The sequence below is a fragment of the Bubalus bubalis genome, chromosome 15, assembly GCF_019923935.1.
Source record: "Bubalus bubalis isolate 160015118507 breed Murrah chromosome 15, NDDB_SH_1, whole genome shotgun sequence".
Lineage (NCBI taxonomy): Eukaryota > Metazoa > Chordata > Mammalia > Artiodactyla > Bovidae > Bubalus > Bubalus bubalis.
The window spans coordinates 5,654,001-5,798,179 of NC_059171.1; the positions used below are offsets into that span (position 1 = coordinate 5,654,001).

At 41.6% G+C, this 144,179-nt stretch overlaps 2 protein-coding genes and 2 long non-coding RNA genes across 5 annotated transcripts; 2 read left to right on the forward strand and 2 right to left on the reverse strand.

Annotated features, from left to right (window-relative positions):
• Positions 1-9,079: 9,079 nt before the first annotated feature.
• ATP6V0D2 (ATPase H+ transporting V0 subunit d2) lies at positions 9,080-62,534 on the forward strand. Of its 2 annotated transcripts, none has more exons than XM_006073083.4 (8): positions 9,080-9,468; positions 22,295-22,466; positions 48,215-48,393; positions 49,590-49,669; positions 51,934-52,011; positions 58,974-59,132; positions 60,329-60,406; positions 62,063-62,534. In XM_006073083.4, the coding sequence occupies exons 1-8, from the start codon at positions 9,339-9,341 to the stop codon at positions 62,222-62,224; spliced, it is 1,038 nt and encodes a 345-aa protein (XP_006073145.1). In that variant the 5' UTR covers positions 9,080-9,338; the 3' UTR covers positions 62,225-62,534. The 2 variants fall into 2 exon arrangements, with proteins under 2 accessions (XP_006073145.1, XP_006073144.1); XM_006073082.4 differs by having other exon boundaries at positions 9,099-9,468; positions 58,974-59,150.
• LOC102405049 lies at positions 48,387-71,218 on the reverse strand. The gene is made up of 4 exons (XR_006544812.2): positions 70,944-71,218; positions 55,758-55,977; positions 48,746-48,858; positions 48,387-48,665 (listed from the first exon to the last, which is right to left on the reverse strand). It is a non-coding gene; the product is annotated as an uncharacterized LOC102405049 (long non-coding RNA).
• Positions 70,820-75,798, forward strand: LOC123329415. The gene is made up of 3 exons (XR_006544813.1): positions 70,820-71,014; positions 71,694-71,794; positions 73,928-75,798. It is a non-coding gene; the product is annotated as an uncharacterized LOC123329415 (long non-coding RNA).
• A 31,451-nt stretch (positions 75,799-107,249) lies between these two features.
• On the reverse strand, positions 107,250-119,434 carry LOC102404726 (solute carrier family 7 member 13). The gene is given in 3 exon segments (XM_006080970.3): positions 107,250-111,866; positions 118,366-118,977; positions 118,980-119,434. Coding segments are annotated over 3 exon segments (813 nt in total). The 5' UTR covers positions 119,029-119,434; the 3' UTR covers positions 107,250-111,714.
• Positions 119,435-144,179: the final 24,745 nt, after the last annotated feature.

The following is a 144,179-nucleotide window of genomic DNA, read 5'->3' on the forward strand; positions in this document are numbered from 1 at the left end:
ATTCAGTCACATGCTCTCTGGGGTTTCTCACTGTAACCCTCTTTAACCCAGCTGGGATTCTTGAAGAACATACACGGAAGCTCATGTGGCTTCAAAACTCAGTTTTTCATCATGATGGGGTTTTTTGGACTGATATGGGAAGTCTGCGTTTATGTTCACATGTTCTAATTGGAGAGTTGAGTACTGGAGGAAACAGTTAAGCAGAGGTAACCGCAAACCCATCAACACAAGCACTGCCTCTACTGGGCCCATGTGCTCTTAGAAACCCCCCACCTGCCTGGATTAACCTTAGCTTCCAGTGGGCAGTGTGGGGCTCTCACACCCCTGAGCACACTGTCCACCCCACTGCAGAGAATGTGCTTTTTTTCTGAACACTCTTTTCTGAACTGCAGTGTTAAACCAGAGCTCCTTGGAGAAACAGCTGATTCTAGGTCTGGGTGAAAATGCATCAAAAGGAGCATGGACCAGCCTATCATTACAGAAAGCAAGGAAGTTGTCAAAGACTACCAGGGTTAAAAAAAAGAACATAATGGGGACTTCCCTGGTGGTCCAGTGGCAAAGACTCTGGGCTGTCAATGCAGAGAGCCTGGGTTCGATCCCGGGTCAGGGAACTAGATCCCACGTGCTGCAACCAGGCACTGGTACAGCCAAATAAATGAGTAAATATTTAAAAAGAAGAAGATGACTATGCTTAAATCTATGTGTTAATAATAATATTTTTATCAAAAAGAAAATTCCCAGAGATAAATCCACACACCTATGGACACCTTATCTTTAACAAAGGAGTCAAGAATATACAAAGGAGAAAACACAATCTCTATGACAAGTGGTGCTGGGAAAACTGGTCAACCACCTGTAAAAGAATGAAATTAGAACACTTTGTAACACCATGCACAAAAATAAACTCAAAATGGATTAAAGATCTAAATGTAAACCCAGAAACTATAAAACTCCTAGAGATTTGAAAACATAGGCAAAACACTCTCTGACATAAATCACAGCAGGATCTTCTATGACCCATCTCCCAAAGTAATGGAAATAAAAGCAAAAATAAACAAATGGGACCTCATTAAACGTAAAAGCTATTGCACAACAAAGGAAACTATAAGCAAGGTGAAGAGGCAGCCTTCAGAATGGGAGAAAATAATAACAAACAAAGCAACTGACAAAGAATTAATCTCAAAAACATACAAATAGCTCATGCAGCTCAATTCCAGAAAAATAAATGACCCAATTAAAAAATGGGCCAAAGAACTAAACAGAAATTTATCCAAAGAAGACAAACAGATGGCTAACAAACACATGGAAAGATGTTCAACATAACTCATTATCAGAGAAATGCAAATCAAAACCACAATGAGGTACAATTTCACGCCACTCAGAATGACTGCTATCCAAAAGTCTACAAGTAATAAATGCTGGAGAGGGTGTGGAGAAAAGGGAACCCTCTTACACTGTTGGTGGGAATGCAAACTAGTACAGCCACTATGGAGAACAGTGTGGAGATTCCTTAAAAAACTGGAAATAGAACTGCCTTATGATCCAGCAATCCCACTGCTGGGCATACACACTGAGGAAACCAGAAGGGAAAGAGACACGTGTACCCCAATGTTCATCGCAGCACTGTTTATAATAGACAGGACATGGAAGCAACCTAGATGTCCATCAACAGAGGAATGGATAAGAAAGCTGTGGTACATATATACAATGGAGTATTACTCAGCCATTAAAAAGAATACATTTGAATCAGTTCTAATGAGGTGGATGAAACTGGAGCCTATTGTACAGAGTGAAGTAAGCCAGAAAGAAAAACACCAATACAGTATACTAATGCATATATATGGAATTTAGAAAGATGGTAACGATAACCCTGTATGTGAAACAGCAAAAGAGAAACAGATGTAAGGAACAGACTTTTGGACTCTGTGGGAGAGGGAGAGAGTGGGATGATTTAAGAGAATAGCATTTAAACATGTATATTACCATATATGAAATAGACGACCAGTCCAGGTTCAATGCATGAGACAGGGTGCTTGGGGCTGGTGCACTGGGATGACCCAGAGGGATGGGATGGGGAGGGAGGTGGCAAGGGGGTTCAGGATGGGGAACACATGTACACCCTTGGTGGATTCATGTCAATGTATGGCAAAAACCACTACAATATTGTAAAGTAATTAGCCTCTGATTAAAATAAATAAATTAAATAAAAAGAAAAACCTTTATTGGTCACTTTTGGAGGATTCTAGGGAACCAACACATTATTTGGAAAGCTGATAAATGGAATGAGTTAAGCATTTACCCAGCCTTTTTTTGGGGGGGAAGCGGGGCTGTGCTGGATCTTTGCTGTAACACACTGGCTTTCCCTAGTTGCGGCTCACAGGCTTATCGGAGCACAGGCTCTGGAGTGTGTGGGCTTGGTAAGCTGCAGCAGGCAGGTTTCTCTCATTGGACCACACGGGCTTAGCTCTCGTGCACATGTGGGGCTGAGTTCTCCAACCAGGGATAGAGCCCACATCCCTTCCACTGGAAGGCAGATTCTTGACCCACCAGTGAAGTCCTCTATACTATCTTTCTTGAATGAAATGTAAGGTAAGGTAACCAACAGTTGATGTTGAAAAGTCTCTTTCTATGTAAGTTCTCCAGCTAATAAATGAAAAAGGAATGATGGTCTAAAATATAATCATTTTGTGACAATGAAACAGTGGATCTAAGTAGTAATCATAAATGGCAGGTGAAATTTAAAAAAAAATGTTACATGCATCCTGATAGAAGTAGTCAATACCACTATGAAGTGCTCTTACAAAAACTTTAACATGAAAGTGATCAAGCCACCAGATTTAACTACCAATTTATAGGAATAACAGGAGATAGAGCAACAAGTTCAATGACACGTCAGGATGTAATCAGCAAATTCTAAACTGTGGGAAACTCTCTAGATTCTGTGACCAGGTTTTTTAAACAAAATGCAAAGCTAACAGAGAGAAGGTGTACCTAAAAGGAAATTAAGATACATAAAATCCAACTGTAATGTCTCCTCATTAAAGCAAACCAAGTGTAAAAAAAACATTACCTTGAGAAAATTTGGACATTGACTGGATATTTAATACTAAGGAATAACTTCAAGTATAATATAATTATGATTATATTATATGATTATATTATATAATATTTGTTGTTCAATCACTAAGCCATGTCCAACTATTTGCAACCCCATGGACCGCAGTGCTCCAGGCTTCCTTGTCCTTTACCATCTCCTAGAGTTTGCTTAAACAGAGGTACATTAAGTCAGTGATGCCATCCAACCATCTCATCCTCTGTTGTCCCCTTCTCCTCTTGCCCTCAATCTTTCCCACCATCAGGGTCTTTTCAAATGAGTCAGTTCTTCACATCAGGTGGCCAAAGAACTGGAGCTTCAGCTTCACCATTAATCCTTCCAATGAATATTCAGGACTGGTTTCCTTTAGGATTGACTGGTTGGATCTCCTTGCTGTCCAAAGGACTCTCAAGAGCGTTCTCCAGTAACACAATTCAAAAACATCAATTCTTTGGCACTCAGCCTTCTTTATGGTCCAACTCTCACATCCATACATGACTACTGGAAAAATCATGGCTTCAATTATACAAAATTTTGTCGGCTGAGAGTTGTATCTGCTTCTTAGTATGCTGTCTAGGTTGGTCATAGCTTTTCTTTCAAGGGCAAGGATTTTTTAATTTCATGGCTGCAGTCACCTTCCACAGTGACTTTGGAGCCCAGGAAAATAAAGTTTGTCACTGTTTCCATTGTTGCCCCATCTATTTGCCATGAAGTGATGGGACCAGATGCCATAATCTTAGCTTTTTGAATGTTGAGTTTTAAGCCAGCTTTTTCACTCTCCTCTTTCACCTTCATTTACAGGCTCTTTAGTTCCTCTTCACTTTCTGCAGTTAGAGTGGTATCATCTGTGTATCTGAGGTTATTGATATTTCTCCCGGCAATCTTGATTTCAGCTTGTGCTTCATCCAGCCTTGCATTTCTCATGATGTACTCTGTATAGAAATTAAATAAGCAGGGTGACAATATACAGGCTTGACGTACTTCTTTCCCAATTTGAACCAGTCCATGTTTCCATGTCCGGTTCTAACTGTTGCTTCTTGACCTGCATACAAGAGACAGGTAAGGTGGTCTGGTATTCCCATCTCGTTAAGAATTTTCAACAGTTTGTTGTGATCCACACAGGTCAGAGGCCTTAGCATAGTCAATGAAGCAGAAGTAGATGTTTCTCTGGAATTTCCTTGCTTTTTATGATCCAACTGATGTTGGCCATTTGATCTCTGATTCCTCTGCCTTTTCTAAATCCAGGTTGTACATCTGGAAGTTCTTGGTTCACATACTATTGAAGTCTAGCTTGAAGGATTTTGAGCTTTACCTTGCTAGCATGTGAAATGAGTGCTGTTATGCAATAGTTTAAACATTCTTTGGAAGTGCCTTTCTTTGGGACTGGAATGAAAACTGACCTTTTCCAGTCCTGTGGCCACTGCAGAGTTTTCCAAATTTGCTGGCAAATTGAGTGTAGCATTTTAATGGCATCATCTTTTAGGATTTGAAATAGCTCAGCTGAAATTCCATTACTTCCACTAGCTTTTTTTATAGTAATTCTTCCTAAGCCCCACTTGACTTCACACTCCAGGATGTTAAGTTCTAGGCGAGTAACCACACCACTGTAGTTATCCAGGTCATTAAGATATAATATAGTGTATAAATCAGTGGACTTCCCTGGTGGCTCAGATGGTAAAGAATCTGACTGCAATGCAGGAGACCCAGGTTTGATCCCTTGTTTGGGAAGATCCCAAGGAGAAGCAAATGGTTACCCACTCCAGTCTTCTTGTCTGAAAAATTCCATGGACAGAGGAGCTTGATGGGCTACATACAGTTCATGGTGTCACAAAAAGTTGGACACAGCTGAGTGACTAACACAAACACTCACATAATATTATATTATCACTAATGGATTTTTGTCTTTTAGAGATACTGACATATTTATGGACAAGACATAGGATATCTTGGGTTTCCTTGACAGTCAGTCAGGGAAGGGAGGAGATGGGTGATGCTATAGAGCAGACCCAGCAACTGTGATTCAGAGGCCAAATCTGGCTCACCACATGTGTTTGGTGAAATTTTACTGGAAAACAGTCAAGTTCATTTGTTTATGTGATCTAGGAGTGCTGCAAAGGCAGAGGTGAACAGTTGCAACAGAGACTGTTTGTTTTAAGTGCTGATAGCTTTAAGAAAGGCCTTTGACTTGGCCTTTGACTTTGTCATTAAGGATGGCACCCTGGGCCCACCCCAGGGTGAATCCTACACAACGCGGCCTTTGAAGACACTCTGAGGGACTGTTTGGGGGCGGGTGTGGCTGTCCACAGCCACCTCAGAGTTTAGCCCTGGCTTGCTTTGGTCAACTGAATGGCAACATCCAGGCCTGTGGGAAGGCGTCTAGATCTTCTTTGCTTCCTCCCTGTCCTCTTGAGAGCCTGCTACATCTAAAAAAAAGACAACCATTTTATGCTTTGGAGAATAGACATTGCATCTCTCTAAAAAATAACTCCATTCTTTATAGAATAAGTTGACCTTCTAATGGCTGCAAAACTAACGACTCTTGGGAGCTCTTAAAATTATCAGAAAGTTGTAAGACGTCCCATATACTCTATATAGATAGGCATACATACACATATACACAGATGTATAGCATGCTAGAAAACCACAAAATACCTTCATTCTTCAAATACAATTGCCAAGTATAAGGTTTCCTAGAGACACATGGAGCTAAAGATTCTGTTAAGCATAATTTTATCCAGTGGACAGCTATCGAGTATCTGCTTTCCTCAAGGCATGCGACTAGGCACTTGAGAGACAGAAAGATGGATAAGATACTGATCCTGGCTTCCAGGAATGCAGTCTAGTTGGTGAACTGAAATCACAGTGTTTTACAGTAACGCGAGGAAGAGGAGAAGCTGCTGCAGTTGCTTCTTAGCACATATACCCACACTTGCTAAGTATATTTAGGATTGACTCTCATTTAATATTTATAACAAACCGAGGTGCTATTATCCTCATTTTACACATGAAAGCCCTGGCACTTGGAGAAGAGAAATCACTGAAACTCAGGCTCTGTCACACGCCGAAGCCCGCTCTCCTGAACATCATTGGTAGTTTAAACACTGAAGTGAACATTTTTATTATGTTTCCGCCAGAAGGACCCATTTAAGAAGAAGCTCTAGATTATTGTCACTGTTCTGGGTTTCCTCTCATATCCCGTGAGTTTGATCTCATTTTTTTTACAAGCATCTTTAGCAAGAATAAGACATGTTTGCTCATTCAAGAAAAAGGGAAATACTTTGCTTACCTTATCTGCCAATTTCATAAAAGTAGCCAAAGTAGATGTATATAATTTTAAAGAAACTTTGGAACTCATCTGCTTATGAATATAAAATATGAGAAACAAGTTTTCACACACACAAAATCCATTCTTTTTTGAGCGCGTTGACATTAAGGGCTCAGTTCAGTTCAGTTCAGTCGCTCATTCGTGTCCGAACCAGCATTCCTTTTGGGAGCAAGACACTAAGGGCTGCTGCTAAGTCACTTCAGTCGTGTCCGACTCTGTGCGACCCCATAGACAGCAGCCCACCAGGCTTCCCCGTCCCTGGGATTCTCCAGGCAAGAACACTGGAGTGGGTTCCCATTTCCTTCTCCAATGCATGAAAGTGAAAAGTGAAAGTGAAGTCGCTCAGTCGTGTCCGACTCTGTGCGACCCCATGGATTGCAGCCTACCAGGCTCCTCCGTCCATGGGATTTTCCAGGCAAGAGTACTGGAGTGGGGTGCCATTGCCTTCTCCCAGTAAGGGCTAGTTAGCAGCAAAACTATGAAGATTTTGTGTTGTGCTGTACATGCTTAAAAACTGGCTCTCCCTCCAAAATAAGTACATATGTTTATCCTAAATTTTATGATATAATGGATGTGTATCACCCAAGTTACAAATAGCAATAATATTTTTTCATATAAATTCCATTTAGCCTATTGATTTTCACAGTATGCTTTCATTGATTTTTGTTCAGCTCTAGTTTCTGTTGCCAACATTTGGTTGCAACTGACAAACGAGTGTAGTTCCAGTGGTGGTTGGCTGGTGTTTTTATTTACATTAATGAGTAGGACAAAAATGAAACAGTGAAGACATATGTAATGTGACTGGCTTCTTTGTTGAAAAAAAGAAGTAGTCAATGGGTTTTGAATACTGAAAGACTATTTCTTCAAATTTTTTCCAATTCACAATGTAACTGTTACCGGAAGGGGGACCCCTCTCAGAGCCCAAGAGTGGGCTTTTGTGTGACACTGGGAAATACACTGTCCAAGGAGACACACGTACTGACAAAGCAAAAGACTTTGGTTGGGAAGAGGCCGGAGGGCATCAGGGGACGGGAACCCAAGACAGCTGCCCTGCTCCATGGCATGCAGTCTTAGAAATACTGAGAAAGACTTAGAAATAACTGGAGATTTTCTGACACTTTAACTTCAGTTAAGAATTTGACATAATGTATATGACAGTGAAATATAACATGTGTAAAATCATGTTCAGGATACTTGGCACAATGTTTGAGCTGGGTATAAGGGAGAACCAGCGTTCCTTTTGGGAGCAGGAAACAACAGTTACACCCTGGCTTAATTACGCTGTGCATTCTGAGCTGCCTCCCAACTTCTGACAGTCGGTCTCTTATTTGTGATTTGGTAATAATACTATGGCTTCTGTGCATTTGATCCCTGGGGTCACAAAGAATCCAAAAGGACTTAGCCACTAAACCAGCACCACCACACCAACACTATGGCTTCCCAGGTGGTGCAGTGGTAAGGAATCCGCCTGCCAATGTGGGAGATGTGAGAGACTGGGTTGGAGCCCTGGGTGGGTAAGATCCCCTGGAAAGGCGGTGGTGGTGAAGTTGCTAAGTAGGGTCCAATTCTTGTGACCCCATGGATTGTAGCCCACCAGGCTCCTCTGTCCATGGGCTTCTCCAGGCAAGAATCCTGGAGTGGGTAGCCATTCCCTTCTCCCGGGGAGCTTCCCCACGCAGGGATTGAACCCAGGTCTCCTGCATTGCAGGCGGATTCTTTACTGACTGAGGTGCCAGGGAAGCCCCAGGAGTAGGGCTACATCCCCTGGAGTGAGAAATGGCAACCCAGCCCAGCATTCTTGCCTGGAAAATTCCCTGGACAGAGGAGCCTGGAGGGGCTACCTTAAAGAGCAGGAAAGCCGGACCTCAGGAATAGAGTCAGTCCAGATTCTCCTGAGTAAATCCTGAGATCTAAAAGGGAAAAAGAATGAAGAGCACCTCCTAAAGACTCAGAGTTTGCAAAGACAGTGGCTTATTATTATAGAATCACAGCGCTGTGTGCCTGCTCCCTGGGCTGCCTTCTGGTCTCTGCCCCAGGACCTGGCCGAGAGGGAAGCAGCTAGGAGACTTGGAGGAGGCTAAGCCATTATTGGGGCTTCCCTGCGGGGGGCTCAGACGGTAAAGAATCAGCCCGCAATGCGGGACACCTGGGTTCGAATCCTGGGTCGGGAAGAGCCCCTGCGAGGGCATGGCAACCCACTCCACTGTTCTTGCCTGGAGAATCCCAAGGACAGAGGAGCCTGGCGGGCTACAGACCATGGGGTCGCAGAGTCGGACACGACTTGAGCGGCTAAGCCCAAGGCATTACTAGAGTTTTGTTTTACAAACACCGTGCTGCCAAATGAGCTTCTCGGGGTTCTCCAAACCGCCTCCTCACATTGGATCTATTCACATAAGGTGTGTGGGGTGTGTGTGTGTGTGTGTGTGTGTGTGTGTGTGTGTGTTAAACCCCTTTCTTCTTAGTAGCCCTCAATACGTTTAAGAGGAATGTAATTTACAACTGAAAGCACAGAAGCTCGGATGGGGGAGGACTGTTTGCACAACATTCAGGTGTAGCAAGGCTGCAATAGCAGAGCGGGGTGGGGACCCGGCCTCTGACCCTCCGTCCCTCCCACGACCCCCCTACCCCTGCAGGGCTTTGCTCCCGGGTCCCCCTCGGGTTATCTGGCTGATCCACTGTGGATGGAAAAACAGGGCTGGGCCGGCTGTATGGAAAGCCTTTGAAAGCGGAGAAAACCGGTCACCGCAGCGTGACTATCAGCTGAGAGATCGCCGCCTGACCACTCGGGAGAACCGCGTGCCCCTGCAGACCCAAGCGCCCCTCCAGACTGGAGCACCCCTGCAGACCTGCGCGCCCTTCCGGACCCGAGCGCCCCTCCGGACCCGAGCGCCCCTGCAGCCTCAGGCCGTCTTTCCCGCGATGCTCGAGAGCGCAGAGCTGAACTTCAACGCCGACCATGGCTACCTGGAGGGCCTGGTGCGCGGCTGCAAGGCCGGCCTCCTGACACGGCGGGACTACGTCAACCTGGTCCAGTGTGAGAACCTGGAAGGTAAGCGCCGCTCTTGTGCTAAGTCGCTCAGTCGTGTCCGACTCTCTGCGACCCTATGGACTATAGCCCTCCAGGCTCCTCTGTCCATGGGATTCTCCAGGCAAGAATACTGGAGTGGGGAAAAAAGGGGCTGACGCCGCCCGCTGGAAGGAAGCGCGGGCCAGGGGCTGTGTCCCCCTGGCCTAGAGTCCAGGGCGGTATCTTCAGCCCAAGATGCAGACATCAGGGTGCCTGAATTTTGACTAGGGAGGAAAAAACTGCATCTCTGTTTTCGATAGTCTCTAAGTGAAATTTAGCATTTCCTTTCATTATGAAGATAGGCAACAAATCACAGCTGGTTAGCACTTTGAATAGTAATCCAGTGTTTTCATATCCTTTTACTGTTCTTGCAGATGCCTTGAAATACCTTTTATGCTTTCACTGTTTCAAAGTATGCTAGATACTGGACTCAGCCTTGATATTTACTGTCTTAATAAAGAAGCATGTTGTCACAAATTTTACAATATCTTAGTAACTATATTTTGATATATTTTGTTTTCTTTGTAATTCTATATATTTTCATTCTATGTATTTATAAATATTTGGAGAAGGGTGTCACCAAACTGTCCAGGGATCTACAGCCTTAATTCCTCCCTCCTTCCCCCACCCCCAAACCTTGGGATAGAGAATTTTATTCTATCCACTTTCTCTGTGTCTATTAATATGAGGGCATGTGTATTTGAGATTTGTCTTCATTGGAGCTTAAGAAAAAAAATCAAGAGACAGGCCTGTGGTGAGGCCACCCTGGATTCAAAAGCCCTGACTTTGACCTCTACAGAGGGTCAGACCTGAGGCTCAAAACCTCTGAGCCTGATTCCTTCTTTGTAAAACTGGGTGGTGATGCTGCCTGCTCTGCGGAGTGTTTTGGAGAAATAAATAAGTCAATGCACAAGAGAATGTGTGAAGAGCTATGAAGCACTCTTATTGTTCTCTAGTCGCTAAGATGTGTCCGACTCTTTGCGACCCCATGGACTGCAGCACTCCAGGCTTCCCTGTTCTTCACCACTTCCCAGAGTTTGCTCGAACTCATGTCCATTGAGTCAGTGATGCCATCCAACCATCTGTCATCCCCTTCTCCTGCCTTCAATCTTTCCCAGCATCAGGGTCTTTTTCTTCCAATCAATCAGCTCTTTGCATGAGGTGGCCAAAGTATCGGAGCTTCAGCTTCAGCATCAGTCCTTCCAGTGAACGTTCAAGGTTGATTTCCTTTAGGACTCTACAAAGCCAATTATCTTTTTTTTTTTTTTAACCATTTTACTGAGATATGATTGACATACAAAAGCTGTACATATTTAATGTATACAACTTGATGAGTTTAGGGTTAAGTGTACACCTGGGAAATCACCACAGTCTGTGCCATAAACCCATCTGACACCTCTAAAAGTCTTCTCCTGCCCTCTATTCTTGTTTGTGTGTGTGCATGTGTGTGTGAGGACTACGGCTCTGTGCTCTACAGCAGATCTCTAGGACTTACTTGTCTTGTTTAACGAACACTGCATACCCTTTGACCAGTACCTCCTGATTTCCCCTTCCTCTCTGGAAATTAAGCTACGATGTTTTCAAAGCCTTACCAAAGATCTCACATCTATAATATAGTATTTTTATTATTAAAGGGGCTTCCCTGGTGGCTCAGACAGTAAAGCGTCTGCCTGCAATGTGGGAGACCTGAGTTCAATCCCTGGGTCAGGAAGATCCCCTGGAGAAGGAAATGGCAACCCACTCCAGTGCTCTTGCCTGGAAAATTCCATGGATGGAGGAGCCTGATGGGCAATAGTCCATGGATGGGGTCACAAAGAGTTGGACGTGACTGAGCGACTTCACTTTCACTTTATTATTAAATACGGCTACATTTATAACTTTGAAACATGTTTATAAAATCATTATCATGTCAATAATAGGGTGCTTTAAAATGTCCAGATCATTCTAGAAAAAAACAAGAAAGTAATAAATTGCCAGGAAGAGTATTAGAAAGTGAAAACAAGACAAAAAACAAGGTGACTTTGTAGGCTTCTCAGGTAGGGCTGAGGGTAAAGCCAAACAGGATTAAGGCAGAACTGCCTAAGTTAAGGGAGCTCCTCTCTTTTCATTAGAGATGGAAATGGCTAGACAAATCTTGTAGATGATAACTAATTCTGTTGGCTACAAATAATTGCAATTTAATTGCAAATCCTAAATCATTTCAGCATATCTAGTTTGGAGTTTGGTGCCTGGAGAATGTTAATCACATATAGAAAATAAGCATAAATTGAGGTAGAAAAAATTAATGAGCACAAGGCAGAATGAATGCTTCCGAGAGAAACCATTTGAATGAATTCAGTAGTTTGCAGCAGGCTTTTAAATGAGTTGAGGAATGCAAATTTAAACACAAACCATACATAAATGTCTTCATTTATGTGATACAAAGCAAAGTTTAAGCCTGCTCACTAAAGAATTCAGAGAGAAACCACCCTTAGCTTCAATTTGGGGGAGAAGGAAAGGTTTCAGACTCTTGAAGGCCTGAAGAGTGAATTTCTTAGAAAAATACACACAGGTGCACACATACGGAATTTTCCATGTAATATCAAGGAGTCATGGACCAACTGAAGTCATCCTGAGCCCTGAATAAGAAACCTTCCTACGTACATCGTTCGTTATTTTCATGATATCTCATGGTTTCTACCTTTCCTTTCTCCCAGTTATATTTCTTTCTCAGCCATTCATTTCACAACTGTGTTTGAATCTGTTTCCAATCTTTTTGGAGACTCTTGTGAATGTCAAATATGCCCTCAAACTGCAGCTTATAATGACTGCTGAGAAAATCAATCTAAATAAAGGTTTCATGTCTTCAGTTGAGAACTCTGAGGCTTGGTGTGGCTGTGACCAATCTAACCACATCACCAGGGGTGAGGTATGCAGGCGTCTGCAGCTATTATACTTTTTCCACTAAAATGTCTGCCTCCTGAGCATGAATGGAAGATCCATGAATAGGTCGATGTTGCTCTCAGCTCCATTTTGATATAGAAAATAATAAGGTCTGCCTTGCCTGTTTACCTTATAGGATGTTGGGAAATAAGGCACTTGTGAAAAGCAGCTCAGCTATTACATCTGTGAGTTTACTGAGAGAAACCCAGCCACCTTCCCAGCTGGTTTAAAACACGTGGAGAGAAATCATGGACACTCCTTGGGACAGAAGTTAAGGACTTTAGATTTCTGTTTACTTTTGCACGTAATATACACCATACACATGACGGGTCAAGAAGGGCAGGGAAAGCAGTGTCGGGATAGTACTGTGTGTCAAAGCAGGCACTTTCGGTAAAGGAAAGCTAATTTGGCAAAGATTCAATTTACCTTTAGTCTTTTAAATTTCTCTAGTCTTTAAAAGAAAAGTATCCTGACACCAACGAATTGTTTTGGAACCACTTACCAGGAACACAGAAGGTTTCAGGTCATTTTGGAAGAGAGAAATATGAAGGTGGTCCACAAAAGCTTTGAAAAATCCTGGCATTTATGATTGTGCAAGTGAGTGTGGTCAGAAATACTCACCTGCTCCGAGATCTGACCCTGACTAACAGTCAGCTGAACCAGTCTCTAGGACCCTCTGTTTTAGGCCCCTCCATGACTCAGTCCTTCCCGGGAATAGGAGAGGAAGCCAGTTCACATAGCCTGTATCACTGGTACTGCACACAGAAAATTCCTAAAAAGTGACTTTTTAAAAAAGTTAGTTACAATTAACTTGAACCAAAATAATAATGTGAAAGGGGCATAAAATCGTCTTCAGAAGAATTAACATTGCTAATTTTTAATTAATTTTTTTTTAAAGCAGCTATAGGTTCACAGCAAAATTTAGGAGAAAGTACAGAGATTTTGTATATAACCCCTGCTCCCACACATGCATAGCCTCCCCGTTATCAGTGTCCTCCACTAGAGAGGTGCTTTTTTTGTAATCTGTGAACCTATGCTCGATACATCAGAATCACGCAGAGTCCAGAGTTTGCACTGCGGCCACGCATCCATTCTATGTTGCTGTTCAGTCGCTCAGTCGTGTCCACTCTTTGCAACCCCACGGACTGCAGCACGCCAGGCCTCCCTGTCCTTCACCATCTCCCAGAGCTCACTCAAACTCATGTCCATGGAGTCGGTGATGCCATCCAACCATCTTGCCCTCTGTCATCCCCTTCTCCTCCCGCCTTCAATCTTTCCAAGCATCAGGGTCTTTTCTAATGAGTCAGCGCTGCCAATCAGGTGGCCAAAATATTGGAGCTTCAGCTTCAGCCTCAGTCCTTCCAATGAATATTCAGGACTAATTTTCTTTAGGATGGACTGGTTTGATGTCTTTATAGTCCCAGGGACTCTCAAGAGTCTTCTCCAACACCACACTTCAGATGCATCAATTTTTCAGCGCTCAGCCTTCTTTGTGGTCCAATTCTCACATCCATACACGACTATCGGTAAAACCATAGCTTTGATTATATGGACATTTGTTGACAAAGTAATGTCTCTGCTTTTTATATACTGTCTAGGTTAATCATAGCTTTTCTCCCAAGGAGCAAGTGTCTTCTAATTTCAGGGCTGCAGTCACCATCTGCAGTGATTTTGGAGCCCAAGAAAATAAAGTCTGTCACTGTTTCCATTGTTTCCCCATCTATTTGCCATGAAGTGACGGGACAGATGCCATGATCTTAGTTTTTTGACTATTGAGTTTTAAGCCAGATTTTTCACACTCTTTCATATTCTATGGGAATGGACAAATGTACAACACGTATCCACCACTGTTACATTATATAGAGTATTTTCACTACCCTGAAATTATTCTGTGCTCTGACTATTCTCCATATCCGTGATCCGCTGCGGGAACCACTGGTCATTGTGCTCTTTCCCTAGTTTGGCCTTTTCCAGAATGTCACACAGTTGGGATCATTAAGTATGTAACCTTTCCAGACCAGTTTCTTTCACTTAATAACACACATTTGAGGCTCCTTCATGTCTTTTCATGGCAACACTGTTATTTTCATTAGATTTTAAAATTACAAACCAGACTGTTGTAAGTATTCTTTCATGTTCAAAAAAAGACAAAGTGGTAAGATGAACACTTCAGAGCTCAAAAATTTAGTAAGAAATAGCCTTCCCTGGTGGCTCAGAGGTAAAGAATCCACCTGCAATGCTGGAGACGCAGGTTGGATCCCTGGATGGTGAGGATCCCCTGGAGAAGGAAGTGGCCGCCCACTGCAGTATTCCTGCCTGGAGACTTCCATGGACGGAGGACCCTGGGGGCTGCAGTCCCCGGGGCTGCAACTAAACAACAGCAAGCTTTCTCTGAAACACATGCTGAACGTGACCCCAGCTCTCGGGTATGGTGAGAGGTCTGGACGCAGCCTTTCCCTTGTTGTCTCTGCTGTCGTTTCTGGGAAGCGGATGAGAGGAGCTGATTACAGCTTACGAACAATCATTAATGCTTCCTTTTCAAGGGATATGACCTCCATTCCTTTCCAACTGTGCCTTCATGTGGGAATTAATGCGTGTACTCAGCACGTTCTAGTTACAGCCAGGGAAGGAAAGATGAAAAAGATAATACCCTGCCCTAAAAGGGCTCCCACTCTAAAGAATAAAAACATTGAAAGAGTAAGAACCCCGTAATGAGAGAGGTTGGGCCTCACAATTCTAAATGCATGCACGCTTGGCCGGGGACTTCGTGTAGTGTTGTTGGGACTGCAGAAAATGAAAAACAAATCAAATGTCCACTGCAAGGGAGCTGGGTAAATAAATTATGGAACAGTTATATAATGTAATATCCTGTAACTACAGTAAAAAAAGAAAAGGCATAATAAACTGTGAAAGGTTTCATGTGGAATTAAAAATAGTAGTTACTGGGACTAGTAATGAGTGGCAGGGGTGTGGATACGTAGTTGACAAGTAGGAGAGCTTATGCTATGCTATGCTAAGTCACTTCAGTCGTGTCCGACTCTGTGCGACCTCATAGACGGCAGCCCACCAGGCTCCTCTGTCCCTGGGATTCTCCAGGCAAGAACACTGGAGTGGGTTGCCATTTCCTTCTCCAAAGCATGAAAGTGAAAATACTTACTATCTATTAAAAGGTAGTCTAAATTTTAAAAAACTCTTATAGAAGGAAGACTCTTATTTCAAAGGGATTTCACCATTCTCCTTTACACATTATTTGTATCTCTAATTATGTGAAAATGAAATGTTAGTCACTCAAGTGTGTCCAACTCTTTTGGACCCCATGGACTGGGGCCCACCAGGCTCCTCTGTCCATGGTTTCTCCAGACAAGGATACTGGAGTGGGTTGCCATGCCCTCCTCAAGGGATCGTCCTGACCCAGGGATGGAACCCAGGTCTCCCGCATTGCAGGCAGATTCTTTACTATTTGAGCTACCCAGAAAGCCCTAATTATAGTACTTATTTTCTCTGCTTTGTATAAAAAATGCATATACAATATTGTCAGTGTTCAAAAATACTTTCATCAGGAAGGATAAATTTAACTCAGTTTAAAAGCTAGACATCTTGGCCTGTGAGGATTAAACCAGAGACCCTGGCGTTGTTAGCACCGCACTCTAACCAGTGGGGCTTCCCTGGTGGCTCAGACAGTAAAGAATCTGCCTGCAATGCAGGAGACCTGAGTTTGATCCCTGAGTCGGGAAGATGCCCTGGAAGAGAGCATGACAACCCACTCCAGTATTCTGGCCTGGAGAATCCCGTGGACAAAGGAGTCTGGCGGGCTACAGTCCATAGGGTCGCACATAGTCGGACATGACTGAAGTGGCTGAGCAGCAGCAGCTAACCAGCTGAGCTAACTGGCCAGTTACCATCCCATCTCTACCTAGTAAGCGTTTCCTCAGAGCTCTTCTGCCTTTCTCTACAGTTATTCCTTCAGCCACAAATTCCATTCTGCATCTTGCTTGCCTGGAGAATGCCCATTCCTCTTTAAAGCCTCCACTCAAAGTCATTTTCTCTATAAACCCTTTTCTACTCATTCCTATTGGGATAGAATTGACAAGTCTCAATTTTGTGCTTTATTGTGCCCTGTAATGTACCTAATTCTGTACAGCATCTGTGATATTTGCATAAGTATGTCATTCTGGGGCAGGACTTTGTCTTGTTTATCTATCTAGTCCCCTGAGTTATCACAGTTAAGGGCTTAACTCCTGAATGAATGAATGAATCTCTCCCCTCCTAAATTGTAAGCTTCTCAAGGGCAGAAACTATAAATAGGTCTGCTTATAGAGGTGTTAGTTAAGGAGGTGGGAGAATCCTTTCACAGTGTTAGAGTGTATCAGATCACCACGAGGTATACTTAAAATGCCTTAGAATTTTATTTGTTGGTTAGCTCTTGCCTGGAAAATCCCATGGACCGAGGAGCCTGGTAGGCTGCAATCCATGGGGTCGCTAAGAGTTGGACACGACTGACGTGACTTAGCAGCAGCAGCAGCAGCATACCTCAGTAAAACTGAACTTAAAAAAAAAAAAGACTTTTTTTAAAGGATAGAAACTACACCATATCCTTTTTTGTCTCCTAGCTTCCCTAGCCTAAGGCTGTGCTTTGCACGTGGTAAGAATTTGAAAATACGCAATAGACATGTCTGCGTGTTTAAGTCCTGACCCTGCTTCCTGGGCCTGGGGTATAAGCCAGCTGCTTAACTTTTAGCCATGGTGCTTTCCTTTCTGATAGATGGTATCTCCCTGGCCTAACTCCCAGTTTCTAAGGGAATCAGAGATTTCTGAAAATGTTTTGTAAACTGTAAATCATGAGAATTCTCTGGAAGTCATAAGAACACAGCCTGAATTGCCGTGTATATACAACAAGAATTAATTTACCCTCTTCTGCTAGACTTTTAAATCCCTAAAATAATCCTTCCCGTTTCCTGGTTGTGGTTAATAGTGTTTGGTGTATGACTCTTATGTTGTTGATTCTGCTTTCCTTCAAAGAGCACTGGTTTGTTTTGGAAACAATCATTCTATAAATAAATAAAAACTATTAAAATTTAAGAAGAGTTTATAGCTAGAGAATATATTTGAAAGTAAACTGAATCTTGAAGGACAGTGGGTTGGAAAAATGCCAGTGAAATGGGGAACTGGAGGTGGGGTCAGGGGAGTTGAGCTGATAAGCCGTTCTAGGCTCTTGGGGAGAATTAATGGACTATAAGTAGAAAAACATAAAGGCACACTGGAGAGGGTTAAAGCAGTTGCCTGCAGTACTAGAGTATTACAATAACGCAGGAGTTTGTGCTGGGAAAATTTTCGAGGGCCACCGAAGGTCTAATTATGGAACTTAAGAATACTGAGTGAGCAGAGAGTCATGTCCGAATCTTCAGTCAAATACCTGTATGCATGGAAAGATGTACAGATTATTTCTCTGAGCCTCGGCTTCTTCATCTATGAAACGGGGATTATTGTTAGGGCTTATATTGTATGTTAAAATCATCTGTCAGTGGTAAAATACAAATAATTTGCAAGTTGCTTTTAATCTGCCTAAAATTCAGTAGCTCCACGCTACTTAGAGGATCATTCTAAGATCCAAGCATTTCTTAGGAAAGATGAAAGTTTGAGGCATGGAGTACAGAGAGGAAACAAACCTGGGAGAATCTATTAAGAGACTGCCACAGTGATCTAGGTTTGTGACATCGTCACTCTAAACTGGGGTATAAGGAGAGGAAATCTGGGAAGATATCCAGAAACGATGCAGGGGATTTGGAGTTAATAAATCTTCAAAGCGGACTTGAAGAAAACTCTTCAAAGTTTCATCACCGTGAGAATGGCAGTACCGTAGCAAAAATGGAGGAAGAAGCATCTGGCTTTAAAAATACTGATAGATTTATTCAAATTTAAGTAACTGTAAAGTATGATGGTAATATATTATTTAAGGAAATTCTGATTTAGGGAATAAAAATCAAAGTCTTAGCCAATCGAATCAAATTATTTTGGAAGGAGATAGGTACAAGTAACGGGGCAAAAAAGGTCTTCATCTACATTATCTTTTTTAAAGCTGCACAGTAACCCAAAAAGCATACATTCTAACCCATTTTGAAGGTGAGAAAACTGGGTTCAGAAAGGTCAGGTAATTTCCATAAGTTCAGCATCAAGCAGAGTGTGGGTAAGATGTAGGGGGCTGCTCAAAGATAGCACCCTTCACAAGTACAGGTGCTGCCTTGGCTTAAACCTACCTGGAGTGTGAACAGTCTGGACATTCATTTTTAAAGAGTTCCAACAGGCAGCTGCACAGGAAAGAAAAATGAACTACCCAACAAACCAACAGAGAAAAGATAGCAACCAGAGAGTTTTCTTGCCTCACGAGTCAAGAGATCTCAGCTAATTCGCTGAACCCAGTGACTGCAACCCACAGAAGAAGCATTTTTACATTATGACTCTTTGTACACGCATGCAGGCACATACGCATATATGCTTTTATACTCTGTGTGATATACTCAGGTATTTGTTATAATAGCTGAATCTGTTCCCGTTGTGCTATTGTGTTTGGGACCTATAAAATGGATTTAGTTGGCAGTGATCTCACAGTTCCTCATTTGAATAAAAAAGAAAAAGTGCCACTTGCAACACGACTCTGGATAAAAAAAGAGTAATTTTCCAAAGTGTGCTCTGTGGGAGGCTGCATTGTTTTCCAGTGGCTTGGGAAGTTCTGTACCAAACTCTTTCCAAAGAAATCATTCAAATTGATGTATTAAAGGCTTTCAGTTCCTGCAGTTAGGAAGCTTATTTATTCCAAATGTATCTGACCACAAAGCTCTATTTATCACATACCTATTAAGATAAGCATGGCTTCCCAGGTGGCTCAGCGAGAATCACCCTGCCCATGTAGGAGACGCAGGAGACGCAAGTTCTACCCCTGGGTTAGCAAGATCCCCTGGAGCAGGAAATGGCAACCCAGTCTAGAATTCTTGCCTGGGAAAGTCCCATGGACAGAGGAGCCTATTGGACTGCAGTCCGTGGGATCGCAAAGAGTTGGACACGACTGAGCACATAGGCACACACGTTTACATAACCACTTGGGCAAATTCTAGGAAAAACATGTGACCCCAAAACTATCAGCATGATCGTTATCATTGAAAGATAATGATATTAACTCAGAGCAGATATTTCAAGCTAAGATTTTCTTCAGATCTGATTTCCAGGGTCCCTTGGATCACCTTGCGGTGGGGAGGCAAGGCTCCTTCTATCTTAACTGTCCACCAACCACAGTTTTATAAGATTGCTTAAGCAGGGTCTGAAACACTTGAGACATTTAATTTCAGCATCTCACTGGCAGCTGAAAGAGAAACATGTCACATGAGCCCTATATCATGGTTTTGGAAGAAATACCATTTGTGTCATTCCTGTTGGCAAATATTTCTCCGTGCTGAGACTGCAGACTGTCAAATTGTATAAAAATCTGAACTGTCAAAATAAAAGCCAAACAAGACATGGTGAAAGAGTATGTTTTTTTTTTTTTTAGTTAAGCTAATTAAATAGGTAATTGAGCAAATAAATTCTGCGGTCAGTCAGATGAAGAGCATTTCTGATGCATGATCTACTCCAGACCCTGAAGAATGCCTGTCTGCTGAGACTCAAGAACCACTTGAGTGCAAATGCCCCCTCCCGCATCAGCTACCAGAGCGATTAGCTCATCACCCGCAGGGGCTCCCTGTTATCCTCAGGATCAAGGATGTCACACCAAGTCTTCCTGGGGACAGCCCCTGCGTATTTCTCTGGCTTCATTTCTTACCCCTCCTTCTCTCCCACTCAGCTCTTCAACAGCACTGAACGGCTTTGAATTTCTTGCCTCTCCCCACCTGTACGAATTCATGGAATGCCTTCCTTGCACTCCTGTGTAGCACTTGAAGGCTCATCTCTGGCTTAACCTTCTTCCAGAAACTCTCCTAGGCTTGTTTTGCTTTCATCCTTCTGAGTCTTGCTTTCATTTTCTCAGTTCAGTTCAGTTCAGTTCAGTGGCTCAGTCGTGTCCGACTCTTTGCAACCCCATGGATTGCAGCACGCCAGGCCTCCCTGTCCATCACCAACTCCCGGAGTTTACCCAAACTTATATCTGTTGAGTCGTTTCCTATGTTCTCATAAATCAAGGTTCTTATCTTTATCCTTCAACTCAGCTGGTTGCATCATCTGTTTTTTCGTGCCTCTACTTCCACCAGATTATGAGTATCCTTGAAGATGAGGAATATGTTTTGTCTCCTGTGGTAACAGCGCATAATAGATACTCAATAAATGTTTCAATGAAAATTACAATAAAGTCTAGGATGCTCTATTGCCTCCAGTCATGAGCTAGATGGTGCCAAAGACATTTCTGATGTTCAGATATTTGAGACACTTATGTGTTGGGTACCACACAAGGATAAAAGATATTACTAAGGTACCACAAAAGATAAAAGGTATTACTAAGAAACTGGAACTGAACCTTTGGAGTTAACATATTAAGACTTTGCAATATCCCGGAACAGGAGGTGTGCCAGAAATATTATCCAGGTATTTTGAAATTCAGATGAGTGAGGTTAAATAATTCCACCAGACAGAATTAAGTAACAGAATAATTGGTGATCTGATTTAATTGATTGGTAATAAAATACAGATTTTTTTTTAAGGTATGATACTGGCTTTGAATCAATTTCACAACATGATCTTAATGAAGTGATGGGACCAGATGCCATGATCTTTGTTTTTTAAATGTTAAAACCCATTTAGACCTATTGAGACTCAATTTCTTCATCTGTAGGGTAAATATTAGTAATAAACTTTTCTTTGCCATCAAGCAGGAATGGAGGCTTAGTATCCTCAAACAGTTTTCCTAGCACTATTTCCAAATAGTGGCTCAGTTAAAACAAATTTGCAATCTCTGGACTAGGTGGTTTCTAATGTTCTTTTCAACTGTGTTCAGTGATTCTACAGTTCTTATGTAATTAAAAGTTGTTTTCAATTATCTGCATTAACATTGAATCCTTTATTGCTTTAGAGATTAACATTCAAGCCTAAATCATATGTAGACCTTATATTAAGGGAACTGTGGTGTTGGAGAAGACTCTTGACAGTCCCTTGGACTACAAGGAGATCCAACCAGTCCATTCTGAAGGAGATCAACCCTGGGATTTCTTTGGAAGGAATGATGCTAAAGCTGAAACTCCAGTACTTTGGCCACCTCATGCGAAGAGTTGACTCATTGGAAAAGACTCTGATGCTGGGAGGGATTGGGGGCAGGAGGAGAAGGGGACAACAGAGGATGAGATGGCTGGATGGCATCACTGACTCGATGGACGTGAGTCTGAGTAAACTCCGGGAGTTGGTGATGGACAGGGAGGCCTGGCATGCTGCAATTCATGGGGTCACAAAGAGTCAGACACGACTGAGTAACTGAACTGAACTGAATAAGGTAGTAATAATTAAATATGCATTTATCAGACTTCCCTGGTGGAAGAGTGGATAAGAATTTACCTGCCAGTGCAGGAAACCGGAGTTCCATCCCTGATCCGGGAACATTCCACATGCTGCAGAGCAGCTGAGCCCCTGAGTCACAACTAATGAAGCCTGAGTGCCCCGGGCCCTGCGAGTCACCCCTCCTGAGCCCACGGGCTGGAGCTACTGAAGCCCACACTCCAGAGCCTGTGCTCTGCAGCAGGAAAGGTCATCGCAACTAGAGAGCCCACAGGCAGCAACCAAGACCCAGTGCAATCAAATAAATAATAAACAGTAAATAAATATGCATTTATCATAAAGTTACTGCAAATTCAGTCAGTGTTGTCTTTTTCATGCATGTTCCAAATTTAAACTGATCTGGTGCTTTGTTTTATTTCAGATCTGAAAATTCATCTCCAGACCACAGATTATGGCAACTTCTTGGCTAATCAAGCCACTCCTCTTACTGTTTCCGTTATTGACATGGAGATGAGGAAAAAGCTGTGCAGAGAGTTTGAGTATTTCCGGAATCACTCCCTGGAGCCGCTAAGCACCTTTTTCACATACATGACGTAAGTGGCAGCAGGGGCCCTGCTCCTCCCCAGGGTGACTATGCAAACGACCCCTAAGAGTTCCAGGTGGGGTTAGGCTGGCCTGAAGTTCAAGACCACTTCTGTTGTTTGTAAGTTTGAATGCATTCAGATCTGAGAACTGATAAGAGCGTGTCTTATCTTAGTGTTAGTCACTCCATCCCCGGACTCTTTGCAACCCCGTGGACTGTAGCCCACCAGGCTCCTCCGCCATGGGATTCTCCAGGCAAGAATACTGGAGTGGATGGCCATTCCCTTCTCCAGGGAATCTTCCCCACCCAGGGATCAAACCCGGGTCTCCCATATTGCTGGCAGATTCTTTATTGTCTGAGCGACCAGGGAAGAGCATAGAGCCACATTTTCACTGTTAGAAAATAGATTTCATTTATTTATTTCATTTACTTATAAACATGATTAGGTCATTCACTCTAAGCAGTGATAAGTGCTGCTGATGTTTGAAACATTCCAGCTGTTGGAACTGAAGGTAGGTACTACGCCACATTTTCAGATAGCTTGTCAAGGTGGGGTTGAAATATCACAGATCTTTCTTAAAGTCACACCTACCCCTTCAACAGAATAAGGAGCTCCCATAATAGTTAGACGTGTCTTATTTTTATCCCTCTCCGTCACCAGTGGTTCCAGTCTTTCGGTGTGAAGGCCCTTCTTTCTACAAAGTGTTTGAATTTCTACACAATAGTGAATTGTATTTTTTAATCTAGTTAATAAACTATATCCAGTGCTCAAAACTTTGGGCCCCTTCAGTTGTCTTAGCTGGTAAGCTGAGAACAAACGCCCACAAAGGATGAGCTGTCTATCATGTACATATAATTTAGATTAATATACAGCTATGATTACTACATCCAGGCCATAGACTGGTTGAGAAAGGCTTATAATAAAAATATCCCTCTATTCCACCTATCCCCTTCCTCCCCACACAGTTCTTCCTAAAAGTAAGCACTTCTCAGTTACTTATTATTTTTCTAAAAAAAAATTGCACTGTGTATATATATTGATACATACTCAACCCACCCTACTCCCACATTTCAATTCATACAGATGACATCAGTTTTCCCCCACTTAATATTTGTTAGAAATATCCTCATCTATGTCATACATTTTTAATAACTGTGTGGAAGTCCATGTTTGGTATACATTGTAACTCAATTTATCAGGCATTATTATGAGTTTGAGTAGACTCCAGGAGTTGGTGATGGACAGGGAGGCCTGGCGTGCTGGAGTCCATGGGGTCGCAGAGAGTCGGACACGACTGAGCGACTGAACTGAACTGATTAACAAATAACTTTTTTTTTCTATTACAAAAGTTTTGCAACTAGCTCTAACTCATTATAGTGTAGGTCTTGAATTTATTTAAGCTAAATTTCTAGCAGTGCAAGGAGTGAGTCAAAGGAATGTCCCTTTGTTTATTTTAGAAAATTTGCTAAGTGAATGCAACAGAAGTATCGCCAATCTGTACCCTCAAAACAGTACATGAGAAGGCCTGTGCCCCTACAGCATCACCAACATCAGATATTATCTTTTTAATTTTTACCCTAACAATAGGTTAAAAACTATCTCTTTGCTTTAATTTATATTTCTTTATGGGCTTCCCTGGTAGCTCAGCTGGTAAAAAAAAATCTGCCTATAATGCAGGAGACCCCGGTTCAATTCCTGGGTCAGGAAGATCCCCTAGAGAAGGGATAGGCTACCCACTCCAGTATTCTTGGGTTTCCCTGGTAGCTCAGGCGCTAAGGACTCCACCTGCAATGTGGGAAACCTGGGTTCAATCCCTGGGTTGGGAAGATCCACTGGAGAGGGGGAATGAAGGGAATAGCTACCCGCTCCAGTATTCTTGCCTGGAGAATTCTTTGGACAGAGGAGCCTGGCAGGTTACAATCCATTGGGTGGCAAAGAGTCGGACACAACTGACTTTCACTTTCCATATTTCTTTATTAGCAAAAAGGAACATCTTTTCACACTTATCATGTATATTGGCTACTTGACCAAATTCTTTATCTATTTTTCCTATTAGAGTATGTAGCATTTTTTGTTAATATACAAGGACTGTTTATAAATTAAGAAAGTTAGCCCTTCTTCCATTTGATATAACTTAACTTTTATTTTAATTTTTTTTGCTGTAGGAATATTGACATTTTTTATTTCATTATCATCAGTCTTTTTATTGTACAGTCTTTTGATTATTGTGTCCTGCTTAGAAAAGCCTTCACTCCAAAGCATCAGTAAATTCACCTGTCTTTTCTTCCATTCTTTTGTTGCTGTTTACATTTAAAATTTTGATTCATGTAAAATGTATTTTGGTGTAAAGAATGAGAGTAGGGATCCAGCTCAAATTGTCTTTCCCAAATAACAATCCAGTAAGTAGTTAGAAGGAATGATCGTAGTTCAAGGCAGGAAGTAATCATTGATGAACCTGAGACGTGTTGTTAGCGCCTGTGTTCCTTGTTTGTGCAATCTAGCCTCCTAACAGCGCTGTAGTCTGGGATTTTGTTTATAGACAAGATATAGATGCTGACGTTTTAAAAGAATCCACCAATAAACAACTAGTGAGAATGAAGATCAGATATGAACCTGGGTCTGACTCAGTCCAAAGCCCAAGCATTTTCTTTGAGAAAAATTCTGGAAAGGTTTCCCAGAAGGGCCGACATTATTCCAAGGCTGGAAATGGAGTAGAAATTGGAGATTTCGGAGAAGGCTGGGTTTGAAGCATGCCGATGGGAAGGACGCTGAGTGAGTAATAACCGGTCAGTTTTGGCTGGAGCAGGCTGTGCAGAAAGAGGAGCGGAATGGGGAAGGGAGGCTAGGCAAGAAAATTCCAGTCAGATTATGGAGTCTTCAGAGACAAATCTTACTCAGTTCTGGTCATCACTGTTTTAAGGAAGAGAAAATGAAAACTTAAGAGCAGGAACTTGCCCAAACCACTAAAAAGTGATTTGAAATAAATGTTAGCAGTAGGCTTTGCAGAATTATTTTGCTCAGACTTTAGATGAGTGCGGAAAAGCTGACCTGTGATGAAGACAGAGGGCAAGTCCAATTTTAATTAAATCTGAAAGCTGCCAGGTTTTGTACTTTTTAGGTTGAGAGACGATCTCACATGATGGAAATTTTCCCCAAATATGTTAAGAAATGCTCTAAGAATGACTCTGAGTCATTTGGTCAGTGGTTCTTCTTATGTGATGATTCTGTGATTGATTATTTTCTAACTATAGAATCTTAAACCTGGAAGGAACCTTAGATTAATTAAGCAAGACTTCTTATTTCACAACAAACTATCATATCGATGTAGTTAAAATACACTTTCTAAAAATAATTACTTAAAATTCAAAATATTTCTAGTCATTAGTGATATTTAAAAACTGTGTATAAGTATGTATAGATAGTCACAGATAACATTCTATGGGTAGAATGTTAATGCAAAAATGGCACGGAAGCCTAGTTTTGGTAGTATTCGTATTGTTAGTAATGGGCGTGTTTTAATTCATCTTCTTCCTTTCTCTCTCTTGACGGTAAACTCTTTGAACTAGTTCTTTTAAGTATCTCTATCTGGACTCATTAGCAAATAATGAACACTGAATATTTGTTGAATCAATATATAATCCTGTATATATTATATATACATCCTACACCTGCATATAGAAACATACTTTCAGACAATTCAGGATTTTATATCTTATATTTAATTCATGTATGGTACTTGAGGATTGGTTATTTATTGAACAGTATGTCAGGGCTAAAAACCAGATGTCATTCCTATAGATGTGTTTTATGTGGCCAGGGTAGTCTTTACAGTAATATTAAAAAAATGTTTCATAAAGGCTTGCATTCCCCAATTAGCCACCGTCTCCAATGCTCCCTTCTGTCTTATGATCTGCGGGTATTTAAGTTACTTATCAGACCCCAGATGTGTAGGTTTCTTATCAGGCATCAGACCTGGATGTTTTACCTACATCTTTGCACCAGAACCATGCAAAGAAGTGTTTATATCTCCAGTTTTCAAATTAGAGAAACGGAGGCTCAATGAATCAATGTGTATTTCAAAGTGAGAGCATTATTAAGAGATTTGGAAAGCATTTGGTGTGGGTCCATCTTTCTAGAAAGCTGACGGTCTTGCACTCACTCCATAGTTTGTCAAAAGGCAAGTAAGTCAGAAGTATCTGTGGGCCTTTAGAATAGAAGTATATTCCTGATCCCTATCTCAGGAGATTCTAATCTAGCTGACCTGGGAGGGGGGCCCACCTGTATTTTGGAAGGCACCTGGGTTATTCAGATGGGCACCCCTAATTGAAAATGTCCCATTATGGTGCCCCAACCTTGTGACTGGAAGTCACTTTCACAATTATTCCCGTGAGTCTTTAGCCACAGTTAATTACAATGACTAGAATCACAGCGAAGCCTAGGCCTTGTGAATCGCAGTCCATGATTTGTCCCACCATTCATGTGATGTGCCAGCATCCAGCAGTGCCTGGAGTTCAGTTCAGGTGCTCAGTCATGTCTGACTCTTTGCGACCCCATGAACTGCAGCCCGCCAGGCCTCCTTGTCCATCACCAACTCCCGGAGTCCACCCAAGCCCATGCCCATTGAGTCTGTGATGCCATCCAACCATCTCATCCTCTGTCGTCCCCTTCTCCTCCCACCTTCAATCCTTCCCAGCATCAGGGTCTTTTCCAATGAGTCAGCTCTTTGCATCAGGTGGCCAAAATATTGGAGTTTCAGCTTCAACATCAGTCCTTCCAATGAACACCCAGGACTGATTTCTTTTAGTGCCTGGAGATACATTACCAAAACAAAAGGTGTATGTGTGCAGGACAGGTGTCCAGTAGTTCTGAAACTGTTTTTCTTACTTCTCTTTTAGAACATATTGCAAAGTCAAATGTCTATCTAGCACCTTGAACTGCCATCAAGTAGGCTTACTTCCCACCCTACTAGGAAATTCCCGGGGTATCATTATGAAAATGATTAAGCCAACCCTAATAGAAACGGTCTATATTTAAAGTGGTATGATAAATACAATATGAATGTACAAGAACTGTACATTCGTGTGATATAATTACTATATATGTGAAACTTGCTTTGAAAATCTGGATGGATATTTTTAAGTGCCTAATCGCACGAAGATCTGGAGGTTTTGTGTACTCTAATTATACACACTGCTGTGAAACAAAGGAGTGAATCCTATAGCATTTTAATGAAGAGACTATATAATATAGGCTTGGATTCTTTTGTTTTTCTTCCCTCCTACTCAGCACTTTCCAGCAGCATTTCAACTTCTATCTTTTGAGATTAGCTCTCTGATTAAAATATTTTAATATTCAAAATACTAATTTAACTTTTTAAGCTTTAAATTTTATTAATCTTTAAAAATAAATTTTCTCAATGTAGGATAACCAAGGAAATATACTCTTCAATACTTCACAGTAACATCAACCAAGAATCATAGGCTAAGATCCACACAGTGAAGAAAGCTTTAGAGATTCATTTATAAAAGCTAATCAAAAGTTCTTGAGTATCTCAGTGACACTTTATAACCCTCTACAGGTTTTGCATCGTGTTGTACATTACAGGGCTGTACAGCTTGGTTTGCCCTAAAAAGTTTCTCTGAATCAGGTCTTTTGCTGCTAAAATGAGGAAGTGAAAGTTGCTCAGTCGTGTCTGACTCTTTGCGACCCCATGAACCATACAGTCCATGGAATACTCCAGGCAAGAATACTGGAGTAGGTAGCCTATACCTTCTCCAGTGGATCTTCCAGACCCAGGAATTGAACTGGGGTCTCCTGCATTGCAGGAAGATTCTTTACCAGAGTCCTCCACAAACTGGATCACAAACTTGGTCACCCCATCACTTGTTAGGCAAAACATAAATAACATAACTCTGAGTCAGTGAGAACTCACATTCCAATGGAGCAGGTAGATGTGTCCACAAAGGGTGAAAAGCTGACAGAATTACACAACAGCTGTAATAGACTTGAACATTCAACTGGAGGGAGCTGGAGGGTGAAATGACTAATCCTGATTTTGAAAGATTTTGCAGAGAAGGTAGAATTTGAACCAGTATTTCAAATGGGCATCAGATTGAAAGAATACACTGCGTAAGTGAGACACGAGAAGATTGTCTACCTCGGGGTGATGGGTCATCTCAGGCATGGCTGGAGCCCAGGCAGGAGCAGGCGTGTGACTGGGGAATGAGATGAGAGGCTGGCCTGACGCAAGGCTTCACCTGTCTCCATCGGCAACAGCCAGTCGAGGGAAGCTTTTCAGGAAAGGTGCTACTGCTCCATGCTTCAAACACCCACGTCCTTATTGTTAGTAAGTAACAGAGACCCTAAGATGTGACATTGTGTATGTGTGTGTTAGTTGCTTAGTCGTGTCCATGTCTTTGAAACCCCACAGACGGCAGCCCACCAGGCCCCCCCGTCCATGGGATTCTCCAGGCAAGAACACTGGAGTGGGTTTCCATTTCCCTCTCCAAAAGGAATTGCGTCCATGGGATTTTCCAGGCAAAAGTTGCCATTTCCTTCTCCGATGTGACATTGAGTTTTCCAAATAGCATTTCAAAGATGCTACTTTTTCTTGTTTGTTTTTACTTTTCAGCTCTTATTGTCTTGAAAAGTGAGGGGGAATGATCTGCTACATATTTTAGGAAGATGCTTCTGCTGGTATTGTGAAAGATGCATTGAAGAAATGAGAAACTGTAGAGGAAGCTATTTTAAACATTTACACTGAAAATATTGAAGTAGAGATAGGAAGGAGAAGACAGTGGTTAGATGCATTTGATAGGTAGACCTGATAGAATTTAGCATCTTGAATTATGATGCAACGAGTGAGAGAAAGCAATCAATGATTCCTGGAATCCTAAGCTAAGGGAGGAAAGCATTTGCAAATAAGATAAAGAGTTTTGTTTTATTTCTAATCAAAAAGAATAAGAAGCCTATTTAAGTTGCATTAAATTAATAAATTATCCTTAGTCTCACCATGATTTGACATATTTTTATACTCATACATTTTAAAAGAATTAAGATCACTCTGTAAAATAATTTAATTTTGGATATCTATTATCAGGATTTTTTTCATGTTAAAAGTTTTTTTCTAGTATTTTTAAATGACTGTATAGGCTTCCATCTGGTCATGAACATTCTAGATGTGTTTTGTTTCTTCCTGACCTCCAAGTCTGCAAAGTATTTAATTTGTTAAATTCTGATTTCAAGAATCAAATTCCCAATAAAAAATATCAGGTTGAATAATATCCAGTTGACAACACTGTGTATTTGCAATTTTGATTCTTTGGCCGGAAAAGATCTTCTGAAACCTTACAGATTGCACCATCTTAAAGGTTTTATATCTAGAGATTCTATGTGAATGGTCAATGGGAAGCAAAAATGTCCCTAGTCCAGCTGCTGATGAGACCGTCTTTGTGTAAAATTCTCCAAGTGCTGGAATTGAAAACACTGGTGCTGTTCTACAAAAGCAATACTTGGTCTTTCGGTAACTGAATGACACTTAATCAGCATAAGTGAGCGAATAAAAGTCACTCCGTGGTGTCCGACTCTTTGAGAATCCTCCAGGCCAGAATCCTGGAGTGGGTAGCCTTTCCCTTCTCCAGGGGATCTTCCCGAGCCAGGGACCGAACCCAGGTCTCCCGCACTGCAGGCGGATTCTTTACCAGCTGTGCCACAACGGAAGCCTAATTAATCAGCATGACCTTTATTAAATGACTGCTATGAGTGAAGGCCTATGCTAGGTTCTAAGAGAGGAATTGAATACGGACTTGCTTCTCTAAGCCAGTGGAAGAGTTACTTAAGGTGCAGATTCCAAGACCAGGCCTCTAAAAATCAGATTTTAGTAAGTTCTGGACTACAGTTTAGGAATCTACACTTTCGGTAGGCCTTCCGGGGATCCTGATGTACATGAGAAATTCTTACAGCCAGTAGGCAGGCTCTGAGTCTACAATACACCAGCTGTGGGGCCCTGAAAAAGTTCCTTGGTCAGTCAAAGCCTTTTCCTCATCGAGAATAATAATTATATACAGTAGAGTTGCAAGTTTAACTGAAAACACACATATAATATAGAGTCATAAGTGTTAATTGAAAGTTCTGTGTTGCATGAGGCCCAGTGAAATGAAAATACATGGCCCTTGTTAAAAAATAGCAATTTCAAGAGACCAACAGCAGAGAATTAAACCAAGCATGGTGATGGTTTAGTAGCTAAGTTGTGCCCAGCTCTTGCGACCCCATGGACTGAAGCCCTCCAGGCTCCTCTGTCCATGGGATTCTCCAGGCAAGAATACTGGAGTGGGTTGCTGTGGCCTCCTCCAGGGGATCTCCCCAACCCAAGGATGGAACCCGTGCCTCTTGTGTCTGCTGCATTGACAGGTGGATTCTTTACCACTAGCACCATCCGGGAAGCTTACTGAAAAATATACACGTATATAATATATAAATAAATCCACACACAGAGTAAAGCTACATACTTTTGCTCAATACAGCTAATTTACTCATTAGGGTCTTATCACCTGTGAAAGTGAGAAAAGACTGCATAAAGGAGGTAATGCTGAGACTGAGGTTGGAAGGATGGGACTGTGTTTGTACGTGGCCAGGAGGGAAAAATCTAGCGGACAGAGCAGAAACATAGGCTTAACCAGTACTGCTGCTGGATTGCCCATGCCACTTAACTGATAAAAGCAAAAGTAGCGTCTGAGGATCAAGGACGCTAAGGTCATGGGCGTAAAAGACCTTAGGATGCTACAACAGTTCTTCCCAGAGTGAGAAATCAAGGTAGATGCATTGTTTCCTTTGTTTTATCCACATTCTGGCTAGGCGGCAGTCAACCACCAGGGGGCGCGATTGATCCCATAATCCTTTCTCCGAATCTGCTCCTTCCCCGGCAATTGTTTAGTAAGACTTGAGACTGTCCCATAACCTACTAATTCATATAACCACTGCCCTAGTTGTATTTTATCTTGTTTGTTTTATTTTTAAAATTTAAAATGAAGCACCTGTATTTTTTTTTTAAATAGTTGTTATTAAAAAATGTATTTAGTGCTTTCTGCAAACCCAGTTTTACAGTCACTTTGTTGCTGTCTAGCTGCTGAGTCACATCTGACTCTGAAAGCCCATGGAATAGGCTGCCAGGCTCCTGTCCATGCGATTTTCCGGCGAGGAGACTGGAACGTGTTGCCACTTCCTTCTCCAGGGCATCTTCCCCACCCAAGAGTCGAACCCAAGTTTCCTGCATTGGCAGGCGGATTCTTTACCACTGAACCCCTGGGAAGCCCTTCAGTCACTATTCATGCCTGAAATTTAATTCTCACCACAATCCTATGAGGTGGCTTTTCAGCAACACAGAACAGGTTTCATAAGTTAAGTCTTTATTTCAGTACCTATTTCCCAAACCCAGAAGGAAGCACTCATAAATTTTATGTATGCCTTTTCAAATTTTTTTCAACATGAAAAAAGTTTATATGTATGCATGTATTTATATCTAAACCAACATGTAAAATATACATAGCTGGTTTTAATTTTTTTAGAACAGATAAATTATATGATGTATTGTTTACAATTTGTCTTTTTTTTTTTTAGTGTTATCTATTGATATTAAGAATTTTCTACAGAAGTGCATAATGTTGTTGTTTAGGGGCTAAGTCATATCTGACTCTTTCGTGACCCCACGGACTGTAACCCACCAGGCTCCTCTGTCCGTGGGACTTACCAGTCAAGAACACTTTAGTGGGTTGCCATTTCCTTCTCCAGGGGATCTTCTTGACCCAGAGATCGAGCCCGTGTCTCCTGCATTTGCAGGCATATTCCTTACCCCTGAGCCACCTGGAAAGCCCATAAACGCACATAGATCTACCTTATCTTAAAGCATACGTTGTATTCTGTTCCCTCTTTTGTCCATATTGTTTATTTTATTTCTTTGCTATTTCAAGTAATACTACAATAGAAATCATTGTACCTATTATGTTTGCTATCTCTTGCCGGCATTTCTTTATGAGGGATTTCCAGAAGTGAAATTGCTTTGTCCATAACTGTGCAGGTTCTAGATTTTGACAGTTATCAGCAGAAATGTTTTCTTCCTTTCCCTATCTTCTCAGCTGTTTCTTTTTTTTTCTTTCCTCATTGGAAGAAATAAGATTCTCCAACACCTGTTGTGACTGGTGTTTTGAATATAATAAACATGAAATTCACCAGTCACTATTCTTGACCAGATGGAGAACAGCCTATAACATACACTCACAGCACATTTAACTGTCCAGTGGACAAGAAGAGTCATCACCCCATTGGAGTATTCCTATCAATTTCTGTAATTACATACACTGCTACGGAAGAGGCAGCATTGAAGCCATTTTGCTAATGTTATTCTTCTCAATAGAAAAGTATAGGAAAAGCAAGGAATAAGCAGCTATAATCCCTAGAAAAAGTACCAGGTATCTCCTTCATCCTTCTTACCCAGGGACTATCAGAGTTAACATACTTGTCTGAACATAGGAAGAAATGTTCTCATCAATTGAAAAAAATCATCACTGTGCTGTTGTCCTGGGCAAGTATGGTTCAGGCCTCTTGGAGGCCGCAAAAAATAAACAGTCTCTAAGGGTACTGTAAGGAATAAAGACAAGTAGGAATTATCTGTAAATAATTACATTTGAAATGAACATGTGAACTCACTTACCCAATTACACAGTTGAATAGTGACAGAATTAATGCTGAATCCAGGTCTCAGCTCCTTAGATATATAATAAATATTTGTGAATGAATGAGCTAACTCCTCCCCATGTTCGCCATGGCTACTGCCAATGCATACTGAAAATTAACTTCACACCAAGATAAATATAAATACAGAGCTTCAGAGACAGAAGAAAGATATCACGTCTAGCTAGAGATATTTTAAAAGCTTAAAATAAATATTTGAATATTGGCCTTAAAAGATGGGAAGGATTTCAGCATTTAGCAACTGGTGGGGGACGGATACTTTTTCCATCTAAAGAGGAGTAGGAGCAAAGACACTGATACAGAAAAGGACAAATGAGTTTGAAGAATTTTTAATCCAAACAAATGGGTTAGACCAAGACTGTCGAGAATCTTAAGTACTAGGGAAGAGTGCTAAAGATTCCAGAGCTACCGCGGGTTTGAGAAATGCATAGTGACCAACATTCTTGTTCGAAATGTGCTGTTCCAGCAATGCTGACTTCAGAATAGTTTTTCAATATTTTATTTTCCTAGAAGGAAAAAAAAATGCACATGACAGCAAAATGAATTGCTTTTAAAAATTGCTTTAATTTTCACTTCCTCTATTTAAAAAGTAGGAAACTTCAGGGGAGTAAGAAATGTGACCCCAAATGTGCAGTTTCAAGAAGGAACAGAATATTAATGGGGAGATTCTAAATCTCAGCCGCCTGTTTAGCAAATCAGACTAAACGCAGGGCTGCCCCACCTGAATATATAGGATTAGCATTGGACTGAGTACATCTGGGGTAACACAGAAATGTTTATCAGTGCAGTCAAGAAAAGGCTTTCATTTGAAAACTGACACACTGGAAAACACTTCCTGCGAGGCCCTATCGTCTGCTTTCGTGCTCACTCGCTTCAGTCGTGTCCAACTCTTTGTGACCCCATGGACTGTAGTCCGCCAGGCTCCTGACCACAGGATTCTCCAGGCAAGAATAGTGGAGTGGGTCGCCATGTCCTCCTCCAGGGGATCCAACTCGCATCTCTTACGTCTCCTGCACTGGCAGGCAGATTCTTCCACCTGAGAAGCCCAGCCCCATTGTCTGTGTCACAGCAAAGAACTGGCGGGCTTCTTAAGGCGGATAAGCTGTTGCTGAGGAATGAAATAAGTGCAGCAATCAATGCAAAGAAATAGAGAAAAACAACAGAATGGGAAAGACTAGAGATCTCTTCAAGAAAATCAGAGATACCAAGGGAACATTTCATGCAAAGATGGGCTTGATAAAGGACAGAAATGGTATAGATCTAACAGAAGCAGAAGATATCAAGAAGAGGTGGCAAGAATACACAGAAGAACTGTACAAAAAAGATCTTCATGACTCAGATAATCACGATGGTGTGATCACTCACCTAGAGCCAGACATCCTGGAATGTGAAGTCAAGTGGGCCTTAGAAAGCATCACTACAAACAAAGCTAGTGGAGGTGATGGCATTCCGGTTGAGCTATTTCAAATCCTGAAAGATGATGCTGTGAAAGGGCTGCGCTCAATATGCCAGCAAATTTGGAAAACTCAGCAGTGGCCACAGGACTGGAAAAGGTCAGATTTCATTCCGATCCCAAAGAAAGGCAATGCCAAAGAATGCTCAAACTACCGCACAATTGCACTCATCTCACATGCTAGTAAAGTAATGCTCAAAATTCTCCAAGCCAGGCTTCAGCAATATGTGAACTGTGAACTTCCTGATGTTCAAGGTGGTTTTAGAAAAGGCAGAGGAACCAGAGATCAAATTGCCAACATCCGCTGGATCATGGAAAAAGCAAAAGAGTTCCAGAAAAGCATCTATTTCTGCTTTATTGACTATGCCAAAGCCTTTGACTGTGTGGATCACAATAAAATGTAGAAAATTCTGAAAGAGATGGGAATACCAGACCACCTGACCTGCCTCTTGAGAAATCTGTATGCAGGTCAGGAAACAACAGTTAGAACTGGACATGGAACAACAGACTGGTTCCAAATAGGAAAAGGAGTATGTCAAGGCTGTATATTGTCACCCTGTTTATTTAACTTTTATGCAGAGTACATCATGAGAAATGCTGAGCTGGAAGAAGCACAAGCTGGAATCAAGATTGCCAGGAGAAATATCAATAACCTCAGATATGCAGATGACACCACCCTTATGGCAGAAAGTGAAGAGGAACTCAAAAGCCTCTTGATGAAAGTGAAAGTGGAGAGTGAAAAAGTTGGCTTAAAGCTCAACATTCAGAAAACGAAGATCATGGTATCTGGTCCCATCACTTCATGGGAAATAGATGGGGAAGCAGTGGAAACAGTGTCAGACTTTATTTTGGGGGGCTCCAAAATCACTGCAGATGGTGACTGCAGCCATGAAATTAAAAGACGCTTACTCCTTGGAAGGAAAGTTATGACCAACCTAAATAGCATATTCAAAAGCAGAGACATTACTTTGCCAATAAAAGTCCATCTAGTCAAGGCTATGGTTTTTCCTGTGGTCATGTATGGATGTGAGAGTTGGACTGTGAAGAAGGCTGAGCACCGAAGAATTGATGCTTTTGAACTGTGGTGTTGGAGAAGACTCTTGAGAGTCCCTTGGACTGCAAGGAGATCCAACCAGTCCATTCTGAAGGAGATCAGCCCTGAGATTTCTTTGGAAGGAATGATGCTAAAGCTGAAACTCCAGTACTTTGGCCACCTCATGCAAAGAGTTGACTCAATGGAAAAGACTCTGATGCTGGGAGGGATTGGGGGCAGGAGGAGAAGGGGACGACAGAGGATGAGATGGCTGGATGGCATCACTGACTCGATGGGCGTGAGTCTGAGTGAATTCCGAAAATTGATGATGGACAGGGAGGCCTGGCGTGCTGCGATTCATGGGGTCGCAAAGAGTCGGACACAACTGAGCGACTGAACTGAACTGAATGTATTTCACACGTCCTCCCCCCACACCTTCCATGAATTGTGCATTTTATGTCCCTCTTCCTGTGTTTTCTATATGTACAAGCATGACCCGGAAACATATCACACTCCTGCTCACCCAGAACAGAACGTTGATGCTGAGAGCACCGTGTGACATGTTGCAGATGAAAGGATGCTGACCCGGCCGCTTAGGCAGATGGAACCAGTCTTGATATCAGGGTGTGCCTCCCGTGATGAAGCCAGACCTTAGTCACAGTGCTTTGAGATGATGAATCTATTGCCCATCTCCAAGTTCACCAAGTTATTTCCTATCCAGCCGCACCTGGAGGGGGAGTTCAGTCTGAGTCATGAAGAGCTTGCATCTACACTAAGGGGCTCAGGCTTTTTTATACATAAAAGCAGCTATCATTTATGATGAGTTAACCAGCATGTTCTGAAATTAGTGAAATTAGTGATTACATTTCCAAAGAAAAGACATTAAACATTTTGAAGTTTAGATATCTTAATGGAGACTTCATATGAAATGATGACCACACAAGCATAATTCTAGGGCTATAAGATGCAGAACAGATTGGTAACAGATTTTGTAAAAGGTATAAATCAGACCTGAGGGCCAATATCCCAACAGGTGTCGTGATTTATGCCCTGTGGATGGTCTGTCTCCCAGATGACTGAGGCCCTCAGCCTCATATCTCCATGCCATACCAGGGGTTAATCCCTTGTCTTCTTAGAGCAATAGGTAAATTTGGAAAGGATTCTATTAACTAGAACCAAGTGTGAAAGTCGGAGAAGGCAATGGCACCCCACTCCAGTACTCTTGCCTGGAAAATCCCATGGACGGAGGAGCCTGGTGGTTGCCATCTATGGGGTTACACAGAGTCAGACACGACTGAAGTGACTCAGCAGCAGCAGCAGCAAGTGTGAAAGTATAGAGATATAGAAATTTCTATAGAGATATAGAAATCTCAGGCTTGATGAAAGAGTATAAACATTGCAAAATTTTTACACTAAATATTATATATACAGCTTCTAATTTTTCCCTCTTCTTCCTCTAAGGTCCAGTTTACAGGGAATTAGCTTCCTCTAAGGGTATGTGACTCTCTTTTACTAGAGGAGAGTTTTCATATGTATGACTAATCCTGGTGCCAGCAATTCAAGTTGAATAAATGTTTCCATTTGAGACTGAGGAAATGGAGCTCTTTTTAAACTGGTTTTTAAGTAACAGAACTGGCCTTAGAATTAGGCTTATCTGTTTCGAAGCTTGGCCTCCTTTTACTGTTATAATTGATGATTTACAAACTATTTTCATATGTGTGATTTGATTTAATTTGCACAGCAATCATGTGAAAACAATGATATTCTGCCCTTTCCCACCCCTTGATGCCAAGCTTCTTAAAAAAGGGTGGTCTCTACTCCTATCTTCTCACTTATTTTCTCAACCCACCTCAGTCTTAGTTCCGACCCCACCATGCCCTCAAAACCACTCTAGTTGCTAACTCTAATGGGTATATTTTCAGCTTTTTTGTTAGATCTTGGTTTCTAAAACCATTCCCCCATAAAGGGAACCGACATTCCTTGCAGAAACAGCTATTCTAGGACTGGAGCGAGAAATATACAAGATGAACTTGAACTATCTTGTAACACCAGAATATGAGGATGTGAAAAATGAAACAAAAGAACCCGCAGTGATTTGGGGCGTGTTAAACGAGCTCACAGGAACGGACTGCAGGAGCTCCAGGGGCCAAAGCTGGAGCAATCTGAGCAGCGAAATAAAGGAAGTTGTACTGAATTATCATCCAAAATATAAAATAAATATTTTTTAAGACCATCCTGGTCTAAATAAATGATTGGCTAACAATAAATGAGGGAGAAGAGACACGTCTCCCTTGCAGAATGATTTGTGTAGATGCTCCATCCTCAAGGAGGGGGCGAGGTGCCATATTTCCCATCTCTCTTATGCTTGACTTCCAAAGAGGACAGTATGGAAAGAGGAGGCAGGGCCTTTTTGGTGGAGGAGTCTGGCAAACACCGCCTCAGCCGGGTACCCGTGCTGGCACAGGCGGTCGTGAACTATGCTGCCAGGAGGCTCCTTTGATAGAACGCGATGGCAGTTGGTCCTCCAGCTTCTGCTTTGCAGGTGGAGGTGCAGGAGGTGCAGGACTCGTCTGCAGGGGCGACTGGGGGGTGTGGGGGCAGAGCCCTTCTCTAAGCTTCTGGATTTCAAGCTTCCAACTTTTCCCTCCACACCCCTTAATATTAAGACTCCCCCGGCTCCACCGTCCATCACACCAGGGACTCAAGGCAAAGCAGCAGTGAGTCCCAAAGGAGAGGAGAGAGGAAAGGGTGAAAAACTGTTCAAGGAAACAATGACTGAAACCGTCAGAATTTGGCAAAAGACACAAACCTACTGATTCAAGAACTAAACGAGCCCCAAATAAGAGGAACCCAATGAAACCCAAGCCAAGATACATCATAGTCAAACTTCCAAAAGACAAACACAAAAATGCCTGAAAGCTGTGATCCTCGTGGGGGAAAAGCAATGTGAACAATGGTGAGTTTCTCATTATAAACCGTGGTGTTCAGAAGGAAGGGTTGTAACATTGTTTAATGCTAAAGGGAAAGAAATCTTAACCCAGAATTCTGTATACAGTGAAGGCATCTTTCAAGAATGAAGGGTGACTCAAAACAGCCTCAGAAGAATGAAAACTAAGAATTTGTGGCCCATAGACCTACCCTTAAAGAATGGCTAAACAAAATTATTGAAACAGAAAGGAAATGATAAAAGAAGGAATCTGGAAACAACCGGAAAAGAACAATAAAATAGGAGGAAAACGTGAGTAAATACAACAGACTTCCTCCTCTTGATTTTCTATATTATAGTTGACAGTTGAAGCAAAAATTAATATTTTTCTGATGTGGTCTTTACTGTATATGGAGGAAATAGTTAAGACAGTTCTACTAGAAGTAGGGAAGGTAAGGAGAATTTTTAAGAGAGAAGATTTATGCAGTTTCTAAAGAAACTAAACATATGCTACCATACAACTCAAATTGCACTTCTAAGCATTATTCCAGATAAACTGAAATTTATTTCTACATAAACACTGACACACAAGTGTCCATATTTACATTATTTACAGGCAACAACTTGTATGTATTACATGTATCTCAAGGGAATTAAGCTGAATTAAAATATCCAATCTCAAAATGTCACATAATAAATATAATTCTTGTTAAATATTATTCACAAAAATGGCAAAGCTATAGAGAGAACAAATTAGTACTTGCCAGAGGTTCAGAGATGGGCTTCCCAGGTAGCTCAGATGGTAAGGAATCCACCTGCAATGCAACAGACTTGGGTTCAAACCCTGGGTTGAGAAGATCCCCCGGAGGAGGGCATGGCAACCCACTGCAGTCTTATTGACCTGGAGAATCCCCATGGACAGAGGAGCCTGGCGGGCTACAGTCCACGGGGTCACAAAGAGTCATAACTGAGTGGCTAGACTTTTACAGCGCGGGAGATGGTTGACGGGAAAAGGGTGGACAATGAAGGGGTGGCACGCTGGAGGCCTTTAGACGACAAGGGAGTTCCGTACCATGATTGTGGTGGTGCCCGCACCAATCTACGCATGGGATAAAATAACACAAAACTATACACACGCAGAGGATCAATGTCAATTGTCTAATGCTAACATTACAGCCATGAAGATGTAACCCCTGGTGGAACCTGGGTGAAGAGGACGTAGGACTTCTCTGTACGATTTTTGCAACTTCCTAGAGAATCTATAATTATTTCAAGATAAAAAGCTTTAAAAATTTATTCCATATTGTTGTATCCACATGGTACTAACAGTAATAATAACTCATAAAATCTCTTCTAACATCTGAAGCCTATGATCACAGGAAATGAAAACTTAGTGTTTAATTATATGTATAGAGAGTTATAGAGAGACATAAAAGACTTACAAGATAAAGACATAAATGCTATATTAGTGTAAAAATTTCATCAGCGAATTGTAGTAGAAATAACACTTCCAGGAAAAAAAAAAGAACAACATAATTTCTTTCTGTTTATGTATTTGTGATTGACCAATGGTGGTGTCTTAGTGAGCTTGAGTTTCTATAACAAAATGGCACAGACTTGGTGACTTGAATAATTGGACTTTAATTTCTTACAGTTGTGGAAGCATGGAAGTCCAAAATTAAGGTGCCATCCAATTTGGTCCCCTGGTGAAGGCTCTCTTCCTCACTGTGTCCTCACACAGCAGGAGAGAGAGCAAGATGCCGGGTGTCCGTCCTTAGAAGAGCACTAACCCAATCATGCAGGCTGCACTGTTGGGACCTCACTTGAACCTCATTAACAGCCTCAGTGACCCCAAGTCCACATACCATCACACTGGGGCTGGGGCTTCAACATGAATTTTTTGTTGTTTAGTCACCCAGTCGTGTCTGACTCTTTGCAACCCCATGGACTGCAGCATACCTGGCCTCCCTGTCCCTCACCATCTCCCAGTTTGCCCAAGTTCATGCTTATTGCATCAGTGATGCAGTCCAGCCATCTCATCCTCTGATGACCTCTTCTTCTGCCCTCAATCTTTCCCAGCATCAAGGACTTTTCCAATGAGTCATCTGTTTGCATCAGATGACCAAACTTGCGAAGCTTCAGCTTCAGCGTCAATCTTTCCAGTGAATATTCAGGGTTGACCTTCCTTGAGGTTGACTGGTTGGATCTGCTTGCAGTCCAAGGGACTCTCAGGAGTCTTCTCCAGCACCACAGTTCAAAGGCATCAGTTCTTTGGTGCTCTGCCTTCTTTAGCTGTAGTCCAGCTCTCACAACCGTACCTGACCACTGGGAAGATCAGAGCCTTGACTATATGGACCTTTGCCGGCAGAGTGATGTCTCTGCTTTTCAACATACTGTCTAGGCTTGTCATCGCTTTTCTGCCAAGAAGCAATCATCTGATTTCACGGCTGCAGTCACTGTCCACAGTGATTTTGGAGCCCAAGAGAAGAGGAAATCAGTCACTACTTCCACCTTTTCCCCCTCTATTTGCCATGCCGAAATGGGGTCAGATGCCATGATGTTAGTTTTTTTAATATTTAGTCTTAAGCCAGCTCTTCCACTCTCCTCCTTCACCCTCATCAAGAGGCTCTTTAGTTCCTCTTCACTTTCTGCCATTAGAGTGGTATCATCTGCATATCTGAGATTGTTGATATTTCCCCCACCTATCTTGATTCCAGCTTGTAACTCATCCAGCCCAGCATTTCTCATGATGTGCTCAGCGTATAGGTTAAACAAACAGGGTGATAGCAGACAGCCCCGTCATACTCTTTTCTCAGTCCTGAACCAATCGGTTGTTCCATACAGGGTTCTAACTGTTGCTTCTTGACCCGCATACAGGTATTCTCATCTTGCTGAGAGCTTTCCAAGTTTGTCATGATCCACACAGTCAAAGGCTTTAGTGTAGTGTATGATACAGAGATAGGTGTTTTTCTGAAATTCCCTTGCTTTCTCTGTGATCCAGCAAATGTTGGCAGTTTGATCTCTAGTTCCTCTTCCTTTTCTAAACCCAGCCTGAACATCTGGAAGTTCTTGGTTCAAATAATGCTGAAGCCTAGTATGCAAGATTTTAAACATGACCTTAGTAGCCTGGAAGATGAGTGCAATTGTCCGATGGTTAGCACATTCGTAGGTACTACCCTTCCTGGGAATTAGGATAAGGATTGACCTTTTCCAGTCCATGGCCACTGCCGGGTCTTCCAGATTTGCTGACATAATGAAAGCAAAATCTTGATGGCATCATCCTTTAAGGATTTGAATAGTTCTGCTGGAATTTCATTCAACATGAATTTTAGGAGGACAAAAATCAGCCTATAGCAGGTGAGTGAGTATACAGATACTTCACTGAATAATTTAATTTGACTGATTTAACAGTTTCATTTTAAATACTGACATCTATGATATACCAGAAATATCTTTGCAGTATTTAAGCTTGCAATAAAAGTTTTTATGTATCAACTTAAAGGAAATGAGCTAGCGCCTCGTTTTCAGCAATTGTTTCATGTGGTTCCATGGCAACACTCTTAAGACTTGCTGCCCTACCCCACCTGGGAGGTCACGCCCCTGGAAAATTATTGTAGTCAATTGCCCTGACCCCTTGCCTTACAGCCTTGAACCAATTGTTGCTGTCCCTGAACCAGTCCAGGCCTGACACCTTTCATGGCAGTTTCCCAACTCTGCAGCTGCTCTATCACGTGTACCTTCTGATCAGAGACTTCTGTTGCTCTAAAGCCATCAACAAAATTCTACTTGTTTGAGAGCTTCTAGAAATTTATGGAAATCTCTTTTCTCCCTTATTTCACTCTATTGATGAATGTTTTCCTTTTCATATACCTTGAATATTAATGTGCTTTGGGCAGGGGGGTCAAATGGTGCATGATATGCTCAGACCAAAATCTGACCGGAGAAGCCTAAAGGATTTGTAAAATCCTCTGGCTTTTCCCTGTGCCTGCCCTCTTAGTAGATGTGTCTTCAGAAAGGACATGACCACTTTCTTCTGAACCTCTCCTAACTATATTCTTAAAAGAGCTCTCTCTCTTTACCTAACTATCTCGCGCCAGAGTGCTTAGGGAATGATGGTCATTTCTCAGCTGCTGCCAATAACACTTAAGTACTTAAAATTTTTATTCATAGAACAGTTCCACTAACACCAAATTATGGCTCTCTCCAGTGTCTGACCATTTAGCAACTGTTATATTAGCCCAGAATTTGATAGTTGTATCACAGGAAAGTTAATTTAGTTAGCTTCGAGATCCTTAAGTAAGTTGAGGGGCAGAAAGATTAAGCTATCTTCTGGGCGAAGCTGCTTTGTCTGAATCCAGCATGGAGCTGGGCTCTTGTAGGGGGGTCCCAACCCTGCCCCTCTCCAGTAGTGTGACCTTGGACAAGGCATGGAACCCCCACAGCCTGATTGCTCTGTGTGAAGGGGTCCTTAAGCACTGACTGGTGGGGAGTCTTGAGTACAACCATGTGTGTATTGGATGTAATGCCTGACACATGTTGACAACCTCAAGAAAGGTTGGTATTCTTAAAAATTAGTCTTTCTAAAACCTAAATTTTTTGAAATCGTGTCATTTACTCTCATAATTTTAGGTTCATTCACGTGCTTCCCTTGTGGCTCAGCTGGTAAAGAATCTGCCAGCAATGCGGGAGACCTGGGTTTGATCCTGGGTTGGGAAGATCCCCTGGAGAAGGGAAAGGCTACCCACTCCAGTATTCAGGCCTGGAGAATTACATGGATTGTATAATCCATGGGGTCACGAGGAGTCAGACACGACTGAGCGAATTTGACTTCACTTCACTTCATGATTTTCACAGGTGCCAATGTCAGAGTTAAAAGAAGAAAACATTTGGAAGGGGCTCAATGAGAATGTTTATCTAGACCATGAGCGGGAGAAACATTGACCCAATTGAGGGGACACGGGTCTCAGCTCTATTACTACTTATAAGCACAAGTATTTGAAACATGAGGAGTTTGAACTAGGTGAGCACCCAGGTGACTTTAAACTCAAACGTGACTCAAGTGACCCATTAGAGATTTCATTCCTAACCACTGGAGGCATGGCCCCAAAGGTTATCAGGATCATAGTCTGGAGAGAACAAGCTATCTTCTGGGCATATCATCCCCGTCCACCCCAAACCGCGACTCATTATGCAGCCAGTGCCTGCGTGCTGGAGGTGAGGAAGGAGACGCCTCTCCCCTGCTGTGGTCCAATCTTGAGTTCTCACTTCATTTTCCGAACAAAACTATGAGAACTGCCATTATTATCCTGTCTTGAAAACAAGGCCACTTAAATGAGTTGAAATAAAGCAATTCAATCTCCGTATGCCTTTCTCTTTGCAATGTAGGGCCTAGCCTCTCTGTTAACTTTAAAAAAAAGCACCCAATACACACATGTGTGCATACACACACACATGTGCACACACACACACACGTATGCACACGCCCACATGCACTGTACAGGCATGGGCTTGAGTTTTGTGACCTGTGGGCTGACTTCTCACTGACTGTACACCCCCGTCAGCATCGGTCTAATAGTCCTCCGCAAATCGGGAATGTTGGCAGCTCCCTGCATCACAGGGGTGCTGTGGGGAGCAATTAAATATCTGGAGTCTGCTAAGATTATTAAGTGCTGGCAATTCCCCTCTCAGGTAATAGCTTCTGAGCCATAAAGGGACAGTTAAATAAGCACTTTCATTTTAATATCCTTTTCAGGAGATAAAAAGGATTCTCCAATTCTATACTGTCTGAATTTGGCACTGCTGTTTGGGGGGGGTGAAGAAACTTTTTAGTTACACAATTTCATGAAGGGATATGTGCCTTCTTCTAAACTTCTTTAGGTAAAATTTTTCTTGGGATAACTTTTAGAAGCTCAGGTGCCATGTAGGAGACTATTTTCCTGCTGGAAATGCGTTCTTGCCCAGGAAGTCCATGACCCAGGCAGCCAGACTCCAGTGAGTGTGCTTCTGAGCGGACAGGCTTATTTTCATCCTGTGAAAGGTGGGTTTTGTTTTTTTCACATTTATTTATCCCGTTTTGGCTGCGTCTGGTCTTAGTTGCGACCTGCGGGATCTTCTGTTGAGGTGCATGGGCCTCTCTGGCTGTGGCGGGACCCCACTGTGCGTGGACTCTAGTTTCCAGCACACGGACTCTAGTTGAGGCACGGGAGCTTGGTTGCCCTGTCGCATGTGGGATCTGGGTTCTCTGACCAGGGATGAAGCTCGCGTCCTGTGCATTGCAAGGCAGATTCCTAACCACTGGACCACCAGGGGAAGTCCTGAAAGGTGTTCTATTTTCAAGCTTAAACTGTGCAGTGGTTGAGTCCCATCGCTGTCAAACCTGAGGACTGTGTCTCATTGCTTAGCTGTCCCTTCCGTCTCTTCCACCTCAGCCTCTCGCTGCCTCTTTCCCTTCTGCTCTTAATCACATTCTCTTCACTCCCATCTTTAGGAAAAAAACACCAAAACTGGAAGTCCAAAGTTTCTTCAGCCCCTAGGTCTCCATATAGTTACCTTCCGCTGCCCTGTAGTGTGAACTCTTTTAACAAACAAAACGAACAAAACCTCTTTACTTCCCACTCGTTTTAGACACACAGTGGCCAGGTTTCTGCCTTCTGCCCTTTCCCTTCCACAAGCAAATCCTCCTGAACATGTGTTCGCTCTGGCGTTAGAGGGCCTCTTAGTGGCTGCATCCTGAAAACACTTGGCTTTAGCGTCCACCTTGATTTTCCCTGGTGGTTCAGAGGGTAAAGCGTCTGCCTACAATGTGGGAAACCTGGGTTCAATCCCTGAGTTGGGAAGATCTCCTGGAGAAAGAACTGGCAACCCACTCCGGTACTCTTGCTTGGAATATCCCATGGACAGAGGAGCCTGATGAGCTATAGTCCATGGGGTCGCAAAGAGTCAGACACGACTGAGCAACTTCACTTCACCTTGATTTTCCTGTGGCCTTTGACTTCTTTCTGAAATGTCCTAGAACTCCCTCCTGTGGCTTTCTTTCTCCCGTCTGGTCATGCCTGCTAAGGTTCCATCCAGGGCTTTGAATGTTGGGGTTCCCCAGAGTTCTCAGGGCGGAACTCTTAAGGTGCACTTGAAGGTGTGACCTCAAGCACTCCCAAACACCTGCTTCTACCTTTAAACCGCCCCCGCCCGCCCCATGCTGCACCCGGTCCCCTGACCGTCTCTGCCCCACCGCTACCTTCAGGACTCAGATGTCTGGAGCCTGCCTGGAACCTCCTCCTGGGCATCTGAGCTCACTCTGCCCAAAACCTGCTCCTATTATAACCTGCTCTTCCTCCAACGCTCGCATCTCAACAAATGGCTCCAGCTTCTAACTGTTAAAACCAGAAACCGATGCGTCATCCTTGACAGCCAAATACAACATAACCTGAGCATTCAGAGAAAGTTTCCAGGAGCAGGCGGAGTTTGACGCACGGCTGTCTCATCTGTTAGCTGTGTCATCAGGGTTGAGATTTTTTACCTGTCTGGGCCTCTAGTTGCTCGTCTGTAAAATTTCATTAATAATAGTACCTATTATCATCACAGTGTGATTATCATAATTAAATAAAAATGCAGTATAACTTTTGAAAAGCATTTTACTAAAGTGTGCTTCCCTCTTCTGTTTTAATGCCTATTCTGTCTATGTAGATCATAATTCTCCCCTGTCCTTAAAAGGCACTCAGCCTCTCCCAGGGCCTTCGATCTAATTTCCTCATCTTGTCCTTCAGGACCCCGCCTGTTCAGTCTGGGCCCCACCTCCAGCACTCAGCCTCAGGCAAAAGGATGTCCTTGTTCCTGGCTCTCTGCCTCTGGGGCTTTCCATGTGTTCTCCCTTCTGCCTGGAAGCACTCTTTCGCCCCATTCCCAGCCTCTTTTGCTTAGACAGCTCTTACTCATTCTGCAAGTTGCAGCCTGAAGTCACTCCCTAGGAAGTCTGATCCCAGTTCAGTTCGTGTCCGACTCTCTGTAACCCCATGGACTGCAGCACGCCAGGCCTCCCTGTCCATCACCAACTCCCGGAGTCTACCCAAACTCATGTCCATGGAGTCAGTGATGCCATCCAGCCATCTCATCAGCCTGATCCTAGACGGGTTTAAATGCCTGGCTCTGAAGCCACGCACCACCCCGAAATCTCTATGCAGCCTGTGTGCTGCACTTCAGGGCACCCCAGTGGATCCTTGTCCAGTACCTCCCTTAGCTACGTTTCAACAAAGGAGGCGACTGTGTCTCTCTTACTTCTCCACCTCATTGTTTGAAACATCCTTGGAATATAGGGCTTTGTATTGAAAGAAGAAATCACATAAAGTGTGAATCTATGGACACTTGGGGTTCTGGGAAGGGGAAGAGGCTAGAAAGCTCACTCTCTCATAAGAGAAAAAGACTGGAACAGTATAATTTTTAGTAAATAAAGCATTTTAATTTTAAAATGAATATTTTAATTTTATTCCTTTTTATTTAATTTAATTTTATTTTTAACTTTACAATATTGTATTGGTTTAGCCATATATCAACATGAATCCACCACAGGTATACACGTGTTCCCCATCCTGAACCCTCCTCCCTCCTCCCTCCCTGTACCATCCCTCTGGGTCGTCCCAGTGCACCAGCCCCAAGCATCCAGTATCGTGCATCGAACCTGGACTGGCGACTCATTTCATATATGATATTATACATGTTTCAATGCCATTCTCCCAAATCATCCTACCCTCTCCCTTTCCCACAGAGTCCAAAAGACTGTTCTATACATCAGTGTCTCTTTTGCTGTCTCGTATACAGGGTTTTTGTTACCATCTTTCTAAATTCCATATATATGCATTAGTATACTGTATTGGTATTTTTCTTTCTGGCTTACTTCACTCTGTATAATAGGCTTCAGTTTCATCCACCTCATTAGAACTGATTCAAATGTATTCTTTTTAATGGCTGAGTAATACTCCATTGTGTATATGTACCACAGCTTTCTTATCTATTCATCTGCTGATGGACATCTAGGTTGCTTCCATGTCCTGGCTATTATAAACAGTGCTGCGATGAACATTGGGGTACACGTGTCTCTTTCCCTTCTGGTTTCCTCAGTGTGTATGCCCAGCAGTGGGATTGCTGGGTCATATTTTAAATACTTAAAACTTTGAATCCTCAGTGATGGGGCTTCATCACAGATTTCAAAAGTCAGTTTTTAAAGTAGAAAGAAACCCTTCAGTTCTGTGTTTCTCAACTTTGTCAGTCCATAGTCCATCATGAGAAATCAAACAATTTTACACCTCCACGCTCTCTGCCCCCAGCCCCATGCCCCACATACAACAATTAGCGTGTAGGGTCATCTTCTATGTGGTGAATATGAATATGGTTTTTCAAACTACAGTTCCCTCTGGGAGTCATGTATTTTACCCCAGCCACATGTCTCATACACCAGAGCTTAAAATAAAAGGAGATGTCATTTCCTTCGTGAACAAGTATGTGCCCGAACGGTGTGTGTGTTGCTTTCATTTAACCCGGGGGATGCTTCTTATCCTTATGCAGTCATTTTCCTAACGATCGAGTCCTCCTTCCTCCCTTCCTTCCAGGTGCAGTTACATGATCGACAATGTGATTCTCCTGATGAATGGCGCGCTGCAGAACAAGCCTGTGAAGGACGTTCTGGTCAAGTGCCACCCCCTGGGCCACTTCACCGAGATGGAGGCAGTCAATATTGCAGAGACACCTTCTGACCTCTTCAATGCCATTCTGGTCGAGACACCCCTAGGTATGAGTGCATAAGTAATTGTGCAGCTGCTTGTGTGTGTTACCACACTATTAGAAAGTGCAGTTGCACGTCACAGTGGTCTCCATGAACACAGTGTCACACTGTACAGATTCCTCCAAGGGGAGGGGACATTGCAGAATCCTCTGGTCCACCTCCCTCCTTTTTCAGATCAAGACAAGTGATGTGATACCGCCCCAGATCCCACGCAGACCACTGGTAGCCGAGACGGGCCAGGCCTCATCTTCCAACCTCCAAACCCATGGGCTTCACTCCTGATCACAGCAAATAAATAATAAAGCTTGTAATTTTTCAAAACATTTTCTAGCTGGGTTTTAGGTGATTAGTTCCTTACCTTTTCATTTTAAATTTCTGTCTGTATAAGGCTGTGTCTGGGAAACACTTTGTTTTAAGAAGTTTGGGAATGCCATTTTTTTCTGAGATGCTCAGGAGTGTCTGTCAAACGACCTGAAGCAGTGATAAAATAAATGTTAATGTCATCGTAGTTTGGCACTGATAATAGCTGCAGCATTTAAAATGCTGAAGGAATCATTTCAGATCTCCATTGTCAGGAAACCTAGACAACGGCACTTCACTGTTGATCATTCATCATAATAGTTGCCATTTAAAACAAACTTTAAAAAGAAAAGTAATCGCATCATTATTAAGTGTCGGTTGCTCCAGGAGCATAGCACGACAGAAAGACAGTGAGTCTGAAAACCCAGGTCCACAGGCATGAAACCAGGCCCTGTCACCCCCAACCAAGGGACTTGGGGCAACTCATTTCACTCCAGTTTCCTCATTCTGAAAACAATACTCTCTTCCTATCAAAGAGTTTTAAACACCAGGACAGTTTTAATACAGCTCCATACTTGTCACATAGTAAGGTTGCAAATGGTGAATATGGCTGATGCGGGGAGGGACTTCAAAAACGGAAACCATTAAGTGAGTAGTTCAAGGTTGTGAGGACTGAATGTGTTCAAGTGTATCCAGTGTTTACCGACGGCTCGCACGGAGCACATGCTTCCTCGGTAATCCCTCCCCATCACCCTCATTGCCAGCTTCACTGAGGCTGTCAATCGCCCATCACTCTACAGTGTCCTCGTCAGGGGTGAGCAGAGGGTGGTACATTCACAAAACATTTTCTACAATTTAAAATCCTATTTTGATTTATTTTGTATGATAATTTCTGCTTTCAGCTCCGTTCTTTCAAGACTGTACTTCTGAAAATGCTCTAGATGAACTGAATATTGAAATCCTGCGTAATAAACTATACAAGGTAACTGTTTCCCCAAATATGATGTTCTTCTTTGTTACATAATACAGTGTAACCGGAGTTCTTCATTAGATGTTACTTACTTGCTAGCAGCTCAGCTGGTAGAGAATTCGCCTGCAAAGCAGGAGACCCAGCTTCCATCCCTGGGTCGGGAAGATCCCATGGAGAAGTAAATGGCAACCCACTCCATTATTCTTGCCTGGGTTGCAAAGAGTAGGACATGACTGGGTGACTAATACTTTCACTATATTGACCAACGATCAGCTCAGCTGTTTGGTATTGGGCTTCCCAGGTGGTGCTAGTGGTAAAGAACCTGCCTGCCAACGCAGTAGACATAAGAGACGTGTGTTCAATCCCTGGGTTGGGAAGATCCACTGGAGAAGGAAATGGCAACCCACTCTGGTATTCTTGCCTGGAGAATCCCATGAACAGAGGAGCCTGGCAGGCTGCAGTCCATGGGGTCGCAAAGAGTCAGACATGACTGAAAGTGACTTAGCGCTAGCTCTAGCTCTTGCTAGCCAACTTCTGAATTATGAGGTTAGGCATTACGGTGAAGATTGCTCAGTCGTGTCCGACTCTTTGCGACCCCATGGACTGTAGCCTACCAGGCTCCTCTGTCCATGGGATTTTCCAGGCAATAGTACTGGAGTGGATTGCCATTTTCTTCTCCAGGGAACTTCCTGACCCAGGGATCAAACCCAGGTCTCCCACATTGTAGACAGACGCTTAACCATCTGAGCCACCAGGGAAGTTGTAATGGGAACAAATCTCTTTTTAGTCCTGACCTGTCTTCTAGTTAAATACACGTATGTCAAGTTCATGAAAATCCCATGGGTGGAGGAACCTGGTAGGCTGCAGTCCATGGGGTTGCTAAGAGTCGGACATGACTGAGCGACTTCACTTTCACTTTTCACTTTCATGCATTGGAGAATGAAATGGCAACCCACTCCAGTGTTCTTGCCTGGAGAATCCCAGGGACGGGAGAGCCTGGTGGGCTGCCATCTATGGGGTTGCACAGAGTCAGACACGACTGACTCGACTTAGCAGCAGCAGCAAGTTCTCCCATCCAGCAAGAGTCTTGAGATGATCCCATTCTTCTCTGTATCCTTAGCTCTTACATGACACCTGGCACATAAAAGGCGTCAACTGGATGGATGGATGGATGAATGGATAGGTAGATAGACGAGTGAGGTGAACAACGCCAATCCATTTCCAAAGCAGCGGTGCACACAGTGACCCCTGTGTTATGTAGTTTTCATCTCTGTCCTCAGCCCTGTTAGTCCGTGAATTTCACAGTGAACTTGCCCACACAGTTTTAATTTACTGACAGTGTGCAGCAGTCCAGGATGGCCAACCTGTGGACACCACACCACAGGCACCACCTTGTGCAATGTGGCCATCTCTCTGGACCGTGCTGCTGCCCTCTGAGATGCCCTGTGTGATGGGGGCTGAGTCAAAGGGGCTGTCCATTTTCACCCACGCAACCGCAGCATCTTTAGACACTCTCACAGAGCAACTGAATGGATATGCCCTCTATCTAGCTTCTTATGCTGAAACATATAAAACCTCTCCAAGGCACAGCATTGCAGCAGTTTCCTTTTTATAAAGAGACTTATGGGCTTCGAGGAGGCATCCCTGAGATACAACTAAGAGAAGCCACTGTTTTAAGCATTTCTAGGCATTAGTTCACTTAATCCACTCAGCAAAACTACGTGCCATCCCTGCTCCCCAGATGAGAAAACTGAAACATGGAAAAGTAAATTTAGTTGGTAGAAGTCAGCGAGCTAGTAAGTAATAGAGCTGAGACTCAAACACAGACTGCCTGACTCTACAGCCTACTCTGCCTTCCCCGTGTATTGCCCACGCTCAGCGCCATCCCAAATGTGTCTCCTGAGCGCTAGGACTTTCACTTTTCATAGGACCCATTCTGGACTTATTTGCTGAGCTCATAAGACAGTTTCATAGTCTTGTTAGAATAGTGAGAATTAACTATGAAATAATCCAAGAGCCATGCAAAAAAGTGCTTGGTAAGTTATTTGAAGCTATGATAAGTTCAATTTTGTTCTTTTACAGAGTTTTGCTTTTTAGGCTGTGCAATGTGCTGCAAGGTCAAAGTTTGCACCAAATATATTATAAAATATCTCCCTATGGGAGAAGTGATTCAATTTTCATTAAAGAGTTTAATAAGTCGTGAAAAGCTGATCTAGAAATTTCCAAAAGGAAAATATGTTCATTTTCTTGTTTTGTGATCTTTCTTCTTTTTTAAGTCCTACATCGAGGCATTCTATAAATTCTGTAAGAATCATGGTGATGTCACAGCGGAAGTCATGTGTCCCATTCTGGAGGTAAGAAAGAGACCTTGACTTTTTTATGCCAAATAATGGGCTTACATGCTTTTTATTTATATAATCCTACCATTTTTTTTTTATTCTTAGAAGTTCTTTTATCTAGAAATAAAATAGCAGTATATTTTATCATGTGTATCATTTGATGTCTTCAAATAAGAGTGGTATTTTCCTAGTTTTCTACAGAGAAGAGCTATTTGGGAATTAAAAAAGAATAATGCTTATAGAAGTTTGATCGTGATTTACTTGGATGTAGTATGAAGGAAGCAGATTACAATTCTTTAAAAATTTAGTATGCTTTGGACAACTGGTGCACTATAGGTACCCATAACAATCACCAAGTTCCCTCCCAACATCGGGCCTGTTGGGAACCCCCACAACTTGTCAGCAAAACCTACTGCGGGTGGCACTTCTCCTATAAGTCCTAAAATAAAGGCCTCCACGAGCAACCCTTGAGCACCACCGCAGAAAGACCAGGGGTGGTGATTCACAGTTGGAGTGCCCACTTACTCCACACAGCGTGGCAGATGCCACCTTCGGCACCCACCTCTCTAACTGATGTTATATACTCCCTTTAATTCCTCTTCATCATCACAGCTTTCATCTGTGCCCAGAGGCCCTCTTGCTTGCAAATGTCAATCTGCTCACGCATGGGAGACTCAGGCCAGAGATCAAGGGATTGGAGGGGAATTCTGGGAGTAGTTTGCTCTGAGTGTTTTACCTGGATCTCTCTTGCTGACTTACTATTTCACTTGGATCTTAAAAAAAAGTATTCTCCGGTGGTCCAGTGCAAGGATTCTTTGCTTTCACTGCCAAGAGCACAGGTTCAGTCCCTGGTTGGGGAATTAAGAATCCTTGAAGCCACGTGGCACAGCCAAAAAACAAACAAAAAAAACTTACTGGGCTTAGAAAGCTCTTGCTTTGCTCTATGGAAAGAAGTTTTGTCTAAAGAATATCCTTAATCATTAGATTATCAGTTATACTGGCTTCATTGATGGGTTTAGTTCAGTCTCTGAGTAGTGTCTGACTCTTTGTAACCAGTACACCAGGCATCTCTGTCCATCACCAACTCTTGGAGTTTACTCAAACTCATGTCCATTGAGTTGGTGATGCCATCCAACCATCTCATCATCTGTCATCCCCTTCTCCTCCCGCCTTCAACCTTTCCCACCATCAGGGTCTTTTCAGATGAGTCAGTTCTTCGCATCAGGTGGCCAAAATATTGGAGTTTCAGCTTCAGCATCAGTCCTTGCAATGAACACTCAGGACTTGGTAGATATTAATATTTACATATTTGAATGACTTCTAATTTCAAGAAAAGCCTGATAAGAACTACTCATTGAAGAAGAAGAGAAGAAGCTGAAATAGCTTCATCTGCACATATTTTAACCTAATGTTCTGATACTGCATTTGATAAAAGTGTGTGTGCGCATAGTTGCTTCAGTCGTGTCCAACTCTGTGACCCCATGGACAGTAGCCCACCAGGCTCCTCTGTGCATGCAATTCTCCAGGCAAGGATACTGGAGTGGGTTATCGTGCCCTCCTCCAGGGAATGTTCCTGACCCAGGAATCAAACCACATCTCTTACATCTCCTGTATTAGCAGTTCAGGTTCTTTACCACTACGGCCACCTGGGAAGCCCCCTGATAAAAGTAATTCCCCTCAAATATCTAATTATTAAATTTTTACAGTTAAAGATACTGTTGAAAATTTAAAGTCAAAGCAGTCCTTGAAGTAAGAACTCTTTGGAGGACTCCAAAAATATTTTTTATCTCTATCTATATTACATAGGTGGTGGGCATCAAAACATATTTTTTCAAGACACGCCAGTTGTCAGAAAGTGAGTTCCAGACATGCTGAGCACATGATACAAGCAGCCTAGTGACCCTCTGAAGCACCTCACTTTCTTTTCATAAATTTAACTACTAGCCACTCTATAAAAAGCCACATTATCTATGGCACAAAGTATAGGTTCTACATGGCATAATTCCTGTGGCTTAGCAACGATTCACGTACTTTGTACCTACCAAATATGTGGGAGAGAGTTATGTAAAGATTAATAACCTTCACATCTGTCAAAATGACTATCACCAAAAAGAATATAAACAACAAATGTTGGCAAGGATGTGGAGAAAAGGAAATCGTCGCCACTGTAGTTAGGAACATAAATTGGTGCAGCCGCTGTGGAAAATGGTGTGGGGTTTCTCACACAAAAAAAGAAAGAAACTAGAACTACCACGTGACCCGGCAGTTCCACTCCTGGATACACATCTGAAAAAAGCAAAGATACTAATTTGGAAAGATACATACACGCCAGTGTGCATAGTAGCATTATTTATAATTTCCAAGGAATGGATGCAACCTAAATGTCCATCAACAGATGATAAGGTAAAGAAGATGTAGTACATATATACAACGGAATACTACTCAGCCATGAAAAAGGATGAAATCTTGCCATTTGCAGCAATTTGGATGGATCTGGAGGGCATTATGTTAAGTGATGGAGAAGGAAATGGCAACCCACTCCAGTATTCTTGCCTGGAGAATCCCAGGGACAGGGGAGCCTGCTGGGCTGCCATCTATGGGGTCGCACAGAGTCGGACACGACTGAAGCAACTTAGCAGCAGTCACATGTTAAGTGAAATAAGACAAAGTACTGTATGTTATCTTATATGTGGAATCTAAAAAATAATACCAGTGAATAAAACAAAAAAGAAGCAGACTGGTGGATAAAGAGAACAAATTAATGGTTACCAGTGGAGAGAGTGAAGGGGGAGGGGCAGGATGGGGGAAAGGAAGGGTTATTATGGGATTTTATGAAATGTGAAAATCGTAAAGTGCTATAGAATAATCTTTCATTTAATAAAAAAAGAAAAAAGATAATAACCCTACAGAGGTATACAACGGCAGTATTAAAGCTAACATTTATTGTATACCAGATACTGTCCTAGGTGCTTTATATATACAAATTCACTTGGACTTCAAAATAGCACATTGAGATGTGTAGCTTAGGACCTCTTTTTCAGAGGGGACACTGAGGCACAGAGAAGGCTAGCAAGTTGCCTGACGTCAAACAGCTGTCAGGATTTGAACACGGGTTATCTGGCTCTGGTTCTTATGTGTTTATCTACTGTGCTTGATCACCTCCACATCAAATTCACCTGCAGCTCTTCTATATGACGCCAAGTGCTAATTCTTAAGCAAGATCATACTCCACATGCTTTAAAAACCAGAAGCAAATAAGAATTACGTCTTTGTCATCCTTGGTAATGTGAAAAGGACAGCACGGTATTAGAAGAATACTTGTCGCCAGGAGGATTTGGTCAAAATACTATATGCCCTGTGTTCTCTTTGTCCTTTCCCGATACCCAAGATACTACCTTGTTGGATTTTTTTTCAAGCAATGTTAAAAATAAAAATCCATTTAACTATCTTTATACACTTAAGTAAAAATATCAGTTACACCTGGTGTGCAATTATTACATGTCTAATTATATGATCAGAGGAGGTGTGTCAGTTTTATGTCAATGTCCCGGGTCATGTAATTACTTCCCCTTTTGTTTGCACAACCATGGAGCACTTAGAATTTCGAAGTTCTTCCGTGTATTTTCTCATTTGATCTTATTTGATAAGAGACTTCAAAAGATTGAATATAGTGGAAGAGGGAATAAACCTAGGCTTGCAGGTGAAAATGTGACCTAATTACGAGACTGTGGCTTCATATTTAAAAAAAGAAATTGACTTACGTCCCAGGCAAATGTGCTGCAGTGGATTGTTGGCCTCTTTCCTGCTTTTCCGATGATCTGCACGGTTAATGAAGCCGTGAAAATACTAAGCACAGAGTATGCTTGTTTCACCTCCCTGGGCCAGGACACATGCCGATAAGGAGGGGCTGGTTCACTTCACTCTCTTCCTCTGCCATCGACCCATTGCTTCCACCAGGGAGACCCTTCCTCCTGTAAGGAACTGGCAAGAATTTTCAAACTAATCAGCCAACTCTGTCATAAGCAATGGATAAGGGTTTTGAATCTGTCAACAGTGCATAGCTATCTTTTGCAATAGCAACAAAAAATAAGTTATGGTTTTACAATGCCTGAGTATCTGCAGGGAAAGGAAAGACAGAATGTTTAAGGTACGCTGTGCCACACAGGATGGTTGCCCTCTGCAAGCGATACAGGGCTTACGGGAAAGCAGTACCACCCCAACTACTCGCCTCCATAATCAGGTGTCACGGCAAAGTGTCTGCTTAGGGACGGTCAAAGACAGGATGGCCTCTTTACAATTCAAAAATTATAGTTCTTTTCATGAAGAGAATACACACACAAACACGCACACAGCCTCTAGGCTAGAAGAAAGCAGTAGATAGACGCTTATAATAAAAGGGAAATTAAAATATAATAAGGCGCCAAAGGAAATCGTATCCAATTAGAGAGAAGAGAGAAGGGCTTCAGATGAAAAACATTGTATTTCAGGAGATCCTCAAAGGCAGGTAGAATTTCAACCTGGAGAGTTATGGGATGGTGTGTATGCTCTGTAGGCAAAGGGGAAGGACCAGAAGTTGGAAAGTGAGCGGCGTGTGCAGATAAGCAGCCGTGTCCATCAAAGTCCTCTCTTCTGGCGAGGCTTGGGAAGCCTCTCCCGTTCCCTCCCAGCTACCTGTCCCTGCCGCCTCTGCAGCTGCATCCCGGGACTTGGAGCTTCGGGCACTGCCCCACGATGTCACGCTCTGCCCGCGCCACTTCTTCCTCCGCCTTGGTGCCTGCAGTGCTCCCCACCCCGCCCCGTTTCTCTCCTTGTGATTCTAACATTTTGGTGCTAGAAAGGACACTGAAGAGCATCTGGGACGATGAACTCCACTGTTGCTCCGCCTGCCCTGTTGGTTATTTTCAGGGTTTCTTATTGCCATGAAATCTCCCTATTGCATTTCTTTTCTTATCCCGGAAGGTCTAAGATTACTGACAAGTTTGATTATATTCAGTAGCCAGAGGCAGCTGCCTTCGCTTCCATATAAGGCTTCTCCTTGCCTCTGACGCACCCATAATTTCCATGAGAGCAATCAAAAGAATCAGAGAAACCAACTCTCGCTCTACTGATAGGAAACACCTGTTCTAACAAAACAGTTCCAGTAAGATCTGTTGTAAGTCTGGATTTGCTATTGGTTAATTAGTAAAAAAATAATACTGTAGAGCAATTCATTTCAGTTGTGATATGCATATGAGCAAGCTTGGGATCTTATTTCAAATGCAGATTCTAATTCACTAGGTCTGGACTACAGTCTAAGATTCTGAACTTCTAACAAGCTTCCCAGTGAGGTCAAAGCTACGAATCCTTGAAACACACCTTGGGTAGCAACATGGTAGAGAATATTAGAGAATTTTAGAGTGGTAGAACTGTGGACTATTCTGTTGGAGTTGGTAAACGTTTAAGATCTTCCTGTGTCAGGCACTAGATATTCAAAAAATAAACAAGACAGACATGACCCCTCAAAGATTTTAGAGTGCAGTGGGATGAAAGGAGCATGCAGAGATTTTAAAATAATGCGGTAAGCACAGGTTGCTTTGGGTAGGTGAAGAAGGTCTTCTTAGCCCAAGGACATCATGGAAGATTCCCCTGGCAGGCAGAGGAGGTACCTGTGGGGGCGGACTGAGATGGAATGGTCAGCGTGGGTAGAAGCAGAACCAACAGGAGTGTGAAGAAATAGAGGGCGATTTCAAGAAGGATTTGGTGGTCAGATGAAACAGAGAGGTGGGACGTGGGGCTGGGAGCTCAGTGTCTAGTAGGGCTCAGCACAGAGGAGACAGGTGGGGAGTAGACTGACCCCTCCTGAGAGAGCATGTGATCAGACCTCACCATTTACAAATAAGGAAACAGGTCTGGAGAGCAAAGTCACTTGTCCCAAGTCCCATGATCCTTAGAGACAGGCTTAGATTTATCAATATCTACCCTAGGACTTGAAAGAAGAAAACCAATACCAGGGAAGTACAAACAAATGGTAAGTAGCCTGGTTTAAGTTATGACCAACCTAGACAGCATATTAAAAAGCAGAGACATTACTTTGCCAACAAAGGTCCAGCTAGTCAAGGCTACGGTTTTTCCAGTAGTCACGTATGGATGTGAGAGTTGAACTCTAAAGAAAGCTGAGCGCAGAAGAATTGATGCTTTTGGACTGTGGTGTTGGAGAAGACTCTTGAGAGTCCCTTGGACTGCAAGGAGGTCCAACCAGTCCATCCTAAAGGAGCTCAGCCCTGGGTGTTCATTGGAAGGACTGACAATGAAGCTGAAATTCCAATACTTTGGCCACCTGATGTGAAGAGCTGACTCATTGGAAAAGACCCTGATTCTGGGAAAGATTGAGGGCAGGAGGAGAAGGGGATGACAGAGGATGAAATGGTTGGATGGCATCACTGACTCAATGGACATGGGTTTGGGTAAACTCTGGGAGTTGGTGATGGACAGGGAGGCCTGGCATGCTGCAGTCCATGGGGTCACAAAGAGTCAGACATGACTGAGTGACTGAACTGAACTGATCTCAGCATTCAGAAAGGGATGTTAACTGGTATGACATGCACTTTTTTGTTCTAAACACTTTGCCAGGACCTTCTATGTACATTATCTCATCCTATCTCTGAATCGATCCCAGCAAGTTGGTCTTATTTTGATCTTTATGGAAGGGGCATTTGGGACTCTAGGGGCCTACACGAGAGAAACACTTGAGTAACTGATAACAGAGAGCCTGGGAACTGCAGTTTAGTGGGATGCTCTGGCCTCCTGGGCTGTGAGCTCCTTCTCTGGCCAGCAGAGTTGCTCTGTGAAAGGAAGAGACTGTGGGAACATTAATAACACATGTCTGTATTATAATTAGCCATAGATTGGAAAGAAAGCAGATCATTTTGAAAATGAATTTGTCTAGAGCATTTAGTAGGTGGTTCAATTTCATTGACTCTCATGTCTTGCAAATTCAGTTTGAGGCTGACCGGCGTGCTTTTATCATCACTCTGAACTCCTTTGGCACCGAGTTGAGCAAAGAGGACCGGGAGACCCTCTACCCGACCTGCGGCAAGCTCCACCCCGAGGGGCTGCGCCTGCTGGCCCAGGCCGAGGACTTTGAGCAGATGAAGAGGGTAGCAGACAGTTACGGAGTGCGTGCTTATCCCGAATGTCTCGCATGATTTCCTCTCGCATGCTTTAGAAATCCACACATCACATTTATACTTTATCTAACATGGTTATAATGTTTATAGGCTAGAAAGCAGTATTTCTTGCTATGATGTTTCTCCCAAAGAAATACATCGACTTTCTAACCCAAACTAGTGTGTTTTTTAAGATTCCTGCCAAGCAAGTACTTGTTTAAATCTCCAGAGGATGGTCATTTGAACCTTTTTTTTTTTATAAAGTGCTTGATAGAGCAAATTCCCCAAGGGACTGGTGCAGTGGAAATGTGAGCTCATGTCAGAGTTATGTGAAAGAGCCTGCCCCAGCTGCCCTTTCAAGTGCCCACTGGACAAACAGTGCTAGGTACAGAGTGTCTCCTAGAAGGACACGGGAGAAATGCTCATACTGTTTACCACACCCTTTGCTCGGTGGCCAGCATTCGGGAAAGAGGGCTGCCGCCTCCTCTCTTACTGTGGCACCCGGCTGCTCTTGGACAGCCTGAAGCTTCTCAGCTCAAGGGTATAACCTCATCCCCTGGCACCTTCCCTTCTGACTTGCAGACAGTAACACACACCCTCCAGGGAGCTTTTCCAGAACTAGAATGACACCCCTCTCATCTTTGCCTCTGGATTTTTGCCCCCAGGGAAAGAGAAGCCAACCAACAGTGCACGAACCTTTGTAACGTCTCTTGTGTCACTGCAAGAGGCTCTTGAGCGCAATCTTAAAATTGAGCTTCTCCCCGGTTTTCACCCCTTCCTCACTTAAAATTCCATATGAATTTTATCAGTTGTCATCTCAAAGAACCGTGAAGCCACACTGATTAACCCACGAGCACTCATTTAGCCTCTATAATGTGTCTAACCAACCCTAAGAGACAAATGTGGAAATTAGCTCATACCACGTGCACAGAGAGCGGAATTGCTTTTGCCTCCCGCCTTGTAGGCCTGAATAAGCCCACAGAATGGAATTCCATCCCTCCTCTCCTTGTTTGGATTTTTTTGTTATTTCCTCAAGAGACCAAAGAGCCTACAAAAAACATTCAGGCCTTCTGGATAGATTTTCTAAAACAGATGCACAGTTCTTATGTTGCTGGAAAGATACGATGTTTATGCTTATAAAACATGAAAACTTGTTTAAAAAAGAACGTCTTGCCTTTGTTTTTCAGGTATACAAGCCTTTGTTTGAGGCCGTAAGTGATAGCAGCGGGGGAAAGACTTTGGAGGATGTGTTTTATGAGCGTGAGGTATGGTGGAAACGGAAATGCTCCTAGCATTTACACCCTTTTTCTCATACTCTGGGTTTTAGTTTTTTGTATTTTTTTAACGCCTTGGATTTTCTTTACAGTTGACCAGGCCAACTGACTAGGCACATCCGTAGCTTGGACAGGTATTAGTTAGTATTTCTGCCTTGGAGCGTCAAGGCCCTGAGGTTCACAAATGATGGCTTCTTGTGGGATTGTCCCATCCAGACAGATGTGCTCATAGTGAAGTTCCGGGAGTGAGGCAGCTGTGCTGTGCCTAAGTCACTTCAGTCGTGCCCGATTCTGTGCAGCCCCATGGGCTGTAGTCCACCAGCCACCTCTCTCCAGGGGATTCTCCAGGCAAGAATATGGAAGTGAGGTAGCTCGTCCATAATTACCCAGAGAAACAAAGCTAGGATGCCCTCATGATCATGTGTTGACAGCCATCATGGAGCACGCTCTGTTAAGGGCACACCCTCTAACCCATCCCTTCTTCAAGGAGGGTTTATCACTCCTGTGCAGTTACAACACTTAGGAATTATTTGCGTGGAAATCCATCCAGTCTAGATTATTCTGTTTCCCTGAAAAGGCAGAAGAGTACTTTAATCTTATAGCCAGTTCATGGGCTACTAAAACGTGCAACAAGAGGACTTTGGGCAGCTAGCCCGATGGCGGACCCCCCACATCCGGACAATTTTTTACAATGTGTTTTATTCATTTCCCTAAAACCACTGGTTTTAGAGAGAAGCCTGAAATTTACCCACACTTTAGGGTCAGACTGGCTCCAGAAAGCAGTATGAGAGTCTTCCTGTAAGCCCTACTCTAGACATTTTCTAACAGCTCTCTAGAAGGAAGTGAAAACAATGCAAGTTGTTTCATATATTAGGGATGCTTTAAAAGCCCACACTCTTGCGCTTCTGCAAAAACCGCTGTTAAAGGGGCCCCCTTGGCAGGAAAAATGCCTGCCTGCTCCTGACAGTGGGGAGCCTCCCCTTCCTGACAGCTTTGCTGGAGGTTTTCAGAACAGAGTAAGGGACTTGGTACCTCTTCTTTTTCCTAAATGGAAAAGAATAAAGGGATTGTTTCATTTCAGACTGTACCCTAGTTTAAAAAAAAAATTTTTTTTTTAATTTTCTTTTAACAGTTTAACTATATGTCTAAGGAAACTCATAGCATCACCTGGTCCAGATTCCAGAGTCCTGTATGACATTGCCCTGAAAAGGAGTTCAACAGCCTAAAAATGACTTGAAAATTGTAAACCATTGTGGCCAAGGAAAAATATCTTATCTAAATGAAAGAACCCGAATCAATATCACTACCAAGTTACTCACACACACACACACACACGGACGAAGTCCTAGGAATCGGTGCATCAGTGCTCGCAGTGTTACTGAAATTTGGAGCTTGTCTTATAATTTTCCAAACTTACTTCTTAAACTGCTGGTTGTCTGCCTTTCTCTGCAGAGTGACACTCTCCTTTCAGACTTGCTAAATTTCCTGCTGTTTCCCTTTCTTTGACCCAATTTGGAAATTGTCTGTTTAAATACATATAAGTACTAAACAAGCACTAGCTGGTCTGTAGCTTCATATTATTTCATTAATGTAGTATGTTCCATATAAGTTGATGGTGCATGTTTTTTTTTTTTTTTCCTTCCTCAGGTACAGATGAACGTGCTGGCATTTAACAGGCAATTCCACTATGGTGTGTTTTATGCATACACCAAGCTGAAGGAACAAGAAATGAGAAATATCGTGTGGATAGCTGAATGCATTTCACAGAGACAACGAACTAAAATTAACAGTTACATTCCAATCTTATAACCCAGTGAGGGGCCTCAAATGTAGAAAATCATAAATGTTAAGAGGAAGTTATGAGGGAAATAAAAGAGTTGTGTTGTATTATCTAGATCACACAAAAGTAAGAGACGTTGCACTTCATGAATCATACACCCACTGGAAACACAGCAAAGCAACCCTGAAACAAAGCATATCTTTTGCCAGGAGCCTTAAATCTTGTTACATCTCATTCTTCACTGGGCCTTAGACATTAATTTTAATTAACCTGTGGTGCTTTCCCTATTCTCATTTTCTTCTTATAAAATCAAATCTATTAAAAAGTGTTTTGCTTTTCCATGTTTCTCCACAAGCTGAGTGTCTCCTTTACTCGTTAACTGTCCATTCTTTATCCATGTCCACAAAAATCCAGAGTAGTACATAGACATCAAGGACCACACACGGTGGGAAACACTGTATTTTCTTCTGATTCACGTTGATCTGGTAGGCTTGGGAAAGCTACGCAGTTCCAAATCATAGTCCACAGGTGCAGCCAGTGTTAAATTTCTTATTAAGGCTGCCACCTATGAATTATTTTCTCACAACTTTCATTAAACAAAAGGTATACCTCTCTTTCTTACAGTTTCTTCATATTAATACTTTGAGAAGAAAAAGTTGTTATATTTTATTCATTCAGAAACATAAATCATAGGTTCACAGGATATGGATTCTCTATAAAACTCCAGTTTACCAGAGAAAGAAAAATCAACAAACACTGCTCCAGTGCTTTCTTTAAAAATAAAAATAAAAAAATTCCTAAATAGAAAAATCTGGGTTTTTTGTTATATTTAAAAGGTAAACATATATTTATATTTGAAAGTTCTTCAAGTAAGAATATTTACAGAGTACAGAAAGTGAAGTCACTCAGTGGTGCCCAACTCTTTGCAACCCCACGGACTGTAGCCCACCAGGCTCCTCCGTCCATGGGATTTTCCAGGCAAGAGTCCTGGAGTGGGTTGCCACTTCCTTCTCTAGGGGATCGGATCTTCCCGACTCAGGGATCCAACGCGGTCTCCCGCACTGTAGGCAGACGCTTTACTGTCTGAGCCACCAGGGAAGTCCAGGAATACACAGAGTATACCTATACTGAATTAAGTACAAAGACACAAAGACCAAGAAGTAAATCCATTTGGTGGTGGGGGGGAGGGAGGGAGGATTGGGAATTAAACTTCTCATAAAATACTTCCTAATTTCAGTGATAGGAATTTTTTAAGCAGGAGGAAAAACAGTGGCTCAGAGAGTCAGAAGGGAGGCAGGTGCCTTGCTGCTCAGCTGTGCAGGGGGCCCGGGCCGTGTGCCCACGTGGAGGCCGCGCTGTAAAGGCTCCAGCGCGGATTCAGCAGCCGGAACCAGGAGCTGCTCCACGGCAGCCTCTGCCGTGGAAAGCATTCTCCCCGGCTCGCCCCTGCCCCTACCTGCGGCTGCCGTCTTCTCCTCCCAAGCCCGGAGGCCAGGAGATGCCCATAAGCTACATTTCTGCAGTCTGCAGCGGGGGAGACTAGTAAGACTGGGCGTCCGTAAGGGTCGAGGGCAAAGATGCTGGCTGCAAAGCGGCCCCTTAGAGAAAGGCTGGTGCTTTCTTAGACCAAGCCCTTCCCACCCGCCTCTCCATGACCCGTGTGGGCCCTTCACGTGCCCCAGCGCTGCAGGCTGAGGTTACCTCTCTCATCACCTCTATGCGAGTAATGAAGCCGTCAGCCCTCACGAACCCCTCCCTAGCCACCAAGTCTAACCATCATGTGGACAGAAGAGAAAGGAATTTCCTGTCACCTCATGTGGCACACGCTGCAGGATGCGGCCTGTTAGAGAGGGGGTGCACCCTCTGCTGTTGGGAAAACTTGGCTTCGAAGTTACAGCCTTTAAGTGTGGCTGGAATCTGATTTCTCTGTCATACCTCGGGGACCCTTTGGAAACGAGGCCAGCAAATCAGGTACAGAGAGCAACACAAAAAATCACGAGGCAAAAATGCATTTCGTTTCCTAAGTGGTGGAAGCTGAGGCTCCTTGTCATCCCTTAAGCACCCACCTCCCAGCCGTATTCCATCACTCTGAGATTTCCACCTCTATAATCGGCTGACGTTGGTCTTGGCACACGGTACTCCAGTGGATTCTACACCCAGAACCGCGCCACAGGCAGACTTCCGGCCACCCCCACCCCTTCATTCCCACCCCTTTCTCGAAGGTTCCAAAGTCATTTATCAGTCTATCCGTGGGCAGGAACCTGTTAAATCTCTAAGAAAGTTTTTCAGTCAAGAGAATTTGCGGTGCTTGGAGATTCAAAATCAGCAATTGCAGTTCTCAGGAAATTTGGAGAATATCTGAGGCAGGAAAAAAAAATTGCAGTCCTTTTATTTGTTGCAATGCTTTTGGAATGCTGAGAGCAAATAAAAAGGACCATTCTTAATCTGGGTGAATTTCGCCTAAGGCTGTCTTGCTGAATATTGGACAAGTTGAATTAACCCTTCCCCGCAGTATGGCCGCAACTTAATAAGACATTGAGAAAGATAAATAAAACTTTGTAGAGTGAAGAAAGACTTGGTTATCAGATTTGAGAGGTTTCATCAGTAATAACTTTTAACCTACCGCTTGAAACATGCTGGTAATGTCAGATCTCACAGGTAAGATGAAGCTATATGTGAAAGTGAAAGTGTTAGTCATTCAGTCATGTCCGATTCTTTGTGATCCTATGGACTGTAGCCCGCCAGGCTCTGCTGTCCATGGAATTCTCCAGGCAAGAATACAAGGGATCATCCCAACCCAGAGATCCAACCCACGTCTCCCGCATTGCGGCAAGACCTGATATTGGGAGTTTTTATGTCGGTTTGGATTGCTGCAGAGTTACAAAATGTAGGAGCTTTATAAATAAGAGAATAGGCTGCAGAAACTATCGTAAGGGCCAAACCACCTGCCCTGAGCAATTTCCTATGCTCATTTTCCTCTTTTACATCTTCATTACTCTGTCTGGCCTCTCATCAATCACTTTCCCACTTTCTCCTCAGTCACTTTCTGCTGCAATTTCCAGCTTCAACAACCAACTTGATCACTAAGTGAAATATGATTGATCAGAGCACTGCTCAATGAGAACATCTGGCTGCTTTTCCAAGGGAAGGCAAGTTGGGATTCTCTTCGAAAAGGAAAGAGAATACATGAAGAAGATGCACATAGAAACAAGTGTCAATCAATATACTGGAAATTGTCCCCAGAAAATTATCTTTCTGTTCAGATCCACAAAATGTCATTTAAAGACTGGGATCATTGACAAGCTATAAAAGTACATTGGTAGCTCTATGCAGACTTCTGATATCTGTAAGAATGTTGTCAACATTCCAGTTAGTGTGGATCTCTTATTGACAAAGTTGGAAGCAAGTTTTATGGATAAATACATAAGAAATTATTAGATCTCCATTTCAGGAAGCAAAGTACCAGACTCCCTATCAATAGAGCAGGCTGTCATTAAGACTGGTTGCAGTGGTTTTACTGCAAGGTTGCATATGTCTTCACATTCTTTAAAACTCCTCCACCTAGAGATGGGGCTCTTTGTCCTTCTCCTTGTACATAAGCTATCTTTAGTGACTTACTCATAACCAGAAAAATCCAGAAATGCAGTGCTGTATGCCTTCCAAGGTTATTTAGTTCCCTTTGCTTACTGGATTTTAAGTCCTGAGCTACCATGTAAGTAGTCCAGCTTTCCTGAGCCTCCCATACTGTGAGGAAGCCAAGGTTAGACACTCAGACAACATGAAGAAGCAAGGTATATTCAAATATGACAATCCCAGTTGAACTCCAACCAACAGTATCGCGTCTAGACTGCCATGTCTAGCCCAGGCCAGTCTTCAGATACTAAAGCTCAACCCAACACCTGACTACGACTGCATGAGAGATCCCAGGCGAGAACTACCTAGACAAGTCCTGTCCTAAATTACTGACCTGCAGTATCCTTGAGCTTAATAAAGAGTTGCTGCTTTGAACTGCTAAACCGAGGGTACTTCTTTGCAGTAGTACAAATGGAACAGTGGCACTCAGCAGTCATCCACTGATAGGTCCCACAGTGTCTGTGGCCACTCTGAAGTCCTTTCTCAGGCCTGCCAAAGCCATCCACTCTCCAATCGTCTTTGCAGGTGGTTGGGGTAGGTATGGTTTTCTACGTATATCACCTGCAAATGAGTCTTGGCTCTGACCCCGAGGGACTACTTCTGTGCAGTTTGAAGACAGAAATGTCACGCCCAAGGCCAGATAGGAGCGAGCAACTCCAGGGGACAGTGCGGCATCTTGCTTTCCAGTAAGGTCTGGCAGCACCAGACTCACTGACCCTGAGTCTCACTCTTCAGAGGTGATAGTCATTATTACCTTTGTCATTTTTTGAACAAACAGCAATTTTAGATTTTAAACTAAACATTTTCAGATTCTTCTTTGGTAAGTTTTGAAAAATTAAAGCAGTTCATTCTGTATTCAGCTCTTCATGCTGATGAGATACATATTTTGTTGGATAAGATGTTCACGGTTTTTAAATTTTTGGTTTGATTTAGTGTTTTATTTTTAATTTTCTGCTTTTTTAAAAAATGAGTGAAATGCTAATATATTATAGTTCATTTCTGCAACATCAGGAATTTTTAAAATTAACATATTTTCGTTTTTTTCAGGTTTTTGAAGAATAATTGACAAAATTGTAAGATATTTTAGTGCACAATATGATTTGATATGCATGGGCACAGACACTGTGAAAGGAGTCCTCCCATCATGGTAACACCTTTATTCTTGTATGTGAGAGAATATTTAAGTTCTACTCTTTAGCAAATTTCAAATATGCAATACAGTGTTACCAACTATAGTCATCAAGTAACACATTAGATTCTATTAATAAGACCTTATTCATCTTATAACCAAAGGTTTGGGCCTTTCTACCAACTTCTCCCTATTTGTACCACTCCCTGCCCCTGTTAGTCACTTTTCTACTCTCTGTTTCTATGAGGCTGACTTCTTTTTTTCCAAAATGTAAGTGAAAATTGAAAGGAAATCTATAGGTAAGATTTTAGTGATCATGATTGTTGGCTGTTGTGGTTGTGTTAGCTGCTCAGTCATGTCTGACTCTTTGCCAACCCATGGGCTGTGGCCTACCAGGCTCTTCTGTCCACGGGATTCTCCAGGTAAGAATAGTGGCATGCTTTGCCATGCCCTTCTCCAGGGAATCTTCCCAACCCAGGAGTTGAACCCAGGTCTCCTACATTGTAGACAGATTCTGTACTGTCTGAGCTATCAGGGAAGCCCCTTAGTGATCATGATTAGATATATTTTAACTCAGTCTATTTCTGAAGATATGTGGAAATATGGAAGCTTGGGTGACCATCAATTCTAGCTCTGGGTGTCCAGATCACATGGTTGTGTGCAAGGATTCACCCTGGTGCTGTGATGAGAGGTTTGTATTGAACAAATCTTTCAGAACCCAAAAGACTTTCAGTAGAAAGACCAGAAGAAAGTTATGCAAGAACCACACGTGCAAATAAATAAACATAAACCATATCATAGGGAATTATCAGTTCATAGTTCAGCTGTTCCTTGTGCTGGAGGTAATTCTGTGAAATACCAGTATTACCTGAGCCACCAACTTTAACATGAGTCATTAACCATGGCTCTAATCATTTGAATTAAAATAATCCTTTAAGATTATTATAAGTTAGAACTGGACATGGAACAACAGACTGGTTCCAAATAGGAAAAGGAGTATGTTAAGGCTATATATTGTCACCCTGCTTATTTAACTTACACGCAGAGTACATCACGAGAAATGCTGGGCTGGAAGAAGCACAAGCTGGAATCAAGATTTCTGGGAGAAATATCAATAACCTCAGATATGCAGATGACACCACCCTTATGGCAGAAAGTTGAAGAGGAACTAAAGAGCCTCTTGATGAAAGTGAAAGAGGAGAATGAAAACGTTGGCTTAAAGCTCAACATTCAGAAAACGAAGATCATGGCATCTGGTCCCATCACTTCATGGGAAATAGATGGGGAAACAATGTCAGACTTTATTTTTGGGGGCTCCAAAATCACTGCAGATGGTGATTGCAGCCATGAAATTAAAAGACGCTTATCCTTGGAAGGAAAGTTATGACCAACCTAGATAGCATATTGAAAAGCAGAGATGTTACTTTGCCAACAAAGGTCCGTCTAGTCAAGGCTATGGTTTTTCCAGTGGTCATGTGTGGATATGAGAGTTGGACTGTGAAGAAAGCTGAGCACTGAAGAATTGATGCTTTTGAACTGTGGTGTTGGAGAAGACTCCTGAGAGTCCCTTGGACTGCAAGGAGGTCCAACCAGTCCATCCTAAAGGAGATCAGTCCTGGGTGTTCATTGGAAGGACTGATGCTGAAGCTGAAACTCCAATACTTTGGCCACCTCATGCGAAGAGTTGACTCATTGGAAAAGACCCTGATGCTGGGAAAGACTGGGGGCAGGAGGAGAAGGGGACGACAGAGTATGAGATGGCTGGATGGCATCACTGACTCAGTGGACGTGAGTTTGAGTAAACTCCGGGAGTTGGTGATGGACAGGGAGGCCTGGCGTGCTGTGATTCATGGGGTTGAAAAGAATCGGACACGACTGAGCGACTGAACTGACTGAATCCTTAAAGAATGTGATGAACACGATGGACACCTTCCCTAAGAATAATAGACACTACACATCCACTTAAATCTACAAAAACCAGTAACAAGAGAATAACAAGGCAAACTATAGACTAGGATAAAATATTGGCAAAGACATATCTGATAAAGCACTGTTATGCAAACGTACAAAGAACTCTTAAAACTCCACACTAAGAAAATAAACAACCCAGTTAAAAAAAAGACCTCAAGAGGAATTTCACCAAGGAAGATGCATAAATAAGCAAATAAGCTTATGGGAAGATGCTCCACATCATAGATCATTAGGGAAATGCAAATTAAAGCAACAATGAGATACTACTACACACCTATTAGAATGGCCAAAGTCCAGGATTCACACACCAAATGCTGGCGGTGGTGGAGGTGGTGGGGTGGCAGGGTGGGATTGGAGCAAAATTCATTGCTAGTGGGGATGCAAGATGGTATGGCCACTCTGGAAGACAGTTTAGTGGTTTCTTACAAAACTAACCAACAATCACCTCCCGGCTCAGTGTTTTGCCAAAGGAGTTGGAAATTTATGTCCACACAAAAACCTATACACAGATGCTTGTAGCAGCTTTATTCATAACTGCCCAGACTTGGAAGCAATCAAGATGTCCTTCAGTAGTAAACAGATAAATAGTGGTCATCCAGAAGGAGTGTTAGTCAACACTAAGCCATGAAAAGACATGGAGGAAACTTGAAAAGTGAAAGTGAAAGTCACTCAGTCGTGTCCAACTCCTTGCAACCCCATGGTGGTGGTTTAGTCACTAAGTCATGTCCAACTCTTGTGACCCCAAGGACTGTAGCCTGCCAGGCTCCTCTGTTCATGGGATTCTCCAGGCAGAAATACTGAAGCAGGTTGCCATTTTCTTCTCCAGGGGATATTCCCGATGCAGGAATTGAACCCCAGGTCTCCTGCATGGCAGGCAGATTCTTTACCAACTGAGCTACAAGGGAAGCCCTTTGTGACCCCATGGGCTATCTTAAATGCATTTAATTAAGTGACATAAGCCAATATAAAGGGACAACATACTGAATGATTCCAACTACATGACATTCTGGAAAAAGCAAAATTATGAAGGCAATAAAAAGATTGGTGTTTGCCAGGGGTGGTGGGGGCAGAGATGAACAGGCCCAGCTCAGAGGATTTTTAGGTCAGTGACTCTCTAGGATATTCTGCCGATGGACATATATCATTATACATCTGTGTAAACCCGTGCAATGCATAACGCCAAGCATGAACACTAAGGTAAACCGTGGACTTGGAGAGATTATGATGTGTTAATGTAGGTTCATCCTTGATGAAAAATGTGCTGTTCGGCCGAGGGATGTCGATGATGGGGGAGACTCTGCATGTGTGGGGCATGGAAAATCTCTGGGACTCCCTCTCAGTTTTGTTGGAAGCCTAAAACCACTCTTAATTGTCTTAAAAACATAAATACATCTGCCAAGCTGATATTTCCTGAAGCCTGTTTTCAGGATGGGATGATCAAATGGGAAAAATTACCATTAAGGCAGGACCTTCAGTGTAAGAGACGAACATTGCGCCCTCACATTTTCTCAGGGCACCTAGAAATGAATCGTTTCTGTCTTCTTTAATTTATATAAAAGTCATCCTTTGTTGCTTGAAGCCAACTAAAATAAGTCAAGCGGAATAGTGAAGAGTGGGCAGGACAGATGCAGAACCTCTTTAGTAAATATTATAAATCTAGGAGGAGCAGGTGGAAATTTAAATCAGTGTTTTCTAGAAGAAAACATACATCCTTATGTTTAGGAAGTAGCCTGTGCTATCCTGCACTGATGAGGCCATTTTCAGGCAAGACCGTGGAGAAATTATGTGTAAATCAAAAGCAGCTGGGCACACTGCCAGCCCACACTGAACCACATGGACAGCGTCAGCCGACTTAAGACAGGAGCAGTTTTACAAAATGGGAAAGCACCAGCAAGGAGAAAAGGGATGCTCGTGTGAAAATGAAGCAGATATCTGCAGTCTGCAGAGAAAATGACCGTTCAGTATCAGCTCTGGATTGAAGCCCCGAGAATAGTGTACTTCAAGAAATAACTTACCTGAAGGAAATACGCAGCACAATTTGGTTTGTATGCTCCAGAGAACTTGGTGTTCTCCACAGCCTCTGAAGGTAGGTCTGACAGCACAAATTCAAGCTGCATATCAGCACAGTGGCTCTGAAAACAAATTGACATATGAGTATGGTCCATTAACTTTCTACAGTAAATCTGTCTAATGGCCATATCTTGCTCTGACCATTTTTTTTTTTTAATTGGATTTCTCTGACAAATTTAGTACATCAGGCTAAATGTTCCTTATTCAATATAGCCATCTAAGAAACATGTCTACATCTGTTATATCTAGCCTAAAAAAAATAAAATAAAATGGATAATTTAAGCTGGATACTGAAAGATGGGCATAAAATGGGTACATAGACTTTCAGAACTAGAATGGGCACTAGTTTTCCAGATAGGGAAACTGTAGTCAGAAGAGCTAAGATTAGGAGTCAAAACGAGGTCTCAAGTGTTCCATGTCTTCCATCTTAGATAGATAGATAGATATAGATATTCTACTTTCTTAGAGGTGGTAGACAAGTTTTTAATTTTCTCTTTAAGTTATTGCCTCCAGTTTAAGATTCCTGTTTGTTCCAAATATGTCCTGTGAAAAAATGACAGAAGTCTTATCAAAGTTCATAAAATTATGAGAAGGAAACCACCTCATGTCTTTGGGAATTTGCAGAGTTCATGGAACTGGATCTGGGGCATCAAAGATTTCATTAAAAATTATCTGTCTTCCCCATGTCATGGCAGAGGTGACCAGCAGCAGACCAGCCTAGTGGGAAATGTTCCTCTAATCCAATAGCAACAAATGCCCCAGATTCGACAGTGACTGACTTGCCTAGGTATTTCATGTAAGTCTTTGTAATTATAATTTTTATCATTCTGTTACTATTTGAGAATTGAGGAAGCATTTTAAAACATTTGTTAATTTATTTTTATAAATTATTAGAATAGTAGAAACACTACCTATTTTATTGAATCATTTTAATCATTTAAACCCTGAGCCCTTACTGAGGACCAGCCCATATCATGCACAGTGTAACTTTGAAAATAATTTTGCCCTTTCATCCAAGACTAAGTGCCCAATTTTGGACGTGAGTTTGAGCAAGCTCCGGGAGTTGGTGATGGACAGGGAGGCCTGGTGTGCTGCAGTCCATGGGGTCGCAAAGAATTGGACACGACTGAGCGACTGAACTGAGCTGAATGTAAAATTATTTGGAATGCTAGTTATCAAAATTTTGGTTTATTAACATTTAAATTTAAAATGTTAATAGCTAAGTTATATCATGACACTTTAATCTCCCTTACCCATAGTATATAACCTGTAAGTAAATTCTCCCAATTCTTCTAACAAAAATATTTCTTTAATTCACCACGTAAGTCCAATGCTTCATCATCTTTTGTGTAGGTTAGGTCCATAAACCTCTAACTGTCTAACTGTCATTCCCACTACAGCTGAGAGAGCTTTTAAAAATCTAAGACCTTATCACCCTTTAAAGCAACAACAAAACTCTCCCATCATTTCCCCTTATATTTGAAATAAAATCAGAACTTTACCATGATCTACAAGGCCCACTGACATCCTCTGTCCACTGCCATGCTCACTGGCCTTCTTTCATATTTTCAGGACTCCAAATTTGTTCCTATTTAGGGCTATCATGTTCCTCCCTCTACATAGAATTTTTTCCCACTGGATTCTCCCAAGGCTGGCTCCTTTCCTTCAGGTTTTAACATGATTTTGTCACATTGCCCAGTTCCAATGGGCACTTTTCATATCTTTGAAGTTGTGCAAACCATCAGTACACGATGTTCCTATATATTCAGCTTCTCAAAGACTTTTTTCAGTTTCAAAGAGGTACCTTGTATTGTCTCTCTCAAAGCATCCTGTTCCTTACCTTTTATATCTTACCACAATTTGTAACCATAATGGATTTGTTTATCTGTTTTGTAATGTTGGCCTTCCCCACCCAATGATGGTCTGTGAGAGCAGGAAATTTATTTTTTTGATCATCGCTATATTAATATATTCAATATTTGGCACAGAGCCTGGCATATGGCAGCATTTAATAGATATTTGTTTAATGAATGAATGAATGCACAAATTCTTCCACCTGCAAAATACATAGATTCAAATCAAGAACTGCTAGAAGATGAACTGAGGCATATTAAAAATTTTAAGAGTTTATTTAAGCAAAATCAATTCCACTGGGGCAGCTCCACTCTGGAAGTAGTGAGGCATGCTCCACTGATAGCAGCTAAGGGGAAAGACTTACAGAGAAAAGGCTGAAGAAAAGCAAGGAAATTGTTTGAATGGCTATAGCTTAAGCATCTGCCTTGTTTGGGGAAGCCTAGTTGACTGTTTATTAATGGATTGTCCTCAGGTTTTTATTTCCTAACCTTGAGGCATTTGTAGGTCTCAGTTTTGCTTTGCTTACAAAGACTGCTAAGGTCTTAAGACCATCCCGGTTTAATGTCCTCCTTGTTTAGTTAATCTAATAGAAGGAAAAGCCAAAATATAACTCAGGGACCCATAAATTTCCTTTGGGGCACAGATATTTTCAGTGCCCAGTGAAAGTGACTCAGTCATGTCCAACTCTTTGCGACCCCATGGACTATGAAATCCACAGAATTCCCCAGGCCAGAATACTGGAGTGGGTAGTCTTTCCCTCATCCAGCGGATCCTCCCAACCCAGGGATCCAACCCAGGTCTCCTGCTTTGCAGGTGGATTCTTTACCACCTGAGCCACAAGGGAAGACTAAGATTTTTTTTTTAAAGCCCAAACAACTGAGTCTGATAGAATGTCACCTCCTCAGTCCATGAAAACAGAAACACATTCAAAGATGGGGGTCCCAGGGGGCTCCTCTGGACCACAGTGAGATCTTCCGTACATAGTAGACATCCAACACGTATTTGTGGAGTAAATAAACCCATATGCAGAGCAAGTATTACATCACCACCCGCCCTGACCTTTGTAACCAAACAGGGGAAAGTGACCCGGAATCCATCCCAAGAACAGCGTTCACTGGGAGTCAGAGCAGCCAGACTGCAGTTCTTTGTCTGCACTCACAGTTGGCTCAGCAGCCACAGTCAGAAGCCAAGCCAATTCAATCACAGAAATACACCTCAGCTAAGAACTGCTTAACCAAATAGAGCCTATTTCCCGTCATCTACAAACACAGGTGTCTACAGAGAACAAACCCGAAGAACAGGTAAATGAACCAAAATTGCTCCATGGTGTTCTCTGCACACCAAGATAAGTGTGGGTAATGACTCTCAATCCCATTGGCCTACCTGCTCAAACTCCTTTAACATCTAACTTGAAACTCACAGGACTCTACAATACATAAAAAACTGGTTATTTCCCTCATTGATACGGCGTTTGAAAAGAATTATCAAACATGGTTTACTCTGCCATGCACCGTTTATTCAACTAATTATGTTCTCTCTCTTTTTCAAAGAGTTCTAGGCATGGAGATAAAAGCGAAAGTGCAGACCATTCCACTTCAGTGATGAAAATCAATGGGAATATTAAGAGGGGAAAAGATGAATGATATTTAGAAAAAGGGAAGGAATGGAAATTATTTTAAATAACCGCAGGTGGAATGGAAGGTTAATTGCAAAGTCCAGACGTTGCTGATTCTAGTGTCTCTGTGTTCACCAGGCACCAAACCACACCCCATTCCTTCCATCGGGAACGGAAAGGCACTCAGAGAAGGCGACTTTCAACTAAAGGAGTGGCTGAGATTTGGGGAAATAACTGTTTTGGGGGGTTCACATCTATTACATGCTCTTAGTATGGTGTCCTGGTAAGATGGCATTTAAGCACCTGTTTCAGTCTTCTCTACTTAAATGTGTAAGCCTTGGGGAGAGAGGCTGGCCGTTTCCACAGTGGTCTTCTCCAGGTGTAGGTAAGACAAGTAAATCACACCCAAAGACAGACTAAAAGCTGCATGAAGACATGAGACCTCTGTCCTCTTGAACTTCTTTTTCACGGTGAGGAGAGAGCTGAAAAGGCCCTCACTGAGGACCAGCACTGTGCTTCCTCCTTGACCCTTGACATCTGCTCCTCCTAGGAACTTAAGCAACTAATCTGATCTGCCAAATGGGTCTCCAATGAGTCATTCCAAAGGAGACACTCCCCAAATAAACCAGTTCCATAGTCCTAATACTTGAACTTAGTGAAACTTAGCAAGACATGAAATACAACCCTAGGTAAAGGAAAGTAAGCATGATGAAGGTATTTTGGTCATTCTGGTCATTATTTTTGTTGCTTTTCTGACCATCTGTCTTAAGTTCTTTCTCCAGAACTTACTTCACAGTTATGGAGAACTATTTTAAGGCAGAGATACCTCAAAGACTATTATTTGCTTTGATACTATGTGGGAGTGGGTTTCTTTTGTCAAAACAAACAGCTTTTTATTGATTTATATGGTTGATTTTATAGTTGATTTACAGTTGATTTTATAGTTGATTTACACGTTGGGTTAGTTTTAGGTGTACAGCAAAGTGATTCCATTGTAAGTACATATATATCTTTTTTTTTTCAGGTTCTTTTCCCTTATAGGTTAATACAAAACATTAAGTATAGTTCTCTACTATATGGGAGGTTCTTGTTGGCTGTCTATTTTATATATAGTAGAGTGTATGTGTTAATCCCAAATGCTTAACTTTTCCCTCCCCACATCTTCCCCTTTGATAACCATGTTAGTTTTCTATGACTATGAGTCTGTTTCTGTTCTGTAAATATTAATAAGTTGATATGTAACATGTTTCATATGATAAGTGATATCATATGATATTTGTCTTTCTCTGTCTGACTTACTTCACTTAGTACAATTATCTTTAGGTCCAACAGTGTTGCTGCAAATGACATTATTTCATTTCTATGACCGAGTAATATTCCATTGTATATATGTACCATATCTTCTTTATCTATTCCTTCGTTGATGGACATTTAAGTTGCTTCCATGTCTTAGCTATTGTAAATAGCACTGTAATGAACTTTGGGGTACATGTATCTTTTTGAATTATAGTTTTCTCTGATATATGCCAAGAAGTATGATTTGGGGATCATATGGTGGTTCTATTTTTCCTTTTTTAAGGAACCTTCATACCATTCTTCATAGCAGCTGTATCAGTTTACATTCCTACCAACAATGCAGGAGAGTTCCTTTTTCTCCACACCTTCTCCAGAATTTGTTATTTGTAGACTTTTTAATGAAGACCATTGTGACCGGAGTGAGGTAATACCTCCATATAATTTTGATTTGCATTTCTCTGATAATTAGCAACATTGAGCACCTCTTCGTGTGCTTTTTGGCCATTTGTATGTCTTCTTTGAAGAAATATCTATTTGAATCTTCTGCCCATTTTTTGATTGTATTGTTTGTTTTTTTATACTAAGCAGTATGAGCTATTTGTATATTTTGGAGACTAATCTCATGTCAGTAGCATCATTTGAAAATATTTTCTCCCAGCCCTTAGGTTTTCTTTTTGATTTGTTGATGGTTTCCTTTGTTGTGCAAAAGCTTTAAGTTTAATTAGGTCAATTGTTTATTTTTGCTTTTATTTCCGTTACTGTAGGACATGGATCCAAGAAAATATTGTCATGATTTATGTCAGAAAGTATTCTATTTTTTTCTCCAGGAGTTTTGTAGTATTCTGTCTTACAAGTAAGTCTTTAATCCATTTCTACTTTATTTTTGTACTTGGTGTTAGACAATGTTTTAATTTAATTCTTTTATTTGTAGCTGTCCTACCCAGTACCACTTACTAAAGGAATTGTCTTTTCTCCACCATATATTCTTGCCTCCTTTGTCATAGATTGATTAACCGTAAGTGTATGGGTTTATTTCTGGGCACTCTACTCTATTCCTTTGGTCCAGGTATCTGTTTTTGTGTCATTACCATACCATTTTGATTACTGTATCCTTGTAGTATAGTCTGAAGTCAGGGAGCATGATTTCTCCAGCTCCATTCTTTTTCTCTCAAGATTGTTTTGGCTATTCATGGTCTTTTGCATTCCATAACAAGCTTTAAAATCATTTGTTCTAGTTCTGTGAAAAATATCATTGGCATTTTTTTAAGAACAATACTTTTTTTTTTTTTAAAGAAATCTGTAAATTGACAAAGGAACCCACCAAAATGCAGTGCTATGATTTTTGGAGCATTGGCAAAGTTTTCTGGAGGAGGCCATGTTCAGGCTGAGTCTTATGCAACAGATCAGCATTGGAGAGAGAATCCAGGCAGAGAAGGCCCTGCGTGGAGATGCAGAGCAGAACGTGTGTATGTGCGTGGGACGGCACGGATGGTTTGTGGGAAGCTAGAGGGAATGGTTGACACCAGGTGACAAGGGCTTTTACAGACTCTGCCAAGCAGTGTGGCCTTCACCCTGTGGCCACTGAAAGGCCAGCTAACGTTTTTTCATTAGTGGGCACATGCTCAGATCTGTTCATAGGACTGGCACAGTGCACAGTGCAGGAGAGACCAGTCCAAATGCTGGCTGTGAGCCAGTTGCAGTGAGTCAGGAAGGGGATGGGAGTGCGTCAGTGATTGGAGAAGTGGCAGTTGGCTTGGAGAAGTGGGCACAGAGGACCGAGATCTTTAGGAGGCAGAATCTGCAGGGTCTCACAGCCACTGATTATGGGGAGTCTGAAGGCAGTCAGGGACCACAGGGATGCTTAGCTTGGGAAAACTGAATGGAAGGAAACACTGCTGTTCAGCTCACAGATTTCAGAAGGGGCGAGAGGGAGTGATGTCAGCAGGAGGTACATTAAGGCTGAGAGACCCACAGGACAATGAGGAGCAAGGAACCAGCAGATGGCTCATCTCTTCTGTTCCCTGTGATCCTGGAATCCATTCACCTGTTCCGAGGCAAAACTTGTTCTAGAGCCCCCTGGATTAAGATCCACTGGATCTGACCTTCTACCAGGGCCACTGCCTCCTGCTCATACCCATCCTGAAAAAGGGTTCTTTTTCCAGGCTTTTTGGACCACCTCACTTTTGAGGTTTTGTGGCTTTTTCCAACTCTGTTAGTTCAGGAACTGCCTTTCAGATTACCTAGCACCCACCTCAGCTCCACTGATTTCCCTTCTCACATCTGTTCCTGATTTGAAATACCACAGAATGGAGCAGAATTAGTAAGCCTGAATGAAAGCTAATACAACCTTCAGCCCAGGGTATTACTTTACAAGTGTAAACAATAATTTATGTCCAGAAAGAGTGGCCTAAAGTCCATGTCACCTACCATGTCCAAATCCGCCTTCTCTTGCCTTGCCTTTCATTCATTTGTCCTACAAATTCTTGTCCCCTTTCCTTCCTGCCCCCAGAGTCTCACTGGCACCCCCTGGTTCTTAGAGGCACTATGAACTGCTAGTCTGACAGGCACACAGTCGTGAATGCTCCTGAATGCCATTCTACCTTCCTTTTCCCCTTCCTGGAATTCACATTGAGGTCATCTCCACACTGAAACCTTCATTAGCACCCCAGGGTCTATGTCAGAGAATCCAAACTCTTCCATCTCTAAGATCTGAACCCAACAGTCAGATGCATCTACACTATTGTGTCTTTCCCATCCTCCTCTGAGCTGGTCTGCCAACCAGACCCAGCCACCTCTGTTCTTTGTGTGTGCTTTTATACTATTTCCTTGACTTGAACACTGTGAAGTTTCATTTTTTTTTTTTTAACCTTTAAATGTCTTAGCCATCCATCCAGGTCTATCTCAATTATCACCTCCTTTGAGAAACCATTCTTTTACTTTTTTGGTAAAGTTTTATGATAGTCCAGTCTACTTACTTTTTATCCTCTCCTTCTGTGTTCTTTTTTTAAACTTTTTATTTTTTATTGGAGTATAGCCCATTGATAATGTTATGATTGTTTCAGGTGGAGAGCAAAGGAACTCAGCCATATGTATGCATGTATCCATTCTTCTTCAAACTCCCCTCCCACCAGGCTGCCACATAACATTGAGCAGAGTTCCCTGTGCTATACAGCAAGTCCTGGTCAATTTGAAATGTCCATTTGAAATATAGCAGTGTGTACATGTCCATCCTAAACTCTCTGACATCACTTCCCTCCATTCCTCTCCCTCAGAAACCATAAATTCATTTTCTAAGTCTGTGAGTCTCTTTCTGTTCTGTAAATAAGTTCATTTTTATCATTTCCTTTTAGATTCTGCATATAACAGATGTTATACAATATTTATCCTTCTCTGTCTGACTTATTTCACTCAGTATGACCATCTCTAGGTCCATCCGTGTTGGTGCAAATGGCATTTTCTATTCTTTTTAATGGATGAATAATATCCCATTGTATTTATGTACCACATCTTCTTCATCCATTCATCTGTCAATGGATAATTAGGTTGCTTCCATGTCTTGGCTATTATAAACAGTAAGAACATTATGGTGCCGATATCCTTTTGGATCATGTTTTTCTCTAGATATGTCCAGAGTGAGATTGCAGGGTCATATAGTAGCTCTATTGTTAGTTTTCTAAGGAACCTCCATATTGTTCTCCATAGTGACTGTACCAATTTACATTCCCACAAACAGTGTAGGACAGTTCCCTTCTCTCCACATTTTCTCCAGTGCTTATTGTTTGTGGAGTTTTTGATGATAGCCATTCTGACTGATGTGAGGTGATATTTCATTGTAGTTTTGATTTGCATTTCTCTAATAATTACTGATGCTGAATATAGTTTGACGTGTGTCTTAGGCATCTGTACATCTTCTTTGGAGAAATGGCTATTTAGGTCTTCCGCCCATTTTTTTTATTGTTTTGTTTGCTTTGCTGATGTAAAGCCTCAAGAGCTGTTTGTCTGTTTTGGAGACTAATCCCTTTTTAGGACTTCCCTGATAGCTCAGTTGGTAAATAATTTGCCTGCAGTGCAGGAGACCTAGGTTTGATACCTGGGTTGGGAAGATCCTCTGGAATAGGGATAGGCTACCCACTCTGGTATTCTTGGGCTTCCCTTGTGGTTCAGCTGGTAAAGAATCAGCCTGCAATGCAGGAGACCTGGGTTTGAACCTGGGCTGGGAAGATCCCCTGGAGAAGGGAAAGGCTACCCACTCCAGTATTCTGGCCTGAGAATTTCATGGACTGTATAGTTCATGGGGTTGCGGAGTCAGACACGACTGAATAACTGTCACTAATCCCTTATCAGCCACATTTGCAAATATTCTTTCTCAATTGGTGGGTTGTTTTTTTCCATTTTGTTTATTATTTCCTTTGCTGTGCAAAAGCTTTTAAGTAGGTCTCATTTGTTCATTTTTATTTCCATTATTCTGGGAGATGGGTCAGAAAGGATATTGCTGAATTTATGTCAGAGTGTTCTGCCTATGTTTTCCTCTAGGAGTTTTATAGTCTCCAGTCTCCCATATAGGTCTTTAATCCATTCTGAGATTATTTTTGTGTATGATGTTAAAGAATGATCTAATTTCACTTTTTTCCCCATGTATATCTGTCCTGCTTTCCAGCACCATTTGCTGAAGAGACTGTCTTTCCAACATTATGTAGCCTTTCCTACTTTGTCAGACATTAATTGACCATAGGTGCATGGGGTTATTTCTGGGCTTTCTATTTTGTTCCATTGGTCTCTGTTTCTCTTTTTGTGCCAGTACCACACTGTTTTGATTATTGTAGCTTTGTAGTATAGTCTGAGGTCAGGGAGCCTGATTCTTTCAGTTCCATTTCTCTTTCTCAAGATTTCTTTGGCTATTTGGGATCTTTTGTGTCTCCATACAAATTTTAATGTTTTTTGTTCCAGTTCTTCATTGAATCTGTAGGTCGCCTTGGGTAGTATAGTCATTTTGATAATATTGATTTTTCCAATCCATGAGCACTATGTATCTTTCCATTTGTTTGTGTCTTCTTCAATTACTTTCATCGAGGTCTTATAGTTTTCAAAGTGCAGGTCTTTTGTCTCCTTAAGTAAATTTATCCCTAGGTATTTTATTCTTTTTGATGCAGTGGTAAATGGAATTGTTTCTTGAATTTCTCTGATCCTTCACTGTTTGTGTATAGAAATGCAACAGATTTCTATGTATTAATTTTGTAACCTACAACTTTACCAAATTCATTGATGAGTTCTAGTAGTTTTCTGGTAGCAGGGAGTGGGGGTTTAAAAACTAAAATATGAAATGATTTTGAAGGTTAACCTCATCCTCCATAGTCACCCTTCAGGATAGCAGAGACGAGCCTGTCTTCCATGGAGGTCCTTCCCTCTTAATACCATTGCTCCATCTTTCAAAACAAAGGCCTTTACTCTCTTCTAGCAGATAAGGGCTTCATAAATACATGTCTCAGTCTTGTTAGGCATCAAACAAGCACACTTAGACTCTAAGGAATTAACTGATTAGAGCAGGAAAGCCTTTGAGAAAATGAGCATGAGTCAGGAACTTGAATCTATTTTCCTTAGTTTCCAGAACTTTGTAGCCTTAGGCAAATTACTAAACTTTTAAGTTTGAGCTTCTGAGACTTCTCTGGTGGTACAATGGATAGGAATCTTCCTGCTAATGTAGGTAACACAGGTTTGACCCCTGATCTAGGAAGATTCCACGTGCTGCAGAGCAACTAAAGCCTGTGAACCACAACCGCTGAGCCCATGCTCTGGAGCCCACAAGCCACAACTACTGAGCCCGCTTGCTGCAACTGCTGAAGGTCACGTGCCTGGAGCCTGTGCTCCACAGCAAGAGAAGCTCCCACAGTGAGAAGCCCATACAGTGCAACAAGGAGCAGCCCCTGCTCACGGCAACTAGAGAAGGCCTCCCAGCAACAAAGAGCCAGTGCAACCAAAAGCAAATAAATAAATAAAGATTAAACTTCCCTATCTGTATGAGGGACAGAATTACAACTACTTCTTAAGATCGCTACAAAATTTAGATTAAGCAATATGTTTAAATGCTTAGTACACAGCCTGGCACAAAGTAGGAGCTCAATAAATGTCCTGTTGCACCTCCTTTGGACAGACTTGCATCTGAATAATTTGTGCATGCTGCTGTTCCAGTTGGAGAAGGCAATGGCGACCCACTCCAGTACTCTTGCCTGGAAAATCCCATGTGTGGAGGAGCCTGGTGGGCTGCAGTCCCGCCAGACACGACCGAGCGACTTCACTTTCACTTTTCACTTTCATGCATTGGAGAAGGAAATGGCAACGCACTCCAGTATTCTTGCCTGGAGAATCCCAGGGACGGGGGAGCCTGGTGGGCTCCCGTCTATGGGGTCGCGAGAGTCAGACACGACTGATGCGACTTAGCAGCAGCAGCAGCAGCTGTTCGAGTCACTAGGCTGAAAGTATCTGGAAAGTGAAGACCATCTGTTAATTGCTTTTGTGTCTCCATTAGTTCAAATCATATGTGCTTTTCAAATTGAATCAAAATTTGCTACTGGATATTGATATAATATAAATACATGACCAAAATAATTTTACTGAATTCCCAGGTTGGCTGCAGATTAATTAATTCTGATTAACGAGGACTGTCGCCTTCCATATAAACCTGAACAACACTGTACGGTCTCTTTTGTACAATAATTTCTTCCATTTCCAGGCCGTGGCCGCCCTTCCCCAAACTCCTAGAGCGGTTCATCTTCTAGTCTTACAATTCTACTTACTGCTCCCAGCTCTCTTTGCCCTTCCCTCTCTAAGTCCTTCACTGCAGGTCTGCTGCAATCCTGCTTAGCCTGGGTCATGTCTCCTGTGATTTTGGGGGGCACTCACTGCTCTTCTTTTTTTAGTCTCCTCCCCTCCCCAAGCCTCATCTGAGCCTTACAGTAAACTCTAATAGAAAGTTGGATAAATATGTCCCTATCTTCTTAACTAGAAGCCTCCACACTGGATGGAAACTTTTCTTGGTGGCTTGAGATCCTTTCTGCCACCACTCACTTCTCCAGTTTTCATTGTTTTGTCTTCATAACTTATAGTTTAATAATTTGCCTTCTTTTTTAGAAAGTGTCTGTGGGACCACAAAGTCTGAGATGAACAGCAGTCCTGGGGTACTTGGACAGTTGGAGTCTTGCCTTTGCCTAGTTTTCAAGGACAGGGGGCACCTCCCTACACCAGGAGGGGTGAGGGCGTCCAGAGAGCAGCTGGCATTTGCAGTGTGCCCTGCGGTACCCTGATGCGCTCACCTGACTCACAGTGCATCCCCAAACCAGCACCCACCAAAGCAACTCACCTCTGCACAGCCCTCCCTCTGAGGGTGTTACGTTTTTTTTTTCAGGGCACAGTACATGCTTGTGTCCTGGAGTCAAATTTATAGCTGCCATTCTAAAATTATTACTGTTAGAAAATATTTTTCCTTATAATTTCAGAATATAAAAAGGGGTAGAAAAGACCAAAAATAATAGCAACACAGAGTTGCCTCAAGGGCTACTAAACTGAATAAGCTCATTTGCCTGTCTTTGAAATGACTCTAGACAAGCACATGTTTTATAGCTTTATGATTGCTTTTTCTGCAATTTTCTTGCCCCTTCTATAACTGTCAGTGTAATAGAAGTTATTTTTTATTAGTTTTTTCTGGCTTCTTTTTATTACATCTGATTTGCTGCCCACCAAAGGGGAGCAATAAAACCATACTTTTATACCACTTAGAATTGGGTCGAAAAGATACATAAATAAGACTCAGGATAAACTTGAGTACCTGGATATTGTGAGGCAGCTCTGAATTCCCAGTAAACTCTTTGGCCTGATGGATTATTCTCTATTTCCTGAGAGCTAGATTACTTTGTTAAATAACCACTGAGTACGTGAGAAGAGTTTTTTATAATATTAGTGTTCTTGTTGACAGGAAGTGGTGGAGCTGAATCAGCAGACCGACGTCCTCTAAAGCAGTGTTAAATCATGTCTTGTAACGAAATTTAAAGACCTTGGGTACTGGAGATGCCAATTGCCAAACTGCATTACAAAACAAGCCTGATTATTAAGTATTCCACTGAGTATGTGTATGATAACAAATCAGGAGCAGTTATTTCTTCCCAGTGTTCTGCCAACTCTCAGCTTGACTCTAACACTTTGGCTGAGCACATTTCCCCTTTCTGTTTCATCTGGATAAATTTTGCTTTTTTGGTTTCCTGTCATATAAGGTTATGTTTACCAAAAAGGCCATATCTTCTAACCTCTGGTCTTTGGATAAAGGGAATTTCAGACTGTACCATGAGACTAATTAGTAAGCAAAGCTGCTTAGTGCCAGCTGCTATGGAAACGTCAGATACTCCACTCTGTCAGACTATGTCATTTTAATTGGCATTGAGGGAAAGTAGACCTAATTTCTAGGAACAACTTAAGCCAAAATTCTTTACTAACTTGATGAAGCATTTTGAATTTGAAGTGAAAAGTCAACTTCTTGAAGCGGAAAAATGTATTTTTATGAAAACCTTGAGAATAGGACACCTGAAAAGAAAAAAATGATTTAAATTACGTCTATGGAAAAGATTATTGTGTATTTGTCCACTTTTGTTTCTCTTAAATCTATTAGAGGGCTATTAGATCAGTGTGCTCCAAGAGCTTAACCGTGTGGGTTACAAGAATCTGACGACTAACCACGGAACAAAGGACCTGCCAATCATGTCTGCCATCCTGTAGTCCTTTTATAATTGGCACTTTGATGAATATTCTTTAATTTTCAGGCTGAAGAAACTGACTCTGGCTAATCCAAATGAATTAGGAGAGTGTGTTAAAGGGTTGCTCACAAAATCAAAGGAAGGGCAGCACAGACCTTGCAGAGGACAGAAATCAGAGCAGATCCAGAGACATCACTGGGGTTAGTTGCTCATGAACATTCTCTCTGCTTCTGCTGCTAAGTCGCTTCAGTCGTGTCCGACTCTGTGCAACCCCGTAGACGGCAGCCCACCAGGCTCCCCCATCCCTGGGATTCTCCAGGCAAGAACACTGGAGTGGGTTGCCATTTCCGTCTCCGATGCATGAAAGTGAAAAGTGAAAGTGAAGTCACCCAGTCGTGTCCAACTCTAGCGACCCCATGGACTGCAGCCTACCAGGCTCCTCTGTCCATGGGATTTTCCAGGCGAGAGTGCTGGAGTGGGGTGCCATTGTCTTCTCCAAACATTCTCTCTAGGACACTCATATCAGGTGACTTGGTTCTGAGACGCTTCAGTTTCTGCAGGTCTCCATTCATCGTCAAACGTCTGGGGAAGAAATATCCTCTTGGCCCAGGCACAGTTAGCATGTCTGTGGGCCCCTGACTTCAGCCCCTCAGTTGTATTCGACTCTTCTGCAACCCCATGGACCATAGCCCGTCAGGCTCCTCCCTCCATGGAATTTTCCAGGCAAGAATGCTGGAGCGGTTGCCATTTCCTACTTCAGGAAAACTTCCTGACCTAGGGGTCGAACCCTTGTCTTGCATCTCCTGCATTAACAGGCAGATTCTTCACCACTGCGCCACCTGGGAAGCCTATCTACACTTGGGTTAACAGCCACTGCCAAGGATAAAGGGTATAGAGTGAAAGGGAAGGGAAAATGATCAAGGCCACTCAGAGAATCATTGTGTACTGAGCAGCAACCCCAATTCTATCTACTGTTATTGCTGAAGTCATAATGAGGCTCTAGGTTCATGGAGTTACAAAGAGAACATTGGTTTTCCTGAATAATTTCAACACTTTATTAAATACCTATAGTATGCCAGGGAGAAGACAAAACTCTGGGTATAAAAAAGTTCTCAATCAAGTAAGAGATGCAGATGTTTAAATAATGAGTAGCATCATAACGGATATAATTCAGGCTTGTGCATATTTAGGAAGTTATTAGAAGCTTTAAGAATCTGCCTACAATGCGGGAGACCTGTGTTCAGTTCGATACCTGGGTTGGGAAGATCCCCTGGAGAAGGAAAAGGCTACCCACTCCAGTATTCTGGCCTGGAGAATTCCATGGACTATCCATGGAGTCACAAAGGGTCAGACACAACTGAGTGACTTTCACTTCACTAGAAGTTTTAAAAAATATCAATTGACATACACCTGAGATGTCAGGGAAATCTTTTCAGAAGAAAGAATATTTGTCTTTTTTTTTTTTTTGTCTTTTTTTTTTAATTGAAGTATACTTGATGTACAATATTGTGTTGGTTTTAAGTGTATAGCAAAATGATTCATTTATGCATTTTTTCCAGATTATTTTCTATTATAGGTTATGAGCTGAGTCTTGAAGGATAAGTGGGAATTTATTATGAAGATGAGAGGCATGCCCTCTAGAAAAAGTGCAGTTTCAAAGCACAAAATAAAGAAGGGTAGAAGTAAGAGGCAGCATGGCTGTCTGCAGAGCTTTGAGTAGTTCAATGTCATTGCAGTTTGGGGATCTGAAGTGAAAGTTGCTGAAAATAAGTCTGGAGGAAGAGGCACACCCTGGAAGTTCCTATTATATAACATAAAGGCTATGGATCCCATGCTTTAGGCAACAGAGAGTCAGTAAAGGATTTTTGATTTGGGTGAGTGACATGTTGAATGTTGTTTTTAGAAAGACCACTTTGGCAGCAATGGAAAAGAGTATGAACAAGGGAAGAAGACCAGCTACATGGAACTTGCCATAGAGTAGAAAAGGAAGGTCCAGGGAAAGCCAGTCTTCTTTCTCATATAGCAGACTAGATGGTGGGGTTGCTAGCTGAGAAGAGGGACTGAAGAAGAGACTGCTGAAGCCAATCAGAGGCCAAGTGCATACACAGGTCTGCAGTCAGAAGAGAGACATTTCTGAGTTAACAGGGCAAGATAGTCATTTAAAATGTGGATATTGATGAGTTTCATATGTAGAATATTTTGACTAAACACAGACCTGAGAATGGAATCTTGGAGACTATAATTAATGGATGGATCAAGGGAAAGAACTGAGTTGGAAACTCAAAAATAATAAGAAGAGCAGTAAAAAGCAGATACAACAGAAAGCAGACAGAGGAAAGGGAAGGGAGTTTCAAGAAAGAGTATGTACGAGTTAGGATGGGACTTCGCTGCAGGTTACACTTCTTTCTCAGGTAGGCTAGATGTGGAGCTAGGCTGCTGGTACTAGTATAGGGGATTCATTATCATCCAGTTCCTTCTATATTTTACCCGGAATCTTGATAATCCAACTGGGTTCCTCAAGATTCATCTCAGGGGAAGGAGGACACGTCGAAGAAAGGAGAGTCCTCCCTGTAAGGACACTTCTGTCCACTTTACCCAGTACTTCTGTCTATTGGGAGAATTTAGCCATATGAGCACACCTCCCTTTAAAGGAGGCTGGGAAATGCATATCAAATTTGGGGCAACCAGAAGTCCAGCTGAAAATAGAGCTCTGTTTTACTAAGAAGGGGAAAATGTATCCTGAAAGCAAACTGGAAATTTCTGCCATACAAGAGTTGGTGAACACTGACACAAACTCAAGAGAGTTCCTGCGAGATGAGGATTGAAAGGGATTCACTGAATCAACGACAACCTTGGCAAAAGTAGTTTCTCAGAGCAATGAAAATGTAAGTCAAATTGCAAATAGATAGAAAACCGATCTTAAGGGACATGAAATTGTATATGGATTTTGCTTTCAACAAACAGGGCTGTGAAAAGAAAGGTGAGAGGTGAGATCAGTTAGCTTGCCCTGTCACGAGATGGAGCTCGTGAAGAATTGGGGCTCGGACTTGAATGGGCCCCGTGAAAGCTGCCGCAGAGGGCGGCAGCCTGGGGAACCAGGACAAGGGAGTGACTTTCTGCCCCTGGAAATGGCTTCAAGGGTAAACCTAAATCTAATCTGACCCAAAGAACTCAGCCCTACAGATCCTTTGCATGAATCAGGAGTGGTTAATTTACTAAAGTGAGCCAGAGGATTCCTACAGTGAAAGTTTTAGGTTTCCTACTAGAAAAAATAGCTTATCAATTTTATTCCAGTGGTTGAAACTATAAATTATAAAAGTAAGTTGGCAGCCATGGTTTTCATCATGTGTCAGAAAGACAAATGAAGTCAGGATTAAGAGGTAGATAGAGATTAAAGGCAGAAAGAAAGGGAAAGTCAGGGTCTTAGCAGCATTTAGATTCTCGCTTCTGATTGTTTCTGAGACTCAACAATCTTTCCCTTGAGAAGTGTGAGATCAAGATCCTTATAATAAAAATCTCCTTCCTGCTTAAATAAATTCATGACTTAGTTACTAAGTCGTGTCCAACTCTTGCGACTTACGGACTATAGCTCTCCAGACTCCTCTGTCCTTGTGATTTCCCAGGCTAGAATACTGGAGCAGGTTGCCATTTCCTTCTCCAGGGGACCTTCCTAGCCCAGGTATTGAATTCTGGTCTCCTGCATTGCAGGTGGATTCTTTACCGACCAAGTTATCAGGCTCAGAGTAGATGTTCCATAAACAGCCACTGAATAAACACCTCCTATCATGTGGAACTTTTGTCTCAAAACAATGTGATGCCTATGAGAATGGCTCAAAAATGATAAAATAATATATCAATATGACAGATTAAAATATGTTTTGCTTCTTGAACAAATGTATTTCTTTCTATTTTTATTAGCTTTTCCCACTCAGGACAGTATAGCAATTCATTTTCAAAATGATGAATTTTTATTCCAATAAAAGAGTCATAACTGAACTGTGATATTAATGTTATTTAACTTGAATTAGATATGACTTTTATGATCATTATAAAATATCAGAACAGATAAGGATGATATTTATAATGAATTTTTCGAAATTTCTTCTTTCCTATTTTAAAATTTAGCTTTCCAGAAACACATAATCTTCTTCTTTATACAATGGAGTAGTTAAAACATAATGTTAATCTATTTCCTCTCAAAAGAAATTTGTTTAAATGACCAGAACTCTCTTGGAAAACACTTCCAGTAACTTCTAATGAAGTTAAAATCTCATCATCATCATAATTATTAGGATTATATCCACTGGTAGAATTTTCCATTAATATAGAAAAGAAATATTAATATGTTATGGTTAATACTTTTAACCATACATTTTTCATGCTTCTCGTCCTCTCTGTGTGTATTTTCTTTTGTCCCAAGAGTGTTCATGAAAATCATATTTAATTTAGCATGTGAACTTATTAGCCAAGGCAATACTTTTTTAAAAAGTCAGTTTTTCTTGACATCTAGTTCTTCTACACAATTGCCTCTTAATTTAGTGAGACCAAGATACTCCATCATGATGTAAACTGGGAAAACAGTTTAATATGTAAAATTAATATGGGTTGCAAAGCAATTATCCTCCAATTAAAGATTTTTAAAAAATAAAAGTTATATGGGGTAAATAGCCACTCTTTACCATGATGACTGGTTGTTTTTTAAAATTTTGACACTAGATGTGATTAAGTAGATATATTCTAGGTTAACATCCAGGATCTAGTCAATTCCCTCTGTTTCCAAGTACAAATTATCTACCTGTTAGACATAACAGAAACAAAAACATGTATAGAGTAATCATCTCAAGCTCACAAGCAATATTCACCAAGATAGACCACATTCTGGTTAATAAAGCACATCTTAAATTTGAAAGAATAGAAGTCATACAGTGTCTGTTCTCAGACCACAGTGGAATTAAGCTAGAATAATCAGATGTGCTCAGGTCTTAATCAATGAGTCGGTCACTGATTTTCCTGACCTTGTTTCTGATGCCATACAGCAATGCCATGTCCTTTGGTTGCAAGTCTGCACGATTGTGGCTTTACTAAAGTCACCTGTGTGTCTACCACTCTAAAGGTTTCCTGTCCTTCCACGCAGCACTCTTGTAATTTGACGCCAGCTTCTCTGTTAGCACACTCTATGAGTTGTAATTAGTCTCTGGCCCTAAGTCTGTACACAAGGAACAGAAAGTAGCACAGTCTGTCAATGCATATGATCACTGTAGAGAACAAGCCAAAAACGTGGATGAAAATTAGCCTCATTCTCTTCCTTAATAAGGGAAGGATTTGTAGTTTTGGACTAGATTTCCTATGTACCTCAGGTGTCCTCTTCTGTCTGCCCATGTAGATTTATGTTACAGAAACATTTTACTCTGTTTTTTCTTTTTAAGCTCAGCATTGTAATTTAAATATTAATAATGTTTTCTGTTCAGAATTTAGAATTTTTCCTTTTTTATATGACATAGCTTATGCAACTTATTGTACACTATGTTTTGATAATTCATCTTAACTCAGTGTCTTAGAAGATGCTAAATAGCTTTCATTTTATTACGTTGCTTTACTTGACTATTCTATATACAAGGCATTTATAATTTCTCCCTCAAGTCCAAGGACCACATCAGGCAGAAAAATTCATGCAGAAGAATATTTGGGTTATAGCGTTCAAAAGCTAGCTCTAAGTGAAATTACTATTTTTAAATATTCAAGGACTTTGTTCACTTCATTCTTGTTCTTTCTTGAATCTTCCTTGACCCCTCACACTGTGGGATTGCCTTATTATATACTCTGATAGTACCACTTTTTTATCTTGCATAACTTCTATCTCAATTTATAAGAATATGCTCATTTTGAGATTACTTGATTAATGTCTAAATTTTCTTGTAGTTTGTAAACTCCATGAAGGCAGAAAAAGTGAAAATGAAAGCCACTCAGTCGTGTCTGATTCTTTGTGACTTCATGGACTGTAGCCTGCTAGCCTCCTTTGTCTATGGAATTCTCCAGGCCAGAATACTGGAGTGGGTAGCCTTTCCTTTCTCCAGGGGATCTTCCCGGCCCACGGATCAAACCCAGATCTCCCACATTGCACACAGATTCTTTACCATCTGAGCCACCAGGGAAACCCAAGAACACTGGAGTGGGTAGCCTATCCCTTCTCCAGGGAAATCTTCCCAACCCAGGAATTGAACCAGGGTCTTCTGCATTGCTGGTGGATTCTTTACCAACTGAGCTATCAGAGACTGTGTTAATGAAGAAACAGACTAAAATGTTTTAATAAAGAAAACCACAAATAATGCAGCTTATACAGGCTGCACATCTATTTCTCTTTTGTGTAACATCCCAGGTGAGGGCAATCCAGGGCTGGTGGGATGGCTGCTGTCCTCAGCACAGGCCTCCGTCCTGACTGAAGAGGGCTGTTGGTGTCTTACTGTCGCTCTGTCAGTTAGAAGAGGAACGGACCAGAGCAGCGTGTGTTCAGTAGTCCTTTAAAAGGTCAGAGTCCCTGAAGAAGAAATGTTGCTTCTACGTTCAACCTACCAGCCACAACTTACTCACATGGTCATTAATAATTGCAACAACAACAAAAAATCTGGGAAATGTAGGAGTTAGCGCACAACTATGTATACTAGGAAAAATGGGGAGATTGAACCTGGAGAACAACTAGCAGCTTGCCACAGTATCTGTGTTTGTTGTTACTGAACGTTGTGTCTTCAGAGCCCACTCCAGAGCAAAGGGCTTAACAGCTATTCTAAGTGTAAATGGATGAATGGATTTTAGATTCACACCATCACTGACCTTCCCCTACTACTACTACTAAGTCGCTTCAGTCGTGTCCGACTCTGTGTGACCCCATAGACGGCAGCCCACCAGGCACTGCTGTCCCTGGAATTCTCCAGGCAAGGACACTGGAGTGGGGTGCCATTTCCCTCTACAATGCATGAAAGTGAAAGGTGAAAGTGAAGTCGCTGAGTCGTGTCCGACTCTTAGCGACCCCATGGACTGCAGCCTACCAGGCTCCTCTGTCCATGGGATTTTCCAGGCAAGAAGAGTACTGGGGACCTTCCCCTACATTTGACCCCTTCCTCTTCCCCCACCTGAGAAAGCTTGAACCCAGAAGAAGAGCAGGAGGCCTTGGAGAGTTATAGGAGTGAGAGAGTAGCTATATGTGCACCATGGGTCACACCTTTTTTTTTTTTCAAGGGTGAAGTTGACAAAATTAGCTGATACTTATGATGTAAGATTCATTAATCCTTAAGATGAAATGAAAATATTTCAGAATATGCCCAGGTCACTGGGGTCTCTCGGGTCTAGTCACCCTTTGTGACACCACCCATCACCTTTAAGTTGAAGGTGTGGTGGTTTCTTCTCCCAGTTGAACACAGAGGGCTGTTGAAGAGAACACACATACATCTCCAAAACCCAAATGTAAGTTCTGAGAGATAGTGCAGTACGAATACATAATAAGGAAAAAAGAAACGGTTCCCTCACAAATGAATTACTACTTCACATTATCAAAATAAGTGAGAAATAGGACAATGACTCTCCAAGGGAAATTTAATTGGAGCTTTTCCATGTCCGCTTAGCACCTTTTAAGGCACTTTCCACATGGTATTACACTTAATCTCTGAGCTGTCTGTGGACTGAAAGCATGGCTTGTTTATGTTTATACAATATTCCCCCCCAAGAACCAAGTGGCACTCAACAAACATCTGTTGAATGAATCAATGAATAAATGAGGAATTAATGAATCTCCTGAGTTTTATTGTACTAAAAATGTAACTGGCAAAAAGATAACTTGAAGCATAAAACCTCCTCTAAGACTTTGGCTTCTTGCGGGGCTATCTCTCTAGACCTTGGGAAAGTCATATTTGTTGTATATTTAGTAGCTCTTGGTAGCTTCTCTGGTGGCTCAGACGGTAAAGTGTCTGCCTGCAATGTGGGAGACCCAGGTTCCTTCTGGAAAACCTGAAGGAATCTCTAAGCTTCCATAGGGTCTTTCTGAAGAAAAGGCATTAATCTTTAAAAGGAAACAATGAAAGAAAGGGAATAGCATTTTTGGTATTAGCCTTAAAAAAAATGTGAAGTTTGGTTATGAAGGAGGAAAATATTTCTCTATTCTATTGTAGGATTGGAATTCACCGTGTATCAGAATTGAGATGTGCTTTGGGAGTGTATGTGCATGTGTGTGTGTGTGTGTGTGTGTGTGCACGTGTGTGTGGGCTTTAAATATTCCTCACTGCACAAAGCCGCCCTTCATGGACTCCCAGTGTGCTCTCAGATTGAGAGGGGACTGGAGGACTCAGGTCCATCCTGGCTGTTGCCAAGTTATTCAGGAAACATCAGCGTAGACCATTGACCCTCTCCCTAACTTACCAAGTATGTTACTTTGACATGAATGTCTCAGATTTGAAAAAAAAAAAAAAAAGTACTTCCGTGGAAGAGAAGCACAGACTGTGGAAGGAGATCAACCGCTGTGGTTAAGAGGCACATTTCCCAAAAGAGAGGGTATAGATTTGCAAAGTCAGAAAAACGAAGCATGGAATGGGAGGAGCCAGATTAGGAACATGGATGTATCCAAGAGAGGTTCCCTCAGGAAGACTTTTTAGCTTCTCAGGGGGCTATTTCTCTGGATCTTTGGAAAGTTATATTTATTGTATATTTAGTAGATCTTGGTAGCTTCCCTGGTGGCTCAGATGGTAAAGCATCTGCCTGCAATGTGGGAGACCCGGCTTCCATCCCTGGGTTGAGAAGATTCCCTGGAGCAGGAAATGGCAACCCACTCCAGTATTCTTGCCTGGAAAAGCCCATGGACAGAGGAGCCTGGTAGGTTACAGTCCATGGGGTCGCAGAGTTGAACACAAGTGAGTGACTTCACTTTCCTTTAGCAACTCTTACATTGCGCTGAGCTGTGTAACAAGGATCGAGAAAACTCTTCTGGGTATTGAATGGTGGGTGGCAGGAATGAAGCGTGAGCCTGCCCTTGGGTAAACTTGCTCACCTTGGTGACCAGGGACAGAGGCCCACGGCTTCTAATCAGGCCTGGGATAAAGCCAGAGCAGGGAAGGGCTGCTATGAGAGGACCACTCCCCGACAGAAGGGAGGCAGGACTTCAAATAAAGACAGCATCTCTCCTTCCCCAAAAGATAGTTTTTCTCTAACCTCCTCCTTGTTTGAATCTGATATAACTTACCTAGAAGTTTAGAGATCCAGAATTCTGAGGGGACCATAACTGTACTTCACTTTGTCCTTAATATTTCCATTTCCAAAGAGATATGTTAGAGGCCAGAGAGCTTACAGATATTAGGAAACAGTGCTTATCTCAGTTATCTGATTGGTCCCAGAAATTCATGGGATCACTGATGGGAAGGAAATGTCCCAATAATGCTCTGGATTTAAAGACCATAGTACTCTGAGGACCTAAAATAGCTTCATAACTTATCTTTATTAAGTAGCACTTATTTTTTAAGCTTAATGTGATAGTAGTTCATTCAGTAACTATTGAAAAAGACTGCTAAATGCTTTTAAAATATTATATTGCTTTAACTATATACTTATGATCACCTGTTCTTAATTGGAACATGTCATTTCCAGTCTGGAGACTAATTCAAAGGCAAAATAGCCATTTGGCTATCAATATTCATTCATTTTACACAAATGTGTGTATTTACCTAAAATTTTTATGCTTAATATATGACTACTCATTTATCTGTTAAATCTCCTAAAAATTCTCCATTGTTTTTCCATGGTTTACAAGAGCCGCATATTCCCTAGTTAAAGGGCATGTACCCAGTTGTTCAGTTGCTAAGTCGTGTCCAACTCTTTGAGACCCCATGGCCTGCAGCACGCCAGGCTTCCCTGTCCTTCACTGCCACCCAGTAGGCACTCAGTCATTGCACGTTGATGATGACCACGCTAATGGTAACGGAGGACATAAGATGAGTTAAATTCACTATTTTCTTCTCATCCAGCAGAAATGAATTCCCCACCCCCCCATGGCAGAATTCCAGGGGCAGTGATGAGATCTCAAGGCTTCCACAGTCAGATTTGTCTCTCAAAAGCCTGGACTTTTCTCCCTTTTGCTCCAAGCCTTCTCCTAGGGCTTCCTCCAATCAGTATAAGGGTCTGTACAGAGGACCTTGGCTGCAGCTCCTCAGCTGCTGTTTGGAAGTGGATTAGCCAGCAGGGCTGGACCATGGACAACCCCACCATCAACATCAGTTAGGAACAGTTCCCAAGACTCAGACTTGTGAAGGTAACATATGGGCACATCTCCTTGAAAAGCCCTCTGGCCCATAAAATGGTTCAATAGATAAATCAGTGCTGTGCTCTCACTGATAACTTTCAGGAAAATGCAAGCCAAGTTGCACAAAAGAAACACCACTTTTGTATTTGATTGGGTCTGCATATTTATTAACAACTTGGCAGGAAGCCAGTTGTGAAAAGTTTCTTAATCCGAGTTCTCCTCCTAAAGTCAATAACCTTGGATTATCTTTTTATAAATATATTAAGTAAATCCATTGGTTGAAGTGAAGTAAAGTGAAGTGAAAGTCGCTCAGTCGTGTCTGACTCTTTACGACTCCATGGACTATACAGTCCATGGAATTTTCCAGGCCAGAATACTGGAGTGGTGAGCCTTTCCCTTCTCCAGGGGATCTTCCCAATCCAGGGATTGAACCCAGGTCTCCCACATTGCAGGTGGATTCTTTACCAGCTGAGCCACAAGGGAAGCCCAAGAATACTGGAGTGGGTAACCTATCCCTTCTCCAGCAGATCTTCCCAACCCAGGAGTCGAACGGGGGTCTCCTGCATAGCAGGTGGATTCTTTACCAGCTGAGCTATCAGGGAAGCCCAGGTTAAGTAATTTTTAACTGGACCAATTATAGAGATATTTGGTCCTACATGATGATCCTCTGGATCATTGAAAAGGCAAGAGAGTTCCAGAAAAACATCTATTTCTGCTTTATTGACTATGCCAAAGCCTTTAACTGTGTGGATCACAATAAACTGTGGAAAATTCTAAAAGAGATGGGAATACCAGACCACCTGAACTACCTCTTGAGAAACCTATATGCAGGTCAGGAAGCAACAGTTAGAACTGGACATGGAACAATAGACTGGTTCCAAATAGGAAAAGGAATACGTCAAGGCTGTATATTGTCACCCTGCTTATTTAACTTATATGGAGAGCACATCATGAGAAACGCTGTGCTGGAAAAAGCACAAGCTGGAATCAAGATTGCCAGGAGAAATATCAATAACCTCAGATATGCAGATGACACCACCCTTGTGGCAGAAAGTGAAGAGGAACTCAAAAGCCTCTTGATGAAAGTGAAAGAGGAGAGTGAAAAAGTTGGCTTAAAGCTCAACATTCAAAAAACGAAGATCATGGCATTTGGTCCCATCACTTCATGGGAAATAGATGGGGAAACAGTGTCAGACTTTATTTTGGGGGGCTCCAAAATCACTGCAGATGGTGATTGCAGCCATGAAATTAAAAGATGCTTACTCCTTGGAAGGAAAGTTATGACCAACCTAGATAGCATATTCAAAAGCAGGGACATTACTTTGCCAACAAAGGTCCGTCTAGTCAAGGCTATGGTTTTTCCAGTGGTCATGTATGGATGTGAGAGTTGGACTGTGAAGAAAGCTGAGCATCGAAGAATTGATGCTTTTGAACTGTGGTGTTGGAGAAGACTCTTGAGAGTCCCTTGGACTGCAAGGAGATCCAACCAGCCCATCCTAAAGGAGATCAGCCCTGGGATTTCTTTGGAAGGAATGATGCTAAAGCTGAAACTCCAATACTTGGGCCACCTCATGCCAAGAGTTGACTCATTGGGAAAGACTCTGATGCTGGAGGGATTGGGGGCAGGAGGAGAAGGGGACGACCGAGGATGAGATGGCTGGATGGCATCACTGACTCAATGGACGTGAGTCTGAGTGAACTCTGGGAGTTGGTGATGGACAGGGAGGCCTGGCGTGCTGCGATTCATGGGGTCACAAAGAGTCGGACACGACTGAGTGACTGAACTGAACTGAACTGCACTGAGGCACAAAGCTGACTTGTTCTCTCTGGTAATTCTGTCTTTAATCTCAACTGAAATTGTATCCGGTAAAGCCTATACTGGCCTTTCCTCTGGGTACCAGGAAAGCATTGAACAGGCTCTGATGCTGTAGCCTCTTATTTATCAGATTATCTCCCATTTCCACCTTAGATTATATTTGAAGTCTTGAAAAGTTTTTGCCTGGCAAATAGTGGCTGTATAAACATTCCTTAAATACAAAAATCATCTCTTTTTTACTTTGTAAGATAATTTATTTTAATTTGTGTGTAGGGTTTCCAAATTCTATACCACTTGTTTTAAAACAAAGTAGTACAATTAAAAGGATTTCTGTGGTTAAAATTTTGGGGAAGCTTGGAGTAAGATCAAGTTTATTTATTGAACCATTTGAGAGAACTAGCTTGTTTGAAGTCAAAACAATCAACATAACATATTTTGGCAATGCCCAGAGCGTGATTTACTTTATTCCCTAAAACTGGTGTTAATTTCCACTGACCATCGTAATTCACTATGTCTTGAATAAGCTGATTAAAACCAGATGATCTTAGTTTGCCTATTTTAGAGACTTAAAGAATTTTCAGATAAGTCTGCCAAAGAAAGTTAAAGCCGTATAAGCTTCAGTCAGTTCAGTCCAGTCGCTCAGTCGTATAAGCTTAGAATTCAATATATGACCTAGATTTAGTAGACCATATAATAAACATATTTTTAGGGGTTATCTAATTATGTTTTTTTCAGATTTCTAATTTATTTTATAATTTCTAAATGGCAGTAATAGTACATATACATGACATAATAATACATATTGAATGGTATATCATTTTCCAGTCTGATATTCACAAGGTTGGTGATGGACAGGGAAGCCTGATGTGCTGTAGTCCATGGGGTTGAAAAGAGTTGGACACAACTGAGCAACCGAACTGATTCACAAGGTGCCGATTCCTGGCATTTTATGTGAAATGAAGATGGATAATATGCGGAAAATTTGTCTGGGTGCCCTCTCAGGGGTCATGAATGTTAGCAGGAAGATCCAGAAAACCCACAAAATCCACAAGATCATTTCCACTTCAGATTCCAACTGCAAATTCTCAGTCTCTCATACCTCTGACTGATGAGCTATAAATTAGAGTTTCCCACAATCCCTTCCTCAGGTTCAATTAGCTGTTAGCATGACTCACAGAACTCAGGAACACACTTCACTTACATTTACTGGTTTATTAGAGAAGGTATTATAAAGATAGAAATGAACAGCCAGGGGACGAGGCACCCAGGGCACGATTCAGAGGGTCCTGAGTGCAGGAGCTTCTGTCTCCTTAGAGCTGGGGTGTGCCCCCTTCTGGCATACAGATGTGTTCACCAGCCGAGACGCTCTCCAAACCCCATCATTTAAGAGTTCCATGACATAAACATGATTGATTAAACAACAGGAGGTTATTATATAACCTAAATAATAGGTGGTTAACTTAATCTCCAGACCCTCCCCTTCCAGGAGACTAGGAAAGCAGAGCTAAAATTTCTAAGCTTCTAATCAAGGCTTGGGCTTTCTGATGACATAACACCATCCTGAAGGTATCTAGGGATCCCTAAGAGTCACCTCATTAGAACAAAAGAAGCTTTTTTTTTTTTTCACCCTTATCACTCAGGAAAATCCAAGGGTTTTAGGAGCTATGTGCCAGGGATGTGAGCCAAAGACCAAACATGTGCCTAGGATACCACAAGAAGGTATGGCAGATACTACTTTAAAAAAAAAAAGAATTGATTGTTGATATTGGCAAGCACTCTAGAATTGGTGGTCAGAAGTTAAGGACTTGTACTAAGAAGGTAGATATGGCAATGGGAAAGAGAGAAGTAACGTGAGAAACCCTGTCAAGATATAATCAATAGAACTTTAGATAACCTGTTGAATATTGGGGAGGGAGGAGGAGGAGGGCTCAAAGATGGCTCTTAAGTGTGAGTCTACATTGCTGGGAAGATACTGATGCCACTTACTGAGAGGTAAAACTAGAGAAGGCTTGCTTGGGAAGAAGTTCAATCTTGTGCATGAGGAGTTTCAAATACCAGTGGAAAAAAAAATCCATGTGTCACATCTTCCCATTTCTGCAGATGGGTTCTTATCTTCCTGTGCCCCTCGATGCAACTTTAAAAGACTTTCTTTTCTTTCTGTTTTACTCTGTTCTGTCCGAAATATTCCTCTTCAAATTTTGAAAATAGTAAGTAGCTTAGCCACGTCCTTTAATATGCTCAATTTTTCTCAAGTAGCCAACCATCTCTAACCTTTGTTGGAAATTTTGAAAGAAGTCAATAGAAAGTTGGCCATCTGTAATGGGGAGGAGAAGAGTGGAAGGGAGAGTTTTTGAGATAGACTTGGCCACCAGGTAACTTCTGTACAATCTCAGACATATTATGTGTCAATGAACTCCGAGTCTAACGATCAGCACTGGCTTCAACTTTGCTGGACATTTTCTAGTGCTTTTAAAGGAGTCTTGATAGATGTGGAATGAAAGATGATTCTCTCTTTCCATGTCAGAAATTCTTTTATCCATTCTCTCTTGCTATAAAAATCAGAATCAGTAAATCATGGATGTCTGAGATAGAATGGTTGGCCTGCTCCTATCATAGCTGTCTGATTTAGAGTAGTATCTGAAGATAGTCTAAATAATTGCCTCTGCTTGACAGCTACTTTTGCCTCACATATAATGACAAGTATTGTCTTTGTTATAGGCATAATTTCATTTAAACAACAATTTTAGGAGGATGAGATACTGTCATGCACACCTCCATCATCAAACATACAAACAGAGTCTCCATCTCAGGACAGAGAGTGACACTCTCATTCTCAAACATTTTGCATCAGATCAGGTCAATCGCTCAGTCATGTCCAACTCTTTGCATACCCTGCTTTATAGACTTTTCACTGAATCCTGTCTCTCACTGGAGCTTAAGCCCTCCATTCACTAGTTTTACCACAGCTGAAAATTTCCTCAATGCAGTCAGGTTCCACCTGTCAACCACACTCTCCCTTCTGTCATCACTGATTCACAAATCTGTGAACAGACATTCCGTTTCAGACCACAAGATGAGTCTTCCTGTGACTGGGGCTTAAAGACTCAGCAAGGGTCGTCTTTCAGCTCATCTACGTACGATGATGAAACCGTACGGTGCTGTCCCGTTAGGGGCTTTCCCCCTTAACCTTAGACACCATCCCCAGACTCTTTTAGTGCCTCTCCAGGAGAGTAACCAAAGAAACAATACCATTAATTCTTCAAGGTCTTTGGCTTTTCACAGCTGTTTCTCTCAGATTCAGCCTTTAGGTTCATGAAATATTCAGACATAAATCACTTACTTCTTTCTCGAGGACATTACACAAGTTTGATCATGGTTACGTCATTTCCTTTACATTGACCTGAGGGTACCTTGGATCCTGTTGAACCAGCATCAGAAACAGTTTGAGCTCTTGCTTTTTAAATCATGATTTCTGCAGAACCTGCAATCAAACTTTCAAAAAATTCCAAAACAAGAATGGGCTTTGAGATCAGTTGTGATGTCAAGGGTTGTGCGAGCCAGAATTTTTCAGTAAAAAACACAATGCTTGTTTCCTGTGAGCAAACGAAAAGAATATTATCTTTCAGTTTTATGTATTTCCTTTAAAAATACAAACTGTTGTGATAAGATTGGGACCAGCAGATGATGACATTGGATTTGGAGCTCTGCTTGGTGCCCGGAATGAACCATCCGTTCAGAAAGAGAAGAGAAGTACAGCGGCCATTGGCTTTTACAAGGAACACCTTGTTCTGTAGAAACCTCTCTGGTACATTCCATTTGTTTTAATGAGTTCTGTTTATGGCAAAATGCTAAATGTGTATTCTATAAAATGAAATTTAATGCTGCATAAGCCTGTAAGATTCTAAAATAAAATTCCAGGTAGGGTGAGAGACAAGCTCTGTCCTAGCACAGTTCAAAGAGATTTTGCTTGCGCAGCTCCAGGATACTTCCCCAGGATGCGGCGGACTGCTTTATCGTTAAGGGGCACGGCGCAACGTTCTGTATAGAGCTCACATTGCCGTCCCATCCCACCTTCTCTCGAGGAACTCTGTCAAATTTTTCACAGAACTTACTTGGATACGATGTCACCTTTCCTTCTAACAATTTAGGGTAATCAATAGACACTGTAGACAATTCACACTAATTCACTCACTCACCCTTTTATTTATTAACTTAATAAAAAGGCATTGCATGCCTACTATGTTCACTATGTTTCATTAATTTTATGGAACATTTATCCTGTGCCTCATACTGGACGTGAAAAGATACACATAAGGTTGGGCTTGCTTCCAAAGAGTATATAGTCTCATTAGGCCAAAAAAGGAGTGTTATTAAGACAATTATTAAAATGAAAGAAGCTAGATGTCTTAATTAATTTAAGATAAGGTTTACTATTATTTATTTAGAGATTACCAGCTACCAGACACTGAGAAAAGCACCTTATTTTACTTAATAAAATGTTGTTATTATTTTTTATGGAGTATAATTGCCTTACAATGTTGTGTTAATTTCTGTTGTACAACAAAGTGAATCAGCCATATGTAGACATATATCCTTTTCCTTGTGACATGCTTCCCACACACCCCCTCATTTTAAATCTAAATTACCTCATTTAATTCTAATAAATCCCTAAGTGGTGAGTGTTAACTCCAATCTGTAAATGATAAAACAGGTTTAAAGATATTGATTACCATCTCATCACTCGATGACTACCAAACACCTCGCATTTTGCCATTTTTCCAGTTAAAATACTTTGGGTTTAAAGTAGACTGGATACAAGTATCTTGAATCATAAGTGTATTAAATTAAGTCATAAAAAGCAGTCTGGAGGGAAGCAGTTCTAGGGCTGGTTAGTTTCCAGCTTCACAGATGAGTGTTCCATTTCTCCGTGTTCTCTTGACTTGCATATCAGGGTTACAAGATGGTCAGCACAGCTTCAAGCATCCCACCTTTACATGATAAAATCCAAGAAAGGAAAGGACAGAGAGATTGTTCTGGCTTCTCTTTTTTATCAGAGAGAGCAATATTTCTCATCAGCCCTGCATTGGACTCTCTTACATTTTGTTGGCAAAAGCTGGTCTCACACCCACTCCTAAACAAATCACAGGCCAGGAGTATGAGATGACAGGGGTTGGCCAAGATCCATTATGATTCATCCCCTTGAAGATGGGTGTAATTTTGCCTTTTACCTGAAAAAAATCAGGTAAGGGAAGGGAAAAGGGGACAACCTGTAAGATCTCCCTTATATATTAAAATGCTCAAAGATCCCAGGTAATAAGGAATTTTCTAACTTGCCATTAGACATGTCATCCTCCACAAGATTTTAAACAAGATAGAAATTTTGAATGCACCACTAACCTAAGCATGTGGAACTGAAGCATGGTAAGACTACAGGACATCTTGGTAGAGTTGTGCCTGGTGGGCCAAATGTAAACGTGCTAACACCTAATTTAGCCTGAGAATGGGGCCAGCCATTAAAAGGAAGAAAATATTGCACTATACCATGAAACAAGACAATGTAGACTAATCACATTCTTGTTTTAAAACAATTTATATCACTGAGAGAAAGATTTTTAAGTCAAATGTCTTTCAACACCTTTCCTTTAAAATTTATTCAGAATAATGAGTCTGATCAACTCAGATTTCTTGATGGACATATTACCTGTTTAAAAAAAAATCTTTGCAACACATTTAAAAAAAAGTCTTGGGTTTAAAATGTCAGACTGAAGAAACATCTATTTAAGCTGTGAATGTATGCTCAGTCATGTCCAACTCTTTGCAACCCCATGGCTCCTCTGTCCCTGGGATTCTCCAGGCAAGAATACGAGAGTGAGTTGCCATTTCCTTCCCCAGGGGATCTTCCCAACCCAGGGATCAAATCCATTTCCTGCATCTCCTACATTGGCAAGCAGATTCTTTGCCACTGAGCCACCTGGCAAGCCCCTATTTAAGCTACTCTTGTGTGTGTGTGTGTGTGTTAGCCCCTCAGTCATGTCTGACTCTTTGAGACCCCATGGACAGTAGTCCACCAGGCTCCTCCATCCATGGGACTCTCCAGGCAAGAATACTGGAAGGGGTTGCCATTCCCTTCTCCAGGGGATCTTTCTGACCCAGGGATTGAACCTGGATCTCCTGCATTTCAGTCAGATTCTTTACTATCTGAGCTACCAGGGAAGCCCCAAGAAGATTGGACTGGATAGCCATTTCCTTCTCCAGAGGATCTTCCCAACCCAGGGCTCTAACCTGGGTCTCCTACACTGCAGGCAGATTCTTTACCATCTGAGCCACCAGGGAAGCCTCTTAAATTCAGCTACATACAACAAATATGTTAAGCCATGAAACATGTTTTACAATACAATGCAGGAGACTCTGGTTCCACTCCTGGGTGGGGAAGATCCACTGGGGAAGGGATAGGCTACCCACTTCAGCATTTGGGGGCTTCCCTGATGGCTCAGATGGTTAAAAAAAAAAAAATCTGCCTGCAATGAAGGAGCCTGGGTTTGATCCCAGGGTTCGGAAGATCCCCTGGAGAAAGGCAGGGCTACCCACTCCACTATTCTGCCCAAAACGCTGTACCTTCACTCTTATGTAATCCCAGTAAAACCAGAATGCAGAATGAAGAAGTTTTCAAATAAATAACCCCATGAGGAAGGGGGGAAAGAGAAAAGGTGGTGTTTTTTTTTTTTTGAGAAAAATATTCCAAAATATTGTAAATTGGAAAGCAAATGCACTAAAGATGCATTACAAATGTGGGTCTTTAAAGCAGGAGAAGTTGAGAAACAAGGTGATTTACTCTGCAGAATGCTCAAAAGCATCATGTAAATTAATGGAATTAGGTCTGACTGGGGCCGGGGCAGTTACATCACTTAAATAAAGAAGATTATGTGGAAATGATCTAGAATCCAGTTCTAGTCTTAATCCCTAGGCACCTGCTCCTGTGCTACCATAGCAAATGACTGCAGATTTATTGATGGGAGATATCAGCACAGTTGAAGTTCTAGGTACTCTGTGAAAATGAGATGAATTTATATTCATTGATTACTAACTGCAGAGACTATGCTCTCTAGTCCCATTCCCCAGCTCAGCTCCCAATACCTGAAAGTCAGAGTCCTGCCTTTAAAAAGATTAGAAGACTTGAAGAAGGCAATGGCACCCCACTCCAGTACTCTTGCCTGGAGAATCCCATGGACGGAGGGGCCTGGTAGGCTGCAGTCCCTGGGGTCGCTAGGAGTCAGACACGACTGAGCGACTTCACTTTCCCTTTTCACTTTCACGCTTTGGAGAAGGAAATGGCAACCCACTCCAGTGTTCTTGCCTGGAGAATCCCAGGGACGGGGGAGCCTGGTGGGCTGCCATCTATGGGGTCACACAGAGTCGGACACGACTGAAGCGACTTAGCAGCAGCAGCAGCAGCTGAGGAACCTGACTACCCAAGATGAAAGATGTACAGATTCTGACTTTGACAATGCCTTAACAATTGGTTCACTCAGATCGCCATATATATAGCATGTAAGCTATATGTATACATTTGGAGTTTCCAATCAACTTTTTGGTCCATTATTATTAATTATGAGCAGACAGTTAAGACTCACAAAACATCTGAAAACTACTGGTTTTCCAGTAGTCATGTATGGATGTGAGAGTTGGACCATAAAAAGACTGAGTGTTGAAGAACTGATGCTTTTGAACTGTGGAGTGGGAGAAGACTCTTGAGAGTCCCTTGGACAGCAAGATCAAACCAGTCAATCCTAAAGGAAATCAGTCCTGAATATTCATTGGAAGGACTAATGCTGAAGCTGAAGCTCCAATACGTTGGCCACCTGATGTGAAGAGCCAACTCATTAAGGCCCTGGTGCTGGAAAAGATTGAAGGCAGGAGGAGAAGGGGACGACAGAGGATGAGACGGTTGGATGGCATCACCCACTCGATGGACATGAGTTTGAGTAAGCTCCAGGAGATGGTGAAGGACAGGGAAGCCCGGCATGCTGCAGTCCATGGGGTTGCAAAGAGTTGGACTCGGCTGAACAACAAACAGCAACAAAAAAGTAACAACAAGCAAACAAATAGAGGTTAAAAATAGGAAACAAAAGATAAGAAAATCAAAAGACAAGTTCAGGAGGTTCACACCAAAATAACAAAAATTCCAGAAAAACCAACAGAAAGAGAGAGGAGGCATATATCAATGAAATGATCCAAGAAAATTTCCCCAAACCAAAATATTTTCCATTTTGAAAAGGCTCATGAAGGTCTAAAACAATAGGTGAAAATAAAGACACATAAAAACCCATTACCATTAAATTTTTTAAAATACTGAAGACCAAAAATGTACCTACATTTTTTCAGGTTGGAGGGAAAAAAACAGGGCTTTGACTACATATATAGGATTAGGTATTAGAATATACTTGAATGTCTAACCAGAACAATTAAACAAGAAATTTTAAAAATTAGAATGATTTTGAAATGTCAACAGCAATATTGGAATTTAGAATTCAATGGAGAAATACCTTCAAAATTCTGAAGGAAAATTATTTCCAAAGAATTCTATTACTTGCAAGCTACCACTCAAGGAAGAAAATAAAGTAGACACTTACATACTTGCAATATCTCATGAAATTTTTCTCCCATTACCTTTTACATGAAGTTACAAAATAACATGCCTTTCCAAAATGAAGAATCAGCTGAAAAAGAGAACTACAACAGACAAAAGAAACAGGTGGAGGTAAAGAGAATTCCCCAGAACATTGACAAAGGAAATCTCAGGCGAATCACATTGGAGACTGTTTTAGAAAAGAGCAGAGGACCATATGTAGAGCTGTCTCACCCTCCAGAGTGAACAGACAACCACAGGGAACGTCCCTGGAACCATCATCTCTTTTGATGAGTCTGCAGTGATAGAAAGATGGTGCCATGTAGCAATATCCATCTACTCTTCAGGGTTCATGAAAACCTCATGTCTCTCTTTTACTTTTTTGGGGGGCGGGCAGGGAATTCATATTTATTTTTACTCAACTAAACAAAAGCTTATCACTGTAAGGAAAGAAAAGGGAAATATGCTAGAATAAGAATTTTCCTATAAATACTATGTGATTGCATATATGTATAAACTTGCATTCAGTTCAGTTCAGTTCAGTCGCTCAGTCGTGTCCGACCCTTTGTGACCCCATGAATCGCAGCATGCCAGGCCTCCCTGTCCATCACCAACTCCCGGAGTTCACTCAGACTCAGGTCCATTGAGTCAGTGATGCCATCCAGCCATCTCATCCTCTGTTGTCCCCTTCTCCTCCTGCCCCCAATCCCTCCCAGCATCAGAGTCTTTTCCAATGAGTCAACTCTTCACATGAGGTGGCCAAAGTATTGGAGTTTCAGCTTTAGCATCATTCCTTCCAAAGAAATCCCAGGGCTGATCTCCTTCAGAATGGACTGGTTGGATCTCCTTGCAGTCCAAGGGACTCTCAAGAGTCTTCTCCAACACCACAGTTCAAAAGCATCAATTCTTCAGCGCTCAGCTTTCTTCACAGTCCAACTCTCACATCCGTACATGACCACTGGATTAACTTGGATAACACTTGCATTAGTTATTTTTAATTGTAAAACATAAAAATTATTTCCACTGAAGTTAAGATCAGAGCAAGGATGCATACATCATTACAGTTTTCAACCTTGTTCTGGAGGTATTGGTCATCACCACAAGGCAAAACATATAAATGATATCTAAAAACTAAAGTGGAAGAAACAAAATTCTTTCTCTGAAGATGACAATTATCTTCCTAGCAAATGAGAAATAGTCTTCTAAAAAATTATTGGAATAGTGAGAGTTCAGTTAAGCAGCCAAATACAAGATCATCCACAATAAAAATGGCTTTCCTAAATACCAACAATCACCAGTTGGAAAAAAATAATGAGGGATTAAAGTATCCCAAACATAACTGCTGTCAAAAAAAGAAAGAAAATATGTAATATATAGGAGTGAACAAAAATTTTCAAGATCTTTGTTAAGAAAATTATAAAACTTCTTTGAAGACATAAAGATAACCTAATAAATAGCAAGATAATCATCTTGAAAAGAAAGACTCAGTATTGGAAAATATGAGTTCTTCTGGAAGTAACCAGTACAACCAAGTAATGAAAATAAAAATTCAAATAGAATTTGCCATGGCGTATGAAAAGGCAGTAATAACTAATACTCATTTTTTACAAGATGAGGAAAATTGACATACACTACCAGATAACCAAATAGGACTTTTCTTTAAGAGCATTAAAAACTGTGTACATTCCCTAGGGCTGCCATAGAGTACCAGAAACTGGGTGACATGAAAAAAACAGAAATTTACTCTCCCACACTTGTGTGGGAAGTCCATTTGCCTTCTCTGAAGGGTCAAGCTTCTGGCCACTCAAGGCATTTTCCCCAACTTGCAGATCAGTTCAGTTCAGTCGCTCAGTCGTGTCTGACTCTTTGTGACCCCATGGACTGCACCACACCAGGCTTCCCTGTCCATCACCAACTCCAGCAGTTTACTTAAACTCATGTCCATCGTGTCGGTGATGCCATTCAACCATCTCATCCTCTGTCACCCCCTTCTCTTCCTGCCTTCAATCTTTCCCAACATCAGGGTCTTTTCAAATGAGTCAGTTCTTCACATCAGGTGGCCAAAGTATTGGAGTTTCAGCTTCATCATCAGTCCTTCCAATGAATATTTAGGACTGATTTCCTTTAGGATAAACTGGTTGGATCTCCTTGCAGATACATTACTCCAAACGCTGATTCAGAAGTCCATGGTATTCTTGGTGTCCCATCACACATCTTCCCTCTGCATGGCTCTGCTCATCTGCTTTCAAAGACATCATCTTGTTGAATTAAGTGCCCCATCCTATATGCAGTATGACCTCTTCTTAACTAACTACATCTGTAAAAGCATGGTTTCCAAATAGATTCACATTCTGAGGTTCAGGTTAGGACATGAATTTTGGGAGACAATATTCAACCCAATAGGGTAACTAAAACATTGCTATTTTTTTTTAAACATTGCTATTTTTAAGAAACTGCATACTAATACAGAATAGATTAATAGAACAGAATAAATCATTCAGAAATAGACCCATATATATTTTAAAGTTAAAGACTATCAAAACAAAACAGACTGGTAATTGGCTATTCATTTCAGAAAAAAAGAAAATACATTTAGAAGATTTCTTTCAAATATACATAGAAACAAGTTTTATATAAACCAAAGAGCTAGATTTTAAAAACAAAACCATAAAATATTAAGAAGTTAATGTAAGCAATTCACATAAAGAAAAGTCCTAGGGAGAAAAGTCAGTCACTTTTGTGATGTCTTTAAGAGACAGATACAAATCTATAGCCCCAGAGTATAACATAGTAAGTTACAATTTATGAAATCCTTTAATTAGAGGGTCACTCATTTGGGGCTCAAATCATTAATAAAACTCCTTTTAATGGGTAAAATACCCTTGAGAAAGATAACCTATCATTTCACAGCCTGTTATCAATTATCCAAAAACTGAGAGAGGAAAGAAGAGCATGCATGTGGGTACTGGAGACAAATTTCAACTACTTACGCTATGGTTACCCTTGCCTTCCTTTTTTTTAATGTAATATTTATTTATTTATTTATTTATTTATTTGGCTGTGCTGGGTCTTAGTTGCAGCATACAGGATCTAATTCCTAACCCAGGCCCCCTGCACTGGGAGCACAGAGTCTTAGCCCTTGGACCACCAGGGAAGTCCCCTGCCTTCCATTTTGATGCAAATGAATATCAAATAATAATATAAGTAATAATAACTATCACCGTGGCTTTGTACTGTTTGCATGCCTTAGCTCATTTAATACATCCCACATTCTTAGGAGGTAAGCATTATTTATTCCAATTTTAGGTCTGAAAACACTGAGGATCAGCTGTTAAAAAAAAGAAGATTGTCTTTCCCTGTGTACCCTCCCTGTATACTCAGGAGGCCCCCACGTGGCAGGGATCTTACTATGGTTTTGGGGCACCTGACTGTCTAGGTAGACTCAACTCTGCCTGAATGCAGAAGCCAAGTCTTATTCTTTTCTACACCCAGAATACCTAGCTAGATACTCAAATCCTAGTGGCTACTCAATAACTGATACAATTAGGGATGGCTAGATGGGCTTCCCTGGTGGCTCAGCTGGTAAAGAATCTGCCTGCAATGTGGGAGACCTGGGTTCAATCCCTGGGTTGGGAAGATGCCCTGAAGAAGGGAAAGGCTCCCACTCCAGTATTATTTCCTGGAGAATTTCATGGACTGTATAGTCCCTGAGGTTGCAAGGAGTCAGACACAACTTAACGACTTTCATTACATTATTAGATGGAAGCAGAAGCAAGAACTGAAAAGAAAGGCTGGTTGCAAGTCAGCCAAAGTTGATGGTGATTAAAATGCAGCTTCATCCGAGTGTTCATGCTTATATTTTGTACTTAGTGAGAGACAAACATCCCAAAGAAATTGCCCAGATTTGAAGCTTGTTTCCACTTCATGCTGTGTGACCTTGGGCAAGTGACTCAACTTGTATAAACCTGTTTCCTTTTCTGTAAAATGGAGATAACAGTAGTATCTGCCTTCTGTATTACCGAGAGGGCTAAATATGATAATCCAAGTAAAGCTTTTAGCATGCTGAGCCTACCAAAACTATTTTACTGTTCTGGTAATTACAGCATCAGGCCAGCTTTCTCCAATAGTATCCTTACGTGGTCAAGTTGTTGCCTCTTTCCTTTTCTGTAACTAAAGGGCGCTCCTGTGAAACTCCTCTTCATCCAGACTGAAAGTCAGTTTAAATTCAAGTGAAGATGAAAAGATGGAATCTGTTGGTGATCGAGTTAAGATGACATTTCAGAATAGCAGATGCTGTAACTTGTGACCCCACAGCAGCACTTCCCTGTTCTTATTTCCCACCTGCTAAATCTGAGCCTCACTGTGGAAGATACTGGAATGCAGCGGTAGCTTTGTAAGTAAACAAAGGAACCTCTGCTGAACAGACTCGACGATGTCAGACTTGACAGAAACTTTAGTAAGGAATAAACAAAAATCACCTGTAGATCAGTATTAACTATTTACTTTCTGTTATATATTGTAATGTAGATCCTGCCTTTTCTCTCATTGCTAAATCGCCTCAGTCGTGTCCGACTCTTTGTAACCCCAGGGACTGCAGCGTGCCAGGCTCCTCTGTCAACAGGATTCTTCAGGCAAGAATACTGGAGTGGGTTGCCATGCCCTCCTCCAGGGTTCAAACTCACCTCTCTTAAGTCTCCTGCGTTGGCAGGCGGGTTCTCTGCCATTAGCGAACTTGGGAAGCCCTCAGATGGTGCTAGATACAATTAAATCCTCTCATTATTGTCTTTTTACTTTAAGCATTCTTCAAAAAGACGATCTTTGGAAAAGCTCAGGGTGGTCTATTAGATGACTTGCTAGAAATTATTTATCTATTTCAAATTTATTGAATATTTTGGTGATCTTTAATTTTTTGCTCTCTTAGATAATGTTATGATGGTTGTCCCTGTACATACAGTTTTCGTGTGTAGCTCTGATTTTTTTCTTAAAGTTCATAATACAATAAAAATAGATATTTGCAATAAAAATATTATTTCAGAATTTAAACAAGATCTGAGGATATGTCTAAAAGAATATGTCAAAATATTTCATGAGTCTTCCACACATACCAAAATTGCTATACCACCCACAAAAATGTTGCAACTATTATGACAGCTGAGAAGAGATATTCATTATTTTTCACAATCTTTATGACTGGCCATAACAGATGTCAGCTTCAGTGAACCATTACAGCTAGCCAGCTGACCAACAGCCCCCACCACATCTATAGCTAGCTTTGTTAATTTATTTTCTACATAATCAAAGTAGAGGGCTTCCCTGGTGGCTCAGATGGTAAAGAATCCACCTGCAATGCAAGAGACCTGGATTTGATCCCTGGGTCGGGAAGATCCCCTGGAGAAAGGAATGGCAACCCACTCCAGCATTCTTGCCTGGAGAAGTCCATGGACAGAGGAGCCTGGCAGGCTATAGTCCATGGTGTTGCAAAGAGTCAGACATGACTGAGGAACTAACCCACTACTTGGTTTTATCCAATTTAGCAGTCAGGTTGTTCTTACAAATTCTCAGAATCTTGATTATTTCTAGCATACAGCTCCCAAAGACAGCTAGACCACTGTGAATCAACACTGATATCATGCATATGGCAACTTCCTACATGGCAGGAACTCAAGACCTCAGGCAGAGTGTGTTACGACTTTTATATTAAACCTCCCCCAGGTTTATTCCCAGTGCCCCGAGGATTTACCAAAGCAGTAATAACCACTCAAAAGAGATTAGTCCCAATGGTACTGGCTGATAGCTTATCACAGAAGGTGGTTACTCAAAGTCTAATGCTGTTTTGAGGAAATTGCTAGTCTCTCATATTTCCTGTTCCTCAAATTTCCTTTTATTCCTTGAATCTGTTGCTCATTTTTAAGTATATGTTTTATTTCCTTAAGATTTTCTTATTTCACTTTTTATTCTACAATTAGGGATCTCAAATAGTTATCTTTTAGTCAAATTTGCAATATGTTCAGAGCCCTTTGCCACCATATATTTTAGTTATTTATGATAAATAATTAAATTATATTACATATTAATATTTATCATATTAACTATATACATTAGCATCTATTCTTTTAATTGCTACTGTCCTACATTTCAAGTTTATCGTTCTTAATGTCATCTAGAAGAATATTTGGAAAATTCACATTGTCAAAGTTTTAGTAGATATAAGCTCTGATCACACAACATCACTCTGGTGAGATGAGATCATGAAAGGAACGCTAACATTGAATCAGTCTGCATCATATGCCAGCATTATATATACTTTTCCATATTAGCAAAAAACGTATTACCATGATTAATGTGAAACTTTTTTCTTAACCAAACCATACTCTTTGTCCCCTCTGTCATCTTCAAAGATTACAATAGATTCTCTATAAAATAGTGAAAAGCAAACAACAGTTCCAACTGGTAAAGGGATACTTACATATGCTGTCTTTGTTGTTATTTATTGTCTTAGCAATTTGTGTACAAACCTGAAGAGGGAATTTCCTTGGGTGTCAGAACAGTCAGGTAGGAAATGTTAACCAGTAAATAAACAAGAGTTACCAGCGGGAATGCAGGAAATATGTCCTTTAGAATTGTCTTTCTGGGTTTCTTGAGCTCCCCTGAATAGACGTAAAAGAACAAAATCACAACAGGTAAATCTTATGTCTTAAATTTATCTTTAAAATTGTTTAAGTGTTGGGCTGCATTCTTCCTATTCACCCTGGCCACACACACACACACACACACTAATATGCACAAACACCCACAATAGTAACTGCTACACACTCCCACTCCCTTCAGAGCTTGCTGCTAAGTGAACAAAGGCGGGGAATGAAGACATTTCCCCCATACATGGTAAAATTTCTGAATTAAAGGCACAAGAATGAAAATGGAAGCTGAGCCCATATGACCCTGTGGCTTCAGAGTCCACCTGTGTCTTCAGGCTTCTCTGTTGGGTACTGGGCGCTGAGTTTGAGTAGTGGGAATACAATGGTAAGCAAAAACAAACAGGAAGCTCAACCTCTCCTGTTTCCTGTTCCTCATTTTTTCCCAAATTTCCTTTTATTCCTTGGATGTTACTCATTTTAAAACATATGTTCAATACCTTAAGATTATGAGAAGAGGAGCTATGATTAACTCAATAATCACATGAAGAAAAGTTAAAATAGTGACTGTGATAAGGGTCCATATAAAAGGGAAAGGGCTGTGAAAATAAATGATAATTGATGGTCCCTTTCGCTATTTGCGTCACAGGCACACCAGCTTTCTTTCAGTTCCTCAGAAATGTTCTCCCTGTTGCCCTCAGCCCATTCTCTCATTGCCTTTTCTGGTTGCCTAATTGACATTAGCCCTTCCTCCAGCAATCACAGTTTCTTCTGGGAAAACAGGAGCTAACACTCTCCTTGTTGTTGTTCAGTCGCTCAGTCATATCTAACTCTGAGACCCCATGGACTGCAGCACCCCAGGCTTCCCTGTCCTTCATTGTCTCTGGAGTTTGCTCAAACTCATGTCCATTGAGTCTCATTCTCTGTTGCCTCATTCTCTTCCTGCCCTCAGTCTTTCCCAGCATCAGACTCTCTTCCAATGAGTCGGCTCTTCACATCAGGTGGCCAAAGTATTGGAGTTTCAGGTTCAGCATCAGTCCTTCCCATGAATATTCAGGACTGATTTCCTTTAGGATGGACTGGTTGGATCTCCTTGCAGTCCAAGGGACTCTCAAGAGTCTCCTCCAGCCCCACATTCAAAGGAATCAATTCTTCAGCCCTCAGCCTTCTTTATGATTCAACCGTCACCACATCCATCCATGACAACTGGAAAACCCATAGCTTTGACTAGACAGACCTTTGTCAGCAAAGTGATGTCTCTGCTTTTTAAAACACTGTCTAGGTTTGTCATGGCTTTTCTTCCAAGGAGCAAGCATCTCTTAATTTCATGTCTGCAGTCACCATCTGCAGTGATTTTGGAGCCCAAGAAAAGAAAGTCTGTCACTGTTTCAGTTTTTTCTCTATTTGCCATGATGCCATGATCTTAGTTTTCCAAAGGCTGAGTTTTTAAAAAGCCAGCTTTTCACTCTCCTCTTTCACCTTCCTCAACAGGTTCTTTAGTTCCTCTTCGCTTTCTGCGGTTAGGGTGGTACCATCTGCATATCAAAGGTTACTGATACTTCTGGCAGTCTTAATTCCAGCTTGTGCTTCATCGGGCCCAGGATTTTGCATGATGTACTCTGCATATAAGTTAAATAAGCAGGGTGACAATAAACAGCCTTGATGTACTCCTTTTCTAATTTTGTCCAATTTTGTCCATTGTTCCATGTCCAGTTCTAACTGTTGCTTCTTAAACTGTGTCTCAGGAGGCAGGTAGAGTGATTTGGTATTCCCATCTCTTTAAGAATTTTCCACAGTTTGTTGTGATCCACACAAAGACTTTAGCATAGTCAATGAAGCAGAAGTAGGTTTTTTTTTCTGGAATTCTTTTGCTTTTTCTCTGATCCAGTGGATGATTCTTCTGCCTTTTCTAAATCTAGGTTGTACATCTGGAAGTTCTCAGTTCACACACTGTTGAAACCTACCTCAAAGTGAACCTACTTTGAGCATTACTTTGCTAGCATGTGAAATGATGCAATTGTGTGGTAGTTTGAAAATTCTTTGGCATTGCCATTCTTTGGGATTTGAATGAAAACTGACCTGTTCCAGTCCTGTGGCCACTGCTGAGTTTTCCAAATTTGCTGGTATATTGAGTGCAGCACTTTAACAGCATCATCTTTTAGGATTTGAAATAGCTCAGCTGGAATTCCATCACCTCTGCTAGCTTTGTTCGTAGTAACACTTCCTAAGCCCCACTTGACTTCACACTGCAAGATGTCCGGCTCTAGGTGAGTGACCACACCATCACAGTTATCTGGGTCATTAAGATGTTTTTTGTACAGTTCTTCTGTGTATTCTTGCCACCTCTTCTTGATTTCTTCTGCTTCTGTTAGGTCTTTACCATTTCTGTCCTTCATTGTGCCTATTTCATATGCATGAGTTCCTTTTGTATCTCTAATTTTCTTGAAGAGATCTCTAGTCTTTCCCATTCTATTATTTTCCTCTATTTCTTTGCACTGATCACCTAATAAGGCTTTCTTACCTCTCCTTGCTATTCTTTGGAACTCTGCATTCACATGGGTATGTCTTTCCTTTTCTCTGTTGCCTCTTGTTTCTCTTCTTTTCTCAGCTATTTGTAAGGCCTCCTCAGACAGCCATTTTGCCTTCTTGCATTTCTTCTTCTTGGGGATGGTTTTGGTCACAGCTTTCTGTACAATGCCACAAACCTCCGTTCATAGTTCGTCAGGCACTCTGTCTATCAAAACTCTCCCAGGCCAACAAAATTGTCCTGTTATACATTCTCATAGCATCTGTGAAAAGAGTAGAAGAGTCGGTCAGAAGTTCTCTTTCCCTGTGGGTCCTCATCTTTCCTTAATGCCAATCTGCAGTGCAGAAGAGATCATGATTTAGTATTTATATATATAATGATTTTCCACGATAGGCTTATTCTAAATATTATCCCGTTTATGACACCATTTTCCCCAGTCTTACCGTTTTCTGAGCGCTCTCCCTGACATAGACAATTGAACATTATAGCTATATGTACACTCTGTGACCCTGGGCCCTGGTGATGGGTACCAGCACCACACACAGACCTCTGACTCACTGGAAGCCTATCATTGCCAGTACACAGGATTTCTTGCAAAGATTTGAACCATATGTCAACAAAGCTGAGAGAACCAGGAAAAAAGCACTCAGTGTTTGCATAATAGGCAACTGATAATTTTAAGTCCTAGAGCTTCCTTGATTTCTGTTGTTCCTGAAGACGGGTTGCTCAGGTCTTCCTTGAAATACAGCATTGTTCTTCCAGCCCGTTTCCTTCTGCTTGTTTTTAAGCTAATGTGTGTGAGTTTCTGTTACTTAAAGCCAAATACCTCTGACTGATAAATATTTGTCCTTTGACAGATATCAAACGCTTTCCATCTACATCCACCCAGGGGTTGAATGTACTGTCCCTGGGCTGATTGAGAGCTGAAGAGTAAAGGCTTGAAAAGCTCTCACTGAGGTGCTGCCTCACCCACTCACTCCTATGGGCTTCTGGATGATTTATTGACCATCAAGCTTTCAATTTCCTTACCTGTATATTAGGGGTAATTGGAAAATATAGAGACAATAAAATTCCCATCAAATCCCTAGCACATAATAAGTTATTAATGACTACAGTTATTAGTTAAAGCTTTTGAGCAAGCAAAAGGGCAACTTTTAGGATTACCTGCTCTTTCCTCTGGGCCTTTTGCTTTTTCTCATTATGTATTAGATTGTTACATCGGAGATAAGGAATATAATACAATAAAATATATAATGTAATAACTATACAAGTGGTGAATATCCTTGGTTTTGAACTTAAAAGATGAATGTTCCTGCAGTAGGCAAAGTCAGCTGCTTATAAATTACCATTTTACTGGTAAAAGTGTTAGAATTTACTTATGCTTAAAAGTTATTAAGTAAATTAACAATCCCAGCTGCTGCTACTGCTGCTAAATCGCTTCAGTCATGTCCAATTCTGTGCGACCCCATAGACGGCAGCCCACCAGGCTCCCCCATCCATGGGATTCTCCAGGCAAGAACACTGGAGTGGGTTGCCATTTCCTTCCCCAATGCATGAAAGTGAAAACTGAAAGTGAAGTCGCTCAGTCGTGTCCAACTCTTCACGACCCCAGGGACTGCAGCCTACCAGGCTCCTCCGTCCATGGGATTTTCCAGGCAAGAGTACTGGAGTGGGGTACCACTGCCTTCTCCACAATCCCAGCATATACCCAAGTTCCTCCAGTTTTTGTTTACTGCGCACTGGTTTTGAAGAGTTCTGTAATAGTTGATAGGTTAGCAAATTTTGTTAATTTGTTTACAGCAGAGTCGTCTAGCAATGAAACACCATTGGCAAAGAAACAAGATGGAATTGGCACAAATAGAAGCCAAAGATTTCTGTTCTTAAAAGAGAAAGAGACAATGTGAGAGAGAGAGAGGAAAAGAAAGTTTGGCTCATTATCCTCTCAAAGGGCAGTGGCCCATTTAATTATAAAATACTGATCTCTCATAGTTTTCTTTTCTCAATATCTCAATTTTAAATTCAATGCTGAGTGACTTACCTCTCATGCTCAAAATTCACCAATGAACTCCTGGTTAGTAAAATTGCTTTTGATCATTTCTCACACTCTTCAACTTCTGAAGCATTTCACCATGTGGATTACTCTCTCCTTTGAAAACTTGGTGATTTTCTTTCTCTAGGCTTCCTCTGGCTTCTTTATCAAATCCTCTTTCTCCATCTACTTCCTAAAAGTTGACATTCTCCATCCTCCGTCTCCAATCCTATGCCATCTTGCTCTACCTCACTCTCGGTGCTTGACCTAACAACTCTATTGATTAGCAGGCTGGTGAGGTGGAAACAATTTGGCAGTTATTTAAGATTGTGTGCCATGTCTTACACACATCTGCATACTTCTGGTCTCCACAGCTTCACTCAGATTTCTCTACTGCTGGAATTTTTGTGGGGTCCCATTAAAATTGCTAACTTTTCCTCTTGATGAGACAGCAGAAGGTGGTTTTACCTTCCACTGAATTTCCATTGTAATTGTATTGTTCCCTTACAGCCAGTTACCACATACTATCATATCATTACTTATTCACAAGTCACAGAATTATGGTGACTTTCATCTAGTCAAGGCTATGGTTTTTCCTGTGGTCATGTATGGATGTGAGAGTTGGACTGTGAAGAAGGCTGAGCGCCAAAGAATTGATGCTTTTGAACTGTGGTGTTGGAGAAGACTCTTGAGAGTCCCTTGGACTGCAAAGAGATCCAACCAGTCCATTCTGAAGGCGATCAGCCCTGGGATTTCTTTGGAAGGAATGATGCTGAAGCTGAAACTCCAGTACTTTGGCCAGTACTCATGGGAAGAGTTGACTCATTGGAAAAGACGCTGATGCTGGGAGGGATTGGGGCCGGAGGAGAAGGGGACAAAAGAGGATGAGATGGCTGGATGGCATCACTGACCCAATGGACGTGAGTCTGAGTGAAGTCCGGGAGTTGGTGACCGACAGGGAGGCCTGGTGTGCTGCGATTCATGGGGTCGCAAGAGTCGGACACGACTGAGCGGACTGATCTGATCTGATCTGATCTAAGCAATACTGCCTATTTTTCAGATGAAGGAGGGTGAAGTGCAGAGAGTTAAAGACACTTGCCATAGCTAGGAAGTAGCAGAAGTCAGGCCACAATCTAAGGAGAGCCTCTTCTACCGCTGCAAACCTCTTTGGTGGAAAGAATGCATCTTACTCATCTTAAGGCACTAATCCAGTGCTTTGAAAATCATCAGTGTTTCAAAAAATGCCTGCTGACAAGAGAGTTGATAGATGATGGACACATCAGTGACTACAGGGGGCCCTAAAATTAAGAAAAACTTTTTTCAGTAGTAGAGAGTCTGCTTCATGTTTAAATGTCCAAGAAAAACACTGATAAAAAGGTTGAAAAACACTGATAAAAAGGAGATGAGAGGAAAAGTGTAGAGGTGGAGGTCAAGGGAGAGGCTGACTTTGAAAATGGAGAGAAAACTTGTATCCTGACATTAAAGGGAAGAGTACTGAATCTGACCTTAGAGCAATCAAGGAAATCTATGATTCTATTCTTTTTAAAAATACTTAAAAGCCTGAATATGTCACACCCACCTGTAACACAAGCATAGTCTGGCATTGGATTATTCTTAGATTCACAGTTTCATGAAAGAGGACTATTTCCACACTCTCAGAATCCATCCATTAATAGAATAAAAACTAGATTGGCACATAAGTCCCCTATCTGTTGTCCCAGAAAAGAAAGCTGAAAAAGAGAAGTTATTCAAGAAAAAAAGTACTTTGGAATAATTGGAAAAAATTAAGAGTTGGTGATAAATGCAGAGCTGGCATATTCTGATCTGATTTGGAAAATAATAAATAAAAAATTACTTAGTTTAAATAAGACACAAAATGTAATAAAAGATGTGCACTTCACATTGCATGCAACAAGTCATGGCTTTAGATTTGTTTTTCTTAAAGTATTGTTGGTTACCTGCTGGATACATAAAGCATCTCCCACCTCAATATGCAAAATATCCTTGGAAGATGGCTTCTGTCAACTGGGAGGCTTCTAGAAACTCAGCATTCAAAGAGTTCTGAAATAATTCAAGCTTCTCCTTCCTTCATTTCACCAGCAACACTACTGCACTTAGGGAAATAAGGCCAAGTGTGGCCATTTTCAGCATCATGCTGGCTATCTGAAGCCAAGTCACCACTCTCACACCACGAGAACTTAGAATTCCTAGCGCCAGACATTTCTTCGGCAGCTTTGGAGCAGAGCAGCTGGGATAAAAAGGCTGGATGCTGTAGTCGGCAAGGAGAGGAGCTTGCCTGGCAGTGAGCCCTGGGCCCAGAAAGGTGGTCCAGAGATTCAGGAAAGAGATCACATCGCCAAAACACCTCTTGAGAAAACAGTAGTGAGCTCCACTGCATGGGAAGGTCACACCTACCTCTGCTGAGCGGAGATGGGTCATAAAGGACCACAGGGCCCAATCAACCTGGATGCTCAGGGAGAGTCCCGGATTCTTGCACGAGGACTTCAACACCCCTTTGAGGGCCACAAAAACATCTGCTCCAGTTATATCAGCAATTAGAAACCTCGTGCCCAGCAACATCCAAATACTCTCTTGAGCTGTATCTTCCTCTCTTTATCCATTGTAACAGAATTTCTAAAGTCTGCATAAATGACAGCTGATGACTTTTCCTGCCTATATTGGTAGAAATGATGTTCATGGGTTCTCTGAAATAAAAGAGTGCTGTCCTTCTTGTTCCACCTTTGTTAAATAAAGACTGTGTTAATCATTAACAAAATACATGTGATGCATCCAGGTAAAATAATGTCAGATTACTTGAAAGGGTTTTAGTTTGACTTTTAAAAAAATTATCATCAAAATAATACATTCAGATGGAAAAAAATTTCAGTAAGATAGGTATTACAGCAAAAAGCAAGGGTTTTCTACTCTACTTCACCCCTTCCCAAACGTATTCCCAGCTTTTTCTTCTGGGAACAACCATTCAGGAGTGTTTACGGTTCTGGTTCTTCTTGGTGGTTGCTTCCACTGTTCTTCCGTGTTGGAAGAACCATCATCGTGGGATCACTTCCACTCACCTAGAGCTGGACATCCTGGAATGTGAAGTCAGGTGGGCCTTAGGAAACATCATTACAAACAAAGCTAGTGGAGGTGATGGAATTCCAGTTGAGCTACTTCAAATTCTGAAAGATGATCCTGTGAAAGTTCTGCACTCAATACGTCAGCAAATTTGGAAAACTCAGCAGTGGCCAAAGGACTGGAAAAGGCCAGTTTTCATTCCAATCCCAAAGAAAGAATGCCAAAGAATGCTCAAACTATCGCACAATTGCACTCATCTCACACGCTAGTAAAGTAATGCTCAAAATTCTCCAAGCCAGACTTCAGCAATACGTGAACCGTGAACTTCCAGATGTTCAAGTTGGTTTTAGAAAAGGCAGAGGAACCAGAAATCAAATTGCCAACACCCAATTTGATCATCAAAAAATCGAGAGTTCCAGAAAAACATCTATTTCTGCTTTATTGACTAAGCCAAAGCCTTTGTGTGGATCACAATACACTGTGGAAAATTCTAAAAGAGATGGGAATACCAGACCACCTGAACTGTCTCTTGAGAAACCTGTATGCAGGTCAGGAAGCAATAGAACTGGACATGGAACAACAGACTGGTTCTAAATAGGAAAAGGAGTACATCAAGGCTGTATATTGTCACCCTGCTTATTTAACTTACAGAGTACATCATGAGAAATGCTGGGCTTGAAGAAGCACAAGCTGGAATCAAGATTTCCAGGAGAAATATCAATAACCTCAGATATGCAGATGACACCACCCTTATGGCAGAAAGTGAAGAACTAAAGAGCCTCTTGATGAAAGTGAAAGAAGAGAGTGAAAAAGTTGGCCTAAAGCTCAACATTCAGAAAACTAAGATCATGGCATCCGGTCCCATCACTTCATGGCAAATAGATGGGGAAACAGTGGAAACAGTGGCTGAATTTATTTTGGGGGGCTCCAAAATCACTGTGGATGGTGATTGCAGCCATGAAATTAAAAGATGCTTGCTCCTTGGAAGGAAAGTTATGACCAACCTAGATAGCATATTCAAAAGCAGAGACATTACTTTGCCAACAAAGGTCCATCTAGTCAAGGCTATGGTTTTTCCAGCAGTCATGTATGGATATGAGAGTTAGACTATAAAGAAAGCTGAGCGCAGAAGAATTGATGCTTTTGAACTGTGGTGTTGGAGAAGACTCTTGAGAGTCCCTTGGACTGCAAGGAGGTCCAACCAGTCCATCCTAAAGGAGATCAGTCCTGGGTGTTCATTGGAGGGACTGATGTTGAAGCTGAAACTCCAATACTTTGGCCACCTGATGGGGAGAGCTGACTCACTGGAAAAGACCCTGATCCTGGGAAAGATTGAGGCCAGGAGGAGAAGGGGATGACAGAGGATGAGATGGTTGGATGGCATCACCAACACAATGGACATGGGTTTGGGTGGACTCCAGGAGTTGGTGATGGACAGGGAGGCCTGGCGTGCTGTGGTTCATGGGGTCCCAAAGAGTCGGACACGACTGAGCAACTGAACTGAACTGAACTGAAAACAGTCAAATTCATAAAGTCAAAGAGTGGGATGGTGGTTACCAGGGGCTGAGACCAGGGGGGAATGGGTACTTATTAATCAGAAGTCATAAAGTTTCAGCTAAGTAATATGAATAAGCTCTAGAGATGCACACCATTATAACTATAGTCAACAGTAATGCACACTGAAAATTTAAGAGGATAAAGCCCATGTTATGTTCTTATCACAAGAAGATATTTTAAATGAGGGTAAAATATAATTTAAGTGATGGGGAGAAAAGGTAGAAATGGAGCAGCAGCAGGGGCAGAGTCAGCAGCACCCTGCCACTCAGTCTCCTACCCACCTGCTTTCCAGAGGGACAGTGAGCTAACCCGTGTCCTGGATTTCACAGCAGGAAGGTAAGACAAGAAAAAGAAGCATGACCCCCACACCCCCACAGATAACAGTGTGGTAGCTTTGCAGTTGTGTTAACTACACATTTGACTATGCTGAACTACATTTCCCAAATTTCTCAGTTAAAATGAACCATTAGGAAGAATTCTTTTTTTTTTTTCTTTCTAATTTTTGTTTGTTTGTTTCATTGACTGTGCTGGGTCTTAGTTGTGGCATTTGAACTCTTCAGTGGTGACATGTGGGATCTAATTCCCTAACTAGGGATCAAACTCAGGGGCTCCTGCATTGGGAGTGTGAAGTCTTGGCCACTGGACCACCAAGGAAGTCCCCATAAGGAATATCCTTGAGTAAGATTTAGAAAACAGAAGTGAAGCAGCAAATCATTTTGATGTTTCACACTGAAAATGAAGCCCTTCTTGACCAAACTTAAAACTCCTTTGAGCCCTCATCCTTTGAATTGCTGAGCAGTTTAGCAAGAGTACCCACGCTGCTGCCATCTAATCAAGTTCCTCTTAGTTTTTCTCCATTCACTGACCCCTCACTCTGCGTTGGCTATAAATCCTCACATGTCTTTGCTGAGTTTGGAGTTGAGTTCGGTTCTAGACTGAAGTCTCTTTCCCCTACTGCAGTAGCTTGAATAAAATCTGCCTTGCCATTTATAACCAGCATGCTAAGCAATTTTTCTTTTACAATATACACTGTGTTATAGATGATGGCCCACCCCTTTGCTGTAATTGTTGTATATCTGCTGGCTTATCTCATTAGCATGAGGCGGTAAGTAAACTTGTAGCTCTTCCAGCTTCACCAAAGTCCTCCTTCAGCTGTTCCAGCTTCTGGGTCTGGTGTATGCTTAGTTCCACCAGGAAGGGCCTCAGCTTCGGTGAGATACTCACACTATCAAGGTGAGTGCTAATAAAACTGAGATTTCAGTTTATCCTCGTGAGCTCCAGCCTGTTCTTGTTCTCCTTCCCTTTTACATCCACTATCCCTTCTGGATGACCTGAACTTCAACTTCCAGCTGCAGACTTGAGGACTAGAGACATCATAATCAGTCTTACTAGAGACGACATAATCAGCTCCCACAACTAAATAAAGTCAAATCGCTTTAACAGGCAAATCCTCTTCATTTTCAAAGCTAGAAATAGAAGAGATTCAGATATGGATGCAGATAAAGAGCTATAGACGGCCCTATACATAGATGAAATATATGCAGATGTAGATACAATTTCCTAGAGCTGCCATTGCTCTGATACAAGGAGCAAATGGATATGCCATTTCACTTGAGTGAAATAGTATCCCTTGAGTTCAGTAGTATTCAAGTATGTCAGTCAGTCAGTGGCAAAGAATCTGCTTGCCAATGCAGGAGATTCGGGTTCAATCCTTGGGTCAAGAAGATCCCCTGGAGAAGGAACTGGTAGTCTACTCCAGTATTCTTACCTGGGAAATCTCGTGGACAGAGGACCCTGGTGGGCTGCAGTCCATGGGGTTGCAAGAGAGTCATACATGACGTAGCAACTAAACAGCAACAAATGTCTGTGACACTGAAAAATAAGAGTGTAAAGCAAGATACTTGGGCTGGGGTATCAACCCCCATTCCTGGCATTCTCAGCACTATCAGAGATTCTCCAAATACAGCAGAAGCTTCCTTTGAAACAGGATCCCTACTCCATGGTGTGTATTCTTGAAGATTCTAGGTGGGGCTACTCCATTAAAAGGTGGATCATCCAGTATTAGGCTCACTGGCACAGCTCCTCTGGTGCCCTGAGAATTACCTTCTGCACAGCATGTAGGTGAGCTCAGCCATTGGACAAAAACTCTGGAAAGAGAAATGAGAAACTTCCATGACCATGCCTTTTCAACACATGACTCAAAAAACAGCAATGGGAGTTGCAAAAAGCAGAGAATCAGAGACGAGGGAGGCAAAGAAGAGACATTTTGAAAGACTAAATTGTATAGTGAGATGCCATCCTGAAAGGTTTACAATGTTTTTCCTGTTTATTCTTCTTTTTCTTTAATTGCTTTCTAAGAGAAGGTCTGTCATGACAGATCTATGCTGTCAGTCTTGCTAAACGTGTATCATTAGCTCAATTGTACAGATATGCAAAAAAGAGGCTCATAGAAGGGAAGCTGCTGCTGCTGCTGCTGCTAAGTTGCTTCAGTTGTGTCTGATTCTGTGTGACCCCATAGACAGCAGCCCACCAGGCTCCCCCGTCCCTGGGATTCTCCAGGCCAGAACACTGGAGTGGGTTGCCATTCCGTTCTCCAGTGCATGAAAATGAAAAGTGAAAGTGAAGTCGTGTCAACTCTTCAAGATCCCATGGACTGCAGCCCACCAGGCTCCTCCGTCCATGGGATTTTCCAGGCAAGAGTACTCGAGTGGGGTGCCATTGCCTTCTCCAAATAGAAGGGAGGTTCAGTTCAGTTCAGTCGCTCAGTCATGTCCGACTCTGCGACCCCATGAATCGCAGCACGCCAGGCTTCCCTGTCCATCACCAACTCCCGGAGTTCACTCAAACTCACGTCCATCAAGTCGGTGATGCCATCCAGCCATCTCATCCTCTGTCGTCCCCTTCTCCTCCTGTCCCCAATCCCTCCCAGCATCAGAGTCTTTTCCAATGAGTCAACTCTTCGCATGAGGTGGCCAAAGTACTGGAGTTTCAGCTTTAGCATCATTCCTTCCAAAGAAATCCCAGGGCCGATCTCCTTCAGAATGGACTGGTTGGTCTCCTTGCAGTCCAAGGGACTCTCAAGAGTCTTCTCCAACACCACAGTTCAAAAGCATCAATTCTTCATTGCTCAGCTTTCTTCACAGTCCAACTCTTGCATCCGTACATGACCACTGGAAAAACCATAGCCTTGACTAGATGGACCTTTGTTAGCAAAGTAATGTCTCTGCTTTTCAATATGCTGTCTAGGTTGGTCATAACTTTTCTTCCAAGGAGTAAGTGTCTTTTAATTTCATGGCTGCAGTTACCATCTGCAGTGATTTCGGAGCCCAAAAAGATAAAGTCTGACACTGTTTCCACTGTTTCCCCATCTATTTCCCATGAAGTGATGGGAGAAGGGAAGGGACTTGTGCCTCTATGTTACTTCAAAATTTATGTTCTTAATACCTAAATTCTACTGTTTGTAGAATTATTTGTAGAAAAAATTTTACTGTTTGTAGAATAAATTCCTGATTTATTAATTTTTAATTAATTTTTATTGAAGTGTAATTGCTTTACAATGTTGTGTTAGTTTCTGACGTACACAAAAGTGAATCAGTTACACATATACACACACACACTGTTTTTCAGAGTTCCTTCCCACTCAGGTCACCACAGGTCGCTGAGTAGAATCCCCTGTGCTGTGCAGTCTGTTCTCATTAGTGACCTATCGTAGACAGAGCAGTGTATATACGTCAATCTCCAAATCTCCCAATTCACCCCACCCCTTTCCCCCCTTGGTAACCATAAGTTTGTTCTCTACATCTGTGGCCCAATTTCCGCTTTGCAAATAAGTTCATTTGAACCATTTTTCTACATTTCACATATAGATGATCTTATATGACATTTATTTTTCTCTTGCTGACTTACTTCACTCTCTATGACAATCTCTAGGTCCATCCACATCTCTGCAGATAGCACTAGATTTTTCCTTTTTATGCATCGGTCAGTTCAGTTGCTCAGTTGTGTCCAGCTCTTTGCGACCCTGTGGACTTCAGCACGCCAGGCTTCCCTGCTTTACCCCTGGTTTAAATGTAAGTATGCTAGTCACATTATCAGACTGAAGACTCCTCATGTCTATTCTTCCATAAAAGCAACAAGATACTGAAAAATTTGTCAAAATCAACTTTTTCTATACTTTAGAATCTAAGTCAAAAACTGTCACAATCTACAAAGAATTTATTTAAGAAAAACCTCTGAGCTTTAATTAATACAGTTGAGTTTGTAGGTTTTAAATTTGCCCTATTCCCATCCTCCTTCCCCTAGCTCCAAATCAGCCTTGAAAACCAACAGCTCTGAAATCTTGCAGCCGTAAAAGTAAGCGGTGTTGCAGGCATTGAAAAGTGGTAAACTAGGAGCTCCTCAAAGAGCACCATCTCCAGAGCATTCTCCTCATTGGACCTATCTCTCGGCTCCTTGAAAAAACTCCATATGCAGGTCTTGAAAAAATCCCTATCAGCAGGATATCTAACACAAACAATCAACTGCAATTTTGTTTAACACAGCAATAGCCTAAAGCAGCAATGCCAGTTTAGCGGGCGAATTGGACAGGGGAAATCCAAACCTAAAATTTAAAAGGAAGATCTGGAGGAAGAGACAGCCAGAAGGGCCTTTGAAAAGTGCTTATGTATTCATAAATATCTCGAAGGCCACCTGCACATCCAAGACTGTGCAAATGCCCAGAAAAGGCCTGACGGGGCCCCAAGCTCTCACTTTTGTCTGACACTGAGGCCCTGTGAAAACTAGAAATGAAGCCTAAATTAGATTAATAATTTGCCTGAGCATAGAAGGAATGCCTTAACCTACGCAGAGCTCCTTAGCAAAGACTGGAAGACTTACTTGCCCTAAGCACTTATGGGAATCTCTGATCAGTCATTCAGTTCAGTTCAGTGGCTCAGTTGTATCTGATTCTTTGCGACCCCATGGACTGCAGCACACCAGGCCTCCCCGTCCATCACCAACTCCTGGAGTTTACCCAAATTCATGTCCATTGAGTTGGTGATGCCATCCAACCATCTCATCCTCTGTCGTCCCCTTCTCCTCCTGCCCTCAATTTTTCCCAGCATCAGGGTCTTTTCAAATGAGTCAGTTCTTCGCATCAGGTGGTCAAAGTATTGGAGTTTCAGCTTCAGCATCAGTCCCTCTAATGAACACCCAGGACTGATCTCCTTTAGGATGGACTTGTTGGATCTCCTTGCAAAAGGAATTTCTCTCCTTGTGAGAGTCCAAGGGACTCTCAAGAGTCTTCTCCAACACCACAGTTCAAACGCATCAATTCTTCTGAGCTCAGCTTTCTTTATAGTCCGACTCTCACATCCATACATGATTACTGGAAAAGTCATAGCTTTGACTAGATGGACCTTTATTGGCAAAGTAATGTCTCTGTTTTTTAATATGCTGTCTAGGTTGGTCATAACTTTTCTTCCAAGGAGCAAGCGTCTTTTAATTTCATGGCTCCAGTCACCATCTGCAGTGACTTTGGAGCCCCTCAAAATAAAGTCAGCCACTGTTTCTACTGTTTCCCCATCTATTTGCCATGAAGTGATGGGACCGTATGCCATGACCTTAGTTTTTTGAATGTTAAGTTTTAAGCCAACTTTTTCACTTTCATCAAGAGGCTCTTTAGTTGTTCTTCACTTTCTGCCATAAGGGTGGTGTCAGCTGCATATCTGATGTTATTGATATTTCTCCTGGCAATCTTGATTCCAGCTTGTGCTTCATCCAGCCTGGCATTTCCCATGATGTACTCTGCATACAAGTTAAATAAGCAGGGTGACAACATATAGCCTTGACGTGCTCCTTTTCCTATTTGGAACCAGTCTGTTGTTCCATGTCCAGTTCTAACTGTTGTTTTTTGACCTGCATACAGATTTCTCAAGAGGGAGGTCAGGTGGTCTGGTATTCCCATCTCTTAAAGAATTTTCCACAGTTTATTGTGGTCCACACAGTCAAAGGCTTTGGCATAGTCCATAAAGCAGAAGTAGATGTTTTTCTGGAACTCTCTTGTTTTTTTGATGATTCAGCAGATGTTGGCAATTTGGTCTCTGGTTCCTCAGCCTTTTCTAAAACCAGCTTGAACATCTGGAAGTTCACGGTTCAAGTGCTGTTGAAGCCTGGCTTGGAGAATTTTGACCATTACTTTGCTAGCGTGTGGGATGGGTCATTAGCTGACTACTAAGCACAGCTAGTGGAGAAGGCAATGGCACCCCACTCCAGTACTCTTGCCTGGAAAATCCCATGGACGGAGGGGCCTGGTAGGCTGCAGTCCATGGGGTCGCTAAGAGTCAGATACGACTGAGCAACTTCACTTTCACTTTTCACTTTCATGCATTGGAGAAGGAAATGGCAACCCACTCCAGTGTTCTTGCGTGGAGAATCCCAGGGACGGGGGAGCCTGGTGGGCTGTCGTCTACGGGGTCGCACAGAGTCGGACACGACTGAAGCGACTTAGTAGCAGTAGTAGCACAGCTAGTAAAGAATTCAGAGCTGCACACTGGGGAATACAAGCTTTTTTCTCAGGGCTGCCACAATAAAGTACCAAAACTGAGATGCCTTAAACCAACAGAAATTTATTGTCTCATTGTTCTGGAGCCTAGAAGTTCAAAATCAAGATTTCAGCAGGGCCACATAATCTCTGATCGCTCTAGGTGAGAATCCTTCCTGGTCTCATCCAGCGGCAGGTGATTTCTGCCAATCCATAGCACTTCCTGGTTTGTAGATGCAAGACATCGGTTCCATGCTCTTTTCTCCTCATGTCTTCTTTTCTCCTCATGTCTTCTTTTCTCTCCTTGTCTTTCTTATTTCTTCATAAGTAACATAAATTTTTGTTGAAATTGGATATTTTAGATAAAATAAATGTCACAACTCTGAAAATCAGATCCCTCCTCCCCAAAGTTTGTTGTTATTGTTATTGCTTCAGGAGTGTGGGGTGTGTGTGTGTGTGATTGCTTAATCACTTTCCTAGTCTAATTCTATAAAATTCATATTATGATTTGAATTATGTAACTCCAAAAGACATGTTTAAGTCCCAATACCTGGTACCTTAGAATGTGACAATATTTGGAGATAGAATCTTTACAGAAGTAATTAATTTAAAATGAAGTCATTAGGGTGGGCCCTAATCCAGTATGATTAATGTACTTTCAAATTGATGAAAAACAAATGAGTCCCAAATAAAATAAACTTAACTAAGTTTATACTGTAACACACTGTATTCAGACTTAGAAAGACATAGACAAAGGATTCTTAAAACCATTAAAAGAAAAATACTCATCATCTATATGAAATTCTCAATAAAGTTAACACCAACTTCTCATTAGAAACTACGGAAGACAGAGGCAGTGGAACTATACAAAGTGTTGGGAATGGGAGGGGGAGACTATCAATCAGGAATTCTATATTCAGGAAAACTATTCCTCAAAATTGTGAGAGAAATCAAGACACTACAAGACAAACAAATGCTGAGGGAATCCACAATTACCAGTTCTATGGGAATCTTTCAGTCTAAAATGAAAAGACACTACAGGGTAACTCAAATCCACACGAAGAAATAGATTATTAGTAAGGATAACTACACAGATAAATATAAAACACAATATAATGTAATTTTTTTCTTCTGTCTGATTTAGAAGACAACTATATATTACAATTAATATAATTTTTTGTTGATGGTCTTATAATGTTTAAAGGTATGATTTGTAAAACAATAATATCACATAGAAAAAGGAAGGAATGGAGCAAAATTTCCCCATTAGAACAAAATTTCTATATACTATTGAAATTAAGTTAACATTAATATTAATCTAAATTAGATTGATTTAAGTTAAGGTGCCAGTTGTCAGGGCAAACACTAAGAAAACAACTTTTTAAAAAGAATAAGCAGAAAAGAGAATTTAAATGGTACACTAGAAAATATCTATTTCACACAAGAGAAGGAAGTAATGGAGGAACAGATAAATAAAAAAGACATATAGAAAACAAATAGCAAGATTTCAAATATAACTCCTACTTTAACAGCATTTACAGTAAATGTGAATAATTAAATGCTACGATGCAAAATGTAGAGACAGGTAGGATGGAATTTTTTAATGATCCAATTAAATATGGTATATAGAGGACAGTAAAATTCAAAGACACAAATAAGTTAAAAGATAGAAAAAGATATATAATACAAATAGTATGCAAAAAAGAGCTGGAGAGATTACACTAATAAAAGACAAACTTTTAAGAAAAAAATGCTACTAGACCGGAAAAACATTTTATAATAATAAGAGAATTGAGTTACAAGAACAAATAATTACAAACAAATAATTACAAAAACCGAACAACTGACTCCCAAATATAGAAAACTAAAATAAAAAAAATTAGAGGTAGGAACAGAAAATTCAATGATAGTTGCTCTTGAGAATTCCCTGGGGGTCCAGTGGTAGGAATCCTTGCTGTTGCTGCAAAGGGCTGGGGTTTGATCACTGCTGAGGGAACTAAGATCCCACAGACTACATCATGTGGCCAAAAAAAAAAAAAGAATTAAGAAAGTAAATAGCTGCTCTCAAAAAATTGATAGAAAAACTGGAACAAAAATCTGGAAGAATATGTATAACTTAAAAAATATCGTCAACCCACTTAATCTAACACCCATAATCAGCAATATTCATAAATATATTCTACCACAGATGGACCATTTTACAAGATAGATAATATGTTAAGTAATGAAATAAGCATTAATAAATTTAAATGGACTTAAGTCATACAAATGGAGTTAAGTTAGAAATCAAAAACAGAAGGAAGCTACAGCAATCAAGACTGTGTGGTATTGGCAAAAGAAGAGACAAACAGATCAAAGGAACAGAAGCGAGATCCCAGAAATAGACCCACGCAAATGTAGTCAACTTACGCTGACAAAGGAGCACAGGCAATTCAATGGAGAAAGCAGAATCTTCTCGACACATGGCACTGAAACACTGAACACCAAGTGCAAAAGAAGAGAAATAGATCCAGACACAGAGTAGACATTTTTCATAAAAATTAACTCAAAACAGTTCATAAACCTTGATATAAAACACAAAACTACGAAGCTCTTAAGGACAACATAAGAAAAACTCTAGGTGGCCTTGGGCTTATTGATGACTTCTTAGGCACAACAACAAAAGCACAATTTGTGGGGGAAAAAATGTGATAAATTGGACTTTTCCTAATTTAAAAACTTTGGCTCTGCAAAGACACTGTTAAGACAATGAAAAGACTAACTGCAGACTAAAAGAAAATCTTTGCAAAATATGTATCTGATAAGGTACATGTATCCAAAATATAGAAAGAACTCTTAAAACTTAGCAGTAAGAAAGCAAACAACCCAATCAAAAAGTGATCAAAAGAACTGATAAGGTACCTTATTAAATGCTGCTGAGTCACTTCAGTCGTGTCCGACCCTGTGCGACCCCATAGACGGCAGCCCACCAGGCTCCTCCGCCCCCGGGATTCTCCAGGCAAGAACACTGGAGTGGGCTGCCATTTCCTTCTCCAATACATGAAAGTGAAAAGTGAAAGTGAAGTCGCTCAGTCGTGTCCGACTCTTCGAGATCCCACGGTCTGCAGCCTACCAGGCTCCTCCATCCATGGGATTTTCCAGGCAAGAGTACTGGAGTGGGGTGCCATTGCCTTCTCCAACCTTATTAAATAAGATATGGCAAATAAGCATATGAAGAGATGCTCCATATTGTACATCACGAGGGGATTACAAATTAAAGTAAAATTACACACTTTTAAAATGGCTGAAATCATTGACAGCACTAACAATACCAAATATTAGTAAGGATGTGGGCAATAAGAACTCTTATTTATTGCTAGTGGGAATCCAAAAGTGGTATAGCAACACTGAAAACAATTTGGCAGTTTCTTAAAACATTGAGCATTGGCTTACCATATGATCCAGCAATTGCACTCCTTGGTATTTACCCAAATGAGTTGAAATGAATGATGTGCACACAAAGTTCTATTCACAACTTAACTAAAACTTGTAAGCAGCTATGATGTCTTCAAGGGTGAAAGAATAAACATCTGTGTTAATATTAATGGAATATTATGTTGTACACAATGGAATACTACTCAGCAGTTAAAATAAATGATAAAACATGGAGACATCTTAAATATGTATATTGTGAAGTGAAAGAAACCGATTCAAAGACAATACAGGCTACTTGATTCCAACTGTTGAAAATTTAGCTAAGCTACTCCATGGTAGCAGTGCCTTGACCTCCATTTTGGAGGGCAAGAAACTTGCAGTGGCCTTAAACGGACATCAGCTCCACGTGCAAGAACATTGCCCAGATAGCAGCCTGCAGAGGCACAAGAAAATCTAAGTTCCCAATATGACTTCCCCCAAAGCCCTTGTGATAGACTCTCACCCCTCCGCCCAGGGCCTTCCCCTTGTGTGCTCCTGAGCTAAGACAAGCCGCTGAGCTTATCAAAGCCCTGTTCCTCTTGGTTTGAACTAACCAATCTGGCTTAGCGGGAAACCCTGAAGCACTCCACCCATGGACCTTAAACAAGCCCATGACGCACATCCTGTCTCTCTCTCTGCCTGTACCCTGCCTTGACCTCCCCATATGCTCCCCCAGTGTATGCGGTGTACTTCCTCCATGATCTATGGGCAATAAACTCTATTTCAATTCCCTTGTGGCCTCTTGTTGAACCAGAGCTCACCATCTGTCATTGCAAGACTCAACAAAAGCTAGTTTAACAAAAGCACAACAGTTGGCATCTGGAAAAGGCAACATTACTGAGACAGTAAAAAGATAAGTGGCTTCCAAGGATTTGGAAGGAGGGAAGGATGGATGAACAGGTGTTGCAGAGGTTAACTTGGGGGCAGTGAAGCAATTTGTATGGTACCATAATGGTGGATACATTTGTGAAAACTCATAGGATATACAACATAGTGTGAACTTTAATGTAATATTGGGTCATCAAGTGTATCTCTAGCACTAGATCCAGCGATTGTTGGATCACATGGTAAGCCAACTTTTAGTATTATTTAACATATTTAACAAGATGTTGATAATAGGGTAAACTGTATAAGGGTAGAGGAGAATGATGGGAGGAGGGGTAGGTGGGAAGTTTCTGTACTTTCTGCTAAATTTTTCTGTAAACCTAAAACTGCTCTCAAAAAATTAAGTCCACTAATTTTTTTCAAAAGGTACAGCAAGTTTGCTGGATATAATATCAAACTGCAAAAAATCAATTGTACTTTGATATATGAGCAAAATTAAGAATAAAATTTCACTCACAATAGCACCAAAATGAATGGAATACTTAAGAATATATTTAACAAGAAAAGTGCAACGCATACACTGAAAATCATAAAACTTTGCTGAGGTCAATTTTAAAAAGTGTTAGTCACTCAGTCATGTCCGACTCTTTGTGACCCCATGGACTGCAGCTTGCCAGGCTCCTCTGTCCAAGAGGCAAGAATACTGGAGTGGATAGTCATTCCCTTCTCCAGGGGATCTTCCCAACCCAGGAATGGAATCCAGGTCTCTGCTCTGCAGGCAGATTCTTCACCATTTGAGCTACCAGGGAAGCCCCAGACCTAAATAAATAGGCATTCTGTGATTATGGATTAGTAAACTCAATATCGTTAAGATGACAATTCTCTCCCAAATAGATTCAACACATTCCTAGCAAAAAACTTCTTACAGAAACTGACAAATTCTAAAATTTATATGAAAATACAAAACACCCAACAGCCAAAATAATTTTGAAAAGAACAAAAAGTTAAAGAACTCTCATTTTCTAATTTCAAAACTAACTATAAAAGCTAAAACAATCAGACAATCTGGTAATGGCATATGTGTGTGTGTTAGTCTCCCAGTCGTGTCTGACTCTGCGACTCCATGGACTGTAGCCTGCCAGGTATCTCTGTCCATGGAATTCTCCAGGCAAGAATACTGGAGTAGGTTGCCATTCTCTTCTGCAGGGGATCTTCCCAATCTAGGGCTTGAACCAGAGTCTCCTATGTTGTAGGCAGATTCTTTACCATCTGAGCCAATAGAGAAGCCTGGTATTGGCATATAGACATGCAATTATAATTGACCCTTGAACAACACAGATTTGAACTGTGAGGGTCCACATGTAGGCAGATTTTTTTTTTTAAACAGTAAGTACTATAATACAGCACTACATGATCTGCAGTTGGTTGACTCCACAGATGCAGTTATGATGAAACCTCAGCTATGGAGGGCAGACTAAATTTATGTGGATTTTTAAATGTGAGGAGAGCCAGTGCCCCTAATCTCTGAGTTGTGTAAGGTCAACTGTATATAGATTAATGAAACAGAATTGAGAGCCCAGAAATAAAGCCTTATATTTCAGCCAACTGATTTGTTTTACAAAATTCCGAAGTAATCCATTGGGAGGAAAGGATAATCTGTTCAACAAATGGAACTGGGATGAGATCCATTAGATGCACACACAAAAAAGATCGATTTTGGCCTTCTTCTTAGAACATACACAAAATTAACTCAAAATGGATTATATACTTGAATGTAGGAGTTAAAATGATAAAACTTTTAGAAGAATATGTAAAAGAAAAGCTCCAAGACCTTGTGTTAGGGAAAGACCAAAAGCATAATCCATAAAATAAAAAAAAATTGTTAAATTGGACCTCATCAAAATTTAAAATTTTTGGACTTCAAAATTCACAATTAAGAAAATGAAAAGATAAGCAAAAGACAAGAAGCAAACATTTTAAAAACACATGCCCAATAAAGGACTTATATCCAGAACCTGTGACGAATTCTGACAACTCAATAATAAGATGATCCATCAAAAATGCTTAAACATGTTAACATACATTTATGAGAGAAGATACATGAATGGCTGATGTAAAATGTTACACAGAAAGATGCTCAAAAATATCATCCATTGTTGCTGTGTTCAGTCACTCAGTCTTTGGGACTCCATGGACTGCAGCACTCGAGGCTTCCCTGTCCTTCACCATCCCCTGGAGTTTATTCAAACTTATATCCATTGAATCGATGATGTGACCCAACCATCTCATTCTCTGTCGTCCCCTTCTCCACCTGCCTTCAATCTTTCCCAGCATTAGGGTCTTTTCCAGTGAGTCGGCTCTTCGCATCAGGTGGCCAAATTACTGGAGCTTCAGCTTCAGCATCAGTCCTTCCAATGAGTATTCAGGACTGATTTCCTTTAGGATAGACTGGTTGGATCTCTTTGCAGTCCAAGGGACTCTCAAGAGTCTTCTCCAACATCACAGTTCAACATCATCCATTAAGGAAATGCAAATTTAAATCACAATGAAATGTCATTTCACACCCACGAGAATGGCTCTAATAAATCAGACCGACATTAACAAGTGGTGGCAAGATGTGGACAAACAAGAACCCTCTGATGTCAGTTACAGGGTAAGGTAGTTCAGGCATTTTGAAAAAGAGAGCTTCCACATGGAGAAGCCAGAATGCTTCCACATACCTCTGTGTCTCAAGCTCTAAAAGGAGAGAAGTTTCTTTGTTTGGTACCCCACCTATGTATCTCTTCGCCAGGTTGCTGACTCATATGTAATAAACTGGTCATCTCGTGAGTAAATGGATTTTCCTGAGTTCTGTGAGCTGTCTAGCAAATTAACCAAATGCAAAGAGAGGGCCGTGGACATGAATTGGAGCAAACTGCAGGAGATAGTGAAGGACAGGGAAGCCTGGCGTGCTGCCGTTCATGGGGTGGCAAAAAGTTGGACACAGCTGAGCAACCGAAGAACAAGAAAGGACAGGGTTGTATAAGCCTCTTGTTTGCAGCATAAATGCAGGTAAAAGCTGGGTTTGCCACCGGCATCTGAAATGGAGCGCAGTCTCCTGGGACTGAATCTTTACCTTGAAATTTGATTCTATCTCCAGGTATGTAGTGTCAGAATTGAACTGAACTCACAGGCACCAGAACTGCGAGTGTGAAGTATGCTTCCTCCCCTCATTGAAAACTGGGGGTCTCAACACCGACTCTGTGGGAAAGTAAGGATGGTAGTGTGATGAACTAGGGGAGCAAGAGACACACACATCCACCAGAGACACCTGTGGAGTGCAGAAGGGTCTGCGAGGGCCTTTGGGCCCCATTTGTGGCATGAACAGTAACTGGGAGAAAGCGTATTTCCCCTTTGTGGATGGTCCCACAACTGGGACAAAGAGAGACACAACCACCAGGTCCTTTGTGGGCCATCCTCCAAACAGAAGGGCTGGAATGGGGTCAGGGACCACCAGTGTGATGAAGCAGAGTAGATGCCAAGATACGGCCACATTCTGTCCAGGCTGCCATTTGAGACAGCATCATACTTGCCTGTTGCCAAGAGTCTAATAGTATAAATTACATAGAAGGCAAGGACCCAGTGCAGGACTTAATACATCAAGACCTGCATGAGGTCAGGCCCCTCCCGCATAACCCACGGTGGCAGTTGCATAAGCCCCTAAAAGTTTAAAAGGGGCTTAAAATTTAAAATTTCAACCCAGGAGAAAGGAAAAGACGCAACAGGGGGCAACACCGTAAATGTAATCAAGCTTCAAAACTTAAGGACCGAAAACAACAGAATTTATTCTTACTTAGACATGACTAAGCTTTCTGCCTTGGGCAAAATAAGAACTTTGAGGCAAAAATCAAAGTGAATTATACAGAAGAGAAAGGAGACGGCATTAGAAAAGCTTCTAGAGCAAGAACGCTACCCTCCACTGAGCTCCCCAGATTTGAACTTCTAGGAGGGGCGGCCGGAAAGGCTGACCCGCAGTTGGCATGAGGATGCACGCGCAGCCCTGGGACCGGCATGGCCTCCGCACACGCCAAGGGCTGCGGCCGTGGCAAGGGTGAGCTGCCATGGGAGCGCGTCAGTGCTTGCAAGGAGGCCTAACGAGGCGGCCTGGGAACTCATTATTTACTTGTTTTAATAATTTACAGACCAGGAACAAAGGTTTACTTCTACAAACAGTGATTTTTCAACTGAGAGAGCTTTCAGCAGTCTTGCCCCTGAACTTTGGATTCTGGTTAAATTACTGTCTGTTCAGATTTTTTTCAGACTCATATGGACAGAGAAATCGTGTTTCAATACATTATTTTACCTTTCTTAAATTTGGTAAAAACTGGAAAAGATGTTCTGTTTTGTTTCTCTCGTTTGTATGGTAAGTGGCCCTTCTTGTCTAAGGAGATGGCTTAAGCTTACTTTCCGTATGTCTTACTCAACATTAGGCTGTTTTTAATTCTTATCCTGTTCAATTAAAAACACTTCAGTTCAGTTCAGTCGCTCAGTCTTTTCCGACTGCTACCCCATGAATCGCAGCACACCAGGCCTCCCAGTCCATCACCAACTCCCGATGAAGATCTTTTCTCTACAGTTCTTCTGTGTATTCTTGCCACCTTTTCTTAATATCTTCTGCTTCTGTTAGGTCCATACCATTTCTGTCCTTTATCGAGCCCATCTTTGCATGAAATGTTCCCTTGGTATCTCTAATTTTCTTGAAGAGATCTCTAGTCTTTCCCATTCTGTTGTTTTCCTCTATTTCTTTGCATTAATCGCTGAGGAAGGCTTTCTTATCTCTCCTTGCTGTTCTTTGGAACTCTGCATTCAGATGCTTATATTTTTCCTTTTCTCCTTTGCTTTTCGCTTCTCTTCTTTTCACAGCTATTTGTAAGGCCTCCCCAGACAGCCATTTTGCTCTTTTGCATTTCTTTTCCATGGGGATGGTCTTGATCCCTGTCTCCTGTACAATATTGCAAACCTCCATCCATAATTCATCAGGCACTCTATCTATCATATCTAGTCCCTTAAATCTATTTCTCACTTCCACTGTATAACCATAAGGGATTTGACTTACAACATACCAAATTATATTATTTAATCCTATCTTAGACACTGACTGAGCTATATTTTGCAAGTTGGTATAATATTAAAACACACAGTGTTTTTATACATGTGAGTAGAAAAATATTGTTAAATAATCAAATATGATTTGTGGTCTCATATTTCAAAATGATCAAAAAATCATTTGATCATTTTGGCTTGGATCAAAAATCTCCAACTGTGACAAAATGGCATGTACTTCAAACAAGGATTGTATTTTTATAGAAAAAAAATGGGGGGAAATTATTTGAAACTGAAAATCTCAAAAACTTTTCCATTGCTGATTATGTTGTATAACATGTTAACATGCTGGCAAATTCCCCACAAAATGCATAAGGACAAAATGTCTACCACAAAGGTACAGAAATACTTAGAAAAATGTCTATATTCTTTTTTTTTTTTAAGATTTATTTTTACTTGTTTTTGGCTGTGCTGGGTCTTCGTTGCCACACACAGGCATTCTCTAGTTGTGGTGAGCAGGGGCAACTCTTCATTGCCCAGCACAGTCTTCTCATTGTAGGGGCTTTTCTTGTGCAGCACGGGCTCTAGGTGCCCGGGCTTCAGTATTTGCAGCACATGGGCTCAGTAATTGCAACTCTCCAGCTCTAGAGCGCAGGCTCAGCAGTTGTAGCATGGGAACTTAGCTGCTCTGTGGCATGTGGGATTTTCTTGGACCAGGGATGGAACCTCTGCCCTCTGCTTTGGCAGGCAGATTCTCAATGAAGGTGAAAGAGGAGAGTGAAAAGTCTGTCTTAAAACTCAAGATTCAAAAAACAAAGATCATGGCATCTGGGCCCATCACTTTATGGCAAATAGATGGGGAAACAATGGAAACAGTGACAGACTTTCTTTTCTTGGGCTCCAAAATCACTGCAGATGGTGACTGTGGCCATGCAATTAAAAGATGCTTGCTCCTTGGAAGAAAAGCTATGACAAACCTAGACAGCATATTAAAAAGCAGAGACTTCACTTTGCTGACAAAGGTCTGTATAGTCAAAGCTATGGTTTTTCCAGTAGTCATCTACGATGTGAGTGTTGGACCATAAAGAAGACTGAGTGCCAAAGAACTGATGCACTCAAACTGTGGTGCTGGAGAAGACTCTTAGTCTCTTGGACTGCAAGGAGATCAAACCATTCAAATCAATCCTGAATATTCATTGGAAAGACTGATGTTGAAGCTGAAACTCCAATACTCTGGCCACCTGATGTGAAGAGCCAACTCATTGGAAAAGATCCTGATGTTGGGAAAGATAGATGGCAGGAGGAGAAGGGGGTGACAGAGGGTGAGATGGTTGGATTGCATCACCGATTCAATGGACATGAGTTTGAGCAAACTCCAGGAGACAGTGAAGGACAGGGAAGCCTAGCATGATGCAGTCCATGGGGTCACAAAAAGTCAAACACAATTGACAGAACAACATCAACAACAACAAAGACTACTAGGAAATTTCCAAAAAATGTTTGTATTCTTTATGAGAAATGTAGGAAAGATTTTTTTTTTTAAGGAGACAAAGAAGATTAAATAGAGAAAAAACATTGCGAGAGGAAGGAAATAATTGGAAACAAAGAGAGAAAGAAGGAAAGAAAAGAGAAAGAAGAGAGATCTAATTCATTCTCTGCTATTAATTACATTGTATATTCAAATCTCAGGAGTTCTTCCAAAGTAAAAGTGTTTATATTGATTTATGATAATGCTTTGAGAGGAATGGCCAATATATAAAAACCACTGTTTACAAGACAATATCATTTGCTCAGTTCATGTGAGGTGGTACTCACAATTAGACTTATGAAGAGAAAATGATAAATGTAAAGGAGAAATGCCAAAATAGTAAATGCACTTTTTAATTTTGAAATTGGTCTTGAAATCTTTCATTGTATTAAAAAAAAAAGGACAGTGTCCAGTTTGACTTCAGTATCGTCATCAGTCCTCTAAGTTTTGGCATGACCGTCTTTGGTGTAACCATATTTTATTGTATCAGTTAGGACTGCATGCAAATAAGTTACAGGAAATTGACGTAGCTTTTAAAAATATAGTCATCTTTTTTACTTGCCACAGAGGAAGGCTGAGGTAGAAATTGGTCCAATGACTTACCCCCTAATAGTTACTAGATAGATGGCTGCTAGAACTCACGCTTAGCACCAGCAACCAAGGCAAGAGGAAGACAAACTCGCAATGCTGCCTCACAAGTTTCTTTTACCAGAAAATCCAGAAAATTCAGGGAAATTCTCCAGTTCAAGGGGCAGGAAGAACTGTTGGATCAGCCAACCAACAGTGTCAGCCGTAGTTTGCAAAAGCTGTTTTTATTTCTTTGAACTAAGATCCTGATTATGAAATCAAGTTCAAGTGCTCCATAATAAGTTACAAGGAATTTATTTCAAAAGAATGGAATAGTCTAGCAACTAGATTAATCTTTAGTTTCCTACTTTGCATTATACCCAGAAATGCCAGTATTGCCCCATGTAGCATACCTCTTTCTGTGAGAACTCGCTTTGCCCCAGCATCTGTGTCTGCCGGGGAAGGCAGCTGGCCCAAAGGCACGCAGCACACGCAAGTTTCAGGGATTGTGGTGCTCTCTTAAGACCTGATCAGAAAGATGAGCTAGACCAGTATGATTCCTCAGTTAAGAAAAGAAAACTGAAAAACAGAGGCAGAAGCAGTGGTGGTTGTGAACATGCATGTGTTCCATAAACTTGAAATGGACCCATGGTAAGCAGTATTCAGGTACAGGAAAAGTTTTGACAGCAGAAGTTTATTAAAGTACATGATGAGTGCCCTGAAAGTGTAGTTTAAATTTTTTCTTGCATGATTCAAGAATCAGTCAATTAAAAAAAAAAAAAACAGCAAGCCTAGTGTATACCTACAACTGACGCATGTTGATATATTGCAGAAACCAAAACAATATTCTAAAAGCAATTATCCTCTAATTAAAAATAAATAGATTTAAATAAAAAATAAAAGCACCTGAATGTGAAAAAACACAGCAGGCCTAGTGAGTTGCCCACATTAAAAAGAGAATGCACATTTCAAGAAATATCTATTCATTTTATAAATAAGGAAAATAAAATGCTATTTATTCCATTCTCTGAATAAATGTTGACATATAATCATGAAGCAGAAAAGTGAACAGTGTTAAATCTCAACTAACTCACCCAGAAAATTAAACCCAGTCCTTTTTAAAAAATTTTTGTTTTATTTGTGGTCTTCTTTGCTGCGCACAGGCTTTCTCTAGTTGCAGAGAGCAGGGGGCTACTGCCTGCTTGCGATACCTGAGCCTCTCTTTGGGGGGTGGGTTTCCCGTGCAGCACAGGCTCAAGGGCAGGTGGGCGCCAGCAGTTGCAGCTCGCGGGCTCAGTCGTGGAACAAGGGCTCAGCTGCCGCATCACAGATGAGGCAATCGGACTCATGTCTCCTGGATCAGCAGGCAAACTCGCAACCACGGAACCACCAGCAGAGTCCAGCCCTTAGGTGATTAACCACAGTATCAGACACAGCTTCCCGCTGCGTCGGGGGTGTCTCTGGGATTCAGCACTATTGCTGAAGAGAGCAAGACCCAAATCAAGAACTACCAGACTGACGCTTTGACGGCGCCTCACCCAGCAAGAAGCAGACCTGGAACTGTGAACAGAGCTCCCTGGACCTGCATTACTGTCAGAAGGCAGTGACAGCTGGTGGGAGTGCCGCCGCAGGGCGAGAAGGCTCTCTGTGTGAGAGCCCTCCAGCCCCAGAGCTTGACTCTCAGCCCGAGACACTGCGTCCTGGGAAGACCCACGGTGGCTCCACCCCCTCCTCTGCCCCCCATCCTTCTCCCAGGGCGGCAAAGGGGCACCTGGGTACATGGTGATCCCACTCCGGGATCCTGAATCATGGCTTACCTAATAATAAATGTTCATTGGAAAACTGGAAGGAGCATATTAAAAAGTAACATATACACACTACTACATGGAAAATAAATGGCAGTGACTTACTGTATAACACAAAGAATTATACTCAATATTTTGTACCAACCTATATGGGAAAAATATCCCAATCACTTTGCTGTACACCTAAAACTAATGCAACCTTGTAAATCAACTATACTTCAATAAAAGTAAATTAAAAAAAAAACAATATTAAAAGATTATGACCTAGTATTTCATGAGAATATAAGTTCTACCTGATGGCACTTTAGAAGTCTCTTTACAGAAAAGAACATTGAAACTTCTATCTTTTTCTGGACCAAAGTAGCAGATTTTTTTAAAATGTAGAGTAATGCCAAAATTCCACTCATCAAGTACTTTAAATGTTTATCTTCTAGGATTTTTTTTTAATTTTTCATGTTTCACAATAGTTCCACATGACTACCATCTAGAAAATATCTCAGCATAGCAATCGTTTTTCTATTCCCTGCTAACTTCACATATAGGTGTTAGCTGCTGCTGCTGCTGCTGCTAAGTCGCTTCAGTCGTGTTCAACTCTGTGCGATCCCATAGAGGGCAGCCCACCAGGCTCCCCTGTCCCTGGGATTCTCCAGGCAAGAACACTGGAGTGGGTTGCCATTTCCTTCTCCAATGCATGAAAGTGAAAAGTGAAAGTGAAGTTGCTCAGTCGTGTCCAACCCTCAGCGACCCCATGGACTGCAGCCTTCCAGGCTCCTCCATCCATGGGAATTTCCAGGCAAGAGTACTGGAGTGTTAGAACAGTTCTCAAATGAAAAATTCATAAAATGGATTTGTAAATGTTGGATGGAACCTATCTTCCAGGTCTAATGAAGTGAGCAAAGCCACCAGACTGTATTAGACAAGTAAATTTTAGATAAGTAAAACAAGTTAATCGACAACATCAGAAATTCTCCAGTTGTCTATAGAAGGATCCTCGGGCGTCTGTGGCTGTCTTGTTTCTGGCTGAATGTGCTGATGAAGTCAGGACGTGGCCACTGAAGCCCATTGCCTATCCTGGAGGAATCTGACGGAAAGCGTAGCCCCACTGAGCTCAGGGAAACGCTAGGGCCTCGCAGGGCTGCGTGCTAGCACCACATTTGGGATGACTTAGATCTCTGTCGTTCACATTTGAAAAAGTCAGCAGTTTGCCTTTGCTTCTGGTGACAGGCAAAGGCAACATAGCCTTTATGGCTCAGTGTCTGCAGCCAGGAAAGGTCACACGCACAAACTAGGAAACTATTTCTGATAACTTGGACGTGGAAAGACCAGCCTAGTGCTCTGTGAGCTATTTAAAACCTGCTCTGGATTCTCAGGCAACACCAGATCCTCTGATTACATGTTTACAAGCCAGTCCTTAAAGATTCACAGAGCTCTCCACCCCATAGCCAGGACACCTAAAGTTATTCACTTCAAAGTGAAATACAGATACTAGCGGAATAATCTCCATAAACACCTGTGCATGCCGATGACTACAATTAGCCCCATTTTATTTTTTTTAATTTTACTTTATTTTTAAACTTTACAATATTGTATTGGTTTTGCCAAATATCGAAATGAATCCGCCACAGGTATACATGTGTTCCCCATCCTGAAACCCTCCTCCCTCCTCCCTCCCCATACCATGCCTCTGGGTCATCCCAGTGCACCAGCCCCAAGCATCCAGTATCGTGCATCGAACCTGGACTGGCAACTCGTTTCATACATGATATTTTACATGCTTCAATGCCATTCTCCCACATCATCCCACCCTCTCCCTCTCCCACAGAGTCCAAAAGACTGTTCTATACATCAGTGTCTCTTTTGCTGTCTCGTATACAGGGTTATTGTTACCATCTTTCTAAATTCCATGTATATGCGTTAGTATACTGTACTGGTATTTTTCTTTCTGGCTTACTTCACTCTGTATAATAGGCTCCAGTTTCATCCATCTTATTAGAACTGATTCAAATGTATTCTTTTTAATGGCTGAGTAATACTCCATTGTGTATATGTACCACAGCTTTCTTATCCATTCATCTGCTGATGGACATCTAGGTTGCTTCCATGTCCTGGCTATTATAAACAATGCTGCGATGAACATTGGGGTACATGTGTCTCTTTCAATTCTGGTTTCCTCAGTGTGTATGCCCAGCAGTGGGACTGCTGGATCATAAGGCAGTTCTATTTCCAGTTTTTTAAGGAATCTCCACACTGTTCTCCATAGTGGCTGTACTAGTTTGCGTTCCCACCAACAGTGTAAGAGGGTTCCCTTTTCTCCACACCCTCTCCAGCATTTATGGCTTGTAGACTTTTGGATCGCAGCCATTCTGACTGGCGTGAAATGGTACCTCATAGTGGTTTTGATTTGCATTTCTCTGATAATGAGTGATGTTGAGCATCTTTTCATGTGTTTGTTAGCCATCTGTATGTCTTCTTTGGAGAAATGTCTGTTTAGTTCTTTGGCCCATTTTTTGATTGGGTCATTTATTTTTCTGGAATTGAGCTGTAGCAGTTGCTTGTATATTTTTGAGATAATTAGCCCCATTTTAGAAATCAGCCAATAAACTCTTTGTCTAGTATCATCAGGAAATTCCACAGTAAATTTGGATCTAAATCACACACTTTTCCAACTTAATTACAGCTCTTAGGATAAACCTGATGTACTAGAAATAAGGGCCTCCCAGGTGGCTCAGTGGTAAAGAACCCCCCTGCCAGTGGAGGAGATGCAGGTTCAATCCCTGGGTCGGGAAGTTCCCCTGGAGAAGGAAATGATCATCCACTCCAGTTTTCTTGCCTGGGAAATCCCATGGGCTGAGGAGGCTGGTGGGCTACAGTCCTTGGGATAGCAAAGAGTTGGACCGAACTTAGTGATAAACAACAACAACAAAACCAGAAATAAAGTATTTGGAGTATAAGATGCATTCTGACAAGCATGAGAAGACTGATTAAATTATCCACCCCAGAACCAGACTGGCTATGTATGACCTTTGGTCATTTGCTAAGCTTCCTTACCTTAGTTTCCCCATTTTTCAAATGGGGCTGATACTAATAAGCACCCCATAGATTTTCTGTGAGAACAGAATACGTTTAATATTTGTAAAATGGTGAGAACAACTCCCTGGAACACTGTGAGGATATCAGGAGTATTAGCCAACAGTAGTGCAAAGCAAGAGAGCTTATTCCCCATAAAGACGTGTTCTCATCACCAAGCAAGGAGACCAACCAGTCCATCCTAAAGGAGATCAGTCCTGAATATTCATTGGAAGGACTGATGCTGAAGCTGAAACTCCAGTACTTTGGCCACCTGATGAGAAGAGCTGACTC

Coding starts and splice junctions, on each gene's coding strand:
- ATP6V0D2 (XM_006073082.4), top strand. CDS start 9,339: ATGCTCGAGAGCGCAGAGCTGAACTTCAACGCCGACCATGGCTACCTG. Junction 48,394..49,589: donor TCTGGTCGAGACACCCCTAG/GTATGAGTGCAT, acceptor TTCTGCTTTCAG/CTCCGTTCTTTCAAGACTGT. Junction 60,407..62,062: donor ATGTGTTTTATGAGCGTGAG/GTATGGTGGAAA, acceptor TTCCTTCCTCAG/GTACAGATGAACGTGCTGGC.